The sequence below is a fragment of the Haemaphysalis longicornis genome, unplaced genomic scaffold, assembly GCF_048455015.1.
Source record: "Haemaphysalis longicornis isolate Haplotype H1 unplaced genomic scaffold, Haemaphysalis longicornis Haplotype H1 scaffold_12, whole genome shotgun sequence".
Taxonomy (NCBI): Eukaryota; Metazoa; Arthropoda; class Arachnida; order Ixodida; family Ixodidae; genus Haemaphysalis; species Haemaphysalis longicornis.
In genome coordinates, this window is record NW_027526225.1 from 48,305,782 (window position 1) to 48,449,960 (window position 144,179).

Consider the following 144,179-nt stretch of genomic DNA (forward strand, 5'->3'; position numbering starts at 1 on the left):
ATAAAGAATAAAGAATAAATAAAGCACCGCTACAACCTGACTGATATGACAAAAATCCGGCTTGTACAATTCTAGGTCCACGGTGCTCTCAAAAGGGTACATTGCTTTTTTCACACACAGTGCATTTCCACGCACTGTCACACACTTATAACCGAAGCTGAAATCTCCCGTTTTTTGCCTTGGAATGGCGCGCCTCCATTTCTCTCGCACCTCAACGTCGCTCGGTCAACAGAACAAGGAAACATTTTCTGTGGTATCGTTGTACAAGGAACGACATCCCGGGACGCAACACACGTTAGGCATCATCGTTGCACTACTTAAGTCGCATCACAAGAGCGCGAGATGCACGTTACATTTTTTTCCCCGCACAAAACAAACACAACTCGCCGCGGCTCCGCCGTTCCAGCCAGCGCAACGCCGCCCGAGGAGTGACCTCTGTGAGAGGGTGGCGCCACCGCGCGGCGGCCAGACACAGCATATGAAGCTCTCCCATTGAGTTACGGAGCAGTTTCGTGACCAGTAAAACATTGAAGGACTCTGATTATACTTTTGATCATTTTTCACTGATTGTGGCGCAGCGGCCGACACCGGCAAACACCACCGTGCAAATGCAACGCAGAAATCGTAACAGACGGCGCGCGTCCCTGCGGCTTAACTGCTAAGCCAAAGCCAAGTCCCAAAGCCACTTATAGCCTTGATGAAACCGAATCCATAAACGCCTTAATGAAACCGAAAACACGATTTTTCACTGGACTTCATGGCAGTCGTATCTGGCAGCTGAATTCCTGCACAGCGGCGTAGGACGACGCTGATAAACAAGTTTGGCGCAACAGGGGCGGTTCGGCGAAGGTAAACAGGTTTGGCGCTCAGTGGTGCAAATGACACAGCTGTTCCACCCCTGACTAAAAGGTAAATGTATGCAGCTCATCTTTCCTGAGCTTGGGAAGCAGTATGTAGGCTTGTCAGAATACACTAGACAAACAATATTTGACAAAATAAAAACTCAAATCTGGCCTCTTGCGTCACTTTTCACTCCCCCAAAAAGAAGAGTGGGCATTGAATTTGCTAATTAAAGTGACTCTGGTAGTTGTTTTATTAGGTCTTGCAAATCTTACACTGTTACTGTGAGGTGTGGTTTCAAGGGTAGCATTTCGGCTGGCGTACCCGCAAATTTTCCCGCCATTTTTTCGCGGGGCTACCATGGTTGCCAGACCAGGATTGCCCTCTGTTGATTAGCTCGCATCATCCGTAAAAGCTGCGGATCTGTCAGCCCGCTCAGGTTACAAACCCCTGCGCGCTCGCCGCGCGGGCTCGGGCTCGAGCCCGGGTTTTTTTTTTTCGCTTCGTCCCCACGGGAGGTACTACAAACGTATGGGGCCTGTAAAGGCCGCGGATCTGTCAGCTCGCTCTGGTTACAAACCCCTGCTCGCTCGCGCCGTGGGCTCGGGCTCGAGCCTGGTTTTTTTTCGCTTCGTTCCCACGGGAGGTACTAAAAACGTATGGGACCCGTAAAGGCAGTCCGTAAAGGGGAGGGCAGTCCTGGTCTGGCAACCATGGGGACAAAGCGAAAAAAAAAAACCCGAGCCCGAGCCCGCGGCGTGAGCGCGCAGGAGTTTGTATACCCAGAGCGGGGTGACAGATCCGCGGCCTTTACGGACGATGCGAGCTAATCAACAGAGGGAAGTCCTGGTCTGGCAACCATGGTAGCCCCGCGAACAAATGGCGGGAAAATATGCGGGTACGCCAGCCGAAATGCTACCGCTGTGACTGTTTTGAATGCTAGAAGGGTGGCAGCAATCTCGCCTGGTTTTCAGATTGTGTTCTCGAGCTGCAATGTCATTTTTGACAATTACTGCAATGCAACCAGAGAGCCTGCTCACCTGCTTTCAGTTACAGACCTGGTAACCTTGCACTATGTTCTTGTGTTTAGAGCCTAAGTTTGTTCCTGAACACATGCGGCATCAGGCGAGTGCGTGGAAAAGATGTCTTTGATGTTGTTGAGGTCATTTGAAAGTCCTCTGCAATTCCACTGGACAAGGAATGCTGTTAGGTTTTTATGTAGCGAAAACGTTTTCAGTCCCAGGATTGAGTGCGTGTGTTTGTTTATATTTTCTAAGAAGTATCGCCGCTCGTCCGAAGTAGACGGCATAGAGAACCTCCTTCAGTTATGTTGATTGTCTCTTCAGGGACACTGGAGATTCGTGCAGGTTGTTAAGTATTCGACCTTACTGTGTGAGGCGACGCCTTGGAGACTGCCAAACCGAAGGTCTGTGCTGCCTGCTTTGGAGGTGGTGGTACAGTGCTAGCTACTTCCACCAGGGGCACGGGATGTCTTGCTTTAGCCTCACTCGATGTTGCTTCAGCATGCACCAAAGATCAAGGTGATGCCACGCCCTGTTGCACTACAACGGAGTGTGATAGGGTACGCGCCGGTGAGAGCGCTTCCATGCTTCAGGAAAGGCTATATTCTCTGTAACTTGAGTGATTATAACTTGAGTGTGATTATTTTTCTTTTTTTCCATGCTGGGCAAACAAATATGAGTCTGCTACGTGGTTGCCCTCACAGTTTACACAGAGTTATGGTGTGGTTTCAGTTTTCAGCAGGATGCTCATTGGAGGCATATTTGGCGCGAATCTGTTGCTCTGCGAGTCGTGATCGTACAGTTGGAACTTGTAGCACCGGCGTGGATTTGGCATGTTTCGTATTCGTGCAGCCTACCTCCACAGAGTGTGCAGGAATGTTTGATACAAAGGTGAGAATGATGTGCTTAGCCAAGATTTCTTTGTTTTCCCATTTGATTTTGATCCAGTAGACACTTTCGACGTTCTAATGGACATGAAGTGGTGTAATGGACAATGGTGGAATGTGATAGCACTCACAATATGAATGGGCTGTTTTCATACAAAGAATGTAAGGTGCCTGGTGAGGATCTAAACATGCATTAAAGGCGATACTGGACTTCCTCGATTATCAGATCCAAACTTGATCCCTATGGACTCTGAGATGCTGTTCGGTATGCTACCTGTATTCCTATGGGGCTCCCTGCCCAAAGAGTGCCACTGCACGATCGGACATCCAAATTGAGGAGGCCCAAAATTGGCAAAACTGGCAGAAGTGCTCTCAAATGTTATAGAATGTAATTCGTATCAGGACAGGGTAGTTTATTCTATGTATAGACGCAGTAACATTCACAGCTGGGGTAGACCGCTCTCAACGTTGTGGAAAATTGGGTGTGTGAGGAAGTACACAAGAATGAGCATTCACTGTGATAGTATTTACAATTTACAACATTAGTGAACTGCTTCATAACTACAGATGTGCTAATATCAAAGTTAGGACTGCAAATGAAATACAAATATTAAAAACTAATTGCAAAACAAGTATTTCCAACCACAAATATCTTTGCTTTCTGAGTATATAGAGCTAAAACAAAGCTAAAAAAATATCTTAGGCAGTCAGGACTGAACACATTTGAGTACCGAGTTGAATGGTTACGACTACAAAATGGCAACACAGTGAAACAAAAATCTGGCATGCATTGCAATGAAAAGACCCGGGTTTGTTCCACAAATGGCTGCGAATACAGGCTGCAGTACCTCCAGTCATTGAAAAAGGGACCGTTGTTGTGCATGTTAGTGGCTGGTGTCACCGGACTGCGAGCCAATGAGTAATTCTTGATTCTTCAACTCTCCTGCCACATCAACAGCGAAATTCTGCGTATAAACTTTACCCAACTACCGTTACACGTCGGCAAACATACACCAGCGTTAGCATGCTCATTTTTTTTTTGCAGGGCCAACCATGTTCAGCCTTTTTGCTTAGCTTTAACATGGCGCAAACAAGCCAACCCCTGGGGCAGGTCGTACAGTGAAGCTCTAAAGTTTGTATGTCGTGCGGCAGAGCCAACTTTAAAGGGGCTCTGAAAGGCGTTTTGAGCACACTAAATTGACTAGCGCAATCGTTAGATTGGGTCGTCAACATCATCTGTGCCAAGTATTACTCTTTTACGCGCAGCGGAAAGCTCACACTTTTGTAGCAAAGTTTGTCGCTTTTTTCTCACCCTTTCCTTCGTGTTTTTGGACGCCGCCATCTTCACATGTCTACATCATCGATTCCCAGATGTTCGTCATGAGCTAGACATCCTGCTATTGGGCGGCTTTTTCACGCACTTCCGGCAAAGAGATGAGTCGTCTGCTCAGCGTCGGCTCGCCGGCTGATCTGCCAGCGGAGTGCCGGAGTGCTTGAACATTTTACGACAAACGAAACAAGTGTAAACAAACGCTTAACCGTTCGTATTGAATGCAACAGGGCCATAACACGACATGAATATTCTTACTTGAGTACGTTCCATAAAGAAAGCGTTGAAGCCCCGTGGCACTTCTTTCTTGCAATCGCAGAGAACGCCCTGAGCCGAATGCCCGGGTTTGACGCATACATTTTATTCAACTTCCAAACAATCCAGAGATGCGTTTCGAACGAACACAACGTCACAACATGCGTTGCAAGTCCGAACCGCGATTGACAGACGATGGGTTGCCTCCTCCTGCCCCTCGTACATTCGGCACTCACCTCGCGCGCGGTTTGCGGGGACGAACAGCAAGTTAACTCTGGCGCACAAGCCGAGATGGCTTTTAGCCACGCACACTGCACATACGCCATGCGAGGTTGAGTCGTACGCCGCTTGAGAAAGATAATCCAGACCATGGGAAGCACTATCCACCCGCACAAGCACAACGTCGCATTCCATCGCGAAACAAAGGCGTTCACAACACACACACCATCGCCTCCTGTAATGCCAAACGCATCTCGCACTTCCAAATGGGAGTGAGTAGTATGCCTGCAGTGCCCATATGCCGCGAGGTGGGGCCCCAAGCTGAACCGGGATCACGCAACCGTAACTGACTTCTAGAGCGGTTTGTGCCTTGTTTCTAGGGCAACCGATGTTTGATATTGTCAAAGAAATGGTGCTCGCTCCAGCGCTAGAAAGCTCAGAGCCGCGGAGGAGCATGTTTAGCCAACGTTGCCGCTCTCCACCACGCGTCGCCCCAAGCTGAACTGGCGTTTTGTGCACGGGTTCTGTATCGGTTTAAAATGTCTTTTTCACATGCCGCCGCCAGGAATTACCACCGCCACAAAATAAGACCCGGCACCAGCGGGGCCACATCTGATACGGCGCTTTTTGGATAAACAGTGCGCTGTGCATCCAAGGGAGCGAGCGCAGTATCCTCCCCGTGCGGCTGCGAGAGAGAGAGAGAAAATGACTTTATTGAAGGTTCCTGCGGAGGGTAGGGACCTCGGCCACGCAGGGCCTGCCCTTCCTAGACGAGTATTAGGTCGTCCCCGAAGCAGTGCCTCACAGAGGAGGTGGCGATCGCGCTCGCGCTAACACACCCGCGGTGTACCACAGTGCTTAGTGACTCGCGTTCGGCCATCGCGAACTACGCTAAGAACACAGTGTGCGATAGGGCAGTGAGTACAGTGCAGTGTCGTGCAACGTCCGGCGAGCTGGCGACGCCGGTCACCCACATCCGCTGGTTTCCGGCGCACACGAGCGTCGAAGCCAGCAGGCACCCCAACTGCAACGAGACAGCGGACGCCGCCGCGCGAGAACTTTCCAACCGCGAGGCGCCCCCCCCACTCCTCCCAGGCGGACGGGCACCCAGAAGCCGAACAAGAACCCCTCGCATCGTACGGGGAAATACTACAGTGGTACAGGCTCGGCAGGCGACTCAAGCCGCCCTACCACCCCAAGCTCACCAGAGCGGAAGCCGTGCTATACAGACAACTACAAACGAACTCGGTGATCACCCCGGTGCTGGCGCGCCACGTGTGTCCAGAGGTCTACGAAAGTGTGCTGTGCAGTGTGTGCGCGAGAACGAACGCAACGCTAGCCCACTTGCTGTGGGGATGTGAACGACACTCGCTGGAGGCAGACGGTGCAACGCGCCTGCCCGAGGACATTACGTATGCCATGAACTCGGGTGAGCACGAGATGCAACTACGAACTATCCAGCGGCTCGAGGCTGCTCTCGCAGGGCAAAAGCGCAGGGAAGCGTCGTCGGGGGGTCGGCGGGTCAACACCCGAACACCCACCAAGCACCGACCGCGCCGACGCCCGCGAGGCACTGCTTCGGGGATGCGGCTGCGAGTTCGCCGCCGATAAAGAGTCGCGTGCCGCCGATAGCAAAGTTCTGCAGCAACGTACACCGCGAAAGGGCAAGGCCAGGCCACCGCACAGATGCGGCCAGATTTTTCGTTCGCTTTTCCAGCCTTGAGCGGAGAGCGGGATTCATGGTGTCAACAAAGCTTGCCCGTAGCAGACGGCTGTGTGAGCAGCGCAATAGCGGAAGTACGTCACCGCCGAGGAGCGCAGCATCATGGGAGGGAAGGCTCTCTCGCCGTCAACAGCGGAGAGTAAGTTGAAAGGAGGAGGAAACGCGGCGCGACGATAATACGCGGTTTTTGATTTACGATTTCTCAGCTAATACTCATCGCTTCAACAAAATTTTTGCGGGAGGAGATTGCTAATACATTGCTTTATTTGGTTACATGTACATCCACGCATCGGCGGATGGTATTTCAGGACCCCTTTAACTGCTCTAATATTGGTTCATCTTTGGGGAAAGTAAGATGATTACGAATTTGTGACCTGTGGTAAGGAAATAGAAACATTCAGAACATTTTGCTGGAATACAATTGCATCTATCTAAATCCAAAAAATAAAATATTCGCCTTCCCGGAGCGCTGGAGTTGTACACACAGAAGGCAAAAAGAAAGGAAGGAACAGTATGAGAAAGGCAGGGAGATTTAGCAGGGAACAGTCCGGTTGGTTACCCTACATGTACACCGCCAAATTGCACGTGGAAACTGGTTGGCAAGACAGCCATTTCGTGCGTTTCTTTTAATTGGACTGTGCCGTGGTCAATCATGTCTTCTTTCGTAAATGTGTGCAGCCCAATGAAGTTGAAACAGATTCACTGCAGCTGATCCGCCTCTATAAAAATTATGCAGCCTACCAAATTTAACAGTGACGTTTAAGTTGGCGGTTAATTAGGCTGGTGAACGTGTGCAGCAAAACCCCGCCGAGCAATAACGTCATCGCACGTGCCGGTGCCGCCCTTTGTAAACTACGTCCAATGGTAACAAGCGATGAGCGAGCCACCCTGTGACGCATTATTTACTGGTGAAGGCGCGATGGACGAAGATTTGCCCTGCGAAATTGTGCTATGAGATGACGATGATGAAATGACTCGATCGTATACCGAAAATAAAACAACACATTACAGTCCAAACGAAACCCGCTTTTAGAATTTTTTCGATCATCCGAACAAAGTCAGGTTCCCGCGCAGGTGCCCATACAGCTCAATGCCTTTATAAGCTCGGGGTAACGAAAAAGATTCAGCACCATTCCAGATTTAGCGAAGTATTTCCAGAAACAGACACATAAAAATGCAATTTCGAATGCAGTTCATCCCAATGCCACGAATACTATTGCAGCACGTTAAGAAAAGAAAAAAACGAGGCATAGTTTCGTTTTAACGGAGCTCTACAAGATAAGCTAGCTCAACGCAGTCGCAGACATTACGCTGTCATGGTAGCTTCTGTGATGCGCCTCCTTTCAGACGTCTATAGAATCAACTGCTTGTAAAACCACGGTCCTGATATCACAAAGTTCTCTAACGAAATGCTGCCTGGGGAATTCGTTAATCGGGCTTTAACTGTACGGTAATGGCCGAGTGCTAATTGCCCTTTGTTGGTCCAACAACACCACACAGAAAACTCAGCCGAGCTAGTCTCCAGGAATAGCCACGCGTGAACCTAGCCGAACCAAGAATAAGCTAGGTGGGGCCGCCAGTTTCGCTGTTTGCCCAGTCTTGGCGACACTAGTGAGAAGCTGCCGCCCTAGTGCAAAGCTGCCCCATGCAACTTGCTGTGCTTTGTATTTTGGTGGCAGCACAATGATGAAATATGCGAAGCAGTATTTCCATTGCGTTGTTGCCTGGCCGTCGAGGTTTCCATATACAAATCAAGCTCTTGCTGCCAAAGTTACTGGACTACTGGCGCGACATTTCTGTGTTATATATATTTTTTCCACTGGTATGGATGCCTACCAGTCCACCAACCATAGAGTGGCATATTAGATGGTCAATCGCACGGTAAATAATTGTTTGCAACCTCATTGGAAAGGAACACAGTTCTGGGTAGTCGCCGCAATATTGTTCTAAAACGCTTACTGTCAAGTCCCAACAATTAGAAGCGCATGAGATTGCGGAATATTTCAATATATTATTTGGTAAATAGCATTTCCCCGTGCGATAACCCCTTAGGAACAACGAGTACTGGGTTATGATGCTCTTCAAATGGCATTTTCTTTAATCCGACTGATGAATGAGAGGTGTACAGCATAATTATGCCGTTGAAAAATATCCCAGCATAAGACATTGATAATTTGCAAATAAAACCTGTAAAATATGTATTGCCTTTCATTGTTCCGGCATTGAATCACATCTACAATTTGGCAATGGGGTCTGGTGTGTTTCCTAATTGTATGAAAACAGCAAGGGTATCATTAATTAATAAAAGCGGAGATCGGAACGTGCCTTCAAATTAAAGACCTATATCCATCCTTCCTGTGTTATCTAAGGGTCTGGAGAAAGTAATTTCCACTTGAATAACAAAATTTTATCAGAAATACAAACTTTTAAGCGACTCCCAATTTGGATTCACGGCTGGTCGGTCAACTGAAACAGCTCTTCTCACCTTAAAAAAAAGCATTCTGCAGAAAATTGAAAAAAACTTGTACACGGTAGGCATATGTATCAATTTCTCGAAGGCCTTCAATTACGTCAATTATGATATTCTTTCGAATAAACTACAGTGGTACGGTATTCGTGGGAAGCCACTGAATTTGCTTGAATCTTATTGAAATGGTTGAGAACAGTCCATATATATTACTTAACAAAACTTTTTTCTGGGCTAGTTGGTATATTTTTTAAGGAAGAACAAAACGTGGCGCAAATTAGACGTGGACGAAGGAAACGAGGTTGGCGCCTGTGTGTCTTACCTTGTTTCCTTCGTCCACGTCTAGTTTGCGCCACGTTTTCTTCTTCCGTATATATTAATCACAAGTCCACCAGACTGCCAATTAGGTGTGGTGTACCTCAAGGAAGTGAATTAGGGCTCTTTTATTTATTACATGTATTAACGACAGGTTGATGTGCAGGTTGATTCTTCTGTTTATTTATTTATAACATATGCTAAGGATACCACACCGCTTTTAGCTGGTGCTGATTCAGATGAGCTAATAATATCCAATACAGTGCTCGCTAAGCTGTCACAACGGTCAAAATTAAATAGTATTAAAGTTAATCCCAAGAAAACCAAAGCAATTTTATTCTGCGCCAAAAATAAAAATTCGTTCCCCATCACATGCTACGTTTCGAGCATCAGCAAATAGAATTTGTTCCAGAGCACAAGATTTTAGGGTGTACTTTTTGTTTAACTTGAGCTGGGATGCTCATGTTGAATACTTCTGTCAAAAGCTATGTGCAGTTACAGCTGTCTTATCGCGTTGTAGTTCTATACTCCCAGTATCAGCTAAACTACAAGTGCATTACGCTTTATTCCCATCACAACTAAATTTGTCACCTTGTGTGGGTGACAACTAAAATGAACACAAATAGACTCCTAGTAAGCCAAAAACGAATGGTACGGAGGATTGGGTATCTCGAATGCATGTCCACGACAAAAAATGCCTTTTTAAAATATTGTTCGTGTTGACCATATGTATGAATTCCGTTTGTTGAGCACGGTTTATTTCTCTTCTGTTGCTGAAGTACATTTTGTAAAATCTCTTGCAAGCTTAGAGCACAAGCCAGCTGATGCACGCACCCGATACACTGACGTATAGACGGTACCGCATTTCCGCACAAATTATAAACTGCTGTCTTACGACATTAACAAATACAAGAAAACCACAATTTTGTCCAAGAAACAATTAACTTCATTCATTGCGAGATTGTAAGTGTAAAATTTCATTGTGTTCGTAGTTCTCCCCGTAGTAATGTTTAAGGCATTATGAGGTATTATGTTGTATATTTTGTACCTACCCTTGAAATGCATGCTGCTGTACTTTTGCCATTTGTGTGCTTCAGCTTTGAAATTGTTTTTAACATTGTGTGGTCTAACAACTTGTATTTTTTTTCAAGAGTATGTGTTGTTTTTCATGCACTGTTTGCTGCGCCTTGTCATGGTTCCCTGGCCTATGTCAAGCTATTGGAGTAGCTTATAGCTAGGGAACCATCTAGCGTTTCTGGAAATAAAAATTTGATTTGATTTGATTTATTTGTATCAGTTCCGGTTCCGGTCAGTTTCGATTCCAGTCTTCATGCGTGCGTGTTGTACCTGTTGTACCTGTCCCGCGAACCTTCAAATGCTGATTAGTCTCATGGCCAACACATGAGCCATACATGCCCAAATGCGCTAAGCAAACACACAACCCCCAAGAAAACACATCAGGCATTGCGAAGAAACATTTAAAATTGAGTCACTTTATTTGATCGACAACCAGTACATTTTGACTTTATAGCCCACAAAAAACCATAGCCAGTACTGCATTCAGGCTGAAGAACTTTTCTGCAGTTGGCTTTTGCAACAAGCAGAATACACCATTACGTACTGAAAACGCATATGACAAGCCACAGCTTTGACCAGCCCATTGGTTGCACTGAGTGTCAAGAGATAAAAATGAAGAACCAGCACGAATGCTTTAATGCATGCACATTGATCAAACATTAATTCAGAGTGTAGAAAAACATCCCTTCAAGCAGCATGTTCGGTTGATTTAACCCATTTGTGATCACACATGGTCACAGGATCAACCCATTTGCAATGGCCTTATCTAAGTGAAGGCAAGAACGAGTGTATGGCAAGATTTCAATATGGGCTTTAAGAACTGTAGGTTGTCTGTAGGCTGTCTGCAGCCATAGTTACTATTGCTTGCCAAACACTCCAGCACATTGAGCGCAGTGAACTTCAGCAATGAAAGTAGTAACAAGAAATTTCTATCCTATGTTGACCGTTGCGAATCCTAGTAAACCGTTACAAGCACCTGGCATGTTGGCAAGGGAGAGGGAGAGGGAGTAAATAATTTTTGAAAGAAGAAGAGGTCAGCCTGATAAACTGAACTTGGGCCTGCTACTTAAACTGAATACTGCGGGTATGAGAAATGACAGTAAAATCAACCAATGAACTTTGTACACTTAAAGCACGTATAACATGAAATGGGGCGCAGAAACAGACCCATAACTGTACAATTCGCATCACATATTTACCGTCCATAAAAAAAAATTTGTTCCGCAGTTTGTGAAATTTCACCACCTAGAGCAGAGTCCAGACAGGACAAGCAGCGATTTGACAGCTTGATCTTGCTTCTTCGTGTCAGCCCACGTGCCCAAAATCTTTTGTTCGGACACAGGGTAAGCATTCAAGCATAGGCTGCTTCAAGGTCTTTTCACCAACTATTATATACCTTGGCCAAACACTATGCAAATGATCAATTGTCTGTACAACCACAGAAGGCAGTGTGGGCTGCCATCACGTCCTATTGCCTGTATTCAATAGCGACGAACGCATGCAGGCAACCATGTGAGTGCGCCTTCACTGGTTACGTCGGGCTCCGGGGGATGGCAGTACTTGTCTGTGCTAAGCGCATGATATGGGTGGGACATTCCAAGCTCTAGCCCGCCGAACGCAAAGTAATGCCTCGACTCCAATGTGAGTGCGATTAATAACAACTCTGTTAACACCACCGTTAAGAATCGGGTTGAAACGGAGCAGACAACGGATGCCGGTGCTATATTTTTCTTCGGTGTGCGGCCGCAGTGGCACAAGCCGCGCCATGTCCGTGGCGATTCGGCCATGTTTGTGGCCATTTCAGTGTTGCCAAGCGAAGAAATTGACCGCTAAACTTTTCAATGAATACCGGCTATAGTAATTTGGTTTGTTGGATAGAAATCAGTACAGGCAGCTTTTTCTATGTGTTGTGAAGTGAGCATGACAGTGACCCTGGCTCGTCGGTGAGCAGAAGTGGTTTTGCCAGTTGGATAAAAATCAAGCAGACTGCGTTGAGGGGCAAACGAAGAGTGTTGAGCATGTCAGACTTTACGTGTTACGCCTGTGCGATCAGTGCACGTGCGTTGTGCCATTAAGAAATTTAGCAGGTATATCCCGTGTATTACGTTTTTTGCAAGTTTGTCCAGCATACCTTTAGACGCAGCGTTAAATCATCCATCTCTTTTAAAAGCAACACTAAGAGAACAGGCGAGAAAGAAAAAGGTATGTTAGTAATGCTAAAGGAAATTCAGGCAGTTAGCAACGGTTCAGAACGGCATGTAAACAATCTTTGCTAACATGCACAGTAGTTGACGAAAGACTGCAGTGTTACATTAGCACATGCAAACGTGGTTGTAAAGAGGGTTACGGCATGTACAGGTAAGTGTGTAAGGTTGATTTAGTGCTAATATGCTGCATGCACACGTAAACAATACCCTGCAAAAAAGATGAACAAGGCAACTGAGGTTAGTAGCAAATAGAAACAGCAACTACGCAGAGTATGCTTAGAATGTAGTTCAACACAGCTCGTAGTACCTGTTTGCTAAAGCCACTGATGGATCAGCTAGCCTGTCATAAATGGGCACGATCACGTAAGTTTGGCGATATCGTAAATTTTGGAACACATGAACACAACACACACGAACAAATGCCACAGTTACTCACGCCAGATATCCTGCGCATTTTTGAAAACTCGCTGTCACTGCGACGCACCATTGGTAGCTGATGAGACTCTACATTATCAACGTATACACTCCTGCTGAGACACGGATCTGGACACTTTTCTACCCATCATTTCAAAACAGGCAAGTACGAAGCAGTATCAAAATATCTGCCTCGCGTGGTGATACTGATGCAACACCGTGTAGCATCGATGAATGCGGCGCCAGCAGCTTCACACGAACAATAAACCTCTGGAAAACTACGACGCAACACAAAAATCGGTCGTGTTTTGAAGGCAACACGGTGCTTCGTACCTTACGGCACGTTTTGGGGCAACATTTGGCTCTGATCCGACGGCAATTCCAGAGTACGTATTTGATATGAAAACACTGCGCTCTGCGCAAGCGCTCACCAACACTTCGCGTTGCTGCCATGAATAGTTATCGGACTTTCAAGACTGTGAATTACTGCAGAAGATACAAGCACGGAGACACCGGTGTTGATAGCTGTACCGCGGAACAAGCAAGCCCGTCCGGATGCCAGTACGGAGGCAAAATTCGCTCTTCGATCGAATTCAGTCTCTTCTCCATGCCTCTCGTCCGCAGGTCATCCGTAAAACCTGTTGTGAATCTATAAAAAGTGCTTTTCTTACACTTCTTCTACGTGTCTAAACTAAAAACAAACTCGAGTTTCGCAGAGGAAAATATAATGCAAATAGCTACAAAGCATGTATATGACGTCACGGTGACTAAGTGACGTCATATTACCAGACATTAAACTCGAACTAAAATAAATCTTAAATTTTGTAATATTAATTTGTCGCAGCCAAAAATATATCCAATACTATTGCAATAAGCTCAGTTTCATGCAATTACGCAATTTTTTTGTTGACGTACGTCACTTCCGTGGGGCGCAGCAGCCAGTTCGGGGGGAATCGGCTCGGAAGCCCCAGGTTGCAGCAGACGCAGCCTTGTTCTTTTAACTTCCCCATGGTGATGACGATGATTTTGGGTTTAATGGCGCAAGGCCGACAAAGGCGAAAAGCGCCATGACAATGATGAAAGAGATGAGAAGGATTTGTAAAGGAGACACTTGTTTAAAAAAAATACTCCGGGGGTTGGTGTATAGGGCCATAATTAAACCATACTGAGTATACTAAGACAAGTGGTGTATAGGGCCACATTAATACAGTGAGTGCAAGCACCTAAGGTGTAAAGCCTCAGGTTCCACCACCGTTTCAAAACACATATTCAACACAGGTAAGGTTATGGGCTATATGATACGCGTTTTAAAAAGTCTACATCTGCTAGATAACTAAAAGCTTTTTTGCAACAAAACATTGGATGATCTGATAAAAAAAATGAGGGTGCAAGGGAATGCTACATGTGTAAGCTTCATTAAAATGACGTTTCCTTTCAATACTGCATGTCACACTCAATAAGCATACGAAGGACAGAAAGCTCACCCCCACATCGATGGCACTGTGGCTTGTTTGTGTCAGTTAACAAGTATGAATTTGTGATGTGCGTGTGGCCAATTCTAAGCCTGCATAAGGCCACCTCTATGGATCTGGTGTGTTTCTTGGCAGAAGGCTTTTGTATTTTAGGTTTAATAACATGTAATTTATTATCAATTGCTTTATCCCACTGTTGTTGCCAGTGGTTTTGACGCTTCCTCCTCACAAATTGTTTTAGGTCTTGATATGGAACAACGTTTATGTCTATGGTGTCACGAAGGGGAGGTTCTGCAGCACTTTGGTCAGCGGCTTCACTTCCCGCAATGCCACAGTGGCCCGGAACTGTGACAACAAGCTTGAGACTATAAGCCGTGTGCAGGGCTATTAAACCGTCATTAAAAGTTGGGTTTCTACTAGACTTCAAAGATGAAATGAATGAATTTGGATTTTATTGGCGCAGCAGCCAAATTTGGCTATAATGCGCCAGACACAAGGTAAATATTTTGAACTCGTGGTAAAATCAAAGTTTCTGTAAAAGCTTGAGTGCACTCAAAAATTTAAAAACCGCTCAAGAAAAAATGATGTAACATGGTAATATCAAAGTTTGTCTAAAAGCTTGACGGCACTCAAAAATTTAAAAACCTTTTCCAAGGGAACCAGGGGTTCATCGCCAAGCAGTAAAGCAGGGTGCAATGGAATTTGAAATTTATAAAAGTGGGAAAAAAATTCCCGACGTTTGTTTTCGTAACTAGGACACTCGATAAGTATGTGTATTACTGTAAGGCGCTTCCCACATTGCTCACATTCTGGAGGGTCTTCTCCCAGCAATAAAAAGTTGTGGGTCAAGCGCGTGTGCCCAATTCTTAGGCGACATAACACCACCTCTACAAATCTTTCTTTATGTCTGCAGCTCTGCCACTCTCTCAGGTGCGGCTTCACAAGGTGGAGCTTGTTTTCATTGAGTTCTGTCCATTCAGACTGCCACTTCTTCGTTATTGATAATTTTAGTCTCCGTCTGTAATCCTGGTAGGGTAAACGAGTTTCTGTCACCTCGAGCTCTTTTGTCTGGGCTGCGAGGGCATCTGCCTTTTCATTGCCGTCAATTCCTACATGACTCGGTACCCAACAGAAGCTCACGTCTAAGTGATTTTTGCTACAGTCGATCAGTTGGTTAAGCACTTGTTGGACCAGCGGATTTTTGGTTTTGTTTCCTGAACACAGGGCTGCTAGTGCACTGAGAGAGTCAGAGAAGATGATTGACTGCGGTGTCCTTTCAGTGCATACTTTGTTTAAAACGAGCTGTATGGCATGCAGTTCGGCAGTGAAGATACTAGCGTCAGGTCTGAGCCGCTGGCATTCTTCGTAATTAGGTCCAATTGCAGCTGCTCCCACATGCCTTTCTCCTTTAGAACCATCTGTGAAGTAAGTAGCACATCCGGCATACCTGAACTGGATATCTAAAAACTCTTGTTGCAGTAGTTCCTTTGGAGTGTTGTGCTTATTGTACTTCAGCAAGGAAAAGTCACATTGTGGCTTGCGGTATTCCCATGGAGCATAACCGGTTCTGTGGGTGACCAGCATGGTATCGTCTGCATAAAAGTCAAGGGCTTCATTAAGAATGCGGTACCTGAAAAACATGGTTGGAATAGTCCGAGGCTTGTTGGTAAAGAGAGTTTCAAAGCGAGGTTTCAAAAATAGCTGTCGACAAGGGTGAGTGGTGCAGGAAAGAATTCTCATTATGTACATGTTTCCGAGGAGTACTCTCCGTTTGTTAAGTGACCATTGATTGGTTTCTGCATACAGGCTTTGTACCGGAGATGTCCGGAAAGCTCCAGTGCTTATTCTCAAGCCCGAATGGTGAATGGTGTCGAGCGCCTTGAGTACAGATTCACGACCAGATCCATAGATAAAGCAGCCATAATCCAACTGGGAACGTATTAGACTGTTGTACAGCCGCAAAAGACAGGTACGATCTGAGCCCCAGGTTCTGTAAGATAAATGTTTCAAAACATTCATTGATTTCAGACACTTTTGTTTTAGATAATTAACATGGCTTTTAAATGTTAACTTTTGGTCAAATATTAAGCCAAGAAATTTGTGCTCAGTTCGAACAGGGATTTGGGCTGATTTAATGTGCAGCTCAGGATCTAACACAATTCCTCGGTGCAGACTGAAAGGCACACAGACTGTTTTTTCTGCACAAAAGTTGTATCCATTTTCCTCGGCCCACTGCACCAGACGGTTTATGCCAAGTTGCAGTTGCCTTTCGCAAGATGCTAAGTTGCACGAGGAAAAGCTGATCTGAATATCGTCCGCATAAAGCGAATACATCAAAGATTTCGGTATTACATGTGCAATTGAGTTTAGTTTGATTAGGAACAACGTAACACTGAGAACACCTCCCTGAGGTACGCCATTTTCCTGAGTGTACACATCCGATAATACTGTTCCGAATTTCACTCGAAAGGAGCGATTGGAAAGGTAACTTTTCAACATCCCAAGCATTCTGCCTTTTACACCATATCCCTGTAGATCTAGCATTATACCATGTTTCCATGTGGTGTCATAAGCCTTCGACAAGTCAAAAAATACAGAGACGCAGTGTTGTCGTTGAACAAAGGACTCCCTAATTTTAGTTTCCAAACGGAGAAGGTGGTCAGCTGTTGAGTGCCTTGCCCGGAAACCAAACTGAAGGGCATCAATAATGTGATTTTCTTCCAGAAAGTGTGTGAGCCGCTTGTTAATCATCCGTTCAAAACATTTCCCGAGGCAGCTTGTCAAGGCAATCGGCCTGTAGCTTGCTGGCTCACTACGGTCTTTACCTGGCTTCAGTAGTGGGAGCATAAGGGTTTCCTGCCACGCTACTGGAAAGTACGCTTCAAACCATATTTTATTAAAGAAATACAGTATGGTTTTTAAGGTTCCTGGGGTCAGATGTCTTAACATTTCATAATGAATTCGGTCTGGTCCTGCAGCCCTACTTTTTCCCTGAGCAATCGCCAGCTGTAGTTCAGCCATGGAAAAAGGTGCATTATATGCTTCTTCATTACTTAAGTTTATCTTAATTATTCCTCTTTCAGCCCGTTCCTTATACCTGAGGAATGATTTGGAGTAGTGGGCTGAATTGGACACTTTGGCAAAATATTTGGCTAGAATGTTTGCCTGCTCGGCAAGGCCTTTGTTACCATCAAAAAGTGGCATGGTAAATGCACTGTAAGTTCCACTCACTTTCCTGACCCTATCCCAGACCGTTTTTGAGCTTACGATACTACTTATGGAACTTACAAAGTCCTGCCATGAAGCCTTTTTCGACTGCCGTCTTATCTTGCGCGCCTCTGCTCTGAGTCGTTTGAAGTTCATTAGACATTCGGCAGTGGGGTAGCGTCTGAAACGGGACCATGCGCAGTTTTGCTTCCTACGGGCGTCCCTGCAATCGGAGTTCCACCACGGCTTTCACCTCCTAGGGAGTGTCCCGGAGGATTCGGGAATAGACGCTTTTGCAGCTTCCAAGAGCCGTGAAGTTATTAGGCTGCAAGCTTCATCTGCACTCAAGTCCTGTATTTCGTGCGATTCTATTTCACATGCTTGTTCAAACAGAGACCAGTTGGCCTCCTCCAACTTCCACCTTTTGGTGCGCTCTGGTAGCATGGGTACTGCCGGTGTGGAGTCCAGAAAAACTGGGTAGTGGTCACTGCCGAGAGGATTTCGAAGTGTTGACCAAGTGAAAAAGGCACTTAGGGATGGCGTTGCAAGAGAGATGTCAATGCATGATTCGGTGCGGGTTGATGGGCATATGTAAGTGGGACTCCCATTATTGAATAAATGCAAAGGAGTTGCGGACACTACAGCCTCGATAAGTCGGCCTCGTGTGTCACTTCTTGCACTTCCCCACAGTACATTGTGCGCATTGAGATCCCCCAGCAATAGGAAAGGCTCAGGCAACTCATCTATGAGACTGTACAGATCGTTCTGGGTGAGTGGAACGGTTGGTGGAATATACAGGGAGCAAATCGTGAGGGCTATTCCAATGTGTGTTCTTATGGCTACTGCCTCCAAAGTGGTTTGAAGCTTCAGTTCATTTGTTGGGATCGACTGGGGAGTGACGATTGCCACTCCTCCAGCAGATACAAGTGAATTTGTCCTGTCTTTGCGGTGAAGATTGTATTTTCTGAAAGGATTATTGTGCACAGAGGATAAATGAGTTTCCTGAAGACAGATAATAGATGGTTGGGACTTCTCCAACAATTCGTGAATGTCATCTATGTTACACAATAGCCCACGACAGTTCCACTGTATTATTCGCACCATACCAGTCTTTTTGGGTTTGCTCTTTTGTATTCAAGGAGGTGTGGGTGAGGTCACGTCCATCTCCTCCTCTCCCTCTTTCCTACTGTCGCCTGCAGGACGCCCAGGCTTCCCGCGGCCCTTCGGTACCCTTCGAGGGTCGGGGGGTTCCCCAGGCCGTTGCCGTGCAGGAGCCGCACCGGCAGCAGTGCCACTTCCCGGCGGCACCTTCTTCTGGGGCGTGTCGACCGTCCCCCGAGAAGGGGGAGCCGACCGTGCAGCCGGGGCAGAACCCGCTGAGCTGCGTGTTAGCCCCGAAGCCTCCTTCACCCCATCGGTAGCCGGTACAACGGCATCTGGCCCGACTTGTGTAGAGGGCTGCGGGACTGAGCAGTCCGCTGAGCGGTCCACTCGGTCCACCTGCGTGGACTGAGTCAGTGCTGGGCGTTGGGGCAGCCCAGCCTCTGGGACAGGAGGGGGCCGTACCGCTGACACCAGGTCCCTCAGCTCGACCTGTGTGCATACAGACACCAGAGATGGCGCCGACCCCCGCCGCACCACCTCCGCAAAAGTTCCTTTTTGCTGGAAACTTAGCCTTCTCTTAGCCTCAGGGTAAGATAGATTCTGTGTTGTCTTGATGGTCATTACTTCTTTCTCATTCTTCCAGACCGGACAGGATCTGGAGTACGCACCATGGTTGCCAGAACAGTTTACGCAGTGGGGTACTTTTTCGCATCTTTCGTTCTCGTGCGCTTTTCCTCCACACCTAGCGCATGTGGGTTTGCCGCGACAGGATCCAGACCCGTGCCCAAACCGTTGGCACTGAAAGCAGCGTCTTGGGTTCGGAATGTAGGGCCGCACTTTGCAACGCAGATATGCTGCATTTACCGAGTCTGGTGGCGCAGTACAGTTGAAGGTTAAGACAACATGTTTGGTCTTAATGTCCTCTCCATTTTTCCTGATCAGTATTCTGCGCGCTGCAACCACCCCTTGTTCTGCAAGTTCTCTTTCTATCTCCGCGTCGGAGCAGTGAAACAGCTCGGACTCGGAGACCACGCCTTTGGAGAAATTTAGTGAGCGGTGCGTAGTCACTGTCACGTTCGTGTCGTTGATTTTTGTGAGTTCCATGATTTTTGCGCTCTGTTCTTTGGTGTGCACTTCTACCAGTACATCTCCATTCTGGAGTTTCCTGGCGTTGTAGTTTGTCCCTACTAGTTGACTGAGGGCCTTGGCAATTGCAAACGGAGACGTTGTCTGCATTGGCTCCTCTACTCCTTGAACGACAAAAAATCGTGAGAAATTGTCGCTGTTTTTTTGCGGCAGGTACTGAGACGCGACTTCGGTCCGGGCCCTTTTCAGGGACCGATCAAGCGGTGTTTTACTTTTAGCCATGAATTTAGCTGCTGATTCGGTGGCCACGCTGGCCGCCCACCACGGAGCCCAACCAGGGGAGCGTGCAGGTAGTCACGCTAGCCATACGTGGCCACTATAACTTTATGAAAAGTGGTCTAGGTAGGCCATTTTACACAAAGTTAACCCTTGCCGCCTGAGGGTAAAAGGGAAAAAACAGGAAAAGAGTAGGTGACAGGACAGGCATGGAAAGATGACAGGACAGAAAAAGAGAGAGAGTGAGGGAGATAGGAAAAGGCGACTGGCTGCTTTCCCCAGGGCGGGTCAATCCTGGGGTACCGTCTGCAGGAAGCAGGGGCCAAAGTGGCGTGTTGCCGCCACCAGGGGGCCGTAAAGGTCCAAAACAACCCTGGCTTTGGCTCAGCCACCAGGATGCCCTTTTCCCTGGACACGGCTAAGCCACGCACAGCCGGGGCGTGGGTGGGTCCAACCCACATGGGCTAGGGGTCCGCAATGTCGCCACTACCGTCACCTTAAATAGACAAGGTGCCCCTGCGGGCCAAAGATGAAAGCTTTGAAACAACACTCAGAGAGTCTGTGTATATTACTGAGCTCTTAATTTTGTGTTGTAGAATGTGGTTCAAAGCTAGCAGGATATTATATGCCTCTGCAGTAAAGATACTAGTGTTCCTGTCCATTGTTTTGGATGGAGTGAATAGGGGGCCATTGGCAGCACAAGAGACAGCTGCAGAAGTCTTCGAGGCATCCATGTAGAATTCAGCTGCCCTGTATTTGTCCCTGAGTGACAGGAAGTGCTGAGCAATAACAAAGTTTGGTACATTTTTCTTTTGTATTTCTCTCAAGGACATGTCACATTGAATTGGGCAAGTGTCCCACAGAGCAACCAAATCATGAATAGAGGTGCAGTAAACATCAGTAAGAGGAACTTGGAAGTTTTTTACAAGGTGTGTCACGGCTAAAGGAAAGGGAGGTGCTATGGATGGTTGTTTTTCAAGAAGTTGAATACTAATGTTATTCTTCATGATGGTGTTCAAAGGGTGTTCCTTCAGAGAAGTGATCTTTGCGGCATACATTAGAGCAGTGTGGGCACAGTGGTACTCTAGAGACTACTGATTTGATTTGACATGAAGGGATGGAATGAAGCTCGTTCGATATGCACCTGTGGCCAAGCGAAGCCCCAAATTGTATACTGGGTACAACATTTTCAGGGCTGTTAGTCTATCCTTGACCTCATAAGGCTATTTAAAAGTAGACACTTCGTGTCCGTTCCCCATGACTGCTGGGATAGCACTTTTAAAATGTTCATAGTTTTCAGGCATCTCATTTTTGGTAATTTGATATGCGGAATGACTGAGTTTGTGGTCAAGTAAAATACCCAGAAGCTTGTGCTCATTTTTCACAGGTATAGGCTGACCTTGTAGCGTAACGCAGGGAAGGGGATGGACACCACGTTGCCTGGAAAATGCCACAACAGCACTTTTATCAGCATTAAATGCAAACCCGTTTTTTTTCAGCCCATGTAAGCAATCTGTTGACACTTAATTGAATCTGGCGTTCGCATATAGATGAATTACAGGACTTAAAGCTAACTTTAATGTCGTCGCTATAAGAGAAGTACAAGACAGTTCGGGGCAGAACATTTTTTAGCGAATTCATTTCAACAAGAAAAAGTGCACAGCTAAGCACTCCCCCATGGGCTACACCATTTTCTTGAACAAAGGTTCTGGACAGTACATTACCCACACGAACACGAAATGTACAATCAGAGAGGTAGTTTTTAACAACATTGAGCATACTACCAGTAAGGCCCAATGACTGCAAATCCAGCAATATACCGTATCGCCATGTTCTGTCATATGCCTTCTCCATGTCAAAGGACACAGCATGAAAGATAAAAGCATCTTTCACATACGATTCAAAAGCAACCAGACTATCTGTAGTTGACCTTCCGGACCTAAAACCAGTCTGATTTTTGTCTAAAACAGCATCAAACTCGAGAAAATAAAAAAGCCGCCGATTCATCATTTTTTCGAGGAGCCTACTGTCACGATTTAGTCCCGCGTTCGTGAACCTGGGAGGGTAGGGGTACCCTCCAGCCGAGAGACGACAAGCAGCGTGCTGGTGGTGACGGTGACTGACCCCCGAGCAGCCGTGCTCGGCGGTGTTTATTGCCCGGCCACACACAAGGTTGCCCACCGAGCGTGGTGGGGCCACTGAACTTAGCGGCCAACGAATATCAGGGATGGGGGGCGCCACACACTTGTCACACCCCTCACCCCCAAGTTTGTTTGTCCTACACAAACACAAAACACCTGTCCCCCCGGCGAGTACCGGTCCGGAGGTCTCCGCAGTCTCTCACTCCGCCGGAGCAGGTGTCGAGGCCGTTGTGGCAGCATTAGGTGCTGCCTGTGTCACGCTCGCACCAGCTGTCAGCCTTCCCGGTGTCGAAGGACTTGCGCGCGGTGCCGCAGTGGCGCGAGTAGCACCAGCCCCTGGTGCTGTGCTGGCAGCGGTCGGTGAAGCTGGCTCCCCTTGAAGGAGTCCAGGCTGAGGCAGTGCAGCGGGTCCGTGGCCAGGCAGCCCGGCTGCGCCATCAGGGGCGCAAGCACCTACTCGGGCGCGTACGGGTCCCCGCACAGCATGCACAGCATCAGCCGCATGTCCAGCCGGGGCCCCGCGACCGCGGGCAGCGCCTGGTAGATGTGCAGCCGCTCGATGCTCTCCACCAGCGCGCACAGCTCCTGCTCCAGCCGCACGGGGTCCAGGCCGCCGCCGTCGTCCACGAAGGGGCACTGCAGGCTCTTGGCCCGGTTGACGACCTCCTCGCGCATGAAGTCTCCCTGGCCCGCAAACACCATGACCAGGGGCAGGCCGTGGAAGGGCAGCCGGTCCTCCTGCTCCAGGTTGGCCAGCAGGGTCTTCTCGAGGCTCTCGCGGATGTACTCCAGCCCCAGCTGGCTGGCGTACACGCACAGGCAGCCGTGAGGCAGGGGCTCCGTGCGGAACGAGTTGTGCAGCAGGCCCACGTCGCCAGCGATGATCCTGAAGTTCAGCGCGTACTGGGCCTTGTCGTCGAGCCGGAAACCCTGCGGGAGCACCTGCCGCATAGCCTGCGCCACCTGCTGGGCGCTGGCCCTGGCACCCAGCACCACCAGGTGCAGCAGGCGGCCGTTGGTGCCCAGCACCCCGCCGCCGTTGGTGCCGGCCTCTCGCCGGTGCAGCAGCTGCTCGATGACGCCGTCCATGCAGTCGGGCTGGACGGGGCAGTGCTCCCTCTGGCACCTCAATGCTTGCCGCCGTGCCGGTGAATGTCCCCACCTCGGGCTGGAACAGGGCCTCCGACTTGGTCAGGAGGCTCGGGCCATCTGCCACTGCATGCACTGCTTCCTGGTACTCCGGCAGCCTCACGCCCAACGCCAGGATCCAGTTCCGGCCCAGCAGCGTCGGTGACGGCCCCTTGGTCAGGTACAGGGGAAGGGTGGCCTCCCTGTCGCCAAGGCGGACGCTGACCTGGGCTTGACCCTCGACTTGGGCGAGCTGTCCGGAGTAGCTGCGCAGCATGACGCCCGACGCCTCGACGGCCACGCCAGGGAAGGTGCGCTTGAAGGCTTTCCCGGCCATGACCGACACACTGGCCCCTGTGTCCAGCTCCATGGAGATGGGGCGCCCGCAGACTTCGACAGTCAGCCAGTATGGTGGCACCGGCGGCTGCACTGTGGCCGCGTGCCACATGTCGAAAATCTGCGGGTCTTCGGCCACTGCGTGAAGCCTAGCCGCTGCACCCCAAGCTGCTGCCGCACGCCCCCGCCGCCTACCCTTGCGCCGACTCCCTCGGCCGTGGGCTGGCGCGGAACCTGTGCTCGGCGCCGGCTGCTGCTTCCGTCCGTCCGCCGTCGTCCCCCCTCGGCACGCCCGAGCAATGTGCCCAGTTCTTCCGCACGCAAAGCACTCCGCTTGCGCGAACTGGCACTGGGAGGGGGGGGTGGTCACCACCGCAGCGAACGCACCTGCCATGCCGTGCCGCCATCTTGTTCACCGCCGCCTCCGCCGACGGTGAGCCGGCCGCACGTGCTAGCTCGCCCGCGTCTTTGGCCGCAGCCTCCATCGCCAGCGCTGCCTTCACGGCGTCGTCCAGCGAGGGGTCGGGAAGCTCCAGGAGTCGCGTCTGCATGGCGGGGTTGTTGATGCCGCAGACGAAACGGTCCCGGAGCAGCGAGTCGAGCTGCTCCCCGAAGGCGCAGCCGCTCGCCAACCCTCGCAGCGCTGCGACGAACTGCCCGAGCGTCTCTCCGTCTCGGCGGCTCCGGTTATTGAAGCGAAAACGCTCCATTAACGTCGACGGAGCCGGGCTGTAGTGCGAGCGTAGCGTCGCGAGCAGCTCACCCAGCGACTTATCGTGCGGCGTGGCCGGTTTGAGCAGGTCGAGCAGGAGAGCGAAGACGCGGGTCCCGCAGCTGGCCAGGAAGATGTCGCGCTGTTTTGCCTCGGGTGTGTCGTTCGCCCGGAAAAACACGCCGACTTGCTCCTCGTAGACCGGCCAGGCGGACCCTTCACCCTCGAACGGCTCGAGCCTCCCGTACAGCGGCATGGCGTAATGGCGGCTGGCTCGAGGGGGCGGTGTCTCGGCGTTCTCGGTGGCGGCGTTCACGGTGGCTTCGGCCGCTCCGCGGGCCTCTTCCCTCGTCGCCAGTGTCACGATTTAGTCCCGCGTTCGTGAACCTGGGAGGGTAGGGGTACCCTCCAGCCGAGAGACGACATGCAGCGTGCTGGTGGTGACGGTGACTGACCCCCGAGCAGCCGTGCTCGGCGGTGTTTATTGCCCGGCCACACACAAGGTTGCCCACCGAGCGTGGTGGGGCCACTGAACTTAGCGGCCAATGAATATCAGGGATGGGGGGCGCCACACACTTGTCACACCTACATAAACAGCTAGTCAAGCGATAGGCCTGTAACTAGCAGCAGGACAGGATTCTTTTCCTTAAGAAGTGGTACAACGATAGCCTCTTTCCCCGTTCTTGAAAGTGACCTGTTTGCCATATTTAGTTAAAAAGACAGAGTATTGCATTGAGAGTGTCCCTGTGTAGGTGTCTAATCATGTCATAGCTAATTCTATCTGCTCCAGGGGCTGACTTACAACATGTCGTGAGTGCACTCATCAATTCATGCATGCTAAATGGGGCATTGTATCCTACATTCGAACGCTGTTTCACACGTAAGGGCTGACGCTCAGCTGTCTTGTGCTGCAAAAATTTTTGTGTATAATGTGAAGAACTAAATACATGTTCAAAGTGTTTCCCAAGAGCACCTGCTTGATCTTTTACAGTGTTACCTACACTACTTATTAGGGAAATAGGATTGGTCTTGTAGCTTTTTAGTTTCTTTATTCTAGTCCTACTTTCCTAGAATCTGTATAAGAGTTTATAGACGAAATAAACCTTGTCCAACTTACATATTTAGCCATATGACGTGTGCGCTTTCTTTGGCTTTTGCCCGTTTAAAGTTGAGCAGGTTGTCAGCCGTGGGATAGCGGCGTAAGAGTGCCCACGCCTTGTTCTGTTAGGACTGTGCACGTCTGCAGTCCTCATTCCACCATGGTCCGGGTTTCGGGAAAGTTTTGGATGTAGTCTCTGGAATGCTTTTCTGCGCAGAGTCAAGAATAAGGGCCGTAATCAGTGAAGTGACTGATTCAACATCTAAATGGCTCATTAATGCAGGGGGTAGCATGGAAAGTTCTTTGTAAGTTTTCCAGTTAGCTGCTTGTAATTTAAATGTCCGAAGGGGTTCTGTGACTTGAGAGTCATTGTTTGTAGCTATTAGTTTCACGGCAAAATGGTAACTGCCATAGGGGTTTCTAATTACGTTCCATTCAAGCGTAGGCAGTAAGATTGCGGAGCCAATTGCAAGGTCAAGTACTGAATAAGTGTGGCAAGTTGTGCTGTAATAAGTGGGGTGTTTCTTATTAAAGATGCAACATCCCGACGACGTGACAAACCTTTCTATGAGCCGCCCTCAAGCGTTGGCCCGCGCACATCCCCAAATGGGGTTGTGAGCATTAAGATCACCAGTTATGATGTAGGGTTCCAGTAGCTCATTAATTAGGTTTTCAAATTCCACGGAGAGGCAATGCTCAGGTGGAATGTAGAGAGAGCACACTGTAACTAGTTTCCCAAAAACTATGGCTCTAACAGCTACAGCTTCAAGAGGTGTCTGTAGCTTGACATACTGGCAAGCCACAGATTTTTATAGCACAATTGCCACACCACCAGACGGCTGGATGCAGTTTTGTCTGTCCTTACGCAAGACAACGTACTGCATTAAAAAGTTTGTGATGGGTGCGGGTGTTTCTTGGAGGCACAATATTTTTGGTTTGTGATTTGGGTATATCATATATATCGTCAAGATTGTTTTACAGCCCCCTACAATTCCACTGGATAATACTTTCAGCAGCCATAAATACCAAGAGAAGAGAAATACACATCATGAGGTGTTCTTTTTACATTAAAAGGGTTATTAGTGAAGGAGTTATGTTTCTAGACCATTTAAATAGTCTGCCTAGTCGCCGAGTTAGTTCCCGGTGTAGTGATCTTGGGCGACTTCGACTTGTTGGATTAGCACAACCACCAGAACTGCAGCGCTCCTGTTGTGTTTCAGGAGCGGGTGTACTTGGAGAGACATCCATGGCCTCATCGAAGGTTTCTGAAGAAGCGTCAGTGGAGACACTGTTTGTGCTAGAGGCCGCAGCTACAGCACTGGACATTGCTGCAACATCAGTGACTGCAGGAGCAGCCTTCTGCTGTTTTGCAGGTGCCCGGGATGGAGCCAGATCATCACTCATCTGGACTGCGCCTGTGCGTGAGGCCTTAGGCACAGCACCAGAGTTCGTGCTGGAGGCCTTAGGCGCAGCAGTGGAGCTCGTGCTGGAGGCCTTAGGCACTGTAGAATCTATCATCATCAGCGTTGCACCAACGACAGCACCATCATCGACGCCGGTCGTCATTGCACAATCGGCGTGCACTCGCGCTACATCTTCTTTTAAGTCGCCATTAAACCTTACCACCGCTCAGTCGCTCTCTCCCTTGTCTGAAGGCCTCTCTCGTCCTCAGTGGCTAAAGAATCCCACAATCTGGTGCCAGAAACCCGGGATACAACGACAGCGACAGGCAGGGCCTGACCACCCTCAACGACGGGGCCTGCTTGACTTTCCACGAACCAGCCACTGATGACCCGAGATGACCTCCCTGGAGCGCATGCTGAGGCGCCGAATCACTATGCGAGCCAAGCTCAACAGCGTCTCAAAGGAAATCGAAGACGGCCTACGTGATGGACGCTTGACCACACCGATGGATTTTGCTATTTCCCTCGAAAGAATCGAATTCATGTTCTAGCCGATCCAAAAGCTGGATGAGGGCATCTACCACGAACACCCACAGGAACTGATGCGGAAGAGACCTCCGACGTGACAATGTTCAACGACAGCGTTGTCAAGATAATGGCAGAGCTTCGTTACTGCTCCCAAAACCATCCGACCAGCGAGTCTCACCCTTCAAATTCATCGACTAGAGCCCACGCTGCTGAGACTGTACCGATACGGACGAAATTACTGAGAATAGAGCTAACGAAGTTTGACGGCCACCGTAGAAACTGGCACAAGTTTTGGAGCCAGTTTGAGAGCTCTATTCATTCGAATCCTGAGTTAAAGGACACAGACAAATTCCACTACCTGACGAACCTACTAACAGGAACGGCGGCTTCTGCTATATCAGGATTACCGATTACGGATGCCTGCTATGCTGATGCTGTAGAAATTCTTAAAAAGCAATTTGGAGACAGTGAAGTCATCGTACAAGATCACTTGCACACTTTGATTAACCTGAAACCTGTCTCGTCATCGTCAGACGTAGCAGAGTTACGCAAGCTGTACGACAAAGTACAGGTGCACTGTAGAAGCATGAAAGCGCTGGGGACGCATCCCCTGACGTACTGCTCCATGCTCCACAGCCGTGACGCCCTGGTCCCTCAGCCGTGACGCCCTGGTCCCTCAGTCCTTCAAGCAAACCCTCACCTGTCTCGTGAAGCAGTTCCCTATCAGAGATCACGCCTTGCATTGTATTCAGGCTACGATGCGGTGTAACCACTACTTTGAGTTCAGCTAGGGTGTCCTGTTTTAGTAGCTTCTGACTTTGGTTCTTTCGTTGCACTTCTACCAGCAGATCACCAGAGGCTAATTTCTTTGCTTGGTAATCCCGGCCGACAATGCTTTCAAGGCACTTTGCAATGAGGAAGACAGATTTTTTAGCAAGTGGTGCATCTTCTTCTTTGGAGTGGATTACAAGGTATTTTGTGAAAGTTTCAGCTTGGGAGACTGGTTTCAGTTGAGTTACTTAGGTGCGGCCCCTTTAAGAAGGCCGACCAGTTTTATGGGGGGGGGATAGAAAAAGCCATATGAACATGGAATCAATTCGGCGGCAGAGCCGGTTACCCACCACCGAGCCCTACAAGGGAATGTGATGATAAAGTACACGCTAACCGTTACCCTGCCGCTATAACCCTATACTTTGTACCGAGGTTGATATCCTTGCACAGGGTTAATCCTCGCCGCCAGGAAAAATGTAGAAATAAGGAAAAAAAGAGATGACAGGACAGGGGTAGGGGAGGAGATAGGAAAGTGAAAGAATGGAGAGGAAGGAAGGAAAAGGCGACTGGCTGATTCCCCCCGGGCGGGTCAGACCGGGGGCACCGTCTGCGAGAAGCGGGGGCCGAAGTGGCATGTTGCCGCTGCTGGGAGGCCGCAAAGGTCCAAAGCAACCCCAACTTTAGCTCAGCCACCAGGTTCCCCTTTTCCCCGGACACGGCAAAGCCACGCACAGCCGGTACGTGGGTGGGTCCAACCCACATGTGCTGGGGTCCGTGGTGCTGCAAGACACAAAGTGGCTACGTCAGTAGGCACCCCTGCGGAGCTCGGGCCAGTGGTGGCACTACTCACCAAAACATCTTGAGTACACAAGTTGCCCCCTGCGGGGAATTCCCCATGGTGAATTATTGACATGCATACAAGAATGTATTGAGGAGAATGGCGCAACAAGGTATCAAAATGCTGCGGGTATTTCAGTTGATGATTTTTTGTCCCTCCTCGAGTTCTACCTTTTTGCCACGGTCCTGAAGCATGACGACAGGCAATACATACAGAAAAAAAAAGAATCTGTATCGGTTTATGCGTGGCCCCAGTCTGTCAACTATTTTTCTATCACGGTTAGACCAAAATTTACTACGTGACATGGACACTGAAGTGGTCCAAAAAATCTTTAGATACGTAGACTACTTGATTGTGTTGAAAAGGTTGGAGGGTCTTGAATTTGAATTTTATTGGCGCAGCAGCCTAATTTGGCTATAATGTGCCAGACACAAGGTAATATATTTTGAACACACTACGGTAAAAGTCTCATGTAAAAATTATGTGGAGTGATAAAATCAAAGTTTCTGTAAAAGCTTGAATGCACTCAAAAATTTAAAAACCGCTCATGTAAAAATGACGTAACATGTTAAAATCAAAGTTTCTCTAAAAGCTTGATGGCACTCAAAAATTTAAAAACCTTTTCCAAGGGAACCAGGGGTTCATCGCCTAGTAGTCAAACAGGGTGCAATGAAATTTGAAATTTATAAAAGTGGGAAAAAAATTCACGACACTTGTTTTTATAGCTAGGACACTCGGTAAGTATGTGTATTACTGTAAGGCGCTCCCCACATTGCTCACATTCCGGAGGGTCTTCTCCCAGCAATAGGAAGTAGTGGGTCAAGCGCGTGTGCCCAATTCTTAGAGGACATAACACCACCTCTACAAATCTTTCTTTATGTCTGCAGCTCTGCCACTCTCTCAGGTGCGGCTTCACAAGGTGGAGCTTGTTTTTATTGAGTTCTGTCCATTCAGACTGTCACTTCTTCGTTATTGATAATTTTAGTCTCCGTCTGTAATCCTGGTAGGGTAAACGAGTTTCTGTCACCTCGAGCTCTTTTGTCTGGGCTGCGAGGGAATCTGCCTTTTCATTGCCATCAATTCCTACATGACTCGGTACCCAACAGAAGCTCACGTCTAAGTGATTTTTGCTACAGTCCATCAGTTGGTAAAGCCCTTGTGAATGTGAATGTGAATGTTTTATTTCAGACAACCGAAAAAAGTTACAGGGGAGATGTTACCGAGTAAACATCGCAATGAACACATAAAAACATCACAGAAGCGGTTGTCTTCGGGGGATGCTGAAAAGGCAAACGAATTACCTGACAAAGCGACATCTCCTGGCCCCCCCCTCCCCCTCCCTACACAACTCAGCAGCAACGTGACAAAGTACAAAATTTTCGAGCTCAGAAAACATACTACAGAAAACATACTACAGAAAACATAATAAAGAAAACAAACTCCATTTGATACAAAGTTTACATAACACAAGTAAAGGTAGAATTTGTATTACTTAATTAAGAATTGGCATTGCAAGTATAAACAAGATCACAAAGTAGAAATACAGAGCAATATTCAACGGTAATATTACGCTTATCTAAATCATAGCTTGTTCACTGTAGCCCCAGCAAATACACATCAACTTTCTTTTTGAAAGATTGTACAGAAAGAGAAGACTGTATCAATGTAAAAATAACAGGGTGTTCGTTCAAAAAGTCGGGAATTGTGTAGGTTGTCTTTTGCGACCCATAGTTAGTGCGGATTCTTTCTTTGTTGTAGCTCGCATGCCGTAGATTGTATTCGTGGTTCTTCGATGCGTATTGTTCCAGGAAGGCATCAGAATTATTTTTGAACTGTTGATAAATGAACAAAGCCAATTTTTTGTTTATACTGTTTTGAATAGTCAGTATGCTATGCTTGTGGAAGAGTGGGGCAGCGTGGGTTCTGGGTGATTCATTTTCTATCAAGCGTACTACTTTCTTTTGGAGTACTAGAAGATTATCTAAATTTACTTTGCCAGTTGTTCCCCACACAAGCGAGCAGCAACTGAGGCGAGAGTGTATTAACGCGAAATACAGCTGCTTTTTTAACAACGTGGGCAGAAGCTGCTTCAGTTTATAGATGACGCCAACAGAGCGTGACACATCGGTTCCAATTGTATTTATATGAGCTGACCAATTTAAATTTTCATTGAATGTCACACCAAGAAATTGGTGTGAAGGGACTTGTTCGATGGTCGTGCCTCGAAATGTGATTGAAATTTGGTGGCTTACACCCTTATTTTTAGGACAAAAAATGACAAACTTAGTTTTATTTCTGTTCAATGAAAGCTGGTTTGCTTCTAGCCATACCGATAAATTTTCAAGCCAGGCATTTGTTAATGTCTGGAGTGGAGCAAGATCACTGCCGGAAAAGAATATGTTCGTGTCGTCGGTGTAAAAGATTAAATCTGCTGTGGAAGAAATATGTACGATGTTTATGTATAACGAGAATAAGAGCGGGCCGAGTATGGATCCATGTTGCACTCCAAAATTCAGTTTTCCTTGTTTGGATCTTGCGTGCTCGATTTCTGTGTATTGAAAACGGTTACATAAGTAGCTTTTTATTAGATCCAAGCAAATCCCTCAAATTCCATACCTACTTAATTTTTGCAGCAAGATGTGGTGCTTTATGGAGTCAAACGCTTTCTTAAAATCAATGAAGACACCTATTGTGTATAGTTTCTGTTCCATGTGGTCAATTATTTTATCTTTAATGTTCAACAGTGCTAACTCAGTTGATTTTCCTTTTTGGAAACCGTACTGTTGCTCTGATATGACGTTGTTTGCCTTACAAAAATTATATATTCTAATATTAATCAACTGTTCTATAACTTTTGACATTAAAGGAAGAACTGAGATTGGTCTATAATTATTCATATCATTTGAATCTCCTTTTTTTAATATAACAGAAACTTTGGCAATTTTTAGTTTGTCGGGAAAAACCTGTACTGATTATCAGGTTGCAAACGTGCGATAGTGGTTGGCAAAGAAAGTGAGCTACTGCCTTTATGGGCTCCGCTTTTATTTTATCTTCTCCGCAAGCTTTACTATTTTTTAACGCTTTTAATATATTGCAGACCTCTGATTCTGAAACGGGAGATAGGTATATAGAATTCAGTATACTCATTTTGATGTATAATTCAGGATCAGTAGCTGCATTGGTGGTGGAAGCTGCGCCTGATACCAGGAAGTGCTGATTGAATTTATCAGCAAGCGCAGTTCCTTTGAATATTGTACCATCCATCTGTAGCTCCGAAATTCCTCTGCTTTGGTTTTTCATCGTTAAGCTATTCATATTAGTCCAGATTTTTTTAGGGTCGTTAATTACACTAGCAAATTTGTTTTCATAATATGAACAGCGCGCTTTTTTAATATCGTAGTTTCGCTTATTTAGACTTTTTTGAATTCTGTAAAATGAATGGGTTTTTTTGTTTTCACAAATAATGCAAATAGCCTGTCACGCTCCCTGATCCTTCTCAAAAAGGTGGCGTCAATCCATGGCTTGCTAGCGTTTTTACATTGCTTAATTTGTACAAGGGGAAATGCCACATTGTAGACCTCTTTAACCTTACTAATAAACAAGTTGTAACAATCCGAGGCATTCTGCATATTGAGCACATCAAGCCAATTTACGTTTTCAATTAATCGGTAAAATACAGCAATTTGTCATTTATTAATCTGCGCACAACAGGCGCGGCAGTTGTGTCGCGTTTACGTCGTCCAGAATGAGTTGGAAAAATGATAAAAATCGGCAAGTGGTCACTTATAGCTGAAATTAAGATACCAGCTTCTAGATTATTGGTGGGCCAATTAGTGAAGCACGGATCCAATAGGGTCCTAGATGTGCCGGTAATCCGTGTTGGGGCGTTAATGACGTTTTCGTAGCCGCAGGAGAAGAAAATTTCAAGCAGTTTTTGCTTGCTAGGTTGTGAGGAAAGCAAGTCTATGTTTAGATCACCAGTAATGACGATTGATTTGTCGCCTAGTTGATTGCAATAGTGTAGCATATCTTCAAGTAATTCCAAAAATGTTTCTATAGCTCCCGAGGGAGGCCTGTAGATAACTGCGATCACTGAGCTGGTGGTACTTATTAACACACCTCGTAGTCGCAGTTTAGAACTTAATACTTTTGAACTACGCAAAACTTTATATGGTGTCGGACGTATGCCGCCACGCCCCCTCCTTTCGTGCTGCTTCTGCACAGTGACTAGCACCCGTACCCTGGAAATTGCACAACGTCCGAATCCCTCGCAAACCACGTCTCGGAGAAGACCAGTATATCAAAGTTATAGTGTAATGCATTAAGGAACACTTCCACAGAATCCTTTTTGTTGTTGAGGCTCTGCGCATTTAGGTGGAGCAAAGAAGTATGTTTCTTATCGCACAATGCTTTACTGTGGTTTATGCAGTCCGTGAAAGAATCGCAGTCGTAGTAAGTGTCCGGAGTGGCGTCACTTATCATTGTGAAAGTGCTTAGCCGGGGAAGCATCGAACTGCGTTCACTTCAAGTTATCATTTTATCCGGTCTAAGTCGTTGACTGTGCTTATCCGGATCACCTTGTCGCGAGGGCCTCTGGAAACGAACAGTCTTCCATTTCGGTGCCAAGTGAAGTGATATTCCTTCTCCTTTGCTTTAGTCCTCATTTGCCAGAATAAGGCCTCATTCTGGGCTGTTAGGTTTTCATTGAAAAAGATCTTGCTCTTTGCCTGTTTCAGTTTCTGTTTCTTTTCAAGCCAAGCTTCTTTTGTTACACGGGATGAAAAGCGCACAAGGACTGGGGCAGCCGTAACTGCTCCGGTTTCCTTTGGTTTAGACGAAAGCCGATGTACGGCTTCAATGTCCGTTTCGGAAAGCTCTGGAAGGTCGAGTTCTGTGGCCAATGCATTTAGTTTGTCGAGCAGGTTTTCCTCAGTGTGCTGAGGCAACCCATGCACTTCCAAGTTCATCCGTCGGCTATACTGCTCCAAATCAGACTTGTTTCAGTAACTGTTCTACCTCCTGTTCTTTTACTTTTCCTCAAGTCTTTCCATGCGCTTTCGTAAGCCGGATATGTCAGTATGTTGAAGTTTCATCTGAGCAACAAATTCGTCATACTTTTTTGACATTTCCTTCATTGAGCTCTCAATGGCATGAACTGTCGACTTGATAATTTCCAAAGAATCAACCTTCGATTTCATTTCCAGGAGTGTCGAAAGTTTGCGATGAATTTCAGAGAGTTGATTCGTGACGCTTATTTCCGGTTCATCGCCTGATCTGAGAGCCATCGGGCTCAGTGCAGTTTGTTTGCAGGCTTCACATTTCCATGATTTTTTAGTAGCATCAGTTTTCTTTTTGTATGCCTTTTCCTTTACCCCTGAGCACATTCCAACGTGATAGTGCGATTGACAGTCAGTACATGTTAAGTATGCACCACTTGCGAGCTGTTCCTCGCAAGCACGACATTCATCTGGCTTTATACATCACAAAAATGCGCTCAGCAGCAGTGGCATCCGATTTAGCTCAATAAAATTTGTTCAAACTACGGGAACCAACCTGCAACAGCAAAAGGGCGATGCTCAGTTGACTTCGATGGAACCAAGCGGTGCCACTGCTGCTGGGCGTGTGTCAGGCCGTCAGCGATGGTGCTGGCTTTTATGAGCGATCCTGGATGTGACGTAGGTGCCCACGTGGTCCCGGCTGTCAATCTTCACCTCCCTGGCTCCCAGCTACATTTCAGCGTGACATGCAGTCCTGCAACAGCAAAAGGGCGATGCTCAGTTGACTTCGATGGAACCAAGCAGTGCCACTACTGCTGCATGTGTGTGTCTTGTTGGACAAGCTGTCTTGCTGGGCGTGTGACTTGTTGGACAAGTGGATTTTTGGTTTTGTTTCCTGAACACAGGGCTGCTAGCGCGCTGAGAGAGTCAGAAAAGATGACTGACTGTGGCGTCCTTTCAATGCATACTTTGTTTAAAACGAGCTGTATGGCATGCAGTTCGGCAGTGAAGAACTAGCGTCAGGTCTAAGCCGTTGGCATTCTTCGTAATAAGGTCCAATTGCAGCTGCTCCCACATGCCTTTCTCCTTTAGAACCATCTGTGATGTAAGTAGCACATCCGGCATACCTGAACTGGATATCTAAGAACTCTTGCTGCAGTAGTTCCTTTGGAGTGTTGTGCTTATTGTACTTCAGCAAGGAAAAGTCACTTTGTGGCTTGCGGTATTCCCATGGAGCATAACCGGTTCTGTGGGTGACCAGCACGGTATCATCTACATAAAAGTTAAGGGCTTCATTAAGAATGCGGTACCTGAAAAACATGGGTGGAATAGTCCGAGGCCTGTTGGTAAAGAGAGTTTCAAAGCGAGGTTTCATAAACAGCTGTCGACAAGGGTGAGTGGTGCAAGAAAGAATTCTCATTATGTACATGTTTCCGAGGAGTACTCTCCGTTTGTTAAGTGACCATTGATTGGTTTCTGCATACAGGCTTTGTACCGGGGATGTCCGGAAAGCTCCGGTGCTTATTCTCAAGCCCGAGTGGTGAATGGTGTCGAGCGCTTCGAGTACAGATTCACGACCAGATCCATAGATAAAGCAGCCATAATCCAACTGGGAACGAATTAGACTTGTACAGCTGCAAAAGGCAGGTACGATCTGAGCCCCAGGTTCTGTAGGATAAATGTTTTAAAACATTCATTGATTTCAGACATTTTTGTTTTAGATCATTAACATGGCTTTTAAATGTTAACTTTTGGTCAAATATTAAACCAAGAAATTTGTGCTCAGTTAGAACAGGGATTTGGGCCGATTTAATGTGCAGCTGAGGGTCTAACACAATTCCTTGGTACAGACTGAAAGGCACACAGACTGTTTTTTCTGCACAAAAGTTGTATCCATTTTCCTCGGCCCACTGCACTAGACGGTTGATGCCAATTTGCAGTTGTCTTTCGCAGGATGCTAAGTTGCACGAGGAAAAGCTGATCTGAATATCATCCGCATAAAGCTAATACATCAAAGATTTTGGTATTACACGTGCGATTGAGTTTAGCTTGATTAGGAACAAGGTAACACTAAGAACACCTCCCTGAGGTACGCCGTTTTCCTGAGTGTACACATCCGATATTACTGGTCCAAATTTCACTCGAAAGGAGCGATTGGAAAGGTAGTTTTTCAGCATACCAAGCATTCTGCCTTTTACACCATAACCCTGCAGATCTAGCACTACAGTTGAACCTCGATATAACGAACCTCGATTTAACGAAATTCCCGATATAACAAATTTTTCCAACTTTTCTATCAAAATTTTGCTAAATCCATGTATTTTTATCTCGATTTTACAAAGTAATTTTGTGCGGCACTTCCGATTTAACGAAGTCATGGCGAGAAAAGAAGAACGAAATTCCGGTCGAGGCACGTTTTATTTTGCCTCTCAGACCCTACACTGAAAACATTCAGTACCCACATTAACTCTTAAAAGGCTAAAATGAAAGAAAATCGGTGAATTATGCGGTTGACAACAATTAAAAGCGATGAAAGAAGCTGCTCAAAAACCGCTAGCGGTCATGGACGGTTCAATAGTGCAGCCACCATTTTGACGTCTCCATCATTGCCTACGCCAGCGCCCTCTATGCTTAGGCTGCCGAAGCCTACTTCAAGTGTTTTTCCTACGCGTCCTTGCTCATGGTGCTGCTGCTCTAGGTTGTGCTCGCTAATAACCACAGTAATATTTTGTTCGTGCATCATTAGGTGAGTCTCATAAGCAGCATGAGCACTCCAAGGGAAAGAAAAGTGTTTTGAACAAGAGCCTGAGGAAACGTCGGTGAAACTGAAGGCCACCAAAGTGATGGATGCTATCGACGTTCTGCGAAGGCAGGCAGGCGCACGCGAATGTTTAAGAGCAAGCCTTGTTAACGCTGTCAGCATACGAGCGTCACGTAAAGCCCACCCAGGTCAAGAAACACAGAGCACCGCTTACGGACTTCTTCACTACGGCTTGAACATCGAGTGCTGGTGGCAATAAATTGCTCTCAAAACGTGGTCAAAACGTGTTCATTAGACAGCTGCGATGCGGAGAAATCGGTTTCTTTCGGGCTCAGCGGACATAAAAGTAATAGCTTAATCAAATTTGGCCAAAAGATACTTAATGTAAGCTTTCCGCTTTAGCGGGAGCACGCAAGCGCTGCTCCACAAAGTGAAGCGGTCCGCATGTACTCCACTCAACTCTCAATCATGGCTTTATCTCGAGTGTCATGGTTGCATCACGCGCCCATACTGCAGAGCCTTTGTGCATGAAAAAAGTGTTTCAAAAGTTTTATAGCACCCTTCCGCTGTTGGCCCGCCGCACCCCTAAACGCCGCGCCTAAGCCTACCACTGAACGGACGAAAATAGGCGTAACTTCGAACCAGCACCTTGCCGGGGTGAAGTTCATGGGGCATAGACACGGGTTAAATTGACTAACAGCGGCGTTTAGTAGTGACCGAAATGAAAAAAAGAAAAAGTGGAAACCTGATCTGCTATCATATTTAATGAGGCGTTGCGGAAACAGCACCGGTTTTACGACGACACGAACTACTGTCGGCTATCCAAATTCCATTGCCTAAGATTTGAAACTCTTAATTCACACAATTTTTGCGGCCAGTTTTAGTACAAATTTCACTTTAAGTGGAGAGGTAACTACATAGCAGTTGTTTCTGAGCGATGGGCAAGGTTTTGAAACCTCAATAACTGGTTAAATTAACTGTCAAATCGTAACCTTGATTTTACGAAATTCTCAATTTAACGAAATTTTCGCCCGCAAGTACGACTTCGTTATATCGAGGTTTAACTGTATACCATGTTTCCATGTGGTGTAATAGCCTTCGACAAGTCGAAAAATACGGAGACACAGTGTTGTTGTTGTTGAACAAAGGACTCCCTAATTTTAGTTTCTCAACAGAGAAGGTGGTCTGTTGTCGAGTGCCTTGCACGGAAACCAAACTGAAGGGCATCAATAATGTGATTTTCTTCCAGAAAGGGGGTGAGCCGCTTGTTGACCATCCGTTCAAAACATTTCCCGAGGCAGCTTGTCAAGGCAATTGGCCTGTAGCTTGCTGGTTCACTACGGTATTTACCTGGCTTCAGTAGTGGGAGCATAATAGTTTCCTGCCACGCTACTGGAAAGTAGGCTTCAAACCATATTTTATTGAAGAAATGTAGTATGACTTTTAAGGTTTTTGGGGTCAGATGTCTTCACATTTCATAACGTATTCGGTCTGGTCCTGCAGCTCGACTGTTTCCCTGAGCAATCGCCAGAAGTAGTTCAGCCATGGAGAAAGGTGCATTATATGCTTCTTCATTACTCAAGTTTATCTTAATTATACTTTTTTCAGCCCGTTCTTTATACCTGAGGAATGATTCAGAGTACTGGGCTGAACTGGACACTTTGGCAAAATATTCAGCTAGAATGTTTGATTGCTCAGCAAGGCCTTTGTTACCATCAAAAAGTGGCATGGTAAATGCACTGTACGTTCCACTCACTTTCCTGACCCTATCCCAGATCGTTTTTGTGGTTACGTTACTACTTATGGAACTTACAAAATCCTGCCATGAAGCCTTTTTCGACTGCCTTATCTTGCGCGCCTCTGCTCTGAGTCGTTTGAAGTTTATTAGACATTCGACAGTGGGGTAGCGACTGAAACGGGATTATGCGCAGTTTTGCTTCCTATGGGCGTCCCTACAATCAAAGTTCCACCACGGCTTTGACCTCCTAGGGAGTGTACCGGATGACTCGGGAATAGACACTTTTGCAGCTTCCAAGAACCGTGAAGTTATCAGGCTGCAAGCTTCATCTGCACTCAAGTCCTGTATTTCGTGCAATTCAATTTCACATGCTTGTTCAAACAGAGACCAGTTGGCCTCCTCCAACTTCCACCTTTTGGTGCGCTCTGGTAGCATGGGTACTGCCGGTGTTGAGTCGAGAAAAACTGGGTAGTGGTCACTGCCGAGAGGATTTTGAAGTGTTGACCAAGTGAAAAAGGCATTTAGGGACGGCGTTGCAAGAGAGATGTCAATGCATGATTCGGTGCGTGTTGATGAGCATATGTAACTGGGACTGCCATTATTGAATAAATGCAAAGCAGTTGCCAACACTACAGCCTCGATAAGTCGGCCTCGTGTGTCACTTCTTGCACTTCCCCACAGTACATTGTGCACATTGAGATCCCCCCGCAACAGGAAAGGCTCAGGCAACTCATCTGCGAGTCTGAACAGATCGTTCTCGGTCACTGAAATGGTTGGTGGAAAATACAGGGAGCAAATCGTGAGGGCTATTCCAATGTGCGTTCTTATGGCTACTGCCTCCAAAGTGGTTTGAAGCTTCAGTTCATTTGTTGGGATCGACTGGGGAGTGACGATTGCCACTCCTCCAGAAGATACAAGTGAATTTGTCCTGTCTTTGCGGTGAAGATTGTATTTTCTGAATGGATTATTGTGCATAGAAGATAAATGAGTTTCCTGAAGACAGATAATAGATGGTTGGGACTTCAACAATTTCTGCGTTGGTTTCGATACCTTATGAGCAAGCGCTGTCTTTTCTTTTCTTCGCCGTTTATCTCTGTTGCCTCTATTGTATTGAATAATTTCTGTGCTACTGCAAGCTCTGTACTTCGAGTCAATCGTCGCTATACTTCTTCGTTACCTATTGTAAAAAAAAATCTGTTCGACATGTGTTCTTTGACTATGCCTGCTCCTGTAAAAATCCCAGAAGGGATTGACAGTATCAATAAATAAATAAATAAATAAATTCGTGCATGTCATCTATGTTACACAATAACCCACGACAGTTCCACTGTATGATTCGCACCATACCGGTCTCTTTGGGTTTGCTCTCCTGTATTCAAGGAGGTGTGGGTGAGGTCACGTCCATCTCCTCCTCTGCCTCTTTTCCACTGCCTCCTGTTGGATGCTTAGGCTTTCCGCGGCCCATTGGTACCCTTTGAGGGTCGGGGGGTTCCCCAGGCCGTTGCCGCACAGGAGCCGCACCTGCAGTAGTGCCACTTCCCAGCGGCGCCTTCTTCTGGGGCATATCGACCATCCCCCGAGAAGAGGGAGTCAACCGTGCAGCCGGGGCAGAACCCGCTGAGCTGCGTGTTAGCCCCGAAGCCTCCTCCACCCCATCAGTAGCCAGTACACCGGCTTCTGGCCCGACTTGTGTAGAGGGCTGCGGGACTGAGCAGTCCACTGAGTGGTCCACTCGGTCCACCTGCGTGGACCGAGTCAGTGCCGGGTGTTGGGGCAACCCAGCCTCTGGGACGGGCGGGGGCCGTACCACCGACACCAGGTCCCTCAGTTCGACCTGCGTGCCTACAGACACCAGACATGGTGCTGGCCCCCGCCGCACCACCTCCGCAAAAGTTCTTTTTTGCTGAAAACTAAGCCTTCTCTTAGCCTCAGGGTAAGACACATTCTGTGTGGTTTTGATCGCCACGACTTCTTTTTCATTCTTACAGACCGGACAGGATCTGGAGTATGCACCATGGTTACCAGAACAGTTGACACAGTGGGGTTCTTTTTCGCACCTTTCGTTCTCGTGCGCTTTTCCTCAACACCTAGCGCATGTGAGTTTGCCGCGACATGATCCAGACCCGTGCCCAAACCGTTGGCAGTGAAAGCACCGCCTAGGGTTTGGGATGTAGGGCCGCACTTTGCAACGCAGATACGCTGCATTCACCGAGTCTGGTGGTGTGGTCGAATTGAATGTTAAGACCCCATGCCCTTGGTCTTCATTTCCACTCCATTTTTCCTGATCAATATTCTACGTGCTGCGACCACTCCTTGATCCGCCAGTTCGCTCTCAATCTCCGCATCGGTGCAGTGGAATAGCTCGGACTCGGAGACCACGCCTTTAGAGAAGTTTAGTGGGCGGTGTGTTGTCACTGTCACATTCGTGTTGTCGATTTTTGCAAGTTCCACAATTTTTGCACTCTCTTCTCTGGTGTGCACTTCGACCAGTACATCTCCATTGTGGAGTTTCCTGGCGTTGTAGTTTGTCCCCACTAGCTGATTGAGGGCCTTGGCAATTGCAAAGGGAGACTTTGTCTGCATAGCTCCTCAACTCCTTGAACGACAAAGAATAATGAGAAGTTGTCATTGTTCTTTTGCGGGATGTACTGAGCAGTGGCTTTGGTCCGGGCCCTTTTCAGGGACCGATCAAGAGGCGTCTTGCTTTTAGCCATGAATTTAGCTGCTGTTTCGGTGGCCAGGCTGGCCACCCACCACGGAGCCCAACCAGGGGAGCGTGCAGGTAGTCACGCTAGCCATACGTGGCCACTAACACTTCATGTAAAATAGTCTACGTAGGCCATTTTGCACAAAGTTAACCCTTGCCACCTGAGGGTAAAAGGGGAAAAAACAGGAAAAGAGTAGGTGACAGGACAGGCATGGAAAGATGACAGGACAGAAAAAGAGAGAGAGTGAGGGAGATAGGAAAAGGCGACTGGCTGCTTTCCCCAGGGCGGGTCAATCCTGGGGTACCGTCTGCAGGAAGCAGGGGCCAAAGTGGTGTGTTGCCGCCACCAGGGGCCCATAAAGGTCCAAAACAATCCTGGCTTTGGCCCAGCCACCAGGATGCCCTTTTCCCTGGACACGGCTAAGCCACGCACAGCCGGGGCGTGGGTGGGTCCAACCCACATGGGCCAGGGGTCCGCGGTGTCGCCAGTACCGTCACCTTGAACACACAAGGTGCCCCTGCGGGGTGTGGGAGAGTCTTAGTTACCAAGAAAGCGTTGCAGAAGTATTAGAGACGTTCAGTAAATTGGGCAGCAGCTTGAAGTTTACGCACGAAATGCAAAAAGGGCACAACCTTAGGTTCTTAGACATTGACTTCTGCATAGCAGAAAAATGTGTGTTGGGTGTTTTGTCCCCGTGCAACCAAGGGGCTCCTGCCCTTTGAATCGATTTACTTAAAAGCTTTGAGTCCTCCATCCAAAAGTCCTCTACTCGTCGTATGCAAACCAGTTTTGATGCCCAGGTCTCTCAACTATTGGATGCCGGGTACCCTCGTACGCTACTGTCGGCTGTATCAGAGGCGTTGCTTTAAAAACAAAAGTGTAAGCGGGTCAAACCTCAGGTCACAGCCGAAAAGAAGACGAGGCCTGAGGTGGTGCCACTTTCCCATAAAGTGGCTCACAACCTTAAGCGGGTCGCTACGAAATATCGGGTGCCCATTGTGTTTTCTGCACCACGCAAGCTAGGTGGGTTCTGCAGCCGTATCAGCGGGAAAAAGAAGCCTAATCCATGCGGGAAGAAGCACGCCATGAAGTACGTGGGATGCAGAGTTGGCATTGTTTACCAGATATTGCTCACATGTGACAAGGTATATATTGGGCAAAGTGGAGGTTGCATAAATGATCGGCCCAGGGAACATGATTTATCAATCAAGAACGGCATACGATCACACTCGCCCATTCACTGCCGTGAGTGTGGTTGCACGCCGCGCCTCAAAGAAACCATTATAATTGACAGAAGCCGTGACACTGTGGCGTGTGAGCTTTCAGAAGCGTACTTCACTAAAAAAAAATCGCGAGGGGTGCCTCAGTGAACCATCATTATCGCTTTTTAGCAATGAATTTCATTTTTTAGACAGCAAGCGGTAGGCGGGCTCTGAGTATTGTGGCGTTGTCATCGATTTTTGCTATCTGCTTTTATGTTTTTATGTCATGTAGAAGCCTATTTAAGGCAACTTCTTTCCATGCAAATAAATAGTTGTGAGTTGCGCATTGTCGTCCTTCCTCTGTCTTTTTAGCGCAATTCTAGCCCAAAAGCACAATTTACTGATTTATGTTACTGCGTTTCAAAGTGCAGCACTTAGAGGCCATTTCATCTGCCAGTTCATTTCCGCTGATGCCAGAGCTGGCATCGCTGGCATTGCCAGCATAAGTGGCTTTTGCCGGGCGATGCCAGCGAAAGCCATCGGGTAGGTGTGGCTGGTTGTGTCCCGGGGAATTACATGAGAATGCGGTTCTAAATACTCATCACCATTGTAATGAAGGCGTGACGTGACCTGCACATTAGCCGCACATATGGCATCCTGCACTTTATTAGATGTTGCACAAATATAAACACACACAAGGACACGGTGTTGCAAACCCAAACACTGAAACCGAAACTGTAACTATGCACAGGATACAACAGCTTCGTACAGGTTACTGCCTTTTCGGTTGCGAAAATATCTCCATGCCGTATGCTGCGTGTTAAAGTAGCCTAAGATTACTAACTTGTGTCCGCTAGTGCACTGTCTTGCTTGCTTGAATAAGTGGTCAATTTCAGCGAGTGGAGCGGTGGGAGGGCTGTATATGTCAGGATATAGAGACTAGGTAGAGTCTTTTTCTGGGGGAGTATTTCGAGAACAGTGTAGTCAATGGTTGTAGGGAGGTGATGGAGCTGTGCTGTTGGTTCGTACGAGGACGACTGTTCGTGCTGTGGAGTTTGTGGTGCATGGTGCATAATCTCGGAGAGTTATTGCTGTGTCGGTTTCTTATAAGGCAATGACATCAGAAAAATGTTGCTGGGTGAGTGGAAGTGATGACTTTTTGGTACAGAAGGATCAACAATTCCATTGCAAAAGTAGTATGGAGGGTGGGGATGTTGTAGGTGCATTAGGTGAAGGGGAAGGAGAAGCTGTTATACTTTTTGCGCTGTACGTAGGGAAATTACCCTAATGAAGAACAGGACATCTCATGGTGCAGCGTTCGGTGAAAAGAGGTGGAGAACGACGATGATCAGAAACGATGCGCATTCATAGCGATGTAATGTAAATAGTTATTGTTTCTTTTACAGCGTCTTCAGACTCCTTTCTTCCACATCTTGTGGTGCCGAAACATGGGAAAGAAGAAGTCGGGGCCACCAAGCTGGCGGAACGGGTACAAATCCAAGTGAAAGTGGCCGAGTCGGTGTCCGTAAGAGGATGAGATATCTACAAAAATTCCAAGTTTTGGACCATCGGTCCCTTTCAAGAAGGACACCAATAATGCGGACGGATGCACTCAGCCAAGCTACGGTGGTGCAGCCCAAAGGCGACAGACGGGATGGACATATGAGAGCGCGACTATGCATCCTCACCTCTCACGATTGCCCTCAGTGGGTGCAGGCAGTGACTTGGCGAATGCTGAGGTGAGAGTCGCAACTTATTGCATAACATAGACAGTACCTCGACATCCCGAGCGAAGTTTCACACGGCCTAATTTGCTGCTTAAGACCTAAAGGCAAAAAGGGACAAAAAAAGGATAATAGCTGGAGAACTGTGCAGCAACACAAATGAGACATTAGGCTTGAATGTAAAGACCAGTGATATACGCTTTATGTTGAGGGGTTTTATGCACTAGTTACGGAAAACCGAAGTTGCAATGAGGCGGTTAAATGAGAAACGAACTGTTTATAGACATTCACTACAGTCTACGCTCGTTAAAGTGGATCCGGCAACAATGAACTTTCGGTTACAACAGACCCTTTCTGTTGGTTTGTCTGGTCCCCATGCATTTTAAATGGAGTTCACTCCGCCCATAACGGACCCGGCTAGAACAGACTATCGGCTACAACAGACTAAATTTTAGGCGAAAATTGTTTCGACTGAATGTTTACAGCGGACTTCCGCAGGGCCGACGCCTGATATGCTTTTTCTTTGTTTAGTTTAGCGAGACAACTGTTATGTCTGGCAACACATGTCTGGCAGCCAATTATTTTTTTTTGCGCGACCAGCGGCATGAGCAGCAGGGTAGTTGAATTCACTGTCGCTGTCGAACATGGGGAAAAACAGGCCAACACCACCAGAAGTACAGGCCTGTCTAAGCAGACGGTCCGCTGCCGATAAATGCGACTCCGGTGAGATTGACAACAGCGCTATCGAATATGCAAAGTGGTGCACCTGGAGAAGAGTCTGCCCTCGTCAGTTTTTTTTTTCTATGTAATAAAAAACTCGGGTTCAGTGGAGTTAGGTCGTTATTATTACCACGCGTGCATTGTTCCCGTTCAATTAGGTGAAAAGGGTAAGAAATGCCTCAAGGGGGTTGGTTCCCATCCATTGTGTGCAACCTGCCAGTCACCGTGCGTAGTCCAACTGGTCTAACTTGCGATTTCCGGGCTGTCCATCAGATTATTTCAGAACAGCTGTTTCAATGATCAGACTAAAATCGTTAAAAATGTGGAAGCTGCCTTAAGGGAACTTCAGGCAAATATCAGATTTTTTGAAGAATTTTTCGGGAAAACCTGCTTCGTCGTGAAGGGATTTAAAAGAGCCTAGCTAATTCTGATGGCCACGACTGATGTTTTACAGCTGGTTAATAATTGCGCCTAGTTATATTCTTGCTTTATTTGCTCAGCTTATCATGCGTCTTTACTAGGGATGGGCGAATATAGATTTTGAGGTTCGAAGCGAATTCGAAGCGAATAGTGATTTGGTCGAATAATTTCGAATCGAATAGTTCGAATAGTACACATTGCAAATCACAAAGACAAATGAGCAACTTGTGACCTGACTAATGTACACAATTTTTTCTAATAATTAGAACTCGCGTAGGCACCGCATTGTGTAAAACTATGTTGAACATTAATTGCAAAATCTTACACACAGCTTTCCTTTGCTGTATTCACAAGTTTTCATGAAGAAATGCCTGTTGCGCCACATGCTCTAGCCTACTAGCAGTTTCCGCCGGCTGCTCATTCACAACTTTAAGCGCCGCCTAGAAACTCGCAGAGTTAAGCGCCGCCTAGAAGCTCCGCTAAAAAAAGAAGTATTGTAGCCACTAGTATCCTCGGCCGTAGCCAAGCAAAGCGCAAATGTACAGTGTACTAGAACTAGTACACTAGAAATACTAGAACTAGTACACTGTAGCAAGTGGCTGGCCGCCATTTTGAATAGGCTCGCTTAGTGCGGCGTACTGCCGCGCTGTGCGAGCCTATTCAAAATGGCGGCATGCCTATTCAAAATGGCGGCCTGTACAAGTAGTATTAACTCTATGGTACAAGTCTGCTGGCTTGGTGCCGCTATGTTCGGAGCGGTGTCGTTTCAGTGCCGCCTTTTTTTTTTAACCTAAAGTGTGCTGGCGGCCGAGAGCTTCGTCGAACCTCTAGGCAAGGCAGCAACTCGGCAGTGCCGGCACTGATGATAGAAATGTCCGCGTCGGTGGGTCTTGAGCCAAGCCTGGGTTAACTCTCGGAAAGCTTGACCGAAAAGCTTGGCTTTTAGCTGCCTATTCGGGAGCATCGAATAATTCGAAAATATCGAATACCTGCATTCGGATTGAAGCGAATAACGAATAGAGAGCTATTCGATCGAATATTCGACAATACCGAATATTCGCCCATCCCTAGTCTTTACGCATTTGACCACATGCGCTAGGCCTTTTCCAAGTGCCGGTGGTAAGCTTTGGAAACTGTGTTTACGCGATTCTTTGCCCTCGCGCGAATACTGTGCAGAGCTGCTGCAGGCGTGTAGAAAGAACAAAGTGTATGTACTATGTATATGCAATATCGGTCAAAGTGCCCACTTTAGGGCTCATATTCCCCCTCCCCTCCCTCCCGTCGGATACTGCATACTTCGGCTACAGCAGACGTTTTTTTCCGGATTACGAGGGTCCGTTGTAACGGGCGTAGACTGTACTTCAAGGAGGAATGCACTACCAACACTGAATTTGAAGACGAGATGATTGACGTTATGAGCCGATTCTATTATCAACTAACAGATGACAAGGCTGGCACCACTGAACAATGCAAAATCATTAATACACTGAATTGATAGGCAAATTTCAAAGAGTTCTTTGCACTAAGATGTGCTTCGAACCACCAGATGTTGAAGAGGATGCTGAAGAAGTTCACTTGCCAGAAACATCGCTCCCATCAGATTTTCTACCACACGCAAAGGGAGAGACCACTTCAAGTTCGCTTGCTACCCTTCACATCCAAACGAAAGATGCCTTGCTTTCAAGTTCACTTAAAGAGTCCTCCGAGATGACCAGAAGCAACATAGCCTGCTCATCAAGCTCCGTAACATCTTCACAAGCCCCATATCGAAAAGGTCCCGAGTATGTAAATACAGTAGAATCTCGATGATACGAATCTCGCGGGACCGCGAAAAATATTCGTATCATCCGAAATTCGTATGAACCAACACAGACCAAAAAATTGAGCGCTGAAAAAAGTTTTCGTTTATTTCTTTTCTTACTTTCGCGTGAACAAATCCGTGATTTTTTCTGCTTTTTTTAAACCCCCACGTCACAAAGCAGTCCTTTCTGGAGCGCGTAACGCTTCGCCTAGATTCGCGCTTGTCTCCTCACTCCCGGTGTCCAAGCTCGCTACACGCCGCAACAGTCAAGCGTGAACCGCGTGGTGCGTTTTTGCACGCGATTCGCAGGCCTCGGCTTTGCGCGCGCTGTATTTTCACGGCCGCATTGACGATTTCGCGCCCGCGCTATCGCCTACCTCGGTCAGAAAAAGACGCTGACGACTTGCGAAACGCTCGAGACAACCCGCGGTGGCTCCGCCCGAGATGTTTAGGCTTAGCACTCCGGCAGATATTTTATAGGCGCTTTCACTACCGGCGCGGATGGTGTTTTATAGTACCGTTTTCGCCAACGTTATCAGCTCCTTTACTGCACAAGAAACTTCGTGTGTGCCTTGAGCGGCATTTTAAAGAGCGGCTAGAAGCAGTCGCTCAAGCGGCCGTGCCACTTCGCGGCCGAAGCCACCGCCATGTTGCCGCCGCCGGCAGCGGCGCGCGCAGCGTGCGAGCGGTTTCGCGGCGCGCATGGGGCGTGCGGGGCGCGTTTTCGCGAGCAGAAAACAACAGCCCGACCGTTTCCGGAGAAAAAAAGTGACACATGGAGAGAGAGAGAGTGGTCACTTGCTTGTTCGGCAGTCGGGCGCCTCGCTGGCTCGTTCGTATCATCCGCCGGGCCGCGCAGGTCCGTTCGTAACAGCCGAAATTTTTCCCATTGCAAACAATGCAATTTTGCCGGGACTTTTCAGAAATTCGTATCATCCCGAAATTCGTATCACCCAGAATCGTATCATCGAGATTCTACTGTATTCCCAGCCATGGCGGCCGCTTTTCTGATGGAGGCAAAAAGCAAAAACACCCATGTGTACAAGATTTCGGCGCACGTTAAAGATCCCCAGGTGGTCAAAATTAATCCGGAGCCCTCCACTATGGCGCGCCTCATTGCCTGCATTGCGTCGGCACATTAAACCCTACAATCAATCAATCAATCAATCAATTAACCGAGTATGTAAATGCGAGTCATTGTCATGCGGAATTAGGACTGCGAGATACGGTACGTGCGCAGTCGTCATCCGGTGCGGGGTCTTTCGCGTGGCACTGAGCACAGGAAGATGTGCCCGGGTTTGGACACACGTCTCGCTGGTGGCCCAGTTCACCACACAGTGAGCAACACTGAACTGTCTGCCGGTATGGTCTGCAGCGCATAAGGAGGCGGTAAGCTTTGATGTAAAACGGCACGTGCGGGCCTTCAAAGGTGATCACTGCAGAAATAGAGGCTTCCTGCATGCAAGTGTCGATGATTCTGTCTTGTGGTGGCTGTTAAGTTTGTCAGTTGTTCTTGCATGGTGCCTTGGTCTATGCCCTGCATAACTCCTCAAACAGTGCCCGGTAGGAGTTTTAGGTATTCCATTGCTTCATAGGTTGCAGTGCCAAGCTGTAGAGTGTTGATTTGCCGCAGTGCTTTAAGGCAAGCTACGTTAGGCGCGCTGACGACGATGAGGTTATGTGGCGCTAGCGGTTGCGTTGCAACTCGGGCATCGAAAATGCGTTCGGGGATTCGGCTAGCTTGTAGTATGCTTTGCATAATCTGGCAATGCTGCCAAGCTGCAACACGCAGACCCAAACGCCCTCGGAATATGATTTTGTAGTAGGTATCGGGGAGTCGGGGAGAGGCCGAAGTGCAAATGGTAGTTGGTTGCTTACTTGTTTTTACAGGGTCGGCAGGTATCATTGCTCGTTGCTTGAAGATGTGCCGTTCTCGGAGTATCTGCTGCCATTGATCGTTGCGAGGCATTGCGAGGCTGCTGAGTGGATCGAAGTTCATTGTTTCTTCCATCGCAATGCTTGCAGCATGCATTTGATGTGCTTGGAAGGATATGAGTGGAGAGTCAGCGCATGCCGGCTGTACCTGTGCAGCAATGGTGGCCATGCTAGGCGATGACAGGCCTAGCCATGGCCATCTGACAGTCGGGTCTTAGAGCGACAATTTTGGCCAGTTGTTCTTGGGGTCGTCTTGAAGCGTGACGATACGTCGAGGGCAACGTTAAAAGTACGCAACAGTTGTTTCTGAGCTGAAACAGCTCTTTTTCGGCCTAAAACAAGCCGAGAGGCGGGAGCCCAGGCGAGATGCATGTGATCAGATTGGCCCTCTAGCAGAGAGTCTATCATAGTTAAAAAAAGGGAATGGATTTAGGCTGGCCACGCATTTATGCAAAATTATGATTGGTGGACTGCCAGGGTAAGTGTGTGGACGAGAGACAGGTTTAGAAAAAGAGCAAGGCCAATTACTCGATGGAGGGACCAAATAAGGAAATTCGGAGGCAAAGAATGGACTCAAGAGGAGTGCGACAGGAGCAGTTGGAGGTCGAGGAGAGAGGCCTTTGTCCTGCAATGGACCTAGTGGGCTGCTGCTGCTGCTGATGGTGATTATGCACCAGGTGGGTCTCCGATGAAGAGAGAGGGGCCGCCAGCTCTGCTGTTTCTCCAGCCTTGAACCCCTAATGCAAGCTATCGCAGCTAGGTCTTTGGAGAGAGCCCCGTGCATTATGGCATTGAGGTGGCCTATAAAAATGTCAGGTTCAGGCAGCTGATCTAGCAGTGCCTCAAAATCAGAGCTCGATAGCTGGAATCAGGAGGAATGCAAAGGGTGCATACCATTATTTACCTATTACATATTACTGAACGAATTGCAACAGCTTCAAGGACAGTGTTAAAGTTGATGGTATGGCATGGTATTGATTTTCGAGTGACAATGGCCACACCACCCGAGGAGTGTGTTCATCCATCTCTGTCCATTCTAAATACCATACACAGTGTAGACCATTTAACCACTTAATAGTGCGTAACCACTTAATAGTGCGGGACCAAATATAACGCGGGTTTTTGTGACCACCGGTTCACCTCCCATAGAACTCGATGCATAAGCATACTGCTTAGAATGCAGTTGGCAGAAGCACAATAACGTTTATAGCGCGGTTTTCTGGCAGCATGTACTGATTGACCAGCGCAGCTGGGGCATCGTTTTAGGGTAGCAAAAAAAAGGATGAAATCGGCCATCTAACGTAGCGCGCACCCCTTGCTCTCCTCGAACTTCGACACACAAGAAAAGAATAGGCACCCTTCAGTCCACGCGTGCATGATAACCACAACTGACCTTGCTTGACGCACCTCGGAAGATAGCAACCCCCGTCCCCATCCACGCCGGCAAGCGCGAACCGCAAGGCCCGTTTTCGCACACGATTCGTGCACGTTGGCGTAGCGTGTGCGTTTTTTTCACGGTCGTGTCAACGATTTTGCATTCAAGGTGGCTTCTTCGTGTGGCAGTGGGAGGAGCTTGACGACTTGCACCAATGGGGAGACGCGCACCTTATGGCGGGAGATTCGAAATGCTCCAACCAGCCAACTGGCCGCGCCAAAGATGTTTAGGCCTACCACCGGGGTGTTTTTTGAAGGGCGTTTTCACAAGCAACGTGGATGGCACTTTGTATTCCTCTATTCACCCATATTATCAGCTCTTTTTTTTGGGGGGGGGGGGGTGAGCATCCTCGCTTGTGCCTCGCGCGGCATTTCAGCGAGCGGTTAGAGGCGGTAGCTGGAGCTGCCTGCACCACTTCACGGCCAGGGCTGACGCCATGTTGCCGCCTCTTACAGTGCTGCACACCACGCCAGTAGTAACCGGGACGGCGTCACTGCGCCTACAATGAGCACTGCATGTTTTCGCAGGAAGAAATCGCTCCATGCGGTTCATGCTGTAGAACGTTGTGCACATAAACCACCGCTCTTTCCCTTTTCGAACAAGCGAACCGCGCGAAGCTGAACATTTCCACCACCAGTACGCTGCACTGATAAGCAGCCGCCGTCGGCATCGTGAACACAAGGTGGGGGTAAAAAAAAAATCCCAATGGCGTTCTTATTACCTTCCGTGGCATCTGTTCATAGACCCTAAAAACGCAGCCACGATCCTCCAAAACACAAACACAACGGAAGTTAAAGCCATGCTCGCTGTCTGTAAGACCGCGCTTGCAATGTGTAAGACTCGGCAGCAGCGGCTGATGTGAAACAAAAAATACGATATAAAGACCAGGCCTTTGCTTTTAAGTGTCGTGCGTTTGAGTGATGATAAATAAAGGATGACTTGAGAGGTAGGTCGCGATGTGGTTGGATTCGCACGTTTTGGCTATAGTGCTATACCATTTATAGTGCAGATTTTTGCGGCTCCCGTGACATGTGTTATAAGCGGTCTACCCTGTAATTATTCAGGAAGTTTGTATGTTTGCTGTTCAGATTCGTTTCCTGCACACACATTACACTCGGTTGATTCGCATGCAGTATCTCATATACATCATCAAGTTTTTTGATACGGTCTCTACAGTTGCAGTGTACTACATTTTCTCGTCTCATTATTCACAGCTTGGAGAGACTGGAAATCTGTGAGTGTTTATGCATGGTTTATCTGTGCAGTGATTTTTGTCTCTTGGTTTCTCAGTGGGTTTGGACGAACTGACCTGCTCCTTTCGCTGCAACGCAGGCAGGAAAGGCCCAACTACATGTCGTCGTTGGACGTCCTCAGAGTAACTGACAGATCGGGCTCTGAACCGCGCACCCTTTTATGTGCTGTTTGCTGGAACCACCACCAACAAGGATGTCAGTGTCAGGGTGCCACAGGTGGTACTGCTGGTGCAGAAGTGGTTGGAGCCGCTGCAGGTCCCTCCATATCTATTTCCTCAGTGCCCTCAGCTATACTGGGGGACAGTAGAGTGGAGACAGCTGGAGCAGTCCCACTCCCAACAGAGGTGGTTGCCGTCCCAACTGCTCCTGGCTAAACAAGCAGGGTGGGGATGGGTTGGGCTCCCAGGGGCAACCAAGGAAGGGGCAGGGTGCGATCAGATCAGTCTTGCTAAACTGGATCGCCGTCTAAACCAGACCTCGCTCCACTTCCTGGCAAGCTGTGTCAGCATATCTCCCCAGGAGGAAAGAGGCAAGCCTCTTTCACGCCTTTGGGAAGGGGATGTTTTCTGTTACCTTGATGTTCATTATTTCCTTTTTTAACTTAAACTTTTTCCACGTCCTGGAGTATGCCGGGTGTGAACCCTTGCAGTTGATGCAGATTCTTTTGTGCGTTACAGTTTTCAGATGGATGGTCGTGCTGGGGCCACTTTGCACAGGCTAGTCAGCCACGGCAGGAGTTGGTACCATGCCCTAACCGTTAGCACTTACAACAGTGGAACAAATTTGGAATGTAGCGTCAGACATTGCAGAGGATAAAACCCGCATTTCCATAATCTGGGAGTGTGGACTGGTCAAAAGCAAAGACAATGTGTTTTGTTGGGACTTCTTTGTTGTCTCTCCACGTGGCGATGTGCCTCACAGCAGTCACGCCCTGATTTCTTAAACCTTCTAGCCGGTCGGCATCTGTCTCATAACACCTGGCTCAGAAATGACACCTTGGGAGCTATTCAGGCTCCGGTGGAGTGTGACTGATAGCCAGATTACCAACGCAGGTTTAAGAAAGTTCGTGGCTTGCTGTTGGTTGTGCAATTCTAGCACGAATTCTCTGGTTCTTTGCTTTTTGGCCTTATACAACTCGTCGATAATGCCCTCTGGAAATTATGATGAGGAACAGAGACTGTGTGGCCAAAGGGTTCTCTCAATCAGTTGATTCAATTACCAAGAAACGGGGGTAGTTATCAGGCTTTGGAAAACTGAGGGCTGGAAGAGGTGGATATGATACTTCGGTGTTACCCCTTTCCAGGGGCTGACCATGTTTAAAGAAGATTTGCTGTTTACCATATGGCATAAGAAAAAGCATGTGACTGCCTTTACCCTGACGCTACCTTTACCCTGATGGCCAGAGAAGTTCCAGAGCTCCATGCCTCGTAAAGAGACGGGGAGCCCATTAGCCAAAGCTTGACCAGGGCTCCAATGGCCACCATTTGAGGCTTCTACCCTTCACCTCAAAACTCACTGCCATGGTTGATTACAGTGTGAGTATGGGGGATTGGGGTCTCCAATACAGTCACCTTGAATACACAAGGTGCCCTATGCGGGGGCCTCTCTACCCCCTCCCTAGCTGCACAGGTATACCTCCCAGAAGGAATGAGGCAGACCTCTTTAGCCCCTCTGAGAAGAAGATATTTTCTGTTATTTTGACAATGATAATTTTCTTTTCTCCCTGAAATTTCTCCAAGTCCGTGAGTATGCAAGGTCTGAAACCTGGAAGTTGCCGCAGGTGAACTGTGTAGTTTGGCAGGTTTCTGTTGAGTGATCTTGTGCCACACACTTTGCACAAGTAAGCCAACCATGGCAAGAGTTGGTTGCATGCCCAAAGCATTGACACTAGAAACAGCGCTGAGGGTTTGGGGTGTAAGGAGGGATGGAGCCCTAAATAAAGCTTTCATTTATGTACTGTGCGAGTGTCGGGTGATCAAAGGTCACGACGTGTTGGGTGAGAATTTCCTTATGATCCATGCAGATGGTGATGCACCTCATGGCCGGGATGCCCTGAGCATCTGTTTCGTTTAGCAGATGTGGCTCACAGATTACACCCTGCGAGCTGTTGAGGCTGCAGTGAGGTGGGACCATGATGTCCAGATCGACTATGAGTCTGAGCGAGGTGCTTTGTGGCCTGCTGTTGGTTGCTCACCTCGACAAGAACTTTTCACAATGTTTTTTTGCATTGTAAGATTTGCCATTTATGCCTTCAAGAAACACTAAGATCAAGTATGCTGTCTGTGAGGCAGCAGGGTGGGCTGGATCAAGAGATTCAACGACAGGAAAGCGAAAATAATTATCTCGGCTGGGAAAACATGGTTGGCAGTGGGGAAAATGATACTCTGGTGTGGCACCTTTTCAGGGAGAGAGAAGTTTTTAGGGGGGTTTAGATTTTAGAGGGGTTTAGAACCAGCAGGATGCGGGTCGTCACTCGGCTGGAGGGTATTGCAATCCTCCCACGTTCACGAATGCGGGGCAAATCGTGACAATTTCGACGAGGAAAGAAGCCCGTGGACTGACTGAAGCCACCCAGAGCGCTGAGACACTGCCCCCCATGCCTGCCGTCATTTCCGCCATGCCGTTGTATGGGAGGCTCGAGCCGTTCGAGGGTGAAGGGTCTGCCTGGCCGGTATATCGGTATTCAAGGAACAAGTGGGCATGTTTTTCCGGCCAAACGACACACCTGAGGCAAAACAGTGCAACATTTACCTTGCCAGCTGCAGGATCCGCGTCTTCGCTCTTCTGCTCGACCTCCTCAAGCCGGCCACGCCACATGACAAGTCGCTGGGTGAGCTGCTCGCGACGCCACACTCGCACTTCAGCCCGCCTCGTCCACGTTAATGGAGCACTTCCGCTTCAACAACCGGAGCCGCCGAAAATGAGAGACTTTCAGGCAGTTCACAACCGTGCTGCAAGGGTTAGTTTGTGAGTGGCTGTGCCTTTGGGGACCAGCTCAACTCGCTGCTCCGGAACCGTTTCGTCTGCGGCATAAACGACCCCACTATGCAGACACGACTCCTGGAGCTTCCCGACCCCTCGCTGAACGACGCCGTGAAAGCAGCACTGGCGATGGATGCTGCGGCCAAGGATGCAGGGGAGATAGTACGGGCGGCCAGCTCACCGTCAACGGAAGCGGCAGTGAACAAGATGGCGACATGGCATGGCAGGTGCAGTCGTTGCGGTGGTGACCACCCCTTCTCCCAGTGCCAGTTCGCGCAAGCAGAGTGCTTCACATGTGGGAGAACTAGGCCCATTGCTCGGGCGGCCAAGGGGGGACAGCGAATGGGCCGAAGTAGCAGCCTGGGTTGAGCGGATGTTCCACGCATTCCCACGGCCCAGGCAGCCGGCGCAAGGGTAGGCGGCGGGGACGTGCGGCAGCAGCTTCGCGTTCTTCAATGGCTAGGCTTCACGTTGTGGCTGAAGAAGCACAGATTTTTGACGTGTGGCACACGGGCATACTTCAGTCATCTGCTCCACCGTATATGCTCACTTTTGAAGTCTGTGAGCATCCCATCTCCATGGAGCTGGACCCGGGCCAGCCTGTCGGTCATGGCCAAGAAAGTCTTCAAGCACAGCTTCTCTGGAGTGCCTGTCGAGGCGTCGGGCGTTGTGCTCTGCAGCTACTCCGGACAGCTCGCCCAGGTCGAGGGTCAAGCCCACGTCAGCATTCGCCTTGGTGACCGGGAGGCAACCCTGCCCCTGTACTTAATCAAGGGGTCGTCACCGACGCTGCTGGGTTGGAACTGGATCCAGTCGTTGGGCGTGCGGTTGCTGGAGTACCAGGAAGCAGTACATGTGGTGGAAGACATCCCAGGCCTCCTGACCAAGTTCAAGGCCCTGTTCCAGCCAGGGCTGGGCACATTCACCGGCACGGCGGCTAGCATCCATGTCCCAGAAGGAGCCCGGCCTCGGTTTTCCAAGCCTCGCCTGCTGCCATTCGCCCTGAAGGATAGGGTCATCCAGGAGCTGCAACGGTTGCAAAGAGAGGACATCCTGGTGCCCGTCAAGTTGTCTTAGTGGGTCACCCTCATCGTGCCAGTCTTCAAGCAAGACGGCCGTGTCAGGATCTGCGGGGACTTCAAGATAACCACCAACCCCGTCGCTATGGTTGAAAAGTACCCACTGCCCCCAATTGAAGATCTCTGGTCAGCTTTGTCCGGGGGACAGAAGTTTACTAAGCTCAACCTCAGAGATGCTTACCAGCAGCTGGTACTTCAGGAGTCGTCCCGGAAGTATGTTATTATATCAACAACACTGGGACTCTTCCAGTACACGTGCTCACCACCTGCCATTTTCTAGAGGGAGATGGACAGCCTGTTCAGGGGCATGAGGCACGTGGCAGTGTACTTGGACGAAATCCTGGTGACTGGTGCAGATGACGAGGACCACCTGCAGAACCCACACAATGTCCGGGCACGATTGCAGGATGCCGGGCTGAGGCTCAAGCTGGAGAAGTGCATTTTCTTGGCCCCCAGCGTTGAGTACCTGGGCCAAGTCATTTCCCAGGCTGGCCTGGCCCCAGCACCCTGCAAAGTTGAGGCTGTGCTCAAGACGCCCAAGCCCCAGAACAAGAAGGAGCTGCAGAGCTACCTCGGCCTCGTCAACTTCTACGGGAGTTTCCGTCTGACCCTGTCGTCACATCTACAGCCGCTCCTTTTTCAGCTTTGAAATGGACAGCAGTGGGCCTGGAAGAAGGAACAGGACATGGCCTTCCAGCGCAGCAAGGAGCTCCTCACCAAGGTTCCGGTGCTGGTGCACTTCGATCCGGCCAAGCCTGTCGTCCTGACCGTAGATGCGTCGCCATACTGCGTGGGAACCGTCCTGGCCCATTGGGAGAGGAATGGCCATGAACGCCCTGTGTCCTTTGCATCCCGTCGGCTTCATAACAAAAAAAAAAAAAAAAAAAAAACACGTAAAAACAATCAGCAATACAAAAAAACAACCAGAAAAAAACTTTCAAGATGAAATAAACATGACAACAGTTGGAAACTTTAACATAAAGCATACACATATGTCAAACAGTTAAATGCCAAACAAAAATACAAATGACATTGCCAAACAGCATACCAGAAAGAAAGTCTAGCAAAGTAATTAAGCATGTCAACTTTGAAATAAATTTACCATCGCAAATTTACAACTTTTCTCGTCTTCTTTAATTGTTTTGGTGGAGCACCACAACGACAAAGGTGAGACAACTCAACTAGAGTCACAGATGCATGTTCTTTGAACAACGTTCCTTGAACACAAGTATTTGTCCCCGTATTCATTATTATTGAAATAGGTATTTTATTGGAGACCCTCACACTTATAAACCAGTGATCGCAAAAGAACAAATTTGTTTAGAAATAGGGATATCAAACAATCGTGTATTTATTTACCATGCAAAAACGGCCTTGATCTATAGTGTTTTCCCAACTTTTGTCGTCCCCTTGGAGTCTAATATAGTATAACAAGGAAAAAAAAACAGTTCTCATATTGGAAAAAAATAGCGGGACATTATTGCGGCACAATTTTTGTCGGGGCACAATTTTCGCTTCAAAAAGTCACTTCAGCAATGCTCTGCAAGTGCAGGCACCCGGAAACAAAATCGCAGCTCCCATAGGTAAACAAATGTCACATGGTGCAAACCCACCAATGACCATCAATGCGGCACATATCAATAGGAGACAAGAGTGCAGACTCTCTAAAAGTCTATTTAGTGACATTAGTCGAAGTCATGCGGAAAATCGGAGTCACAGTAACATTGCGTAAACTTCCGTGTTTTTATCAAGGCACAGATTAGAAACAACAGTGCTATGAGCGACAAAAGTGAGTATTGTGGTTTTCTACACTTTTCCTTTCTCTGGCGCTCCTTTCCCTCGTTGACCTTGCGCCGAAAAATAAACAAATACCATCATACATACTTGTTTTAAAGGTACAGACAAGCAATCTTTGTGAGAGGTCATAACTCAATACACCTCAAAGCAAAGTGGTTTTCTTGGTAGCACCCAGAACATTCGAAAGGGGAATTTTTAGACCAGCCTTACTACTCAGCCAAAATGAATGCTGGCCACCATGGCAGTGAGCCGAGCCGCAACAAACATTTATCTGTACGTGAAATTATGAGATAAAATATAAAAAGAAAGGGTGAACCTATGTGCGGTTCTTTTATCGCATACTGAAACCACCAGGGCTGTTGCTATATGGACGGTAGTGCCATGTTATGACACTAGATGGCGCCACCTTTCAGATCACAGAAAGTTAAGTGCTAAATTAAACTTATTTCTGCCAATTTAATTAAAAATTCGTTGTAGTTACCCGACTATATAAAACATTGCGCTTCATATGAGCCACAGGACACGCACTAGTCAAAAAGTGGATGGCTGTCCGTTCAGTGACAGTTTCGATTCTTTGGTTGGTTATTCGTTTTACTGGCTTATTGGCCTGGTCCATGCTGAAAAAAGTACATTATTTTAAAGCTTAAAAATTCACAAAATATTTCTAAGACCAGCTATAAAATACAGTCACCGGTGCAGTGAGCTCAAAGCTAAGATATCGGTGACGTGGCGCCGATGACAAGCCACACAAAGCCAAACGACAAGCCAAACAAACCAGTCGTCCGCTTCGTTTGTCAAGAACTGCATTGCACGGTAAGCATCCAATTTTCTATTTTGTGAGTGCTGATACAAACGTAATTGCATGCCGTACTGCACTGTTGGAAACATAACAGCGAGGCGAAACAGAATCGGGCGCTCCCCGAAGTCCATTCAGCTGAATGTACTCAAACGATATCTGGCCCTTGACTGCTTTGTGTGCTCCCGATAACCTACAGCAAACAAAACTGCCAAGCCCCTCATGTGCTATATCTGGTCTCTGATAGTGAGCAACACGTCATTTTCACTGCAGAATGCCCTATAGCCGCATTTTTGCAGCTGCTCTGTCAAAGGTAAGGTGTGTGTCGCTCACTGCACCGCATCGGTGGCGCAAAAGGCTTAGGTTCCCGTCAACTGCTTTGGCTAATGTAGGATACAATTGCCAGTAATCCCCCTGCATCGCCTCCCGATCTGTGTCGTGAGGCTCTTCTGCATGCTGCAACAGCAAGATTTTGTGAGGGCAGAACAGCGGCTGCTTTGCAGAGTGCAAATGTTTGCAGAGTGCACAATAATTGTGCAGTATGTTCAGATGACCAACAGATGAAAATATGCTAGCTTGAATCTAAAATCTTAAGCTGCCTTAACTTCACTTTGGGTTGTGGTCTATGTTTTGCTAGTCTAGTCGTGTGGTCTAGAATTACCACAAATTTTAAGGTAAAGTTCCGCAGCTTACCGTTTTTAGCAAATCCACTCGAGCTTTCAGTTACAATGCAACAAAGTAAAACAAAATTTGTGCATCTTGTGCTTTACTGCAAGGTGCTTGGCTTGTTTTCTTTATCTTAGCAAATGAACGAGTTTGTGTGTGTTCAGTGGTCTTCAAATTGTGTGGTAACCTCTTTTCTTGCAATTCTGCGAACCTTGAAGCAATATTTGTTTCTCCTTTTAAGCAGCGAAGCTCTTTAGCAAATCGCAATTTTTCGTGTCCGCAGTTAAAAATACCAAAAAATTGCCAAGCGCGTGCACGTGAGCGTGGGCCTTGCGGCAACCGCCCGGCAGTTAGCAAAACCAAGAAACTGCCTAGCGCTCATGTGTGCGAGGCTCACGACAAACGCCCCACGTCCCCCAAGCTCACACTTATAGTAACAACGACGTTGCAGCAGCGAAGAAGCAAATGGGCTGCAATTGTGGACTCAAACCTTCGTGATAGTGGTGAAGGTTGCACACAGCTTTGCTACCTTCAAGTGCTATGCAAAAGCGTGAGTTTCCTTCATTTTTTGCAGGTTTCTGCTCATTGGTTGTCCACTGAAGATAAGTGCTGAAGGCTTAGTATTCATGGCACAACAGCCAGCAGCAAGCATGACTTCTGCCACTTCAGCTTCTCTCCAGATTTCACCATTGTCACCTTTGCGCATCACTGATGAGATTACAAGAGTGGAAAGTACCGATACATGGCATCAGGTGCTAATTTTACCAGCACAGCACCATAGAGTGGCACCAACTGCCTACAGCACTGGAGAATGCTCTAATAATGAGGAACTAGATCATGAGCACCTGTTCGATAATTTCAACACTGCAAGCATTGAGGCTCCAATGGAAATAGAGACCAGCAATGATCAAGAAAATAAAGCGCCTATATATGTGGATAACTCCGAAAGACGGGAAGAGCCGATAAATGTGGACGATTCCATAGCACTGGAAAAACTTATGGATGTCGACGACTATGAAGCACAGGAAGATGAGCCTATGGATGTCGATGACTTCGCAAGACAGAAAGATAAAGAGCCTATGAATGCGAATGACTCCAAAAGTCAGGAAGAGCTCATGGATGTGGACTCCGAAACACCGGAAGAAGACGAGCCTATGGATGTCGATGACTTCGCAAGACAGAAAGATGAAGAGCCTATGAATGCGAATGACTCCAAAAGTCAGGAAGAGCTCATGAATGTGGACTCCGAAACACCGGAAGAAGACGAGCCTATGGATGTCGATGACTTCGCAAGACAGAAAGATGAAGAGCCTATGAATGCGAATGACTCCAAAAGTCAGGAAGAGCTCATGAATGTGGACTCCGAAACACCGGAAGAAGACGAGCCTATGGATGTCGATGACTTCGCAAGACAGAAAGATGAAGAGCCTATGAATGCGAATGACTCCAAAAGTCAGGAAGAGCTCATGAATGTGGACTCCGAAACACCGGAAGAAGACGAGCCTATGGATGTCGACGACTTCGCAAGACAGAAAGATGAAGAGCCTATGAATGCGAATGACTCCAAAAGTCAGGAAGAGCTCATGAATGTGGACTCCGAAACACCGGAAGAAGACGAGCCTATGGATGTCGATGACTTCGCAAGACAGAAAGATGAAGAGCCTATGAATGCGAATGACTCCAAAAGTCAGGAAGAGCTCATGAATGTGGACTCCGAAACACCGGAAGAAGACGAGCCTATGGATGTCGATGACTTCGCAAGACAGAAAGATGAAGAGCCTATGAATGCGAATGACTCCAAAAGTCAGGAAGAGCTCATGAATGTGGACTCCGAAACACCGGAAGAAGACGAGCCTATGGATGTCGATGACTTCGCAAGACAGAAAGATGAAGAGCCTATGAATGCGAATGACTCCAAAAGTCAGGAAGAGCTCATGAATGTGGACTCCGAAACACCGGAAGAAGACGAGCCTATGGATGTCGACGACTTCGCAAGACAGAAAGATGAAGAGCCTATGAATGCGAATGACTCCAAAAGTCAGGAAGAGCTCATGAATGTGGACTCCGAAACACCGGAAGAAGACGAGCCTATGGATGTCGATGACTTCGCAAGACAGAAAGATGAAGAGCCTATGAATGCGAATGACTCCAAAAGTCAGGAAGAGCTCATGAATGTCGACTCCGAAACACCGGAAGAAGACGAGCCTATGGATGTCGATGACTTCGCAAGACAGAAAGATGAAGAGCCTATGAATGCGAATGACTCCAAAAGTCAGGAAGAGCTCATGAATGTCGACTCCGAAACACCGGAAGAAGACGAGCCTATGGATGTCGATGACTTCGCAAGACAGAAAGATGAAGAGCCTATGAATGCGAATGACTCCAAAAGTCAGGAAGAGCTCATGAATGTGGACTCCGAAACACCGGAAGAAGACGAGCCTATGGATGTCGATGACTTCGCAAGACAGAAAGATGAAGAGCCTATGAATGCGAATGACTCCAAAAGTCAGGAAGAGCTCATGAATGTGGACTCCGAAACACCGGAAGAAGACGAGCCTATGGATGTCGACGACTTCGCAAGACAGAAAGATGAAGAGCCTATGAATGCGAATGACTCCAAAAGTCAGGAAGAGCTCATGAATGTGGACTCCGAAACACCGGAAGAAGACGAGCCTATGGATGTCGATGACTTCGCAAGACAGAAAGATGAAGAGCCTATGAATGCAAATGACTCCAAAAGTCAGGAAGAGCTCATGAATGTGGACTCCGAAACACCGGAAGAAGACGAGCCTATGGATGTCGATGACTTCGCAAGACAGAAAGATGAAGAGCCTATGAATGCGAATGACTCCAAAAGTCAGGAAGAGCTCATGAATGTGGACTCCGAAACACCGGAAGAAGACGAGCCTATGGATGTCGATGACTTCGCAAGACATAAAGATGAAGAGCCTATGAATGCGAATGACTCCAAAAGTCAGGAAGAGCTCATGAATGTGGACTCCGAAACACCGGAAGAAGACGAGCCTATGGATGTCGATGACTTCGCAAGACAGAAAGATGAAGAGCCTATGAATGCGAATGACTCCAAAAGTCAGGAAGAGCTCATGAATGTCGACTCCGAAACGCCGGAAGAAGACGAGCCTATGGATGTCGATGACTTCGCAAGACAGAAAGATGAAGAGCCTATGAATGCGAATGACTCCAAAAGTCAGGAAGAGCTCATGAATGTGGACTCCGAAACACCGGAAGAAGACGAGCCTATGGATGTCGATGACTTCGCAAGACAGAAAGATGAAGAGCCTATGAATGCGAATGACTCCAAAAGTCAGGAAGAGCTCACGAATGTGGACTCCGAAACACCGGAAGAAGACGAGCCTATGGATGTCGATGACTTCGCAAGACAGAAAGATGAAGAGCCTATGAATGCGAATGACTCCAAAAGTCAGGAAGAGCTCATGAATGTGGACTCCGAAACACCGGAAGAAGACGAGCCTATGGATGTCGATGACTTCGCAAGACAGAAAGATGAAGAGCCTATGAATGCGAATGACTCCAAAAGTCAGGAAGAGCTCATGAACGTGGACTCCGAAACACCGGAAGAAGACGAGCCTATGGATGTCGATGACTTCGCAAGACAGAAAGATGAAGAGCCTATGAATGCGAATGACTCCAAAAGTCAGGAAGAGCTCATGAATGTGGTCTCCGAAACACCGGAAGAAGACGAGCCTATGGATGTCGATGACTTCCCAAGACAGAAAGATGAAGAGCCTATGAATGCGAATGACTCCAAAAGTCAGGAAGAGCTCATGAATGTGGACTCCGAAACACTGGAAGAAGACGAGCCTATGGATGTCGATGACTTCGCAAGACAGAAAGATGAAGAGCCTATGAATGCGAATGACTCCAAAAGTCAGGAAGAGCTCATGAATGTGGACTTCGAAACACCGGAAGAAGACGAGCCTATGGATGTCGATGACTTCGCAAGACAGAAAGATGAATAGCCTATGAATGCGAATGACTCCAAAAGTCAGGAAGAGCTCATGGATGTGGAGAGAGAGAGAATAAACGTTTATTTAAATCAACAGGGGGGGATTGTACTGAAGCTTGAAGGAGGCGTCCTCAGTCCAGGATGCCTTGAGCGCGGGCAGCATCGACAGCCCTTTGAGCCAGCCGAAGCTGGTCGTCCAGGCTGGTGCTCGCCAAGGCGCTCTCCCAAAGCTCGACAGTGGAAAGTTGCAGGTTGGGAGGAATCAGTGGAGATTGGTCACATCCTCTGACCATATGGCGTAGCGTTCCGGGTTCTCCGCAAAATCGGCAAAGCGGGGACTTCTGTCGGTCGAAAAGGTGAAGCCGGATAGGATGGGGGAATGTATTAGTCTGGAGAGCACGTAAATGACGTTCGTGCTCTCGGGGTAGAGATTTATGTGGTGGAGCGAGTGTCTGACGCGACAGCCTGTAGTGCTGCGTGATCTCTGCGAAAGATGTCAAGGGCTGCATGCGCTCGGGTTCGGCAACGCTGCTCTCGGCGCCCGCTCGGTGGGTCAATTCTCGAGCGATGGCGTCCGCCGCCTCGTTTCCAGGGATGCCGTGATGTGCGGGAGCCCATACAATCCTGACTAGCCTCTTCAGGGGCTGCTGCTGAATGATGCGTAGAGTTGTTGTGTGAAGGCGTCCCCTAGCGAAATTCCGACAAGCCTGCTGCGAGTCGGTGACAATGACCGCTGCATTAGTTTGTACGACGGCGAGGGCGATTGCTACTTCCTCTGCTTGTATAGTATTGTCGCCGGCAAGCGAGAGGCTGCTACGGGGCTTGTTTTCGACGACTACGGTGGAAACCGCCGCGGACCTACCCGGATAAGACGCCGCGTCCTATGTGGACTCCGAAACACGTCATTTCCCAGGCTGGCCTGGCCCCGGCACCCCGCAAAGTTGTGGCTGTGCTCAAGGCACCCAAGCCCCAGAACAAGAAGGAGCTACAGAGCTACCTCGGCCTGGTAAACATCTACAGGAGCTTCCTGTCGAACCTGTCATCGCATCTGCAGCTGCTGCATCTTCTGCTTCGAGATGGACAGCAGTGGGCCTGGAAGAAGGAGCAGGACTTGGTCTTCCAGCACAGCAAGGAGCTCCTCACCAAGGCTCCGGTGCTGGTGCACTTCGATCCGGCCAAGCCTGTCGTCCTGACCATAGATGCGTCGCCATACTGCGTGGGAACCGTCCTGGCCCATTGGGAGAAGAATGGCCACGAACGCCCTGTGTCCTTTGCATCCCGTCGGCTTCATCAAAAAAAAACACGTAAAAACAATCAGTAATACAAAAAAACACCCAGAAAAAAACTTTCAAGATGAAATAAACATGACAACAGTTGGAAACTTTAACATAAAGCATACACATATGTCAAACAGTTAAATGCCAAACAAAAATACAAATGACATTGCCAAACAGCATACCAGAAAGAAAGTCTAGCAAAGTAATTAAGCATGTCAACTTTGAAATAAATTTACCATCGCAAATTTACAACTTTTCTCGTCTTCTTTAATTGTTTTGGTGGAGCACCACAACGACAAAGGTGAGACAACTCAACTAGATTCACAGATGCACGTTCTTTGAACCACGTTCCTTGAACACAAGTATTTGTCCCCGTATTCATTATTATTGAAATAGGTATTTTATTAGAGACCCTCACACTTATAAACCAGTGATCGCAAAAGAACAAATGTGTTTAGAAATAGGGATATCGAACAATCGTGTATTTATTTACCATGCAAAACCGGCCCTGATCTATAGTGTTCTCACAACTTTTGTCGTCCCCTTGGAGTCTAATATAGTATAACGAGGAAAAAAAACAGGTCTCACATAGGAAAAAAATAGCGGGACATTATTGCGGCACAATTTTTGTCGGGGCACAATTTTCGCTTCAAACAGACACTTCAGCATATGCTCTGCAAGTGCAGGCACCCGGAAACAAAATCGCAGCTCCCATAGGTAAACAAATGTCACATGGTGCAAACCCACCAATGACCATCAATGCAGCAAATATCAATAGGAGACAAGAGTGCAGACTCTCTAAAAGTCTATTTAGTGACATTAGTCGAAGTCATGCGGAAAATCGGAGTCACAGTAACATTGCGTAAACTTCCGTGTTTTTATCAAGGCACAGATTAGAAACAACAGTGCTATGAGCGACAAAAGTGAGTATTGTGGTTTTCTACATTTTTCCTTTCTCTGGCGCTCCTTTCCCTCGTTGACCTTGCGCTGAAAAATAAACAAATACCATCATACATACTTGTTTTAAAGGTACAGACAAGCAATCTTTGCGAGAGGTCATAACTCAATACACCTCAAAGCAAAGTGGTTTTCTTGATAGCACCCAGAACATTCGAAAGGGGAATTTTTAGACCAGCCTTACTACTCAGCCAAAATGAATGCTGGCCACCATGGCAGTGAGCCGAGCCGCAACAAACATTTATCTGTACGTGAAATTATGAGATAAAATATAAAAAGAAAGGGTGAACCTTTGTGCGATTCTTTTATCGCATACTGAAACCACCAGGGCTGTTGCTATATGGACGGTAGTGCCATGTTATGACACTAGATGGCGCCACCTTTCAGATCACAGAAAGTTAGGCGCTAAATTAAACTTATTTCTGCCAATTTAATTAAAAATTGGTTGTAGTTAAACGACTATATAAAACATTGCCCTTCATATGAGCCACAGGACACGCACTAGTCAAAAAGTGAATGGCTGTCCGTTCGGTGACAGTTTCGATTCTTTGGTTGGTTATTAGTTTTACTAGCTTATTGGCCTGGTCCATGCAGAAATTAGTACATTATTTTAAAGCTTCAAAATTCATAAAATATTTCTAAGACCAGCTATAAAATACAGTCACCGGTGCAGTGAGCTCAAAGCTAAGATATCGGTTACGTGGCGCCGATGACAAGCCACACAAAGCCAAACGACAAGCCAAACAAAGCCAGTCGTCCGCTTCGTTTGTCAAGAACTGCATTGTACGGTAAGCATCCAATTTTCTCTTTTGTGAGTGCTGATACAAACGTAATTCCATGCCGTACTGCATTGTTGTAAACATAACAGCGAGGTGAAACAGAATCGGGCGCTCCCCGAAGTCCATTCAGCTGAATGTACTCAAACGATATCTGGCCCTTGACTGCTTTGTGTGCTCCCGATAACCTACAGCAAACAAAACTGCCAAGCCCCTCATGTGCTATATCTGGTCTCTGATAGCGGACAACATGTCATTTTCACTGCAGAATGCCCTATAGCCGCATTTTTGCAGCTGCTCTGTCAAAGGTAAGGTGTGTGTCGCTCACTGCACCGCATCGGTGGCGCAAAAGGCTTAGGTTCCCGTCAACTGCTTTGGCTAATGTAGGATACAATTGCCAGTAATCCCCCTGCATCGCCTCCCGATCTGTGTCGCGAGGCTCTTCTGCATGCTGCAACAGCAAGATTTTGTGAGGGCAGAACAGCGGCTGCTTACCGCCAAGCCTTTTCTACAATTTTTGAGTGGACACAATCGTAACCTAACAAGGGCTTGGTCCATGTGGGTGCATAGCTCTACAGAGTGCAGTCTGCCTGGGACATGAGTTTTTAATGTAAGAAATTGATCTGCATGTGCACAAAAGATCATAAATAAAAATTAGCCCATCTGATTTTCTTTAAAAGCTTACACACCCATCAAACCCGGTATTTGCCCCAGAACCAAGTTAATGAAGCGAAACGTACAGACATGTAACCACTCCAAAACACTTTCCAAATGCTTATCAAAGCAGATAACCTATATAGTCACGTCGCAAGGACACTGCAGGTTTCTTCAGGGAACAAAAGTTCATAGGAGTAAACTTGCGGTCGGCTAAGAACTCATAAATTACACAAGCGGCGATGATGCAGTCTCAACGTGACATGCACAGACGAGTGTCAGCAAACCGAATGTTATGTTTCTCAAAAAAACTGAATGTGGCGTCCACAAGGACAAGAAACACAACAAACGCTGAGGAGATGGCGATCGCATTGGCACTAATCCAACCAGGGGCAACGCACGTCGTGACAGACAGCAAGAAAGCCTACGCGAACTACCGTGGGGGGTTGATCTCCTCCGAGGTGGCACGCGTCCTCAAACGGCACAAAACACCAGACAACGAGGTCGAACTGATTTGGACCCCCGCACACTCCTCCCTGGTCGGCAACAACATCGCCGACTATTACGCCCGAGACATGTCCCGCCGGGAGGTGGAGGAGACTGGGGTCGACTCATTGACACCAATCACTGCCTATAAATATATCATTACAATGTACAGGGAAAATAGACAAACGCTACCTGAGCCTCATCACTCCCTCACCCGCAGGGACCAGGCGATAATACGCGGAATACAGGCAGGGTCTCTGGCCCACCCAACACTACTACATAAGATGTATCCGCAGCAATACTCCGGGCTGTGCCCGTTCTGCCACACTAGCAAAGGAACGTTAAAACACGTCATCCTAGAGTGCACCGCACTAAAGGCACCAATACCCGACACACCCTCCCATTCCCCCTTCCCCTTAATGAGCGATGAAAGATCCTTCGGCTCAGCCCCTCCACAAACGTCCACACGAGCCTAGCGGCCCGTGGGCGGGAGTTGCTAGCCCGGTACAGGGCCTGGGAATGAGGCTCCGCTCCCGTCGACGGGTCCCCCCCCCCACCGGAGGGGGCTCACTCTTTCGCATAATAAAGTTTAATCAATCAATGAGGTCGACACGAGAGTAGGGGGGTTAAATATAATGGAAAAATACTTTCACTCGTACAGAAACACGTCTTCTTTGGTCGAAGTCACAATGCAGAGTCCCCCAAAAAAACTTCTCTTCATGGGTGAGGGGGAAGCTCTCTCTCTCGGGATGGGTCCGGCCCCGCCGGCGCTCCGTAGCGCGTCTCTGGTTTCGGCTTTCTCGGGGAGCTTGGCTGTCTGTTCTTATTCTTTTTCGTTGCCGTTGGTCTTGAGGCGATTTCGTACACCGAATGCCATGGTGTTGCAGTGCGAGCCTGTACCTCTTGGCGTTAATTCTTTGAGAACCATTGAATCACATCTAGAACATTAGACCAGGAATGCCCTTCTTGCTAAAAGAGTGGCGGCCGGGGGTCGCCCGTTTGAGACACATTCGCCTAATGTACAAAGCTTTTATCTTTTTCTCTCTTTATTTGCCTCCTCCTTTCCCCCACCATCCCTCCCTTTCCCTTTCTGTCGTCCCTTCGCTGCCGATTCCTCTCCGCCCAACTCAACGCGCGGAATACGTGGGCGCTTGAGGCATGCGTGCGCGCTGCATTCACTGTGTTTATTGTATTTTTTTGTTTGTTTTCACCACATTCGCGGGTACGAAAGAGGCATGAGCACCGGTTCCAGCAGCGGCTGTGTTGATTAGCTCACATCATACATTTGCAGGTAGTACAGCCATATTGTGGCCCGTAAAGGCCCCGGATCCGTCAGTCCACTCTGTTTACAAAACCCTGTGCGTGTGCGCCGTGGCTCGGGCTCGGGTTCATTCTTTTTTCTTTTCGCTTCGTCCCCAGGAGAGGTACTACAAACCTATTGGGGCCCGTAAAGGTCACGGATCTATCAGTCCACTCTAGTTACAAACCACAGCGCGCTCACGCCCTGCCTTGCCTTTTTTTTTAACTTCGCGCCCAGGACAGGTTGCATGCTCTAAAGGGCCATAAATGCCTATTTTTAATGCCTATTTCCATATCAGTGCCTATGTGAACACTATTTTGTCTCAAGTTTTCAAAGATGAACAACTGCGAGGATTGTGGGGCACACAAACAGCCTGTGGGGCCCACAAAAGAAAAAGATGGAAATGCGTGCTTCACTTTTGAGATAACATGGCTGGGCTTGGTCAGATGCAGGCAACAAAGCATAAGTAAACCAGAGGGTATAGCCTGTGGCAATACGCTGTTGCAAAGAAGCACTACATTAAAACTGACGCACAACCCTCATCTTTTGAAATACAAGTTGTTCTGAAATGGCGAAACAAAGGAGAAAAATAGAAATTACAATTCTTCTTGCCCATATGTGCCACATTTGTTTCTAAATGCTGGAATAAGCTAGCATTACTGCACAAGCATAAGCTTGTCATGAAGTGATTTAATTTTGCATATGCTGAAAGCGCAGCAGTCCTGGTCCTATTACTCAGGAAGGCGACGAGTGCATGTGAATTGGACAAAAAGAAAATGCTCCGGTTGCCAGCCACCCCCCTTCCCATCCCACAACCACCAAAACAATCAAACCCGACATACGATCAAACCCTCGGTCCACACACCCCCTATGCAACAACATTTAAAAACTCGAAAATCTCTCCAGCCAAATGGCCACACCGCAAACAAGCCTTGTCAGCCTTACCACCCTCCCAACGTCCGTTCCCTCCCATCAATGCCTGCAGCCTTAAAGATGCCCTACACACTACAAATACTGCAGTGGAACTGCAGGGGATTGACATGCAACTGCAATACCCTAAATTTGCATACTAACTTCCAACCCGTTCCCAATAATAACTGCCCTGCAAGTCGTGGACCCTTCAACCCAATGTATCAACTACAAAACCACACAGTTCACACCCTTGTGGGCATCTTGTTACACCGAACACTCACAGTTCAACCCATCACATTACAAGGACCTTTACACCCCCAAAACAACGGCCTTTTTATGAGACAGCAAAACTCCAGTGTTCTTGAAAGCATTGTTGATGATAGAGGCAGCTCACACAGGAACGGGGGCACGGGCATGGCTCACTCCTCGCGCTTGTGGCAGTGGCTCATGTTCTGCCCCAGGAATTGGGTGACCGGATCTGTGGCTCTCTTCTCCATAACTTTCCACGACAAGTATACCAACTCAGGGGTGGAACACGGTACATGGGTTTGATAGCAGTCCTGGCAGCAGGCAAAATTGTCTTTTGTAGCAGGCTTGGAGCAGCCAGAGAGGCCTTTTGGAGCATGTTTGGAACAGCCAGAAACAACGTTTGGCAGGGGGCTGGCACAGGCCGCTGTGCCAGCTCCCTGCCACTTAAGGTTAATCTATCTCCAATATCAGGCGTTCTACCATGCGCTAGATCCTACTCCAAATCAGGTACGCAGTTTTTGTTTTATATCTCAAAATTTACAACATGTGGAGTTAGTTACCTTCGGCCCCGGCGAGTGCGCCACATTTTCACCGTTCATATGGTAAACCTCCCGTGCACAGTCGAAGGGGATCAAATAACATGCCTTGCTTCACATCCGGTAGACAGAAGTGTTAAGCGATCTCACGGTGACACTGGCGACATTCCGTAAAATAAGGCATTTGCTTTGCATCGGCCTGTGCTTTCAGTACATTTGAAGTAGAAGATAGCTTTGTCTTCGCCCGTCACGGGGTTGCGAGAGTTGACTAGTGTACTCCGTAGAACACATAGCGAGAGCACGTTAGAAGGCATAATTAATGCTGGAACATGCCGCACATAAGCAAAGCTAACCCCAAAGTTCACAGGCAAAACGAGTAATTACCTCACAATAAAGGCAAACCCAATTGACAAGTGAGGGCAAATTGTCCAAGACCCTGTTTGTTCAATACAAGCAGCTACGCTCGACAGAAATGCTAAACTAAATTCACCTCCCGTAAACTGTAACCTTTCATGTGAATATTATTTTATCTCTTTTCTATCTGTTTGCGATAAGACACACAAAAACATTTCACTTTTGGTCATTTTCCATTGACTGTGGCACAACGGCTGGCACCGGCAACAAGAACCGTGCAAATGCAAAAGGCGGCGAAAGCTTGCAGTGCCTGCGGCTTTACAGCTAGCAAAAGTACACTTCTACAGCTGCTCATAGCTTTGATAAAACTGAAACAATAACCACCTTGAAACCGAAAACACAATGTTTCAGCCAGGTTTTCTGGCACGGGACATCATGGCGGTGATATCTCGCAGCTCAATTCGGCTGCTGCAACAGCGGACAGCGCTGACAGATGCCTTTGGTGCAATAGGGTCTTTTTGGCGCAGGTCGGCGCAGGTTAAACAAGTTTGGTGCTCAATGACACAAATGGCGTAGCTGTTCCACCCCAGGAACTGGTCCCAATTAAGATAGGAATGCATTTTTGTTAACCTACAAAACCTTTAGACATGTCTACAAGCACAAACAAACGGTGTGAAGGCACAGGGCCTTTTACTGTTGAAAGAACATAACCTAGGAATGTGCAGGCAAACGTTAACGCAAAAAACAGCTACCTTGATATTTTCGTTTCCTGAAAAACAAGGTCACTGTGTCCTTCGGGGCCACAGTTGTAGAAAGATTCTTGGATAAAATGTGTTTTTAGATGCCTACAATGCACTTTTGCCTTTGGAGCAAGCAGACTCTTTTCTTTTGTCAAATTCGCATGCGCGCGTCAGTGAACTGGAGGACTATTGTGCCTTTAGTGCAAATGTATGAGATTAAGTCTATTCATTATCAATGCCAAGCTTACGCTGGTAGTAAAAGTGCACAAAAGTGTGATAAGCATGCATTTAGAGGGAAATGTGGCGGAATGATATGTAGAATTTCTACCTTGTTTCAACTTCTGCATTTTGGGACAAAAACTTTTGGGTTTAAACAATGGGCACTGAGAACTGCTGGTTTTCAGTGGAAGATACATTAGCTACTACATTACTCATCTGTAAAAATCTTTGTAGGGGTTACAAATGCCTAATTCAACTATGCTGGTAACTTTTTGGCTCTGACAGCAAAGGCTGGGTTCAGTGGATGCATGAAAGATGCCCTGGGGACTTACAAACAAATGGAGTCAGGACTAACCTTTACCAATATTCTTCCAAAGAGCTGGAGATCCAATTTTAGGATTGAAAGCCCATGTTCCAGGTAGACTACTTTTGCTAGAGCCATGCACACAGATTGACCAAGGCCTTGTTACATACAATTCTGGCCACACAAAAATTGTAACGGCCAGAGTGATGGACAGTCTTTAATTTGACCTCGCAAAATCTTGTCACTAGACCCCGAAGAAAAGCTTTTCAACACTTATTTGGCGGCTTGACACAGTGGGTTACCCTTAATTGGTCCTCACTAGATCCCAGAACTTTGGCTGCATAATGCCCATTTTTCTTGACTCTTGAATGAACTATGGGAATGCAAACATTTCAAGCAATCGTTTATTGTGCCCATTGAAGCCTATTTAGAAGTTTATGCCTAAATCAGCTTTTGAGCACCTCAAAATACTTTTTTCTATGTTTGTTCAATTTATGTTATGAGAGTCCATGACAAAAAGTTTCTTGATCTGCTCAAAACTAGTAAAAACAAGCCTCGAGACGATCATCTACCTAGTCCACCCAAATCTTGAAGCGGGCAAGTGCCCTGGATTTTTTGTGGGAGGGGGGCTCGACCCAAGGTAGTCTTTCTAAGGAAACAAAACGGGTGCACAACTGGTGGAAACTAAAGTGGCGCCCACTGTTCAGCATAAAGGCGTGTGTGTCTCATGTGCGTGTTAAATCTATGCAGATTTGTTCAAGTCATCATTAAAAACCAAAGTCCTGACATTCTCTGTGCCAAACTCTGATCCTATATCAGTGGCTATAGTTATCTGCTAGAAGTTCTCATACAGAGGCGCAAACGCAGCGCCACCACAGCCAGCATCACCTCCAGTTGGGCTACGTCACCCCTCACTACACGAGCTCTTTTGTCCTGTTACTCTGTACCCTAGGATCAACGGCGAAAATTTTTGCCGATATACTTTATGTATTGCTGCGTATCTGCTTCCTTTGGAGAGCAAGTGCCATGGAAAGATGACAGTAGTCTGCCGCTTCAGCTATATTACACCTTTTCTCTAAACCCCAGTCTCTCCCCACTTCCCCTGCCCTCTCCCTCATTGCATGATGAACACAATTGAAGTTTTCTGAACTGGGTCCAATTTATCGCATTTGCACTGCTAAGGTCATAGGCTGGGATCTTTTATTTCCATTGTTCTTGAAACAGTTTGAGTAGACATCTTTATACATGTTTATATTTATCTTGCCCCATAATGTGCTTCTTTATACGCTAGTGCAGAAACTAAACTCACACATATTTTCAACTAAAATAATGTGGCTACTGTAAGTCACATCCTCATGTTTTGCTTCAGATATGCTTGTTTCTCTTTTTTTTTTTTTGCTGAACAATATCTGTAAAATATCATCAAGGCGCTTGAAGACGAGCATGAACACTGCTCCTTCGCGCGAGCGCGTGCTACTTCTACTTCTTCATCAAACGTTCTTTGTTCCATGCAGTCACTGGTCTCGCTCGTCTGAACAAAATGTGCCGTGACCAGGATTCTACCTCCATGCCCACAACGGACGTCTATCTGCGACTGGGAAGCAGAGAAGGAAAGGGCGGCGCAGCAGCGGACCCACCTGGATCGCGTGACAAGACCGGAGTGGCCAGCAGAGGCATCAGAACGGCTAACATGTAAGGCGTCATCATAAACCGCAGAGAAATGAGCAAAGAAGTGATAACAAAGAAAAGGAAGTCGCTTCGCTGCCACATCACGCAGCTTATCAACGTAGCAGAGCAGCAAGTTAATGAAGCAGCCAGCAGAGAACAGCTACTCGCAACCTAGGCGCAGATCAAAGGGATAAGCGAAAGCCTCAAGAGTGCCAACGAGCAAATGGAGAAATATCTGACTGAAGAAACAGCCGATGCCGAATTTGAAAGAGTAATTGAGTATGACATGAAAATAACCGCAATCTTGTCCACTGTTGAGTTAAGAACTAGAGAACCTGTACAAATGGATTTGAACAGCAGCGCAAGGCAGGCGGTAGCACCAAGTACAGCGCAAGACGCAACGGAGCTAGTTAAACTATCCAAGCTGGAAATGATAAAGTTTGGCGGAAGAGCTTTAGAGTGGCACCGCTTCTGGGCTCAGTATGAGTCAGCAGTTCACCTCAGGCCTAACATGTCGAAGGGACAAAAATTCAATTATTTGTTAGCATCTCTCACCGGTAAAGCAGCGGCTGCCATAGAAGGGCTCCAGTATTCCAGAGGACAATCACGATGAAGCGATAAAAATACTGCAAGAAACGTTCGGAAATCGAGAACAATCGGTGGAGCTGCACATGAGTGAGCTGTTGAACTTAGAGTGAGTTCGGCACATGAAACGGACGATCTCCGCAGGCTTCTGCAGAGAGTACAGATCAACACATTGGCACTGAAATCACTTAAGGTGGAACCCGAGAGTTACGCACCGATGTTGTTGCCAGTGTTGAAAAAAGCAATTCCATCAGAGCTATCAGTACAGTCCATGTCGAAAGAAGCGATAAAAAGCAGCTCAGAAGCGGAAGTTAACACGGAAAACAACTCAACGGTAAAGAGTGCGCCGAAAAGATGGACAGGCTGATGACATTTCTACGGGAGCAGTTACGCTTTCGGGAAGAAACACAGCGTGAACAGGAGAAAACAGCTGTGAAACCCAAAGATAACATCAGGCAGCTGCGCACAACTTCCAGCTCAGAGTTCGTACAGGCTTCATAAGCAAAAATTCCAGAAAACACATTTTCAAGGTCCCAATCTAATGTTTTATCTGAGATTATAACTTTTTCAACACAATGCAAGTTTTTTTATTGCACAATACCTAAGCACATTAGTGCACATTTAGATAGGCGTTAATGGGTTCATGAATGCTCCCGCACCTTTTTTTATTTCATGATTGGTGTTTTTCTTTTTTCTTGCTGTTTTGCTCAGGCTGTCTTATTTCAAAACTTAGTTAATCCTGCCGGCATCTCTTGCTTTGTCTGCAAGGGAATCAGATGAAATTAAATCGGCGAGTGTTGCTGCAAGGCAGGACAAACTATGCACACGTCTGCCATGTTCACGTAAAAGCAAACGCAGATGGAGCATATGAGGCACAGCAAACATGCAATGAGCGAGCGTCCACACAATAGATGGAAGATACAAGTTAGAGAACACAAGCCGGCTTTCACTGGATTGTATCCTGACATGGATTGGATTGAGAAGTGCCTGCTCGCAATGTTGCCTCGCAAGGAAAATTCACCAAACTTGGTGCAGTTCATGTGGTTTTTTTTCCTTGAAGGCATCTTTGACCTTGAGCGGCACTTGTGTGGCACTCAAGGTCATTATTTTCTTTGCTTGTTTTTTATTTCGTCAGCAACCAATGGCGCATGTTGGCAAAAGTTGCCACCATTGATTTGCAGACACAGCATGACAGAAGAACATGGAACGAAAGATCTCGTGTAGACAGGGATGACATTAAGTCCACCCGATGGCAACGTTGGCTGCAGTGTCCCTGCATTCGGGCCTCTGGCGGCCTAGTTTAGTAGCTGGGGGTAAGGTTAGGTCGAGGGGGCGGCGGTTCGTGCATGGGTTTCCGTGTCTCGCCGTGTTTGGCATGGTGCGCAGGTTCGGCTCGCAAATGGCATGCAATGTTTGCAGAATGCAAATGTTTGCAGAGTGCACAATAATTGTGGTCAATGTATTGCCAGTATGTTCAGGTGACCTACAGATGAAAATATGCTAGCTTGAATCTAAAATCTTAAGCTACCTTAACTTCACTTTTGGTTGTGGTCTATGTTTTGCTAGTCTAGTCTAGTGTGGTCTAGAATTACCACAAATTTTAAGGTAAAGTTCAGCAGCTTACCGTTTTTAGCAAATCCACTCATGCTTTCAGTTACACTGCAACAAAGTAAAACAAAATTTGTGCATCTTGTGGTTTAGTGTTAGGTGCTTGGCTTGTTTTCTTTATCTTAGCAAATGATGGAGTTTGTGTGTGTTCAGTGGTCTTCAAATTGTCTGGTAACCTCTTTTCTTGCAATTCTGCGAATTTTGACGCCATATTTGTTTCTCCTTTTAAGCAGCGAAGCTGCTTAAAAGGAGAAACAAATATGGCGTCATCGCAATTTTTCGTGTCCGCAGTTAAAAATACCAAAAAATTGGCAAGCGCGTGCACGTGAGCGTGGGCCTCGCGGCAACCGGCCGGCAGTTAGCAAAACCAAGAAACTGCCTAGCGCTCATGTGTGCGAGGCTCACGACAAACGCCCCACGTCCCCCAAGCTCACACTTATAGTAACAACGTTGCAGCAGCGAAGAAGCAAATGGGCTGCAATTGTGGACTCAAACCTTCGTGATAGTGGTGAAGGTTGCGTACAGCTTTGCTACCTTCAAGTGCTATGCAAAAGCGTGAGTTTCCTTCATTTTTTGCAGGTTTGTGCTCATTGGTTGTCCATTGAAGACAAGTGCTGAAGGCTTAGTATTCATGGCACAACAGCCAGCAGCAAGGATGACTTCTGCCACTTCAGGTTCTGTCCAGATTTCACCACTGTCACCTTTGCGCACCACTGATGAGATTACAAGAGTGGAAAGTACCGATACATGGCATCAGGTGCCAATTTTACCAGCACAGCACCATAGAGTGGCACCCACTGCTTACAGCGCTGGAGAATGGTCTAATAATGAGGAACTAGATCATGAGCACCTGTTCGAGACCAGCAATGATCAAGAAAATGAAGAGCCCATATTGTGGATAACTCCGAAACAAAGACCTCAAGAGCGGATGGATGTCGACGACTCCGAAGCACTGGAAGAACTTATGGACGTCGACGACTCCAAAGCACTGGAAGAACTTATGGACGTCGACGACTCCGAAGCACTGGAAGAACTTATGGATGTCGACGACTCCGAAGCACTGGAAGAACTTACGGATGTCGACGACTCCGAAGCACTGGAAGAACTTATGGACGTCGACGACTCCGAAGCACTGGAAGAACTTATGGATGTCGACGACTCTGAAGCACTGGAAGAACTTATGGATGTCGACGACTCCGAAGCACTGGAAGAACTTACGGATGTCGACGACTCCGAAGCACTGGAAGAACTTATGGATGTCGACGACTCCGAAGCACTGCAAGAACTTATGGATGTCGACGACTCCGAAGCACTGGAAGAACTTATGGACGTTGACGACTCCGAAGCACTGGAAGAACTTATGGACGTCGACGACTCCGAAGCACTGGAAGAACTTATGGACGTCGACGACTCCGAAGCACTGGAAGAACTTACGGATGTTGACTACGAAGCAACAGATTAGGCTATGGAAAGCTGGGCAAGAGACTTTAAAAGAGACTTTACTGACCCTGTGGGCATTTGCTGAACGTACAGGTCTAGTGAAAATGACCTAAATCAAGTGGTCCATGTGCAGGGCGGACATGCGTTGTGATTGAACCCAATCCCCCCCGCTGGTTTATTTCCCCACCTCTCCCCCCCTCCCCCTGCATGTGGCGTTCGACCTCTCCCATCTAAATAAGTTCATTCATTCATTCAATCTTAAGGGCAGCATTTGACAATGCACTGGTAGTAAATTGTGCAATTAGGTTGTGTTTGTTTATTTATTTTGCTAGGGTTAAAATCTCATCCTCCAAGATTATCTCAATCTCATTTTGCTTTGTTAATGTCATTTTGGTGACACCCATCATTGTCTGCCAGATTAGCAGACTTGTGTAAAAAACTTTTAGGCTGTTGTGCAAGTCCTTACATATTCACTTTTCTTTAAGTGTGTTCATTTCTGCAAATATCACTAGATGTGAAATCCTATATATACACTTGTAAATTCAGCACCTTGTCTTTTTTCCATGTCTGCATGAACTTTCAGCGCATTTTATGAGAAACAGCGTCAGTTTCACCATGTATTGTGGACGAGAAAGCATTGAAACAGAAATTAGGCACTGCAACTGTGATTTTTTTTAAGTTGCTTAATAAAATTTTGCCTATTTTCTTATTCAACCTTCTTTAAATTTGTCTATATTGCAGAACTTCACATTAAATGTGATATTCTTCAAAGCAAGTGCACAGGAATAAAAATATGGGTCAATTTTTTTATAGTCCCTCAGAGTGCTTGTAGAAGTAATTGATTGCGTATTTCATGCCCTGCATGCACTGTGGGACGAAGCATCCGTAGCAATGTTTGCTGCAGGGGTATGCCTTATTTCTTCTAAAGCATTGTCCAGTACACCACTGCAGGTTTGCTCGAATAACAGCAGCTGTCAAGTACGCACCAGAGCTATGGCCACATGCAAATTTGAGGTATTACAATGTGAGCCGGCACCTACAGATCGACAAACGATGAATACATATTGAGTACCTTTTTCAATACATACCGGGTGACATTAAACCACACACACCTTCTTTCGCATCTTTTGAGTTTAGCTTCATGAAAATCAGCAACATCATACTCACTTCGCTATCCAGCTGCGAGTACCGGTTCACAACGTTACGCCTCAAAGCGTGACGTGGAGCCGGTTGTTGGGTTGTAGAATATCTGTGTCGCCTCCTCCCACTGCTGCGTTGTTGTTTAGCGAGTTTTAATGGCGCAACGGCATCTGTGGCCAAATAGTACTATGTCTATTATGTATGGTCAGTGTCTGTGTTAAAGAAAGAATGATGGGATGTGGGCGAAGAGCATTCAAAGTGTGAATATATTGGTGTGAAGGGTCCTGGATCTAAAACGTGAAGATGCTCAGAATGTCAGCTGAGAATAAAAGTGGTAAAGGGTATAAGGGCCCCTTGGTGTCCTCGACCCAAATCCCTTGTTCGGACAAGGGCAGTGAGGGCCTGGTTTAAACAAGGAGGCCCTCAGTATCAATTTCACTCCTGAGGAGACATGAGGTTATGGTCTACATGTGATAAGTTTTAAAAAGTCTGTCATGAAGGTATGCGAATGGCAATTACAGTGGAACCCTGATAATATGACTTTCAAGGGACCGCGAGAAAGCGTAGTATGACCAGGGTGTCGTACGACCGGGGTGCAGGTAAATGCCGGCCTAGTAGACGGTCTCACGCGGCAGGTGGGCTAAGAACTTATTTAAAGTACCTTACTAAGCACGTTCTCGTGTGAGTGTGAACTTACATCTGAAATGCCAGCACGTTCTCGTGCGAGTGTGAACTTATCTGAAATCCCAAATTTAAAAAAAAGAAACACCCTTGTTGTGCACCCTCCCCTCCACGGCATCCTAGCTAGCCGGCCAGCCAAGCGCCGCATGCTACGCGACACCTGTGCCATCCGGCGCTATTTACAGCCCGCCAGCCCCGCGCCTTGCGCTTTGAGATAAAGTCGACGTGGTCAAGCAAATTGAGAGGGGAAAAAGCGAGTGTAAAACTGCCAACGCTAAGCGAAATGAGCGATCGTAAAAGGCGGAGATGAAAAAAAAAACGAAATTTCCCGTACAGTGTGCAGACACCTTTTGAACGGACCTGCGTCATTGCTATTGGGTCAAAGTACTCAACACATGGGTGTTTTCGTTTCCCACAAGATGCAGCAACATGAAATAGATAGGATGATTCAAACTTCGCGAGTAAACTGCGTTGCGTCGAAAATTATAGCGCGGCCTTGCTGCAATGACTTGCTGCGGCGACCAGCGAGTGACCCGAAATGGCGGTGCCAACGTATATGTGTCTCCACCCTTGCGGCGGACGCGCGTGAATGTAAGCCCCCTAGCAGAGAAAGAAGCTAAGTGACAACGCCGCTTTTTAAGACACTGATTGAGTCTACTGAGAACGACCAGCATTTATTTATTTTTTTTACCCTCTCTCCCTATTCCTTTCGCCCATCGTGAACAGCGGTCATCCTTTTCTATTGAAGGTAGTCTCTCTCTCACTGATAAGTAGAGAGCAGAGAGAGGGGGAGAGAGCATCGTGAAAGGAAGAAAATTGGATCGAGCGGGCGAGGAAAGCTGGTGTTCAGTCATCGCCGTGTGGTTGCGCCATATTTTCGCATACGTCGGCGGCTCGATGGAAGTTTCAAATTCAAGGTCCGCCAGCCACCTCAACCCTCACCTTTGCCAGGCCGCTGACGCAGTGAATGGCGGCATTATCCTTTCCCACTTCCCCTTCCCTACCAACCCCCTACCGACCCATCTATCCATAGCAGCGCGCAAGCGCAAGAAAATGGAATAAACGTGTCTTCAATCAATCAATCCTCAACTTTGACTTCTCGCGGTTGGCGCGTTGGCATACTGCTGCCACGTGGGGCCGTCGAATGTTGACTCCTGCTCACGCGTACCCGCCTGCTTGCATGTGTCTGTTCAGCAAGTGGTGCCGCCTGCATTGTGGTGTCGCCTGCAGTGGTGTCTACACCTTTGCACATCAAGCTGCGTCAAACGGGGATTAAGAATAAAGGTCGGGACGAGGCGGCAAAGCAGTGTAAAATATGAAAAAAAACCGCTGGTTTATCCGCGCTAGGCTCCGACGTATGAAGCAGACTGCGTGCACCCAAACGTCATATCATCGGGGTTTATAATGCATTGTTTCTATGGGAAGTTTGCCAGGACCGTGGTGATCCGTCGTAAGAAGCGGGTCGTCATAAGTCCTGGGGACGTACCAGCAGGGTTCCACTGTACATGAAAACATGGGTTGGTCAGATAAAAAGAATGAGGGGTGTGAAGGAATATTGTACTTGTGTAGTTCAGGAAAGTGCTTCAGTCTTACTTCCTCAGTGCCAGTACTCTCAACAAGGATGTGGAGAACTGACAACCGTCTTCCACTTTTGTCACAGATTGGCAACTGTGTTCGAGTCAGTAGATGAGGAGATGGGAGCGTGTAGCATGTGTGTAAAGGCAAGGAAACAAATGGCCGGTTTAAAAACAGTTTCATCGTTGGTGTTTTCCACGGTGCGATTACAAGGATGGTCAGCTAATGATGTCACCTTCATGGGATATGTTATGGCTGTATAGGTGCACTGCTGCTCTAAGCACCGCTAATTGCATTCAACACACAAGCTTTGAATAGGGCTCATCCGGAAAGCTCCATAGGCAAGGTGTAGCCCTAAGTGCAGTGTTGGATCCAACATTTCAGGGCAGTTTTGGAGGCAGATCCATATACAGCACTCCCATAATCCAACCGTGACATCACTACTCTATTAAAGAGATGCAGCAAGCACGTTTTGTCCGCACCATATTAACTCTTTCGCTACCGCCGAAAAATTGACTAATTTTAGGGGTCCAAGAAAACATTTTTTTTCCTGCTAAAAAATTGGTTAGGCACTAATTGCTCGAACACAAGATGCAGATTATTTAACGGCGTTTCCAATAACACCAGTTTTTTAAAGGTTTTATATATCATAGTTGTAAAAAAAATATCAAAATCAAAATTTTTGTCAAGTTGTCGAAAAAAAATGATAAAAAAGGAGTTGTGTTTATCAAAGCACCGGTAGTAGAAAAAAAATAGAATATACATTTTGTAGGGAAACATTTCAAAAACACGCCCTAGAAAAAATATCGACTTGCGGGCCAACCCAATTCCATCACCTACATTGGAGCAGTGGGAGCACAGGCTGACCAGCTTCCAGCTCCAGGATCAGGAGTACCTGATCTCCCGGGCGAGGGCTGCTGGGGAGCCTTAAGGCGGCCTGGACTGAGGCCACCACCCACTCTCCTTTCCCCCTCCCCCTTCCCTTAAAAAATAAATGTTATTCCTCCTCCTCCTCCTTGCGGGGAACAGTTTGTCAGATATAAAAAAAAATGTTAGCATGCATGGTGCTCGTGTCATGCGGTGAAGCCCAACCTCCAATTCAAAATGTGCAATTTCGGGTGGTTTCCTGAAATAAACCTGGCGGTTTGTCATTATCAGAGGCACCAATTTGCCCCCACATAACGTAAAAACATCATGTCAATGGCTGACTTTTCATTTACAGCGAGCACAATATTTGGGACTAGCACGTGATGCGGAAAAAAACATGCATGAAGTTGAAAACAGAACGCCGTGGCTGATGCTTGTTGTCGTTCACGGTCAGTTATCTCTCAAAACATCAAGCTGAGCTTTATTATCATCTTCTTACTCGCAATGAGGCAATTGCTCGCAAAAATGAGGTACGATGAGCTAGAATCGTGCCCTGCGATCTTTGGCCGAGTAGCAGTTGCGCAATGAAAAAGATCAGCACAACGAGCCTCCTCTATTGCAGCGCCACCTAACATTTATCAAATGAAACAGTACACAAACTTATCGGAGACTCCGTCTGAATAGACAGTTCAACTAAGCAGCAACATTAGACACCCGGATATAGCCTCGCATGGAAACGAAACCGGAAGTCGAACAGCTGGCAGTGTAAGGCCGGTTTGAAGCGCTGTCCTCGGCGGAACAGATATCTGGCGACTGGGTATGATCTTTTGACTTGCATCTGAAGTTCTTATCGCAGAAATCGGGTTAGGGTGGGGGAAATCAGGAGCGGCGTGCTTTGTTCGACGATCAGTCGCGGACGCTCCAGGCGCCATGGCAGGTAGCCTTGAAGTTGGGTAACTGCGTAGTAGCGCTAAATATAAATTTCGCGATGCAGAAACGAAACCGAAACTGTTGTAAACTGCTTGCGAACGGTCCTGGGGTAAGTAGAACTACCTCAGTACTTAGAACGTGCGCAAAGGCAATAAAACTGCATAAAATCATAAAGTAGCTTTGCAACCAGGCACTGCTTGACATTTTCAGCCTATTTCTGGGATTATTACTGTCAGAGCGCGAACCTGACGATTGAAAATCGTTTGCTAGTTCCCCATTCACGCCCTGATAGCAAAAAACAAGCGCTGGTGCAGAGTAATTACGAGTTGCACGCATTCTTCGTTGGTAGCCGTGACGCGCTATGACCACGCCCCTTTTCCACACCCAGGTGATTCAAAAGCGTGTCAAAAATCATGTTTCCGTTGCAAAAATGAAAACAAAAATGATTTTGAAAGGCCATTTTCTGATCTAATTCCGAACAGCTTTACTTGTTCGAGAAACGCCTGGAACGCTATGAAAAGGCGCTCCCAAAAGTATCGATCAAATTGATCGATTTTGATAGGCGCGGTAGCGAAGAGTTAATATGATTTCAAAATCGAAGGCCTCACAATTGAAAAAAAAAAACATTTGAAGTGCTAAGACCCTGGAAGCTTATAACGTATGTAGAAGCTGACTGGTGGAATATTAAAGAAAATTACGCAGCCTTCAGGGTCTGTCATGCCTCATAGGCTGTGGAAACTAAGCAGAACTCAAAATTTAGCAGCAGCGAACAGGCACTAAATAAAATTAAATGTAGAAAACAACATAAATGGGGTAGTTGACCCAGTGTAAATATATGCAGTTTGTCTAAAGGAATAGTAGGGAGGAGAACATTCCTGGCAGCTTGACCAGGTAAAGGGAGCATAACGACAACGTACAACCTGCGTCAATTAGGATGTCACGTCGTGGGAAGAACACTCATTCCGTTCTTAACATGAACTTTAAAGGGCAATGAAGACAAATTACAAGTTGATTTATTCAAAGGATATGGTGTTTTATAGTACCCTCTGTGCTTGTTCAGCAGCAAGCAATGCTTTATTCTCAAAGAAATTAAACAATTTCAACCAAAATTTCTATTTTCTTGCTGTTTCGTATGTTTTGTAAAATCAACAATGACGTACTATTCTGGGCAAGTATCTGAAATGAACATATGTCGACAGAAGCTGCCACCAGGGCCAGTACACACTTATATACCTTGGTTACGGTCTGCCTTCTTAGATGGTGCAGCAATACCACTCAAGTACCATTTGCACTCTATTTGCTTGTGACTAAACTTGTACCTGCTGTATTTTTGTCACGACAGATAGTAAAGGTTAGTAAAGCCCTGGGTATCAATCGACAAACAGGGTCACATAGGTGGCAGTGTCTCTCGTGCCAGTTAGCCATGTGTTATAAAGCATCAGTATCGGAGAAGCCCAACAAACCTAACGGATGTGTTATAAAGCATCGGCTGGCATGGTGCCTTACGCACTGCGTCTATGTTTAACTTCCATTGTTTACCCTACCATTCTGACTGCTATAAAAAGGGCATGCACTAAATTCAAATGCAAATACCTCAATCTGCAATCCTGTAACCCTGTTCAATATGCATTGGATTTTGTCAGCCTGAGACCATTGTGAAAAGGGGACCATAATGTGTTACAGTTCAGTGTTTCCTGAACTGATACTGTTTTCTCATTATATAGTATATTTGGGTGAAATGTATGTTAAGAGTGGAGTCAGTTCTATTCTAAAGAGGAAATTCTTAGAATTTACCTTACTTGCATATTGTTGCTATGGCACCTTTAATCAAATACATTATATGTTCAGAAACCACTAAGAAAGGTTGCAACTAAACAGCTACTTCTCCGCACCTAATGACAAAATACACCTGACCTGCAAGATCGGCTGATGAATACATTGAGAGATATTGAAATAGTTTTATGGCTTGGAACGTAGTTAATAACTTTTAATTGCATTTTATTTTCTACTGATGAGTTGATAGCAAACACGATAAAATAACGTCAGAGAAATCAACATGAATCAGAAGCGGTCATTGATGATGATGGTTGGTGTTTTATGGCGCAAGGCCAACGAGGGCAAAGAGCGCCAAAACGGTGGTTAGGTATGAAGAATGTAACCGTAAACGCTAAAACCGTTCAACAAAAACCAAAGTGAATTCAGTAAAAGACAATGAGGATGGCTGGTGTAAAAGGCCAGGTTGTGATGGTGTGTGGCATGAGATCGGGTTTAAAAGCAACTACGCGTGATAGGAAACCAGGTGTAAAAACTTGATGTCACTAAGAAACTTAAACGTGCGTTGTACAGGAACCATGGGGTCATCCGCTAAAAACAATGCTGGGTGTAGTGGAATGTGTTGTCTGTAGAGGTCAGCGAAGTGTTTCTGTCGTGTTGTGTGGAGTGCTTTGCATTGAAGTAGCACATGGATCACGGATAGGCCGTCTCCACACCTGCTACACAAGGGTCTTGGAGATCCCGTGAGCAGGTATGAGTGTGTTGCATGCGTGTGGCCTATCCGTAATCGAGCCAGGGTAACTTCATTGTGCCTGTTGTGTGTGTCAGTGGTGTATGCTCCCAAGAGTGTCTTTATAACGTGTAGCTTGTTGTCTGCCTGTTCATTCCAGTGTGCTTGCCATGTATTGCGAAGGTGTTGTCTGATGTGTGACTTAACTCTTTCGGGACCGCTCATAGGCCATCAATCACATATGATCGATGGTTTCGTGAGCCTGCAGAATACAAATTTTCGCTCGATGGAACTACTAGCGACATCTAGGAGATAGTTTGAAAACTGGAGTTTTCTCTTTTGTGAAGTTTCTTTTTTTATCGCCAGGCGGCAACGCATCAGATATTTTATTCTGACGGGCAGTTGTTTCGAATGTCATGGCGTCATACTCGCGTGAGCGTGATAAGAAATCCGCCTCGTCTCGTCTCGCATATCTTCGCCTTCTACTGTGGATTTTAACGATGAGAGTGGCAGTGAAGAGTCGGAATGCGGCTTTAGAGATCGGGTTTCAGCTCGAGTGAGGATTCGGGTGTCGATCAGCCTGGAACATCAAATCGCGCTCAAAGGTGGGTGTTGGTTTTGGTTTCAGTTGGCTCTGGAGTAGATATGTGCGCTCGAAATATGTTCTGGCTGGTTTATATTTGTTCGCTAGGGTGTTAACTACCTATAGTGGTGATCTCCTGCCACCAGCGCAGAAACGGATCAAGTTTTCGCCGAGACGCGAGCCCGGCGTGTACCTGGGCGACGACATAGCCATGGCCCTAGTGCCAAAGAGATCACACACAAAACAAAAAACCAGTTACACCTAGCCGCATCAAACTTTCGCGATGAAAAAACAAAGCATTGTGTTAGATTTTGTATATCCTGAAATTATTTTATTCTTTTTTAATATTTTTATATTTACGCTTTTTTCTATCTTTTTCTGTAGTTTTTTTACGAAGTTCTTACGTTCAAATTTTTTCATGGTTCTATCACCAGTGTTGAAGTAAAACTTGGTATTGTATGTCAAAGAACATATAATTAGCTGCATTTTGGTATATGCTAAGGCAGGGTGGTGCCTTTGCTTTATGTAATAAAAATTTGTACCGAGACCTCCCTTTTTCATCACTTTTTCCGGCGGTCCCGAAAGAGTTAAGGTCAGTGTACGGTATTGTTGTTATGTCCACCGTGTTTGCAAGTGCAGCAGCAGCGGCCATTTGATCTGCTGTCTCATTTCCGGCGATCCCCGAGTGACCTGGCACCCAGCATACGGTTACTTCAAGACTTAATGCATAAGCTGACATAATGGTTTTGTAAACTAGATGAATAACATGGTTTTTACAGTACTGCTTAGATGACAATGCACGTACTACACTCAAGGAATATGTGAAGATGATGGACTTGGGAATTTTATGATGAACTATGTGCTTTAAAACCAGAAATATCCCATAGGCTTCAGCCGTAAAAATGCTGCTTTTCGAGTTTAAAGTGTTAGATACCCTAAAATCAGGTCCGTGCGCAGCACACGACACGATACGGGCTGTTTTTGACGCGTCGCTAAAGAATTCTGCACACTTGTATTTATCTTGAAGGAACAAGAAGTGCTGAAGAATTGCAGCTGTGGGTACTCGTTTTTTATCAATCGCTACAAAAGGCAAATCGCACGACACGGGGCGCAGCTGCCATGGTGGTAAAAAGTCGGAAAGGGTTGATTTGTAGGTGTCTGAAAAGGTGACCGATAATTCTGACACTTCCTGTCTCACCCTATGTGAGAACGGAGCAGAGATAGATGGACAATTAAGAAGAAGTTGGGACATGGGTGTATCACAAATAAATGGTTTGAAAGGATGGTGGGTTATTGACGAAATTTTAAAAGCGTACAGAAGATCTATGTATGTTCGCTGATGATCTAGGAACCATTTGTCGCACTCGACGTATAGGCTTTGTACGGGGCTTGTACGGAAAGCGCCCGACGCGAGGCGAAGCCCCAAGTGAAGCACTGAGTCTAGCATTTTCAGCGCTGTTTTTGTTGCCGCCCCATAAACCACGCTCCCATAGTCCAAGTGGGACCCCACCAAGCTTGTGAACACACGTAAGAGGAGTTGCTTGTCCGCGCCATAGGAGTGGTGTGAAAGGACCTTAAGTATGTTTATTGCTTTGAGGCATTTATGTTTTAGTTGTCTGATGTGGGGGATGAACGTGAGTTTCTCGTCAAACACCACACCCAAAAACTTGTGTTCTCTTTTTACTGGAATCGAATCACCAAAGAGATTTATGTCGGGATCAGGCAGGAGGCCCCACCTTTTTGAGAATACAACGCAGGTACTTTTAGAAGAATTAAGTTTAAATCCATTTTCATCTGCCCAGCGGGAAAGTTTGTTTACCCCAAGCTGGACCTGACGTTCACAAATGGATATGTTACATGATTTGAAAGATATTTGAACGTCATCTACATACATCAAGCAGGATATGGTTGGCGGCAGTGCCTTTCGGAGAGTTCATCTTAACTATAAACAAGGTGCAGCTCAATACGCCACCTTGAGGCACGCCATTCTCCTGCACGTGAACGTTTGAGAGTGCCGTACCGACTCTGACACGAAATGTTCGTTCAGACAGGTAACTGGAAAGAGTGTTCAGCATGTTACCTGTTACACCATAGGATTTTAGGTCTGCAAGAATGCCATAACGCCATGCCGTATCATAAGCTTTCTCGATATCAAAAAATACGGTCATGCAGTACTGTTTATGTATAAAGGCATCCTTAATGTAAGATTCCAGTGCAACTAATTGATCGTTTGTGGATCGTCCTGCCCCGAAGCCTGCCTGGCAGCTCTCGAGAAGACCATTGTACTCAAGAAAGTACATGAGCCTCCGGTTAATCATCTTCTCGAAGAGCTTGCACAGGCAGCTTGTCAGGGCAATCGGTCTATAGCTTGCGGGAGAAGAAGGGTCCTTCCCTTCTTTCAGAAAAGCCACAACTATGGCCTCCCTCCAAAGCCTTGGAAGGTGCCCCGATAGCCATATTTGGTTGTATAGGTGCAGGAGTGTCTCAAGGGTGTCTGCGTGTAGGTGTTGAATCATATTGTATGTAATGTTGTCTGCACCTGGAGCAGAAGGTGTACAAGTGGCAAGAGCAATCTTTAGCTCATGGAGTGTAAATTCACAGTTGTATCCAGACTGACTTGCTCTTGTCACGTATAGGCTTCTTTTCAGCAGATGTTTTGTGTTGCATAAAAGTGTTTGTATAGTGCGCAGAACTAGACACGTGTTGGAAGTGTTGTGCAAGTGTGTTAGCCTGATCTTCCAGAGTGTCCCCTGTGGTGCTAACCAGGGGCAGGCTATGTGTGTGTTGTCCTTTTAGTTTACGTATTCGGGTCCATACCTTGTGGGTGTCCGTGTATGAATTTATGGATGTGAGAAAGGCGCGCCAGCTCTCCCTTTTTGCCTCACGGCGCACACGCTTACCTAATGCCTTCGCTCTTTTGAAAGAAATAAGGTTAAAACTTGTGGGGTGTCTACGGAGGATGCCCCACGCCTTGTTCTGGGCCTCCCGTGCACGCTTGCAGTCGTCATTCCACCAGGGCCTTCTCGGGTTGCGCGGGGCCCCAGAGGCCTGGGGTATTGACTTTTTGGCGGCGGCGAGAATGTGCTCCGTGACGAGCTGGGTTGCCTTCTCTACAGGTAAGTGTGTTATGTCTGTGTAGTGTAGTTGAGATGTCTCTGTGAATGTGTTCCAGTTTGCTCTTGCTTCTATAAACTTGCAATGGGAAGAGGAACTGCTAGGGCCTTTATCTATGTATGTTAGTGAGGTAGGGAAGTCGTCACTACCACATGGGTTAGTGCCAACATCCCACTCAAGTGATGTAAAGAGTACTGCAGAGCCAATGGCAAAGTCGAGGTGTAAATAAGTGTTGTGTGCTATATTATGGTATGTAGGCTTGTTTTTGTTAAATAGGCATGCTCCTGAAGATATTAGAAATTTTTCGATTAGGCGACCTCGGGCATCTGTGCGGTGAGAGCCCCAAAGTGTGTTGTGTGCATTGAGGTCACCTATAAGAATGAAAGGTTCTGGTAGCTGATCTACAAGGCCCTCGAAATCGGAGCTTGAAAGCTGGAAATCAGGAGGGATGTAGATGGAGCACACTGTTATTAGCCTATTGAAAATTATGGTTCTAATGGCAATAGCCTCAAGGACAGTCTGTAATTGGATAGGGTGGCATGCCAATGATTTTCGGACAATGATGGCCACACCACCTGAAGATGTACCACCACCAGCCGTCCTTCCTAAATACCATGTAACTATTCAAGACATTTGTGTGTTTGGAGTTTAAATGTGTTTCTTGTAGACACATCACACTTGGCTGATTGGAATGCAATATTTCGTAGACATCATCAAGATTGTTAAGGAGGCCTCTACAGTTCCACTGGATGATATTTTCTGTTCCCATTATGTACCTTTAAGAGCTACTGGAATGTGTGTGTGGGTTCATGTTTTGTCTATCGGGGACTTGTATTTTTGGAGCGGGTTTCTTTGGCTTTTCTGTTGGTTTGGACGCCGCAGCCCGTTCCTTGCGGACCGATGCAGACAGGAACGGTCCGACGTCCATTTACTCATCAGATGTTCGGGGGGTGTCCGGCGGACCGGGCCCCCTGGACTTGGCACCCTTACGGGTGCCTTTGGTTCCAGCCGCAAGCACCGCGGGCGCGGCAGGCGGCGGGGCTAGGATGGGCGCTTCTGTGGGCCCTACCGTGTCCATCTCCTCCGTTGCAGCTAAGAAAACCCACTTTGACCTTTTCTGGAGGCGTTGTGCGATCAAACGTTAGGATTAGATGCTTTGTCGGAATTTCTTGGTTTGCTCTCCGAATCACGATTCGTTTTACTGCAGTTACATGTTGAGGTTGGAGCGCCTCAAGAAGATCTGCTTCCGTCTCAGACTCTAGTGCTTTCTCTGATATGACTCCTTGCGAGGAGTTGAGGGTCCAGTGTGGTGTCACAGTGACAGTCAAGTTGGCCAACGTCGTCTGTTTCAGTAGGTTCTCACTCTGAATTTTCCTTTTTACTTCGACCAGTACATCACCTGAGGCGATGTAGCATCATAGTCTGAACCAACAACAGACTCAATGCACTTTGCCAACAGAATGACAGACTTCTTTGCAACAGGAGTGGTTTCTGCAGAGTAAATGACAAGAAATTTGTGGAAATGTTCTGGTTTATTTTTAGCTAGTACTTCGGTGCGGCCCCTTTTAGGGGGCCGATCATTGGATTGGGGGGATAAAGAAAAAGCCATGCGATATTGCAAAAAGCAGGGGACGGGGGTACTTTCTTCTCAAACCTTACCCTGATAGCCTGAGAGGTCCCGGAGCTCCCTGCCTGGTAAACAGACAGGGAGCCCATCCGCCGGAGCTTGACCTGGGCTCCGACGGCCACCGTTTGAGGTTTCTGCCCTTCACCTTACAACTCGTAGCCACGGTAGATTACAGCAAGAGTAAGGGGGCTCAGGGTTCGCGGTGTCGCCAACACCGTCACCAAGATTACTCAAGGTGCCCCGTGCGGGGCAGAAGCGGTCATTACGAGCAGCTGCAGAGATGATGTAACACCACCATCCCTAGTGGCTCTCACAACAGTAAGGTAGCGCTTGAAGACTAAAAGATTATGAAGAAATCATGCCTGCCACTTTCTTGCCAGGCACTGATGTTGCTTTTCAGGTGAGCTCAACCTCTCCAATTCTAGTCTTTCGTCATTTGAAGCACAAAGTTCATGACTATGTCATTATGCTGCACAGGGTGTGCATGCTGAAACGCACTAGTTTTATTAGATTAAAAAGCAAAGTTGCATGTTGTTCTTATAGGCCATTTAACGGTATCCCAGTGAACTAAAAAATACGTTCAAGTAGAAATGAAAGAAAGCAAAGGATACCAACAACTGGGCACATAAATACAATTAAGATTCTACAGCAATGAAGCTTGCCCATTGAGAAGTGTTACATTCAGGACTATGAAAGCAAGGAAAATGACTGTTATGTGAATCGCAGGATAGAGCAACGTTACTAGAATAAACTCAGTTTTGGAGCTCCGCATCCCAGCCAGCAGAGGAGGGTAGTCCAAACGAGGGTCGCAAAAAATAACGGCGCTGCAGTCGAGCGTTGCACTACCCCCCGCGCGCCATCTGCTTCGGCAGCGAGCAACCGCAGCACCCAAACGTGGCGGGCCGCTCGCAGATGTACAGCAGCGGCTTTCTAGTAGTGCTATTGCTAAAACACGTATCATCTTTCCAGTCGACTAGCTTAAATGTCTCCATCCTTCCAGTCATTGTTACCACATCACATATCTGCACTGCTTAAGGGGGTATTGCATTGACACGTACGCGTTGCTCATTGGTTGGTGAAGAATCGACAGTCCGCCTATATTTGAGCTGTCTACATTGCGTTTAACTTCCATGTACGGGGATTTCTAAGCGAATGACCATTTTCAGCGTAGTTTTTATAACTACTGCGCCGTCTTACCTCTACCAAGAATGACCCAAGACGTTTGTGAAAGCTTTTATAACTACTGCGCCGTCTTACCTCTACCAAGAATGACCCAAGACGTTTGTGAAAGCAGTGCCTTTACATGTGCCGTTATGTCCGCGCGGCAATACGACACCGAATGTGAATCTCCTCGGTGTGAGGTCACGTTAATCAGCTTCACAATCAGACCGCCCTATGCTCAACTTTTATGCGCACCGGGCTGGTCTCACCTCATCTGGCCTTCGTGCTCTTTGAGGTGCATATGAACAGTAGATCACCGAAGATGAAAGTCTGCCTTATAGATCTGACGCTGACTTCATCTGTGACTGACACATTCAACTTTTGCAAGTTCACATTAAAGCTTTAATCCGCAATTTAAAGGTGCACATGCTACGCCTGATTTCATAAGGATGTTTGACCGCCTTTTTAATGTCTTGAACTCAATAAATCCATTCAACTGATCATACAGAGCACCTGAAAGGCGAATGAGGCTTCAATGAGGGTTTTTTTTTTTTTCCTGAAAGGGCTGAATCGTACATAACAGGACTGAAGGATGCACAAGGGAAACCAGTGATTGAGGGCATCAAGAAAGACCCATTTGTAAGACTAATTATAGTCATAGCACCTTTTGATAGGTTTGTGGCAACATGGAAGCTGCAGAATTTTCTCACACACAAGATGTCTCAATACCACCTGGAAACACTTTTTGGTTGCGTAAAAGCAGCTTGCCGCCGAAAGCATGATGGGCTCTTGACTTTTGAAGGGGCCCACTAGCAACTTTTAATTGCATTCAGTAAAGATTCCAACATAAACTTTGAACAAGTGCTTGGAAGCATTGACCAAATGCAGTGGCTTGCCCATGGCCAGAAGACAGCTTTTCATGTGGTTGCATATATGACCTCATAAAACATCTTACCTTTTCCACGAAGATGAAGAGCTCAAAATAAATAAATGTGATGTAAAGATAATCTACACAACAGTAAAACAGTCAATCATCCAATTTACTTCAACAACCTTTAAGGTGTATGTACGTGAGATATTGTTGCATGACATAATCGCTTACCAAAGTCCAACAAAGGAGAAGGCACGAAGAATGAGTCTGGGACTGGGCAAACTCTGCAAGCAGCGAAAGGTAGTCATTCACCTGTAGCCTAAGCCTGCAACAAAAAAGAAAATTACAAAATTAGTGCCTCCTTTCTGTGCTTACTGACAGTGAGACACGTGAGGCATGAAGAGACACTGAAGAGAAAATACAAGTTGCTCTAGACTGATAGATCAGCTCACGGAGAGCACGATTATACCACTCCTAGATGTAGCTTATCACAAAAAAGGAAGAAAATAGCGAAAACATGAAGACTGGCGTCGCTTCCCCTGGCTGTACTAACAATCTGTACTGAAAGTGGCTAAAAAAAGTTGCGTGACAAAAATTCTAACAATACGCCTCCAGAAGTATACAAAAACAAAGTTTTTGTAGTGTCGTGTTAGCACGTCAAAGAACAAAGAAAGAAACAATACCATCAGAGCTCAGCCTATAAATCATGTAGCCCCCACAAATGCAAAGTTCATTTCAGTTCTGGTGCCATACCTGGATGCAATACCTGACCAGATATTTTGTGACCCTTGAGTGCAGCCACCTTTTTCAACTGCAATAAGGTACGCATTTGGGCTGGTTGGTTCATGATTACGAGTGAAGAAAAACAGCGCTAAAAAGACAGGACAAGAAAGGACACAGGACCACGGCACAGCGCCGTGGTCCTGTGTCCTTTCTTGTCCTGTCTTTTTAGCGCTGTTTTTCTTCACCTTTTTCAAGGTTACTTCAGCACACAGGAAACGCCTGTCTCACTGAGAATGTTGTTGATATTCATGGGACAATTTGTTAGGACAATTTCATGAAAACATAATAAGCATGTCCTTTTTTTTTTCGAGTGAACTAAGCATCTGCTGGTTCATAAGAACAGAGGGTGCAAATATGAACCAGCCTGCCTGACAGGTAATTGTTAGACAGGTCTCGCTTGAAGCAGTAGCACTACCATCTACATGCGGAGAGCTCTGAAGTTGAAATAGAAGTGGTCGAAAACCTGAATTGCAACAGCATAAGACTCCTGATTTATGGCGTTTATGTTTGATTGAAGGGTGCAGTGACCTTCAACAGTGCAGTCACGTGCACAGTTCAGTGCAGTGCAGCATTGCCCACAGGCGCAAAAAACGTGCTTGTTCTCAAAGAATTTCGCACCCTTTGCCTCATTTGTGCCAATAAAGAAATCCAGAGCTGTCAATATGGTGAAATTCCGCTTGCTGGATTACACTGTTTCCCTTTGCAAACGCCTGAATAGTAGGCGGCTACGCTGCACCTATTCCGCCATGAGATGGCGGCACAGCCAATGGCGACGCTGACATGGCAGAGCAGCGCGCCTTCTTTAGGTACCGCATGCTCCCTTTAATTGCGCAAATGCACATCACTGGCAAAAAGAAACAAAACAGCATAAAAAAAATAATGCAAACGTATTCCGATGCTCATATACAAATATGGCTGTAAGAAACAATAAAAACAAGTGGCATAAGAACGCGTATGCATTAGTAAACAATCCTCGGAGTTCTGGAAATTTTCTTTTAGAACAACAAAAAAGGGAGGGGGGGAAGGGGGGGGGGGCTCTACACAGTGCTTAAAGTAGTTCTCACTTTCTAGGACGGTGGTAAGCTCAGCAAGTTGTAGCGGTGACTTGCTGCCCTCGCAGTTCAACACATCTGAGCTGCAGGTTTTTAAAGACTCACAGAATTTGGTAAAGTGAGCTAACTGCACACCTCGGTCAAAGTACCTCTAGCTGAACTAGGTAGGTTGTTTTTGGAAAGGGGCTAAATGGGAAGAGATGAAACAGAGAGGTCATTTTGTACTGGCTCTATTTGGGAGGGAAGAAACGAGAAGGTTGAAATGGGAACCGCCCAAACAAAGTGGCCCACGTGTGGGGTGGGGCAAACATGCAGAAGGATTCCACCCCACCTGCCTACTGGTTTATTTCCCCTCCTTTTTCACCCCACGAGGCATTTGACCTCTCTCTTCTAAATAAATTCATCATAATTTTACTCGTGACATGCTCCTGTGTCTCGCCACAGATCTTTTGCTGTAGATCTTAGTCCCTCACCATGTCGTTTTTCTTGATTTGATTGATTGTGGGGTTTAACGCGCCGACGCAACGCAGGCGATGAGGCGCGCCGTAGTGGACGGCTCCGGATTAATTTTGACCACCTGGGGATCTTTAACGTGCGCCGAAATCTCGTACACATGGGCGTTTTTGCTTTTCGCCTCCATCAGAAAAGCGGCCGCCGCGGCCGGGAATCGAACCCGCGACCTCGTGCTCAGCAGCGCAACGCCTTAGCCACTGAGCCACCGCGGCGGGTCATGTCCTTTTCCTAGTCTCCTGAGCACTCGCTTTCCTCCCAATGCAGCAGATTTCTAGTTCGGGGTCCACTTTGTCTTCTTCCTGATCGTGTTCACAGGGCTGTCAACATCCACACGGCAGGGCATTAACTCCCAACATTCAAACGCATTTAAAGGGGCCATGCAAGCACAAGTTTGGTTCATTAAAAAGATTTCCTCGTTTGAATTATACTGACAACTTTCAACATAAACATCACTCAAAAAGCTATATAATAAGGAAAAAAGCAAATGGCCATGCGACCCACTAGCACATTTCCCGCAACAGAACCTATGATGTCATATGCCCAGCTGTGCAGTTGGTTGAGGCCGGCAAAAGCAAACGCAAATTTGGCAGGGCTTATAAGCTTGCCGAATAAGCTGCTTGCACTTAAATGTAATGCATATTCATTTGACAGCAGTAAGAATGGTGGGGGCAAACAATGAAAGTTACGAAAATACACGTAAGCATAGAAGTACTGATGCGTACTTGTGTTAGTGCTGGGCACACTATGCCTGTTTTAGCTGCACAGGAGTCCGCAGCTTTGCAGTTGTCTGACAAGACATTGGCCAATTGGCGTAAGCAATGCTGTCTTCCGTGACCCATCTTGTCGAGCATACCCCCATGTTTCCCGAAACGGTCACTTTCTACCATAGCAAAACCAAGCCAGGTACAAATATGGTCAAAAACAAAGCAGTGGACAACGGTCCGCGGCTCAGTATGGCAGCGCCATCTGGGTGGTCTGATGGTGAACAAGGCTGCAGAGCCTAACGACACACTGGAAGTTCGTTTCAATAACCCCCCTTGTGACTTCATGGCAGACATCACGAAACCAGACGATTTCGCGGGAGAATCAAAATTTCAACCTAAGTTGATTCATTTCTGAGTGAATATGGCGTCGTTTGCTAGCAGATAAGCGCTGGGGGCACTATAAAACACGAAATGTTTTGAATAAAACAAACTTGAATTTTGTCTAACGGTCCCTTTAAACAATGCTTGAAATAAATTTGGGGAATTGCAGCTGGACTTCATTGGCTTTAAATAAAAACTAGCACTATTTTTTGGCAATAGTACAATTAACACCACACAGTTACGGTGATATAACGAAAAAAGCTCAACACAAACCGAAGGAATCCGACAAAAGTCATGAGTGGCTTTATGAGCCGTGATTGTGCTGGGCCAACTCGAGTGGCTCTCGTAATGGTGGGCAGGCTTTTGAACTCAAAATAATCATTAAAAAAATCATGCCTGTTTGCCACCGGACAATGAGGGTTCAGTGCACTCAAGTGCCCCAAATTCTGAAGGCAAAATAAAAAGTCAATGGTTACGTTACGTAGCATACAGTGACTGTACTGTTTTTGTAGGCTTGATCAGCGGTTCAAAACGTTTTTTATTACTGTATCATGTAAATGTACTGCCTGCCAGTGGTTCGGCTGCTCCTCCAAGTACATCACAGGGCTTCCACATGCAAAATGGAGCCATAGCGCAGTAAGTGGGTAATTTGATATCCGCCCATTTAAACACTAATTCCTCAGTAATGGCAGCAATGGAATGAAATTTCCACGAGGTATGAGCTTCCCGTCTTTTTAATGAAGCAAAGTTGTATGTTGCCATTATGTCCTCTTTAGGGAAGAAATGCAATTCACACTTGTTACTTATGACATTTAAAAAATTAGGCAAGCTGCCGATGCAAACATTACAGTTCCAGCTCCGGCGTATACCATCAGTACAAATTGTTGGTTGTTCAGTTAACTCAATAGGAATACTTACTAGATGCTGACGGTAACACCTGCTACTAGTTGACACTGTATACATAAACATCACACTCAGCTTTGCACGTCACCTGGCAAGCAGTCCAGAAGGCTGTGTGCATCGCATGCAGCCCTACACACTCACTGGCATGAGCTAACGTATGTCACAAAGAGAGAATATATAGCGGGTGAAACAACCATTGCGGCCGGCGGATACAGGAAAGCGATTAGATAACTCCACAATGAAAAGAAACATGGAAAACAAACTATCACAGCTGCGACAGCAAAGGAGATAATAGCGGCCACATACACACTTGGGCTGCACAGCATAACGACAATCCTGCATCCACACAGATTTTCCTCCCGCAACTGATGCCGCTAACTTATCCTGCAAAAGGTGCTGGTGACGTTACCTTGATCTCAAAGCAATGTTTCCCTTCTGCCTTGTTTCTTACCCTGCAGGTAACACTATTAATTTCTCGATGGGAGCTGCAGGCAAAACAGCTACAAAAAGCTGAAAATGTTTTATTAAAAATCAAGCAACACAGTTTTCCCCCTCTCCTGTAGTACTTGGTCTAACGAGGTGCTGCAGTTTCCAGATTGTGACCCGCCACAGTGGCTCAGTGGTTGAGGCGTGCTGCCGAGTCCAAAGACGGCAAAGAAGGAGGGCGGGAGTTTAATCCCAGCCGAGGTGACACTTTTTTTTTTATGGATGCAGAAATACTATGACAACTCCTCAGCACTTGTTACAACGTAGTAAATGCGAAAGTGTTAGTGCAGGTGAACAACTCGTAAAAGTGTTGAAGACTCCAAGGAATTTTAATGCAATCTGGTCTAAAACGTGAAACGCTGTGTTATGCTACATGGTATACGCCAGGTGCTCACCTGTTACGAAGTGGTCGCCAGAAACTGGATGCCCATGTTCGTACATTAAGGTTGACACGCCTTATCAGAGGGATCTACAAACATTTGTCGCCCAGCCTTAGGTGTTGTTGCCCGTTCAATGCTCAATGACCTATGCGGGGCTGGAAACACTTGTCAGGAAAATATTGTTGGCTTCATGCAGTGAGAGCCGCCTTTGGCTGCCGCACCATATGCCAGGCTAGATGACCAGCGTGTGTGTACGCACGAGTCGCCGCTAGTGATCACTAATTTCGAACGTAGCAAGCACATTTCACCCACAGGAGCGCATCGTCGCCTTGCACCGTGAAGCGAACTCGTCAACAGCACACACACAGCATCCGACGCCGGCCTGCAGGAGCTTTGTTCGGGTAGTCAGCGATGCCACATTAGTTTCGCTCACCACGATAGCAAAGTACAAACAACCGGAGCTATTTGAGGATGCAGGAGCAAAAAACTTCTATAAGACGCAAACTGCTGCACACAGATTAAAGAAAACGTTTAGGTGCTCCGCTCCACCTGCCGCCATGTTGTAAACACAGGGACACGCAAGGGCGGTATCGTACGCACGCTATTTTGCTGAAATAGCGCGCGCTCGTTTTACGGCCGCTAAACGCAAAACCAACTTTGGGTGCTGCGCATGCGCAGTTTGCGTAAGGCTGAAAAACTCCAACGCTAAACGTTAACTCGAACGGCAAGGATGTGAACCACTCACACTGGATGTGGAACCCTGCTTCTATAAAACCTACTATGCGCGCGCCGACGCTGTAGATATTAGGGAGTTTTAGTATAGCGGAAAGCACCACTTTAGCGCGCCCATAGCGTTAGCGGGCACGCTAACCGTAGCATAACGAGGCGCTATCCGTTCGCGATTGCGGCCCGTAAAACGTTAGCGCTACAGCTAAAACGCTATGAAAGCAAGCATGACGTGTGAAACAGCAAAAGGAATACCAAACGCATTCTTCCAACAATATAAACGTAAAAAAAAGGGGGTCAAAACGCGACGCGGTGGCGGCAGAGGCGCGCTTTCACCGCAGTTAATAATTACTTACGTGCGAAGACCAGGTATCTCAGCGATGTCGTTGCCAGAAGCTTGTGACCAGCAGTACAGGCTGTTGCTTCAAGTCGGCACCGGAACCTCCAGCGTCTTGTCAAAAGGCGATCACGATGCGTGTTCACGACGGCGGCGCAGTACGGGGCGTTATGACAGCTGACGGCCTGCACGCTGCAGAAGAGCACTCACACTTACTGATACGTAACATTACGCCACGCAGTATTACAAATAACGCCGCTAAATGTGAATCAAGCTACCAACCCAGCACACACGCACCCAGCCATGGTATTGACAAAGAAATACTCTATGGCCATAGCCTCCTATATAACCTACGGTGCCTGGACCAGCCTATGGAGCAGCCCATGCGTTCACTGTGGGGGCGCCAAGCAAGGTAAATATAACTGGTAGCGAAGCTTCCATAGAAGCCCATACGTTCAGAAAATGGCGGCTCTTAAGCTGCTCATGGGGCTTAGCGCCATCTGTGTGAGGAGGGAACACTTCCGGCGGAACAAAAAATAAACAGGATGTGACGCAAGATCCGGTCAGGAAGTGACGTCATTTTGGTGGCATTAGCGGGAAAATTTGACTTCAAACTAGCCGTAGCAGGACTCTGATCGCTGAGGGCTCATGCCATTGCCATCTGACGCAAGTTGGCGAGCCCTTGGCGTGCGTGCTTCAAGTCAACGCCAGCTTATACTCGTGACTAGAGAAACGCACTTTAGCATACTGTCGTATGATTCGCCTCGGTGTTTATAAAAGCATCTTTCATCTTCTCTGAACCTTTATTCTGTATTCATGCCTTCCACTGCTGTATAAAAGCAATCAGTTGTTTATTTTGATTGCAGCGGGTGGCAAACGTACACCCCCCCCCCCCCCCCCCCCCCTCCCGACCGGAATTTTTTTCTGCCTTGGGATACAGAGCCCAAAAATGACACTTGACCACTCTCCCCGGCCCCCCTTTTATATAAAAAACGTGCCCACTCCTTACCCCGATACCAATTTCTACCAACGCCACTGCTAAGTTTGATTGCGTCGCACATACGCAGGTACGCGTGCGTGCCTTAAGTATAGATCAAGGTTATATAATGCTTGCTCAGTTTCTGTACTTCTGTTCTAAGAGAAGAAATAACGCAAAGTCAGGCTATAATCAAGACATTTGAATTTTATTCCAGGATGAACATAAAACATATTTACCACACTGCACAAAATGAGCACGTATACAATAAGTATAAAATGTTCGTGGGCACTACATGCATTATGATTTTCCTTACGCGCCGACAAATTTACTTTACCCGTAACACATAGCATTATGAGCAATGAAAGCGTCAACAGCAGAACTACTTCGAAACAAGAGAAAAGAACTAGGCACTGCATCTTGACGTAGAAAACCGGGCTGCAGGAATGCCGATTCACGAAAGTGCAGCGAGCACACTGCAGCTGTCCCGGCGTCTTATCAAGTAGACAAGGGTTTCTACAGAAGTTCACTCAGCATTCACGCCTGCAATTTCCTGGTTGCATTATTAGGCAAGTGTCGCAACAGATAAGTAAAAAGAGGAAAAATGGATCAATGCAAACGAAAGCGACGGCAGTATGTAAAAGCACATAGCAGGAAAGATCTGGCAGCAGCGCAGCACGGAGCAGCACAACACAGCACTGCGATGGAAATAATGCTTGCGCATACAAGTGCGGGAAGCAACGAGCACTACAAGCGTTGTAATGCAATAGAGAAGACACTGAGATAGACAATTAAAGCGACTCGTTTAAATTCGAGTGGTACTACGCCGAGAAGTCCAAGAGTAATTGACACAACTTGCTCTGAGCCAGACTGAGGTGAAATCAAGAGATAACTGTGACATAACAAAGCTTTAGACCCATTTTTTTCGAAGCACCAACACGTCCCCTTACACAACCCCCGTGCACATATCAACAGTACAATAGTTTCGCGTTACCTGTGGAAATGAGAGGAAAATGATGCAGTAAAACGCCAGGTGTACGGGAGTTGCTGTTGCAACTTGTACAGCACATCGTTTCCGTCGGTACCGACGAAAGCACTCCGCTCCAACCGTTGGCAGCATCGTCCCGTAGTTCACCGTGCCTGCCGGGCACGGTACTACACGTGTTCACCGACGATACAACGCACCTCGCAACTCCACGCACAGCAAAAATTAAGTGCACACCAAATTAACAAGGAAAAACAAATGCAAATGCGCACCACCAAAACACCCGAGGGGCGTTTCCTAGCAGACGAACTTTAGGAGCGCCTTTCCGATCACTACAAGGACTGCATCACAAAGCAATGACATGTGCCATTCTTCAGAGGGCGCTACAAAAAAGGTTTTTGAGAATGAACGGCATTTTCATAAATTATTTATACACTGTGCCTAAATAAATGTGATTCAGAAATAAATATAGTTCGTAAAATATAATTGTTGTTTTGTTGTTGAACAAAACTTGGTTTTTTGTTACTAGTGTTTGTTCCCTCCTCACCTAGTCGCGCTTCAATCGCCACTCCCATAAGCCCCCATGCTGATGTCGCTGGCAATAGGTTCTGAACCGCTTTTTGCCCGAACCTTCGCTACCATTTATATTTACCTTGCGCCAAGTTCCCAGGTTTTTTGATGGCCATGCCGATGCGAACTGCTGTCTCAGGCGAAAGTGAGCTGAAATGCACACTCAGCGTCGTCTGCTGCACGAAGCGTCTTTCAGCTACAAAAGTCCGCAAAACGGCAAGCTTCAACTTCATGAGCCAGTATTAAAGACCGAAGCTTTATGCGTGGCGTCGCAGAACTACTAAACTGCGTTTAGTGTACTGTTTCCGCCTGCACACTCGCCCTTTTGGGTTCGCTACGGCAGTTTCCCAACAAAATATAGGTTTCTTCGATTTGGCCTGCAATTTCTGCTTGAGTTCAGAATGAGTTCAGCCAGTTCAGCGCAGACGCCGCCACTGCAGAACCGGTCCTTCACTTTTGGTCGTCTGCTTCTGCAACTCCTCCCTGGGAGGTGCAGGGAAAGCCGTGAACTCATCCTGCACTCTCTGCACCGTCGGAAAATCGAAGAGGAAAGTGCAGGTAGGGTGGCTGCCGCGCGCTGCACCAACGCCACCTAGAGGCTGCACTCGAAAATCGAAGAGGCAAGTGCTGCACTACCTGAATGAGTGGAGTGCAGCGAGTGCAACAAAATCGAAGAGGGGCCCACCACTGGAGAGGCCGGCGCTGCGATCGTTTTGACGTCACTTGAAGGATCACCGTTCCTATTGGCCGCGAGGCCCACCACTAGAGGCTGGCGCTGCGATCGTTTTGACGTCACTTGTAGGATCACCGTTCGTATCTTGCTGCGTAGTTGGCTTGCAGCGCGTGGCACTTCGCTGAGGAAGCGCGTTCTAAAAGTATTTTCGTGTTAATTTCCTTCGTTTGAAGTTAATTCGCAGTGCGTCAAGCGCAGTTCGACCTCATGGGGACTTTATAACCGTATCAACTGTGGTAGATTATCCGCAAACACCATGAGCGCGGTGGCGTATTACGTATGCTACCGAAGCGTAAGCAGCGGCTTGTTTCCCCGATCAACAATGTGCACTACGACGATAGCCGAGTGAAGTTTCTAGATTTCCCTTGTTTGCAAGAAATGTATAAAGCAGGAAATCGTGAAGTGTTAACTGATCGCAGAAGCACACTCACCCGCCGTGCCTGCCCGCACGGCCGACAGTGCGGCTCGAACCGACGCAGGTCGCGGCAGCTACGTGTCGCCGCTTTTTAAAATCACTCAAGTCGTGGAAAAGAAATTCCAGATTGGTGAAAGTGGATGTTGGTGTGATGAAAAATTCTGATACGTAGTGTCATCAGCGGTGGTTTTCAAAGCGATGCTCAAATATCTGCCGAGATTTACGCCGACCGGCCGCGGTGGTCGGTCCCGGCAGCGCCGGCCCGTTCACGCACGGTATAGTGAACTAGAATATTCTAGTTCACTATACGCACGATGGCAATGCTTGCGTACAAGATTCGGCCGAGGCGCTGCAGGTGTCTTCATCGTCGATCGCTTCAACGGAAATCACCGCGCTTACAGAGTTCCCAGCGCGGTGAAACGTTATGTTATTGACTGTCACTCGCAACTCTAACGGCGATGAAATGTCTGTTGCGATGCCAAGCCTAAAGTTCCCAACATCCGGTTACGTGCATCCGAAGCCGGCTGCGAGCTGTTGGAGAAGGCCCTCCCGTCGCGCACGCGCGTGTTGCGTTTGGGTTCCTCTAACTTCTTGGGGGCCCCCAACGCTCGGTTCTCCTATTCTAAATCTCCTCATTACCCGAAATCATAAACGACGCGTTTCGCCTCGTACGCAGCCTCGCCTTCTGTGACCAGTCGTGAGTTTCGAAATTGATGCTTGAGAAAGGCCGGCTCACTGTAAACATACAAAACACGCTGCAATTATAAATTACCACGCCGAGCACCTAATGAAAACCAAGTATGGCCTTGTCCAAACCCGCTCGAAGGCGTTAAAAACTCGCGTTCATACCGTTCATACTTTGCGGACAAGTCGCGCAAAGTGAACATCAGCCGTAAACAGGCTACGGCAGTGATCGTTAATCAAATCCGGGAATGACTATAAAAACATCGTAGGGGAAATAGGCACTGATTAAGCCAAACTGCAGACCATAACAATACTTTTAAGCATGTGCGCCGAAGCAATCTGATCGCCGTTCCCGCGTAGTCATTAATTTACCAGACAATACGAGAAGTTCGCGCGGTGAGATCATAAGTGAGCGACACGTTTCCGTCGCTGTTACAAGGTGTTTCCTTGCACACACATGTCCCGTCACAAGTATTTCATAATGAATTTACAGCGTACTTTTCTCGGCATCAGTTGCACCGTCCTTGGCGTTTGCAGGCTGCGTATGTAAGAGCTGTGGGTCGCGATGGTAGCAACTACCTAAACGCGGCGGTATCGCCGGGAACAAGCGAGTCGCTGATTGCTGGCCTGGATTATTTGGTTTACAGACAACTTTTTTTGGTAATTTGCATCAAATCCACAAGGAGGGGGCGAGACGGTGGCCACAACAAGAAAACACGCTTTCGCATACGCACTGGAAATGTGTTGTAGCAGACGACAACACGATTCGGCGTCCTACAAGTGACGTCACTCGTAGGTGGCGCCACAGTATGTCCTCGAGGCCAATACATGACCTCATGGTTGTCACTGCGATAAGAGCCAGTTAACTCTTCTCCCGCTGATAAGTGAAAAGTTTATAAGTTGATAAGTGAAAAACAATGATTCTTGATTCGGTGTTTAGTGATAATTGAGTAATACTAATTAAATTTTGTTTCGAGAAGTTCGAACAGTTCAGCTCCCCTCTTTTTCAGCTCCCCTCTTTTAGCGATTTTTAATTTGTCCCTCATGATTCCCCTCATCGAGACCTTTATTTTATACCTCACAAGCTCTAGGGGCTTTCATTTGACTTTTAACCCAATCCATGACTCCCGTGACTATCTCATGACTATAACTAGAAAGCAATTTTTAATTTGTCCCCCGGGATTTCCCTCATCCAGACCTTTAATTTGATACATCACAAGCCCTAGTGGAATCAGTTTGACTTATAACCCAATCTGTGACTCGCGTGTCTATCTCATGACTATAACTAGGAAACAATTTTTAATTTGTCCCACGCGATTCCCCTTACTGTGACCTTCGATTTGATACCTCACAAGCCCTAGTGGCATCACTTTGACTTTTAACCCAATTTGTGACTCAGTGACTGCCTCATGACTTTTACTAGGGAGAAATTTTTAATTTGTCCCACGTGATTCCCCTCATCGAGACCTTTAAATTGATACCTCACAACCCCTAGTGACAGCAATTGGACCTTTGACTTTATCAATGACTAATAGATAATTAATTAACCTAAAATGGTAATTAAATAATATGAAAGCGCGTCGCCCGGACCTAATTTCTGGAAAAAAAATGTGCGTGTCATATAAATAACATTATCACGGTAACGAGCGGTTGCACTTTTAAACAACACGGAAACCCGCGCGCTCCACATGCACAAGCCAGGGCATGTCCCCACCATTTTTGCAATTTTCTTCCGCGGGTGGCGCTGTTGAATGGCGCCAGAGACCCTATGAATGAAGCCAGACACCCTAGCTGGCCTGGAAGTAAATCAGAGGGCGGTAGGCAGATTGGTCCTAGGCGCCCACAGCAAAACTACAAATGAAGCGGTACAAGGGGATATGGGCTGGTCGTCTTTCGAGGCGAGGGAGGCGCAGAGCAAGATAAAGTTTGAGGAGCGACTTCGTGACATGCAGGACGAAAAATGGGCCGCGTATATGAGGAGCGTGGACACGCGGTGGATACGGAAGACCATACAGCTGACCAAGCGGTACGGAAAGTCGGTAGGGGAACGCGGGGTTTACACAACAGTTAAAAGCAGGTAAAGGCAGCAGAGTCGACGAAGTGGGCACAGAGAATGGAAGCGAAAAAACCCCTGGAGACTTATAGTGCAGAGAAACGGGAAATTAAGAAGGGGGGATTCTATGGCAATACGAGAGGCAGTGCGTTGCTCTTCGAGGCACGGGCAGGGCGCCTGAGAACCCGGGCATACACGGGTAGCTACAGGCAGCAGGATGAAACGTGTGCATGCTGAGACAGTGATAGGGAAACTTTAGACCATATTGTCAGGAGCTGCACAGAGATACGGCCACCGCGGGGTGAGGGGGAAACGACGCTGGCAGAGGCTTTGGGATTTGGGGCGAGGGGGAATCTCAACTTCAAGGCCATAGAGGCGACAAGAGCCACTAAATAAGCTTCATCTAGTGGCTCTAGAGGCGACGAAGAGGCGACTGCAGTGGTGGTGGAGGAAAAGTAGGGAAGGGATGGGTACGCAGGTGGAGTAATCATACGGATGAGAATTTAGAACAGCGAGGGGAGAAAAAAGGGGGTTGGGGGCGATGAGTTTAAAAAAGAAAAGAGGGAGAGATGGGAGGGAGGAAGCAAATCTATAGGTTAGCTGAGAGTAGGGCAAGTAAACGTAATAAAACAAGCAAGTCGGTTGCTGACAACCGACGCCCCGATTCAAAGGGAAAGCTACTAATCATCATCATCAGCAGCAGCAGCGCCACCGGTGCCATGTTCGGGCCACTAAACCGCTGACTATCAATTTTGAAGGAATTTTGCCTTTGAAACGAACAGGTGTAACTACACTGTGCTGGCCTCCTAAATAACTCACACATATAAGAGAAACGCAGTACAGGTGGATCCCGATACTCTATCCTAACGTTTTATTAATATTCAAAGTAATGCAAATAAAACACAAAGCACAATACAAATGCTGAAACCTGTTCTTGTTTCCTCTCTGTATAAAGATAGTTGTGCGTGTGCATGTATGTCTCTGTCGGTGTGCTCGCGCCTGCGTGTGTGAGCGATTGTGAACGTGCATGCGCGCGTGTGCGTGAGTGTATGTCTGTGTGCGCGCGCGCGTGTGTGTACGTGGGCATGCGTGCGTGCGAAGACAAACATACAGCCGAGAAAGCCAGCGAAAATTGTCTAAAAAATATCCAGTCCCAGAGAAAGCACACAGAAACGCACACCACCGATCCCAATCGCGCAACGCACGCAATCTTCATCCCCGGTCAGTTTAGACAACGTGTTACCGTTTGAACCAGAGCAGCAGACTCTGCTTCGTCACGTGCTCTGCTGAACTGCTGCTGCCAGCGTTGGAATCCGCGGCGGTGCAACCCAGCACCATTCGCAGTCCTACGCCATCTTTGTGAAGCGGTTGTGACAGCCTCCACACCGAAGACACTGCACCTCGCGGCCCAAACGCCCGGGAAAGTCTCGTACTGATGTCGATAGATCGGTGTCCGCAGCACGAACACTTGAGCCTGAAATTGTGGAGTTCTGTCAGCACCGTCAACCTCATTGTTGGAGCACAACCTAAACAAACACTTTTGTCTCCATAGGCAGTCTCCATTTCACGGCCTTTGCCTCCCGTATACTCGATTTAGCATTTGTGGCACATTTTCTTTCAGAGCGCGTCTGAGTAAAGTGGCCACCTTAACAGTACAAGTACCATAATCTGTCAAAATATCTCCGAGTAAATTGCACAAAATTCAAAATTTTGTTGCTGACAGCTATTCTCTTTAATTAAGGATAGCTTAGACCATGGGATTTTACAACGAAGCTGTACACGTGTTATGTCCCCAATTCTAACGCGCGGCGGGACGAACACTTAACGGGTCGAACAAAAACTGGAAAACTTGCATTGAGCTCACGAAAAATTAAAAAAAAAGATATATAAATAAGTCAGAAGGCTTCAATATATTGCTGTGTCTTCCATTGCCCCTCGAAAAATGTGTTCTCAGCAATGCAGTTGTGCTTATAGGCGAAGGCAATTTCGAAGGCGATACGCCGTGCATGGCGAGCAGTACACACGACTCGAGAAAGGGGTGGCGCGGTGGAGAGGAGCATCACGTGGAGCTGTAACCATACTCCCTCCATCTCTAAACCGATATGCCCGGCTTGGAAGATATTCTCCAGGAGCACTATAAGCCATAAATATATGGAGGCCCTAAGACCTTCGTTTCTCAATTTTATAATTTTTTCCATACGCTGAGCGCAAGTCACTCGGTTTTTGTTCCACACGGGCGCGAGTACAGGGGGGCAAGGAGTACCCTTGGCAAGCGCGTCTGCTACCGCATGGCCCTTAATGTCCCCGTGCGATGGCAGCCAGTGAAGTCGCAGTGGACACCCCTGGACCTCCACCGCATGAATGTAGGACGCCAGCGACCGCTCTACGTAGCCGCTGGAGCTGGCTGGTTGGTTGACAGCTCTAAAACGGAGGAGGGCAAACCGGGTGTCAGTCAGGATGACGGCCCTCCGGACCTGGGTCCCCTGCTCTAGAAGAACCGCAGCCAAGTGGAGTCCAGCAAGCACTGCGTCGGTGGCTGAAACCGGGAAGGGCAGGCTGCGCACCTGGCTAGTGCCAAGTTCCAGGGCCGTGCTCCGGCTCTGCCCGTCGACTGTTGCACGGAGCCATCCGTGTACACCTGCAGAAGTCCGGCAGCATCGTCCTGCAGCTGGGCGGCCACCTGTTGGTAGATGACCTGGGGTGGAGTGGACCTTTTGGTACGGACCCCCGGCCATGTGGTGGCGATGCGTACAGCCAGCCCCGTGTCTGGGGGTGGTGGCTCCAGGCGGGGCCGCTTCGGCAACACGATATTGTTTTTATAGGTACTGAGCAGCATGCCCATCCGCTGGCCGGCAGCGGCAGCGCTGGAGGAGTGCCGCGCCGTCCGGTGTGTTCTGCAGACGGTGGATGTGGTGGAGCCCCACCTCGAACAGGCGGCGCAAAAAGGACGGGATAAAAGAAGAATTAACGACGACAGAGCGCTGACCCATTTGCAGGGCCCGCATATGGATAGGCCAGGAGCCTGCCTCCGTGTACGTCGCCGCCACCGGAGATGTGCTCGTAAGGCCCAGGCAAAGGCGGATAGCCCGGCGCTTATCCGCCTCCAGCTCCTCCCACCGGAACGGCTTGAGTTGCACCAGAGGCAGAGCATGGAGGACGCCGGACGACGCCGTCCCGTGGAACACACGCAGGGCCACGGTGTGTGTGCAGCCCTGGCCACGCGCCAGCAACCTCCGCACGCCCTGGTGGACCGTCGTTGTGCGTTGGCAGTCGACTAGGAGCCCCAGATACTTGGCACTGGTGCACCACGGGAGGGACTGGCCGTTCAAGGTGAGCGGCGGTGTCGCCTTGTGTGCCATGTAGCCCCTCGGGTGGAAGACCAAGGCTTGCGTTTTCGACTCATACAGCTGCAGGCCTCGGCTTGTCAGGAAGGCAGCGACTGCCACAGCACCCCATAGAGGCACGCCTTCATCTTGGAGAGTAGCCTTGTTCCGTGTACCCAGATGGCGATATCGTCGGCATAGACTGCCATCCCCACTGGAAACGCAAGCCCAGCAGGGATGCAGTCCGGGAGTGGAGCCAGGACGGGGTTGAAGAGGAATGGGCTGAGCACACTCCCCTGAGGAACCGCAGAGCTGAGGTCTCGTGACCTTGACTCGAAGGGTCCGGTTTGCCAGGAACGCCCCCAGGAAACTCCGGAGGTGCCCCACAATGCTCATCCAGGGCCTCCAGGATGACCGTGTGGGAGACGGAGTAGAAGGCAGACTTCTTGTCCAGCAGGAGCAAAAAGGCCACCTCCTTGTCATGGTGGGCCTGCTCCAACATAGCCACCACATCCCTCGGGCAGCCGCTTTACTTCTCTTGGACGACGCCCCGACAATCAGCAAACCACTGGAGGTGGGTCGAGACCGGGCTCTCCATAAGCTTCCCCGCTGGGGACATCAGGGAAACCGGACGGTACAATGCAGACTCGGTGGGCGGCTTACCGACCTTCAGCATTGGCCTGAGAAGTGCCACCGCCAAGAAGGTGGAAGGCTGCTCTCCCTCCACACACGGTTGATGAGGTGCAGAAGAGGCTCCAGCTGGGTGACGTCCAGGTTCCAGAGCATCTGGTACGTCACCCCGTAAATGCCGGGCGCGCTCTGCCGCTTGGGGCATCGATCCAGGGCGGCCCACAGCTCCCGGAGTGTGATGTCGCCACCGCAAATGGTCACCACTTAAGGGTTTTGGGGGGCGCCGGCAGCTCGTGCAGCTGGGCCGCCGTGGCAGGTTGATCCTGGGTGAACTGGTCGGCTACACGCCCTGCCAAGGCCTCCTCGGTGATGTCCAAGGAAATGGCAGAGGCCAGAAGAGGACGCCGGCTGGTGATGGCAGACTGAAGCAAGGCCCGGAAGACTCTCAAGACTTTGGCTCGATCCATACGAGAGTCCATGGTGGAGCAGAGCGACTCCCAGCTCTGCCTCCGCTGCTGCTTGGTTCTCACCCTGCACTGCGCATACACCTGCCGGTACGCCGTCCAGTCTTCCGGACGCCTGCTCCGGATGAACCGCCGTTGCAGCTGGTTGTTCCTGGCCCGGAGTCTCAGGTGCTCCAGGTCCGGCAGCGCCGTACAGAGGGGTACCTCCCCCCGTACCGTGGCCTTGTTGGCACTCCGCACGACAGCTGCCAGGAAATCAGGCTCTGGGACCCCCAGACACTTCGCCATCTCCTTGCGGTAGTAGTTCCAGTTGGTAACGGCATAGACCCTGGTGTCTGCTCGCCTGCGGTCGCCCCTAGGGTTACCAGAATGGGGTAGTGGTCCGACCCCCAGGTGCTCGTGGCGGTTTCCCAGGTGTAGGCACACCGCTGGGACACCCGTGTAACGTCAATATGGGACAGCTGAACCGTGCCCGAGGGACCAGGGCGGGTAAGAGGTGGGGCTGCCTTTGTTGGCCACGAGTAGGCCGCAGGCTGTCGTAGCATCCAGCAGCTTTAGTCACGTGCGGGTGGTTCGGGGGCTGCCCCAGGGTGGGTTGTGCGCGTTAAAATCTCCGCACACGACAACGTCCGGTTCCAGGCCGGCCGGCAGCCGCCCCACTGCTGTGGCATCCGAGGGCCGCATTGGCCGGACGTAGACGCTGGCCACAGTGGTGTCCGTGGACCCCATGCGTACCATGACAGTGGCACATTCCATGGGGCCATCCCCGATCGAGGTCAGGTTCACTGAAGCACTGTTGAGCACAGCGCTAACGTAGACAGCCGCCTGGGACTTCCCTGGTGGGTGATTGATTGTGGGGGTTTAACGTGCCGACGCAACGCAGGCGATGAGGCGCGCTGTAGTGGAGGGCCCCGGATTAATTTTGACCACCTGGGGATCTTTAACGTGCGCCGAAATTTCGTACACACGGGCGTTTTTGCTTTTCGCCTCCATCAGAAAAGCGGCCGCCGCGGCCGGCAATCGAACCCGCGACCTCGTGCTCAGCAGCGCAACGCCTTAGCCACTGAGCCACCGCGGCGGGTTTCCCTGGTGGGTGGCTGAAGTCTTTGCATCGCTGGCTGGCGCAGGAGCACAGGGTATAGCTGGTTGCGCTCGTCACCGCACGCCTCTCACTCTCTCCCTCTCCCGTCTCACTCCTCCCACGATAAACAGGGTAAAGGTTGTCAGCTCAGGTGAATTCAATTTTGTCGCGCCCCACTGATCGCGCGCTATCTGTTAGACAGTTGCATTACTTTTGGACTTTTTGGAATACCGACACGAGGGGAGCCGCGAGCGCATTTTGTATTTTTGCGTCAAACCTTTTGAAGGGACACTGAAGTGATTTGTAAACATTGCGGGATTACTAGCGCAAATTGTAGTCCGGAGTGCATAGGCCATGTTTCTACCACTCTGAAGCGCGATTACGCGAATTTATTTAGTAGAAAAATTAACTAGAAAATGCTGTCCTCCTCTCTGCACCCTCGCCCATTTTTTGCGGCGTTTTCGTGTGACGTCAGCAGAAGAGGAGCTGGCAATTGGCTGCGCTACTGCACGGCTCGCCGACCTTCCCACAGCGTCAGTCGGCCCAGCGTTTAGTCCGCCGGCCGCCGACGGGTCGTCGCAATTCGCTCGCTCAGTTGAAACTAAGCCACAACACGTTTGTGAATGGAAGAATGTGCCTTTCGTTACTGAGTTTGTACACTGTATCAAGCTCCGAGTCCGGGTCGCTCCACGCAAGCGCTGCACAACTGCACGTGCGACGCTTCGCGGACTGGTACGCTAGTAGGAAAATCTAAGGCCACTTGAATGCGGGAGAAGAGTCAGCGAAGTCAATATAGGTACTAAGGAAATAAAATCAACTGAAACGTTTACCGTACAGCGCAAAACTAGGGAGCAGGAAGCACTTTTTTGCGCTGGATGAACAAGCAAAGCGGTCAGCGGCACGACCACGCATCTGCGAACGCTTTTCCGTCTAAGAAATGCAATTGCTAAACGTGAGATATTGTGCAAGTTACTGCACGAGCTTACTGCACGAGCGCTATACAACACTTATATATGCACTATATATGCACTTACTGCACGAGCGCTATACAACAAATAGTCACCTAAGGTGCTTGAAATGCTAAAGCTAAATAAAAGTGAAAACTGGTTATACATTATATACCTTATATTATCCAACCACGCCGGCGCTGGCTCATGGCCGATGGTCTGAAGCGCTAGAATTGTTTTGCAAGTCGCAGGTTCGAATCCCCAAGGGTACATGCTTTTTTTTGTAAGCTCATTTTTTCGTTTGCGGCCGATGTTTTCCAAACTGAGTTCACCATTTTTGGGGCTTAACGTTCACTGCTCCACGAGCGAGTTCGCAGAACGCGCGCAAACTGACACTGACGCGCTAGCGAGTTCTCGTTGGCGTGCTGTTGCCACAAGCACCGACTACTTGCGAGCAGTGGGCACAGGCTAGAATTAGCAGACCCTTGGCCTGGTGCGAACCCGCTTTTTACGATACAGGCATGAGTGAGGCAAGCTCCGAATATGCGGGAAACGCGCATGGCATTTTAGCGTCTACGGTGACGCGGAGGGGCGTTCATCCACTGCGTAGGCGTCGGCTAGTGATTGCTACGATTCCAAGCCGTCCTGGGAGGCTTATCTTAGGCATTTTACAGCCGACAACATGGCAGAAGCGTGGTACGACGATTGTTGAGATATCGAGAATGCCCATCCAACGATGCCATCGGATGTCAAGCATGTTGTTTTGTAGAACCGAAACCGAAACTTGTTTGAATGCTAACCTTGGACATCGCCCAATCACGGTGCCTCTCCTCCCGGCGTCACAGCCTTTAGTTGGTGCGGCCGCCGCAAACCGCGCATGGTCGTTTTTATTCTTTCCCGCTTTATGAAATAATTACCGACTTATCAGCCGGATAAATGATGAAAAGTGTGGTAATTTGAGCCAGTCTAAGCAGTGCAAGCAAAACCTGGAGCTTCACAAATTCACTTCAGCGTCCCTTTAAGGCCTATTTTAGTTGCTATCGCAAAAAAAAATCAAGCGTTCATGTATTTTCAATTGAAACAACGCTGCAAATATCACTTATGTGCTGATGCTTTGCCTCAAAATGCCTAGAATTTTCTTGATCATGATAAATGCCACCAGATTTAGTAGTTTGGAAATGATTAGCCTACATAAATTTGTTGCTGCAGAATTCTCTTAACTTGATCATGATAAATGCCCCCAGATTTGGTAGTCTGGAAATGTTTGACATGTTAATTTCTGGTTCCAGAATTCTTTAACCTTTTGTGGGGCAGAATCGAGGGCGGAATAACACACATACAGACCAACAAAAATTTTTGCGTTAGTAGTTTTGAAATGATTTGCCTATATAATCGTCTCGTTCCAGAATTGTTATAACCTTTGGCAGGGAGGCTGAAACAAGGGGCACATATACATACATACACACATACATAAACACAGACCAAAATTTTTTTGCGTTTAATTAGCCCGATAAAACTGTCGTCTTTATGACGCTTTGGGGCTCTTCAACTTATCTGAACTATTTGAGGCGGGAGAGAGATAGGGGTGCAGACATATTGCTGGCCCAACAGATAAATCTTGTCGTCTGAAGCGTTGCTGGGCGTAATTTGACAGCCCTCACTTGATGAACATCAACTGCTGTTACTTTTGTCGATGGCAACAACCATTGCATTTCGCCCTAAGAGGAGTGATTTTGCAAGAGTGGTGGCGTCGTTAAAAGCTGTGTCATTAACAGCCCGGTCTGGATAATTGCTGACCGATGCACACAGGACTCTCGCATTCATCGTGAACTGAGGTAACATAGTAATTAACGGTATGCTTGCGGACTCTCATGTCAGCGTTGGCTTGCGCGGCGAGCGAAAAAAGCACATACGCAAGAAAACCGCGCAAAACACATTTGGTAGATGAACGCGGACAAACACAGCAAAAACTCGAAGAACGCATAATTTATATACGAATCTGTCGCATTCGGCTTGGTTGCTACATGGGCGCACGTGGAATCGCTTTTCCTTACAAAGGTAACTGATGGCAAGTCAATTTACAAGGGGGGGCCAATAAATTCGCTGGGCTATAGCTCGCCCATTTATTGTGTAATTCTAGTGAACGAGTTAAGATTTACGGCGATACTTCTTTCCTCCATGCTTTGAAGTGTGTAATGTCGACTATGGACAGCTTACAGCGAGCAGTTAGGTCCGCGTTAAACAGATGGCGCCAGCGCCTCACTCGCCACTACTGGCATTTTAGAGTTTCGGTTTCTCCGCAGACTCCCATCGTCCGCTCGAAGCGCGTCGTTAGCAAAATGGGTTAGAAACGAAGAAAAGCCATTACATGTGAAGTGTCGGGCGCGGAGCCACCAAGCGTGATTCAGTCATTCGCTACCAGCCGGTCAAGTTCCCTCCATAGGATCCATGTGTAGCACTTATTACGACAAGTAGAGAAGACGAAGTGTTGAAAAGCAGAGAGATAAACGTTATCGATAAAAACTGCGGCTCGGAGCGTATGCCCAGTCAGTGCCCTCAGCGAGTCACGTGACTGGCGAAGGGCATTTTCGAGGACACCAGTGTCTGAAATCTTTAGCGATACATTTTTCTGCACAAGTCGCGGAAGTAGATTATTCTAATGGCAGATCTGTAGCGTCGTTCGATGCAGAGCCACAACTGAGGCTGCATAAAATGGAAGTTCGCCACTTCGACTATCTGAAAACTGTATTCATAGCAGTGTTCCAATCGGCGGCATATATGGTTGACGCAGTCACCTCAGTCACGAATAAATAAAACTTGCTGCCTCAAATCTGACAAAAATTAATGCACCAAAGCATAAGTAAAAATAAAAAACTAAGTACATATCCAAAAATGGTCATGTCGCCTATATAATGCATACTGTAAAAATTCCAAAAAATCTGACATCCTCAGTCTTAGGTGCAAGCTCAGGAAATACTTGAATGTGTTAACAAGCTTGATCACCGGCATTGAGCGTTTACAAACTACACTATGCGTGCAAAGTATTATTTCGCGATTAGCGCGCTGGCGCGCCTAACGTTACTGGCCCCGCATATGCGTTTTTCCGTCCACTGCATGCTCCGTATGGCACTTTCAACATGCATGTTTCCATAGCCACAAGTTAGCAGTGCCAGGGTGTCGGAACGAAACGAAAACCGGAAACGAAAAACGAAAAAAAAAAAACACGATATTTCTGGCCGGAACGGAAAGGAAACCGTAACGATATTTATTATTTCGTTCAAGGAGCGAAACCGAAAAAAATCGTTTCTGTTTTCGGTTTGAGTGGCAATTTGAGGTATTTCGGGATTCATTGCAATTTCCTTTCGATGAGATGAGAAATGGCCGTCGATTCTCACACATAAAATCGTCTTTCGTCTCTCTAGCACCCACCCTCCTTCAGAAGGCATGCTACCAGCTTCCATAATCTCTCCGCTTGTTCCCATAAGGTGCAGTGCCGAGTTCCACGCGTGGTTTCCGCAGGCATCTGAAGTTTTATTTTATGCCCAGCTTTATGCAATTCTGGTAAAGAAGCAAATCCCGTATGACTATACCCGAATAAAAAGGCAACACACCGCACACGAACTGCCGAATGTAGACGCGTAAAACGCAAAAAATTACACCAAGGACGAAAAAGGACGACAGGGACAAGCGCTATACTTCCAACTAGCATTTATTCGTAGCTTCCCTGTCGTCCTTTTTCATCCTTGGTGTAATTTTTTTGCGTTTTACGCGTCTACATTAGGCAGTTCGTGTGCGGTGTGTTGCCTTTTTATTCGGGTATAGTCATACGGGATTTGCTTCTTTACCAGAATTGCATAAAGCTGGGCATAAAATAAAACTTCAGATGCCCGCGGAAACTACGCGTGGAACTCGGCAGTATAGTCATACGGGATTTGCTTCTTTACCAGAATTGCATAAAGCTGGGCATAAAATAAAACTTCAGATGCCCGCGGAAACCACGCGTGGAACTCGGCACTGCACCATGGGAACAAGCGGAGAGATTATGGAAGCTGGCAGCATAGCTTCTGAAGGAGGGTGGGTGCTAGAGAGACGAAAGACGATTTTATGTGCGAGAATCGACGGCCATTTCTCATCTCATCGAAAGGAAATTGCAATGAATCCCGAAATACCTCAAATTGCCACTCAAACCGAAAACAGAAACGAATTCTTTCGGTTTCGCTCCTTGAACGAAATAATAAATATCGTTACGGTTTCCTTTCCGTTCCGGCCAGAAATATTGTGTTTTTTTTTTCGTTTTTCGTTGCCGGTTTTCGTTTCAACATGCGTGTTTCCATAGCCGCAAGTTAGCAGTGCCAGGGTGTCAGAACGAAACGAAAACCGTAAACGAAAAACGAAAAAAAAAAAAACACGATATTTCTGGCCGGAACGGAAAGGAAACCTTTTTTCGGTTTCGCTCCTTGAACGAAATAATAAATATCGTTACGGTTTCCTTTCCGTTTCGGCCAGAAATATCGTGTTTTTTTTTTCGTTTTTCGTTTCCGGTTTTCGTTTAGTTCCGACACCCTGGCACTGCTAACTTGCGGCTATGGAAACACGCATGTTGAAACGAAAACCGGAAAAGAAAAACGAAAAAAAAAAACACGATATTTCTGGCCGGAACGGAAAATTCGTTTCTGTTTTCGGTTTGAGTGGCAATTTGAGGTATTTCGGGATTCATTGCAATTTCCTTTCGATGAGATGAGAAATGGCCGTCGATTCTCACAGATAAAATCGTCTTTCGTCTCTCTAGCACCCACCCTCCTTCAGAAGGCATGCTGCCAGCTTCCATAATCTCTCCGCTTGTTCCCATAGGTGCAGTGCCGAGTTCCACGCGTGGTTTCCGCGGGCATCTGAAGTTTTATTTTATGCCCAGCTTTATGCAATTCTGGTAAAGAAGCAAATCCCGTATGACTATACCCGAATAAAAGGCAACACACCGCACACGAACTGCCTAATGTAGACGCGTAAAACGCAAAAAATTACACCAAGGACGAAAACGGACGACAGGGACAAGCGCTATACTTCCAACTAGCATTTATTCGTAGCTCAGGGATGCGGGTTGGATTCCCGCCCACTGCGGCTGCTTTTTTGATGGAACCGAAAAGCGAAAATGCCTGTGTGTTTGACATTTCGGTGGACGTTTAAGATACTCAGGTGGCCAAAATTAATGCTGAGCTTGTGATGCGACGCTGAAGGGGGTTCCATTGGCGTCGCATCAAGCAATCGTCGGGTACGGCAAGAGAGCAAGCACAAGCGCAAGCGCGGACGACCGTCGACTGATTAATTTTTTGCGTTTTACGCGTCTACATTAGGCAGTTCGTGTGCGGTGTGTTGCCTTTTTATTCGGGTATAGTCATACGGGATTTGCTTCTTTACCAGAATTGCATAAAGCTGGGCATAAAATAATACGTCAGATGCCCGCGGAAACCACGCGTGGAACTAGGCAGTATAGTCATACGGGATTTGCTTGTTTACCAGAATTGCATAAAGCTGGGCATAAAATAAAACTTCAGATGCCGCGGAAACCACGCGTGGAATTCGGCACTGCACCTATGGGAACAAGCGGAGAGATTATGGAAGCTGGCAGCATGCCTTCTGAAGGAGGGTGGGTGCTAGAGAGACGAAAGACGATTTTATGTGTGAGAATCGACGGCCATTTCTAATCTCATCGAAAGGAAATTGCAATGAATCCCGAAATACCTCAAATTGCCACTCAAACCGAAAACAGAAACGAATTTTTTCGGTTTCGCTCCTTGAACGAAATAATAAATATCGTTACGGTTTCCTTTCCGTTCCGGCCAGAAATATCGTGTTTTTTTTTTCGTTTTTCGTTTCCGGTTTTCGTTTCGTTCCGACACCCTGGCACTGCTAACTTGCGGCTATGGAAACACGCATGTTGAAACAAAAACCGGAAACGAAAAACGAAAAAAAAAACACGATATTTCTGGCCGGAACGGAAAGGAAACCGTAACGATATTTATTATTTCGTTCAAGGAGCGAAACCGAAAAAATTCGTTTCTGTTTTCGGTTTGAGTGGCTCTCAGTCGACGGTCGTCCGCGCTTGCGCTGCGCTTGCTCTCTTGCCGTACCCGACGATTGCTTGATGCGACGCCAATGGAACCCCCTTCAGCGTCGCATCACAAGCTCAGCATTAATTTTGGCCACCTGAGTATCTTAAACGTCCACCGAAATGTCAAACACACAGGCATTTTCGCTTTTCGGTTCCATCAAAAAAGCAGCCGCAGTGGGCGGGAATCCAACCCGCATCCCTGAGCTACGAATAAATTCTCAGTCGAACACCAAGGACGAAAAAGGACGACAGGGACAAGCGCTATATCCAACTAGCATTTATTCGTAGCTCAGGGATGCAGGTTGGATTCCCGCCCACAGCGGCTGCTTTTTTGATGGGAATGAAAGCGAAAATGCCTGTGTGTTTGACATTGCGGTGGACGTTTAAGATACTCAGGTGGCCAAAATTAATGCTGAGCTTGTGATGCGACGCTGAAGGGGGTTCCATTGGCGTCGCATCAAGCAATCGTCGGGTACGGCAAGAGAGCAAGCGCAGCGCCAGCGCGGACGACCGTCGACGGAGAGCCACTCAAACCGAAAACAGAAACGAATTTTTTCGGTTTCGCTCCTTGAACGAAATAATAAATATCGTTACGGTTTCCTTTCCGTTCCGGCCAGAAATATCGTGTTTTTTTTTTCGTTTTTCGTTTCCCGTTTTCGTTTCGTTCCGACACCCTGGCACTGCTAACTTGCGGCTATGGAAACATGCATGTTGAAAGTGCCATACGGAGCATGTAGTGCACGGAAAAACGCACATGCGGGGCCAGTAACGTTAGGCGCGCTAGCGCGCTAATCGCGAAATAATACTTTGCACGCATAGTGTAGTTTGTAAACGCTCAATGCCGGTGATCTTTTTTCGGTTTCGCTCCTTGAACGAAATAATAAATATCGTTGCGGTTTCCTTTCCGTTCCGGCCATAAATATCGTGTTTTTTTTTTCGTTTTTCGTTTCCGGTTGTCGTTTCGTTCCGACACCCTGGCACTGCTAACTTGCGGCTATGGAAACGCGCATGTTTTGTTGATTAGTTTTGTTGATTAGTTTTGTTTGTGCTGTGTTGTGCGCTTTAATTCGAACTTTTGTATGCTTTCCCTTTCTCTTGAGGCACAAAAACTAACGCCTAGAGTCAGAAGAACTTCGGCTGCTTTCCAACGGCGTGCGACGTTGTGAAGCAGCCGAAATTTCTGTGTTGCTACGTGTGACTGCTCCGCACTCCGCGAGATGGCACTGCATGTAACAGGGATGGTGGATGTCAACTTTTCTTTTGCAGAAATTTACTCCTTTTCGGGATTCCCCCGTAGTCTGATCGATTAACACCTGCCCTACAATTAGAGTTGCTGATTAATACGCTTCTGATCTACAAATAGCTAGCCTCCTGGTTAGCTCAGCTGGTAGAGTAGTGCAGCTGCCCTTGAAACGCTAGTCCCGGGTTCGAATCGTGGACCAGGGTGAATTTTTCTTTAACTAGGATATTTCTGAAGCTCTACAGCTTTCCTTTTTTATAGGAGTACGGCTGCAATTGAGTTGGATGTGAAATGTTCCTTTGCACATCCCAATATTCTAGGGGCGGCCTCATCTGAGAAAAATGTTTTTTTGTCGTGCTCTTGAGCATCATCTAACAAAAAAAAAACGTAATAAATAGCCTAAGTTGAGATCACTTTTATTGGCTGTACCAAGCAAGAAGCGCCGAGCGTACTGCATTTGTTGTTATCAATACGCGAGGGAACACTTCGTCTGCTCAGGAAGCTCGCCGGCAACGGTAAAGCCTGTGCCAGTAGGCAGTTTTAGCATATCGTTACCGTGTTTGCGTTACCGTTTACCGTGTTACCGGAAGCGCTGGCGACGGTGAAGCCTGTGCCGGTAAGTTACCGTTCGCGGTAAGTCTCGCGCTGCGCAAACACGGTAAAGGGTAAGTTACCCGTCGCGGTAACTCTCGCTCATGCGCAGTCAACTACCGCAAACACGTTAGACGGTGACGTGTTGCTACGCTAAAGCTGTCAATTGAAAACAAAATTGCAAGTCAGTGTATTTAAAACTCTGCCCCCGTGAAAATGGAAAGAGCATTTCTAGCAAGAAATCAAAATTTCCAGCTTCATTTCTGACTAGATTATTAGATTCTAGCTGGAACCGACAACTTTCTAACTAGAAAAATTCTTTGTCTAGCTAGAAACGATTATTTCCAGCTTGCGGTTTCTTTCCTTCTAGCTGGACTGACAAATGCTAGCTAGAAGTAAATCTCAATCCAGCTAGAAATGAACTAGAAACTGAATTTCTAGCTAGAAATTCTACTATTTCTAGCTAGAAATCTGCTATTTCTAGCTAGAAATTTTCCTTTTCTAGCTAGAATATTTCTAGCTAGAAGAAATTTCTGGTTCAATAATCCAGCTAGAAAAAAACATACATTTTCACCTGGGTGCCTTGCCTGTTTAAAATATACCAGTTTGAACGGAAGTTTCAAACCATTATTCTAGATTACAGTGAAAGCGCGTCAAGTAATGGAGATTTTTTGCCCGGCCCTTGTGACATCAGAGAGATTTATCCAAGAGGTTTCCGGCAGGTGATCAAAGCCACCACCAAGAAACACGACCAATTCACGCTCCAATTGAGGGAGTATAGTTCTGTTAGGTCGTGCCACTTGAAAGTAAATATTACTTGTGCCGCGCCTGCATACTCGTGACCGACGACCACGATAGAGAGACTGAAGATATGTACATACCGGCGGCGATGGGACACTACGGCGACGCCCGACGACATCCACAGTCGCTGCGCAGCGTGGAGGCAATGCAGCGGGGCGGCGCCGACGCGGGACGGCGCGGACGTTATCGGCACACCCGAGGTACAGCAAAATGAGTGGTGGAACGACCGACGCGTACCTTGCTTCGAAAGAGCAAGCCCGGACCCGACTCTCCTCCTCCCGCGATCTTGCGCAAAACCGCCTCGGCGCGTTGGATTTTTTCTGACGCGTAGTTGGGCCCCTGACCGCACGCACGAGGGCAGCCCCACCGTACCGCAAGGACCGCGTCGACGCGTCTCCGCGCAAGGCAAAAGCAAGGCAGCTTGAGTGTCGACAACATAACCAGGGAGCTTTCGCGGTGGCATTTCCCCATGAAACGGGGCAGTTGGTGTAACTGATATGGCCTAGATTTTTTTTTGTACTCGTATATAAACGATGTACACGCAAGGCTCTTGTTTACGCAGTAAGATCAGTGCAAATGTTGTTCGCGTATATGATATATTTGCTTCCAACATTCCTGACATGGAGTTTTATTTTATGCCCAGCTTTATGCAATTTTGGTAAAGAAGCAAATCCCGTATTACTATACCCGAATAAAAAGGCAACACACCGCACAAGAACTGCCTAATGTAGACGTGTAGTACGCAAAAAATTACATCACGGACGAAAAAGGACGACCCCAAGTAGCACAGAACATTAAAGTAACGTTATCTGGAAGTTGCGAAAGTTTAAATAACGTTAAATGTTACGACGCAATGTTTATGTAACGTTTAAAAAAACATTCAATGTTTATGTTATTTTAGAAACGTTATTTTTACGTTGAAAACAAACATGTATGTTAACGTTTTGTTCCCAACATTTATTTAACGTTTAGGAAACAACTTAAAACCAATGCTAGAAATACTAATGTTATTACAATGCTCATACTCAACATTAAAGTAATGTAAATATACAAACATTATAATAACGTTCAGGACATGTTCAGGAAACAACTTATCACCAATGTTAGAAATGGTAACGTTATTAAAATGCTCAGGACTCAACATTAAAGTAATGTACAAATTGAAACATTATAATAACGTTTAGGGCATGTTCACGGCAGAACATTAATGGGATGTAAAAATGTAAACATTAACCGCAAAGCAACGTTATAGGTAACATCTTTATTGCAACATTATTACAATGTTCAAGGCATAACGTTGAAGTAACTTTAGAAATTTAACGTTATTAAAATGCTCGAGGTAATACTGTCAGGTAACTTAATAAATCTGAACATAAGCATAACATTTAAGTTACAACGGCAGGGTGATGTTATGCTTGAAGCCTTAACCAAATGTTCAAACTAATTGCACAATACAACTGGCTTTTACCAAAGTCTTCAGGGGTACAGGGGGTCAAAACAAGTCCTCCCCCTGAAATTTCTCGTGAGGGAAGTGGGGAGGGTGCGATTCGCGCGAACGTGAATCGCACGCGCCAGATAACGCTTCCAGGCTCCAGCATGTACCGGTCGGTTCTTCTGGCTCCCTCTTCACCATTTTAACATATTAAAAGGGGGGGGGGATATTTCGGGTTATTTCCTTATTTCACATATATAGAACTTTGCATCTCGTGCCGTCGGCGTGTCGCCACCGATTCTGCTATCTTTGGCGTGTCTTCCGCGGCCAACTTCCAGCTCGTTTGAGCAGCTCTGGCGGCTCGGGCAAACAGTTCCTAATATTAAAATAACCAGTCTTAAGCAGACAATCCGGTGGAAGCCGCATGCTCGTTCAATCAGTCACGTATATATTTTTTTGTACCAAGGATCGGCACACCAAGAGGCCATCTTTTTATCTTCTTTTCCGCGATCGACGCGTGCCTCTCTCAGCTTTTCGTTTTAATCTTTTCCGCAGCCTCCACGCAACCTCTGTTACCTCCCGTCACAGCTCCTAAAGCATGCGTTGCGCCATGGAAACTAGGTTCGATAAAGTATCACAAGTCTTGGTCGATGACTGGAGAGACAATTAAGGAGGACAGATGTCTGTTTGGGCCCCTGACATAAGAAAGATCAAAGCTCTAGTCAATGTGCAGGGATAGGCAGCTGTTAGAAATTGTTCCGAATGCGTAAATGTGCCGCGCTTCTTGTGTTCGAACCCCGTACCCTTCCACTTCTTCAACTCGCGAGCCCTGGCGTAACATATGTTATGACCTGAAATAAGGTCCCCGTTTGTTACATTGGTAAATTGGTTGAAAGAGTATGCACAATCACCTAACTATCTCGAATTAGGCTTGAAATAAAGAAAAAGGACGCGCTAGGCGAACGAAACCAACTGTCTATTCTTAGCAGGCATCTTGACGAAGAGACAGAAGGGCAGTTTAGGGGGTCAGCTTTAGGGGTGGGGGCGGGAAGGGAGGCTAACAAACACCCCCCCCCCCCCCCCCCTCCCCGCCCGCGATATAAAATCCTGGCTACGCCAATGCTTTTAAAAATCGCAGCCACATTATTTCAGTGCTTGACTGCATTTTGACGCCGCCGGAGATGTGCTGAGACAAATGTTGCAAGTGTTTATGCGTGCGTGTTTATTTTGTGTTATGAGCCCAGCCCAGCCCAGGACATGGGCAGGCCAACGTTTTGAGGAGGTTAAATTACAGCGCCAATCGTGTCATCAGTTGTGGTTTTGGCCGCTGCGAGTCCGCGCGAAACATTTCTCAGGCAAGGCGACTTTCCCCTCAGTTGCCTTTTGTTCCCTCAGAGGAATAGCTCCGTCAACAACCGGTCCCATTTATGACCAGTCCTATTGTTGCCCACCGCGGCTCCCCTCGTTTTGCAAGGCGTGTATCATGCGGGTGCGCGCGGCGGGTGGGGGCTTGCTCCCCCTCTCAAGACCTGCAGGGGAAGTGCGTCAAAAGCCTGTTTTTGTGTCTTGTATTCCGGCGTGAGGCTGCCTGGTATTTTTTTTTTTTCTGTCATCTGCACCGAGCGCAAAAAAGAGCGACAGCACAGAGCAGCAGAAGGTGTTTTGCGTCATCGAGCAATACACTTGTTGCCGGGAAACAACGATATGCAAGTCAAATGCAGGTTACTTCAAAGATACACGAAAGCACGCTTTTAACTATTTTCAGTAAGCATCATGAAGTTAAATTTATTTTAGGAATTGACTAGGAATGATTAGGAATGAATGACTAGGATGAATGAATTAATGAATGAAATAATGAATGAATGACTAGGAATGAATAGGAATAGAAAAAATGAATAGTGAGAGGGCCTGAAGAGACAGGTGCAGGAGGACGTTTATTGGGAAGCGTCGCAACCGCCGCGGACTCGGAACCAGCCTCCGATGACGATGATCTTCCCAAGAGGAGGGTTGGTCGGATGTTGATGAGGATGATTATGGAAGGAAGAAGATGAAGCACAGGATGGGGCCCACAATAGGAATTGACAGTGTTATGTGTAATTTTTACATTCCTGTCACGTTCGCACCGCAAATTCTGCGCCATTGAAGCAGAAAACAAAAATGCGAAAGCTGCTTCGTATCAATGCGGCGATCGAATTAACACCCATTGGATGATTTGGTAGATCTGTAACGAACTCACACCTACAGTGAAAGCCACAGTTGCCCTGCGCATGCAACGTGAGACTGCGACACCGCAGTTTCGCGTTATTTTGTTTCGTATTAGCCATATAAAGTACAACAGCATTGTTATGGTGCATCAGCCACAGAGGAAGAAGACACGAACGCCAGTGCCTAGCCTGCTCGCACGTGTGCTAAATTGTAGCCAAAACAAGACGCTGGGCGCGCTCAGATCGACTCTGAGGTGTACATGTATTGAAAAGGAAGAAGCCGAAGCTCTGGCGTTCTTGGTATGCGCGGAGCCTTCTGTTATGTAAATACGCCTTGTTGGTTGATGGGTTGTAGGGTTTAATGCGCCGATGCAACGCAGGCGATGAGGCGCGCCGTAGTGGAGGGCTCCGGATTAATTTTGACCACCTGGGGATCTGTAACGTGCGCCTAAATCTCGTACGCACGGGCGTTTTTGCTTTTCGCCTCCATCGGAAAAGCGGCCGCAGCGGCCGGGAATCGAACCAGCATCCCCGTGCCCAGCAGCACAACGCCTTAGCCACTGAGCCACCACAGCGGGTGTGAATACGCCTTGTAAATACATCTTCGTTTCACGTCTTCCTCTCCGTAACATTTTGGTAGCGGTTGCTAACCATATATCCATGCTCCTGCCTTGAGCCTATACGAGTGCGTAAGTGCTCACAATCGATGATACCCTACGCTCACGCTCGCGCTACAAACGGCTAGCCTCCTTGTTATAAGTTTAGTCGGGAAATCGACTTCATGATGTCGATGGGCGGTGGACCCAAGGTGAAATCAAGCACCGGGGCCCTTGCGAAGTATCTAACCAAGCTGTACAGACTTCCTTTGTAGCCGCATAACTGTATTTCTAGAGTGGATTTCAACTTTTAACATCTACGTATATAAACTGCACTCCGCTGTCGCTCCAATTCGTCACCATAGCGCTGCGCTGGCGGCACGATTGCTGCCTAAATATTTTGATGGCTGCTGCTGCGGTGTTGTTAATTCACTGCAAAAGCTATAATGTTTGACAACTGTATCACCTTTGATGAAACTTCATAAAAATATTTAGGCGACGAAATTGAAACTTTGAAAACTTCCCTTTGCGGCAGACGTAATCAATTCGTCAATTTTGATGCAAGCCTAGGTTTATCCGCCGTGTAAAAGCACGCACCACGTCGAAATATAGAGTTACACGTACAGTTAAACCTGTATGTAAAGAAGTTGATAAAAATTCAAAATTTTCGTTACATGCAGGTTTTCATTATACGCAAATTTCGATTTAAGGCACCCGTAAATGAAGCAGAAACTAAATCAGAATACTTGACATCAGGGATAGTGAACTCTCCCTTCAAGAATTTATTTCAGAGTGAAAAATGCTCTATTTGCGGCTTCGGCTTTTCCACGAAGTTTTTCAGTACACGGCAGTCCAAAGAATCAAGGTCACTTATACCCCTGTATTCGCAAGCGTAACGTAGCTATCAATTTTGCCTTTTGACACTCTTCGCTGCTTTAACCAGTTTCAAGGAGCAAACGTGTGCTGAAAGGGCGCCTTTTCGCGAACTTGATGCTATTTAATTGTGCACTCAAACTTTTCGAGAAGGTGCTAGCTGGGATGCTGTACCGAACGACAACGTTGATCCTACTTGCCTGCGGAGACGGCACCTGAAATTGCGAGCTTGTCTTGAAAAGACAAATCTTTTCGTTTTCTAGTAGCAGAACTCATCACCAACGACCCTAGACCTCAGAAATCAGTGGAGACGCGCGAATATATATATATATACTCACCGACAGTTGGGCCTAGCACCTAAGCGACACCGCACTCACATTGGAAACACACGCTAGTTTGCAACGCGGGCAATGTTCGCTAAATTAGTGCATATCCCCAGCCAATTTTTCAGAAAAAGTGCAAAAAACGATGGCTCATCAGCGTATCGACTTCGTTACATGAAGGTGTAACTGTTGCCATGCCTTCGTTATATAGACGTCAGGTCGAAAACGCATCGTTTTCAATGAGGCTGGCAATGGGGATTTGAAAAACTTCGTTAAATCCAGGAATTCGTCACATGGAAGTTAGTTACATCCTGGTTCAAATGTAATTGAAATGACTCCTTTTTTCCCATTTTGTGCTTTGCAGACATTGTGCTAACTCAAAGCCCGAATTCTTCTCACAGGCAAGGGCAAGACGATTAGGAAGTATTCGAGTCCTTATAATCAGCCGAAGCGCAATATTTAGCCCCCATATTACGCGAACTTCGTTTAACACCTTGAGTTGCGTTTGTTGTTGAAAAGCTGCGTACCCATATTTTTTCCATCATCGTGTGCGGCGTAAGGACACGAAGCCCTCGAAAAATGGGGAGGGGGAGGAAAGAGGGGGGGGGGGGGATCGAGCCTTTCAGCGCCCACTTGGTTTGCGCCTATGCCATCGAGCTAATTCGAAACGAATCATCCGATCTCAGTGTTTCCCTGTTACTGCTATGACGGGGTCTGGGACATTTCGGTGAAGCACGTTTCGGCGCACGGACTTTCCGATGCACGGACTTCTCGGTTCAAAGGCATTTCGATGCGAAAACATTTTGAAGAACAGATATGGTTACTCGTAGTGTGCTCCTAACGTGCCGCGATGGAAGAAGACAACGACGGTAGAAAACGACGACGAAGCGTTTGAGTACGCAAGCAGTGCACGTGCAGTTTTCTGGAAACAGCGGTAATAAGACAACGCCAGCGGTGCGCTGTCTCGAGCAGGTCATGTAAAATATATTTGTTGGTACTAGCCACCTACTTCGGTCTGGTTCTTGTATGCCTTATTTGCTTTGAACGTATTGTTGTATTTTGATTTTGGTAAATCATATGTCGTGAAGGGCTATTTACTGCACTTACTGAATTTTTTTATTAATGCCGTGTTTCAAAAGTTTATCTTACGATTTGTGTCCATTGTTAGGTTTTTCTTTAACACACTTCAAGCAACACCTATTATAAAGCAGATTTATTTTACTCGTTGCGGCTTATTTCCTATTAAGTTGTGGTTCTTTGGGCAGGGGAGAGATTGCTCTAGATTCACTCAGAAAACATTTTAGAAAACATTAGAAAGAGCAGTTTCTAGCCGTAATATAACGTAATTTGCGTAATATCCCGTGATTTACTGTGAAATGATATCCTACTATTTCTAGTCGTGAGACTATGTAATTTTCGTAGCCGTTTAACGGGGGAGGAGAGGGAGGGGGGGGGGGGGAGATGGACTCCATGTGTGAAGGCATTCCTGGTGAAGGCATGCTTTATCGGCGATCAGGGGAGAAATTACGTAATCGTGTTCGCTAATAGTGCTCAAGGCTGCAGGGGTAACTCGCTTGTTTAAGTATACATGTACGAAAAAAACCCATTTTTTGTAGTTATGTGACCACACAGTTATTCCGTACGCACCAGCCGGACTGGTTAAGTTGCCCACGATTCTTTTTTCATCGAAGCATGATATTTCTGACTAGTGAATCAAAACGTTGAAGTTCTAGTTTACAAAAAAAAAATGCCACTGGTGTTTTTTACAAATTTTCTCCCTACACCACTCGTATTTCATGTTTGGTTATGAAGCGTTCCTTGATCCGGGCATCACGATCAGTCTCGTTCAAAGTCAATCTTGTTCGCGAGTCCTCCTCATTCTGTTCGTTGAGACGAGCAGGTAAGGCTGTCTTCACTTTGCGATGTAAAAAGCGAACTTCGCGGCGCTGTCCCCAAGGGCGGGTGGAGAAGTGTCCCGCCGCATTGAGCGGCGTTCCTTTGTGTAGCATCCCCCCACGGCTTCTTGTTCATTCAGACAGGTTTTAGCCGCAGACAGCGGCTGCGGAAAGTTGCTTGGAGATCCACTGCCTTCTCGCCCCATATGAGAGGGAAAGAAAAAAAGGGGCAAGGGCTCAAGGGGTCTTTTCTCGCCACTGCCGAGAGGACCCCGTGCGCACCCAGCTCCAGTCGTTACACCGGATCGTTTACCTGGCACAGTGCAGTTGTAGACGTAAGTATATGCGCAAGCGCATGCTTGTTACAGTCGTAGCCTGTTCGATGGTGTTATATTTTTCTCCGTGGTCTGTCCAACCGAGACCCGTTTATCGCTGGATATTCAAAACGAAGCGCCAGAGGCGGCGTTCGGGCAATGTGAGCGACATACAAGGAAGGTGTGAAGGAGCAACTCGTGAGTATTTTCTTGCTTATAGGCCCGTGCGCACTTGCGACGAAGCAACGCGATTTCTGTCGCGGCGACAAATTGGCCGAGACCGAACGACAAAACGGATCGCCGGGCGGCAAAAGCTTCCGAAATCGCGTCTCAAAGTCGCAAGTGTGAACGGGCCTTATATATGTTTGGTGAACTATAGGCAGTATTGATGGAAGAATTGATGTTACGGGTACGTTGCATGGAAACGATTTTTGCGCGCCTTGCGCAAAGTGAATTCGGATAACTAAGCCCACACTCGAATGATCTTCCCTTCAGCCGGGCAAGTGAGGTAGCGGCTTGGGCACGCGAAACAAAATAATGTGCGTCTGACGTTAGTTCGCTGTGCGAAATTTTGAAAAAAAAAAAGCATTACGTTTGCCCCTAATTGCCTGGCGATGCGATAATTATGTTGGGAACGCCGGGGTTCCTTAATGTGAAAAAAAAAGAGGGGGGGGGGGGTGCAGCTACTTCGGAATGTAGTCGATACAAATGCAAACGAACAGGCCAGAATGCACCCTTTGGTAGCCTATCGCAAAAACTTTGTCAAACTTCTGGGATATATTGTTAAAAGCTGCAAACCTGAGCCGTTTGTCGTAGCTCTCTTCGCTGGCGATAAGCAACCAGACAACCTGCGTGGCTATACAGCCAACTTTGTTAGAAAGGGTCACTTTGAGGGCTGAATGTGTCACAGAGGGTGGGAAAAAGTGCGCTGTTCGAGCACATGCGTTCGTTTGCGACTTACATTTTTGAAATGCATTAAGCAGCATAGCGCGTTCTTGAGTTGTGAGAAATGCACCCCAAAAGGCTGGTAATAGCAGCTGGTAAAGAGTCGAAGTCACTTTCATTGCAGGTTATGGTTTTCAAGATACCCTCAAACCGGGAAAGCCGCAGAGTTCATCGACGATGAGTGCCAATCCCGAGACCATAGAAATCAGTAAGTAAATATTGCTCAATTGTGTAAATGGCTAGCGGGTTTAGCGAATCAAAATGGAAAAGCGAATTAAATCGATAACGCACAGCACAACAGGAGCTGGAATGACCAGGGCAGGTGCCACTTTCAACTAAGCCGATAAAGATCCGAAGGGGGTAATTGGGGGTAGGAGGTGTGGGAGGTACTTGGTCATGCTAGCGATCACCCACTCCCTCCAAAGGGAGCCGTTCCGCCCAAAAGAGGTCACTCTGGATACAGAATTTAGCCTACTGCGCGTACTTTATCAGAAGTTTGGAACCAACACGCTTTCAACACGCACAGCCGTCGTTCGCCGAAATAAAACCGACATGCTTCGAGCAAAAAGGCTAGTTCTAGTACTGTTCATCGGTGGTGCGGTTTCAACAGCTTGAATCAAAGGCTTTTACATCCGTGGTTCCAGGCGCTCTTCCCAACTTTTGAAAAATCCTGTAAATGCTCAGCAGTGATGAATAACAGGGTGCGTTTCATATGACGAGGTAACAACGCCGAGTGTGAAAAAACAAAAACCATGTTTAAAGTGAACGCTAACAAATTTAGTGGCTGCAATGATACGCATGGCTTTGACTGAAAAACTGAACCTTCCTGCATTCGTGCAAAAAAAAAAAAAAAAAGAAGAATACCCGGGTTGTTGTAAAATGCTCAAATTCTTCCTCCTTTCTTCCCCTTGCCTGTTCCAAGCATGTATTAAACATGTCACACAACTCTTTTCAGTGCTGAGAAAGACTAGGATCGAAGTTGTTCGTTTATGAGTTCCCACTTTGGTTCCCTTTATTACGTAAGTAAACTTGGACCATTATACACATTCGTGTTTAATGGATGTGTTCTTTTGTGTGAACTATCTGTAATACCTTTGTAGCACTTTGTGTCCTTTTTAGGTGAAAGATCTGCCGGACTAGAGGAGCAAACGTCGCTTCTACAACCAAGCGAATTTTCAGATGTGTTGTTTCGATTGAGGTAGCGGTCAGATCTATATACAGTTGGACAGGAAGAAAATAAGAAAAAGGTCCGAGAGGCTTATCCGTTCCCGAGTAGTATTTGGTGAGTGTAGAAAATTTCTGAGAGCGTATTTTGATTTGTTTTAGTAGTTCAATTTATGAACTGCTATGCAGCCCATAACTAGTCGCGCCCTATGCTTTCCAGCTGCTGCTCGTGTGACGCAGGTCACAGTCGATAGCGGGCCACATCATTGGTGACTGGATCCACTTTGCGAATATTGGGCTTACAGGAACCCACAAGGTAAGCAATAAACTAATATTCTCAAAATTTAATTGTGCATTTGTATTTAAATGATTTTCATCCTAATCTCTGCCTAATAAAAGTACATGAACCATGCAGAAGACATAACACTCCGCTAGCGAGCGACTTTGACGAACAGTCACTAACCTGTATAGGTTACTGACTCTGGAGATTCAAGATGGGAGTCAGGTGACCCAAAATTTTGTGCGCTTGCTTTCTTCTGGTCATATGGTTAGCACGAGTTGCTGCGTAGCTGCTTGTTCGTTTACTCTCCTTTTAGTGTGTGCATGTGCGTGTGTGCGCATGTAATTAAACAAATCCTTAGGCGGCGACTACTTTTTCGCGCAAAAACAGCCTACTGCCGCAGCGTACTGAAGTAGGAATTGTTTGCTTTTTCCACACAGACGCAGCCAGCCCCTGGATGGAGCCTCCTCTCCTGCACAGCAGCAGCAATGGAGTGTAAATAAAAAAAATACATGTAACCATGCAAAAATAAAATACAATTTTATTAGACATTTCACTTTTCCTTGTTATTTTGAAAATGCTTTAAAATATATCGTAACCGGCAAACGTGGATAACAGAAACAATGCTCCACGATACACATTCCACACGTTTAGCAAAACGTCACTGTAACGTTCCTGGTCCACATTCTGAAAAGGTTTTGCAACGTTAAAAGATCGTTTCAAGCGTGTTTTCTGCAACGTTAGGTAAATGTAAATCCTACATAATTAATATGTTGTCGAAATGCTTCCTCACAGTTCCAATAATGTTTGACGAAACGTTACTGTAACGTTTTTAGTTGTTCTTAAAATGTTTTGGTAGGGTGCTTCTGCAACGTTAGGTAAACGTAACTCCAAAAGTATTTATGTGTTGTAGAAATGCTTTCGTACTGTTCGCATAACGTTTGGCGAAATGTGATGTAACGTTTTACATTGTTTTTAAACGTTTTTAGAACGTTATTAGCTTGTTCGCTGCAACGTTAGGGAAATGTAACACTAACATTAATAATATGTTGTAAAAATGTTTTGTGGACGTTTAAATAATGTTTGACAAAACATTATTGTAACGTTTTTAATAACATTAATTAAACATATAAAAAAATGACATTAAGAACATTGCTCGTTAGCACCAAACAAAAAAAAATACGTTCTTCTAATGTTTTGGTGCTACTTGGGACAGGGACAAGCGCTACTTCCAAATAGCATTTATTCCTAGCTCAGGGATGCGGGTTCGATTCCCGGCCATGCGGCTGCTTTTCTGATGGAGGCGAAAAGCGAAAATGCCTGTGTTTTTGACATTTCGGCGGACGTTTAAGATACCCAGGTGGTCAAAATTAATCCGGAGCTTTCCACTACGGTGCGCCTAATCACCTGTGAGCGTCGGTGCATTTAACCCCATAATGAATCATTCAGCATTTCTGCGTAAAAACGCTTATATATTACACAAAAAATACGCACATCAGCAACACATTAGATTCCGCAGCCTATATCTGTCAGGCGACAAAATGACAATATGTTCTGACACACACGCACACACACACACACACACACACACACACACACACACACACACACACACACACACACACACACACACACACACACACACACACACACACACACACACACACACACACACACACACACACGCACGCACACGCACACGCACACGCACACGCACACACACACACACACACACACACACACACACACACACACACACACACACACACACACACACACACAGGGCAGATAAAGCAGGGTACGGCAGCTTGGAATTATTCAGGATTCAGGGGCAAGATGCGCAATTTATTTGGCGATAAACCACTTATTTGGCTAATTTTACCACTTTGGGAATTTTTAACGTGCTCCTCTTGCGTCGCGCTCCTCCCAATGTAAAGACGCCAAAGGTTTGCTTAAATCATTTTAAATTTCCCGCGTTCCACTGCTCCAAACCGGTTGTCTCGATGCGGACGCTGCCGTACGGCGAAGACGCGCGTTAATCGAGACGCCCTACTTCAACGTTTATAGAACCGCGTTCCCCTACTCCACGTGCGTTGCAAGCAGAACGTGGAACCTATCTAGTAGAACCTTGTGTAACTGTTGCTGGTTGATTTCTTAAAATGGCGCCAGAAGCTATAGTGGCGCGGGCGACAGCAGGCGACGGCGGAGTGAATTCTTTTTCTGCAGTTGATGAAGTATTTAATTTCGCAAAATTCAAGCCTGTTTGATTTTTTTTTTATAAAGGAACACTGCAAATATCACTTCTGTATTGATTTGTTGTCTCATATTTGCGTAATGTCTTGTTCTTATTCAACCATGTTGACAAGTATGAACATTACACCGGACATGGACGGGTACATTTAGCTGTGACTATATAAGACTATTGCGCAGGCATTGTTTTGCTTTGGCCGGGTGGCTGAATCGAGTCACAGACAGACAGACGGACAGACAGACAGACATACAGACAGACCAAAATTCCTGGGTTTAAGTAGCCCAAGAAAGACTATCGTCTTTAAAAAGCGTGATGTACCGCCGAGTTGAGCCAATGGCTGCGCGCATCTCGAACCTGCAAGGGACACGTCGTGTTTCTCTAGCTGATCTTGCGCCGAATCGGTGACGTCATAGCGTCCAGAGTGCTTACTCCAGGCCTTACTGCCGGCCCTTTTTAGTGAACGATGACTCGGCTAATACTCAATGCATTGAAACTATTTTTGCGTCAGGGCGTTCCTTGGATAACACTCCAAAGACTGCGCTCGTATAATCGCAACCTTTGTAACCCTGTTTAAGGGGACCCTGCAACACTTTCGATAAACGCTTTCACTCTTTCCTTAGCGTTAGAAAGCACTGAGAAAGCTATAGTTATCGCCACCACGGAGCAGAACTGCGTGATTTGCTCATTGCAGCAGATATGCCTTCCACTTCTGCTGTGTTTTTATGGATTTATTTTTAAAGTTGCTATCGAAAGCCGCTCATTGCTGTAACTGAAGGAAAACCAGCCAAAATCCGCTACATGGTCCTAATAACGTTATTGGAGCGGTCGAAGGACGTCAAGATCGGGAAAGAGAGAAAAATCTTTTTGAGCGCATTTTTAAGTTATCTGATGGGCATAGAGCAGTAATTTTTGGCTGAGGTAATTTGCTACCCCGTACTCTAAATACTGGGTGTGTTGGGGGACTACGTTCTGCAAGCATTTAGGATTTCCAAAGCAGTTGAAAAAAGTGTTGCTGGGTCCCTTTAAACAAAAAAGACCACGAAAGCACATTCGAAATGCGAATGAAAATGGCAAAAATGAGCAAAACACGAAACGTTCCATTTCCACAGAATTGCGTAACTGGCGCAAGTAACATGTATTCTTTAAATAGCGTAAGGGAGATAACTGCTCGAACAGAATTTTGAAAAGAAAAAAACAAAGAATAAGAAAAATAGGAATAATATAAGTTTCACAGAGCTGATCTGAAATCAAGAACATGCATCGTGTTTATGCCTTCCACTAAACAAACACTAAACAAAAAGGCCGCATAATTTATTTGGAATACGAAAAAAAAAAATAGCGGCAAAGAGAGAACCATGTAACACCCGGCTTTTCGACAAGAATACATAACTGGCCGAAGTAACACATTTAATCATCATAATAGCGTAAGTGGAGTTAACTGGTCGAACAGAATTTCGGAGAAACAAAAAAAAAAAAAAAAGGCAAGAAAATGTAAAGAATCGAAATACAAATTGATCTGATGAAATCAGAAAAATTCATCTTATACATCTTTAAAAACCGACCATTTCAGAAAGGCTGAAAAATCACTTTCGAAATACGAATAAAAAAAATCTCGAAAATGTGCAAACCGAGTAACACCCTGCTTTTCCACAAGAATGCCTAGCTGGCATGAGTAACACATTTAATCGGTCTAATAGCGGAAATCGAGATAACTGGTCGAAAATGTTTTTTAGAAAATCAGGATGGAGGACTATAAGAAAAAAAATGAAATTTTTACGAAAATGATCAGACGAAATCAAAAGTATGCATCTTATGCGTGTAAAAAAGCGGATATTAAGCAAAAAAGTAGTTCTAAAAACGCTGGAAATACAAAGACAAAACAGAGAAAAAAGAGCAGTGTAACGCCTTGCATTTCGATGAAACTGCACGTCTCGCAAGTAACACATTTACCCATAATAGCATAAATGCAGGCAACTGGTTCAGAAAGAATTTCGTAGAACGAAAAAAATTGATTGATTGTAGGGTTTAACGCGCCGACGCAGCGCAGGCGATGAGGCGCGCCGTAGTGGAGGGCTCCGGATTAATTTTGACCACCTGGGGATCTTTAACGTGCGCCGAAATCTCGTACACACGGGCGTTTTTGCTTTTCGCCTCCATCAGAAAAGCGGCCGCCGCGGCCGGGAATCGAACCCGCGACCTCGCGCTCAGCAGCGCAAAGAACGAAAAAAAAAAAATAGAAACGGTGAAATAAATGAAAATATGATTTGACGAAATAAGACATCTGATACAGCTCGTTTAGAAACCGAACAATAAACAAAAAGCCTATAAAAGAACATGCGAAACCAATAAAAAATAGTGAAAATGAGCAAACTGCGTAGAGCCCAGCATTTTCACGAGAATGCATAACGGGTGGAAGTAACACATTGATTCCTTATAACAGCGTAAATGTATATAACTGGTTGAACAGAACTGGGACTACAAAAAGGAAACGAAAGATACATTTGGAAATATAAAGAAAGATTTCAAATTTATACAAAAATGATCTAGCTGACGAAATCGAAAATATTCAGTTTACGCACCTCCTCCAAAAACTGAACATTAAACAAAAAAGTGGCCACAAAGAACGTTGAAATAGCAATAAATAAATGAGCGATCCGTTCAACACCCTGTATTTCCACACAGATGTTTTAGTGGAGGAAGTTCCACCTTTGATCTTTATAGCAGCTCAATGGAGATAACTGGTTGAACAGAGTTTTGACAAACCAATAAATAGTAGAAATAGAAAAAAAGGGAATTTTTTACAGTAATAGTCTGACGAAATGAAAAAAAGTCGCATCCTATGCAGCTTACACACGAGCACACACGCACGCACGCCTGTATGCGTCTCTTCTGTTCGCGGTTTTTGCCCTGTGCCTCTCGTCATTCGGTGTTTTTGTAAACAATAAGTTTATAAGCAAACGCCGGCACGAGACATTGTAACGCCTGTACGCGTCTCTTCTGTTCGCGGTTTTTGCCCTGTGCCTCTTGTCATTCGGTGTTTTTGTAAACATTAAGTTTATAAGCAAACGCCGACACGAAACATTGTATTTTCGACCACGCGCCCGTACGCGGTTCTTAGATTGTTCAAAATTGAAATCAGTTTCTTTCACTGGGCGCAGAGATAATGGTGCGCGTCAATGAGTTCGAAACGACGCTTAAACCCCTGCTACGCTCGAGGGTGCAACATGTGATACGAACGGCAAAATCACGGGACGACGCTTTCTGTATCCAAGGCACTAGCAGATCCTAAACGGAGGGCACAGTGGGCGAGGATCATTCATAAAGCTGCAAGCCTTTCAGCGGAGCTCATCCCAATTCAGCGAAGCACCTGAGGGTGAGCACATTGAACTAGACTTCGTTGTGACTTGACGAGACAAGTTAGTTTACTTTTATACCTTTTATTCACACATTCGTGATGTCCTTGTGGGTGTGCACGGACGGGTGCGTGTTTGATTTGCATTTCTCCTTAATGATGAGCTGCTACTAAAATAACACAATTGAAGCTTAAAATATTACGGAAATTTGAGTCTAGTTTGTCATTTTGGGGGGCGTTGAGGTGCTTTTGTGTTGCGTTTGGTGTATTTGTTATTGTTATCCAAACCGCCGCGACAACCGCAGCAATTAGATCCGCATACGTGTGAATCGCTGATTGGCTTGTGATTTCATGCTTTCTGTACGTTAACAGTTTCATGTCAAGATGCTATTATCACGCATATGCATTATACGTTGTTTATACAGTGGAACCACGCTGATACGTCCCCCGGACTTACGACGACCCGCTTCTTACGACGGTTCACCGCGGTCCCGGCAGTCACCATATAAACAATGCATTAAAAGTCCCGATGATATGATGCTCGGGTGCACGCCTTTCGCTTGATACGATGGACCGTGGCGCATATAAACCGGCGTTTTCCCCATATTTTACACCGCTTCACCGCCTTGTCCCGACCTTTATTCTTAACCCCCGTTTCACGCTACTTGATGTGCTAAGGTTTGAAGGCAGGCCAGACCCCTTGCTGAAAAGACGCAAGCAAGCGGGCGGGCATTCGTGCGCGCGAGTTACCTTCTACGGCCCCACGCGGCAACGCGCGAGAAGTCGCAGTTCAGGTGGCAGGCGTACCGTGAATCGGAATCTCCAATCGAGCCGCCGACGAACGCCAGAAAACATGCGACGTAACCGACGGCGATGACCGAACAGCCGTTTTGCTCGCCCACTCCATCGAAGTTTTTAAATGCAGAGCATTTCTTTAACTCACGATGTCACCCGGCGTTGTCGGCGTGCCTCGGCGTCCGCAACAGCCGTTCCAGGTGCGCCCTCTCCCCCACTCCTCCTCTCCCGCATCACGCTACCCTCCTCGCTCTCAACAACAAGTCCGCACCCCTCCCCCTACACTATATAAAAAAATAATACTTACTGGCGCCTGGTTTCGATCCCACGACCCTGCGGGCGGAACGCAAGGTACATGGCACTCTACCCACTGCGCCACAAAGCCGACACAGGATGGAAGGCTACGAACGCGCCTTGACTCATCCTTGACTCATTCAAACTACGTCAAGAAGCTGCTGATACAACGCATTCACTACCTGCTGGCGGAACGCGAGGTACATGGTGCTCTACCCACTGCGCCACAAAGCCGACACAGAATGGGAGGCTACGAACGCGCCTTATATCCTTGAATCATTCAAACTACGTCAAGAAGCTGCTGATACAACGCATTCACTACCACCAACTCCCCGAACCCTAAACGTTAACGCAATACACCCACCCCCTATGCGACGCATTTACTCGAGTCCCCCTCGCGGGGAGATGGGCCCTTTTTCATTCCACGGCACTCTTTCTCCCTGTATGTCTGCTCTCCAGTGTGTTTCAAAGCTGCGTTGTCCTACCACTCCTTTGTTCCTGGAGTGCGTCAATTCACGCGCGTCCCCCGCACGGGTGGAGACACGTATACGTTGGCACCGTCATTTTGAGTATCCCGCTGGCCGCCCCAGCAAGTCACTGTAGCAAGCCGCGCTATTATTTTCGCTGCAACATGGTTTACTCGCAAAATTTGAATCATCTTATTTATTTCGAGTAGCTGGATCTTGCGGGAAACAAAAACAGCTAGGTGTTGAGCACGGGACCGTTCTAACGGTTTCTCTACCATGTATGGCAATGTAGTTTTTTTCAATCTCCGCCTTGTACGATCGTTCGTCTCACTTGGCCTTGGCAGTTCCACAGTCGCCTTTTTCTCTCTCAATTTGTTTGACCACGCCGGTCTTATCTCGCGTGCGCCAGGCACGGGGCTGGCGTGTTATAAATAGCGCCGGTCGCAATTTATAAATAGCGCCTGATGCCATGGAGACGAGGGGGGGGCACAACATCGGAGTTGCTTTTTTAACGGGATTTCAGCTGAAGGTTCCATAATCACGCGAGAACGCGTAAAATATAGTAGTTTAAATAAGTTCTTAGCCTACCTGTCGCGTGAGACCACCTACCAGGCAGGCATTTACCCCTACCCCGGTCGTGCGACACCCCAGTCATACGACGCTTTCTCGCGGTCCCTTGAGAGTCGTATTATCATGGTTGCACTGTATATTAATTTCGACTCTAGCGTAGTTCAATTTTCGTTCTCATCAATTTATTTTATCGTGTTTTTCTATTTTTCAGTGTATTAATATGATTCTCATATCTGTTTACCTATGCATTTGTATTCGTGTTGATTATAAATTGTATTGCTCGGATTTAGTGATTGCATACTTTATTCAATTCTGTGCATGTATGCACGGCTACTTTTCTTGAGTGTATGTGTATCCCTGCCTAGCATCACCGCTACGACATACGTGTGTGTATAAAATTTTTAGGTCGGTATATCAAAACGTATATATTTTTTAATTGCCAGAATTTGACATCGCATACCCGCTTCAGTTTCTTCATGAACTTTTCAAGCTTGTTTTAAGTGATTAAAAACCTTATTTGAAGCTTATTTTAGGTTAGAAAGCTTATTTTAGGTAATTATCCCATGTTTCGAATATGAAATCTACTTTACTATTACCACCCGCCGCGGTGGCTCCATGGTAGAGGCATTGTGCTGCTGAGCACGAGGCCGCGGGTTCCATTCCCGGCCGCGGCGGCCGCTTTTCTGATGGAGTCGAAAAGCAAAAACGCCCGCGTGTACGAGATTTCAGCATACGTTAAAGATCCCCAGGTTGTCGAAGTTCATCCGGAGCCCTCCACTGGTCGCGCCAGATCACCTGCGTGGCGTAGGCGCATTAAACCCTACAATCAATCAATCAATCAATCAATCAATCAATCAATCAATCAATCAATCAATCAATCAATCAATCAATCAATCAATCAATCAATCAATCAATCAATCAATCAATCAATCACTTTACAATTACCAGATCTTTCGCTACGCCGCTAAACGATACGCTTACGTTTGCATCATAAAATATACGACCATCCCACTTTACGCGATACCGTTTCTATCTAGTCCTTAGTACATTCCACGACGCCTTGATCATCGCCACAAGATAAGACCTTTCTGGCGCGACATCAACAACTTTCATCACATATTTTTCCTCGCATGGTAAGAAAGTGAAACCAGCTTCCCGAAAAGCTTGTGTCCATATCTGATAATAAAGTACTTTGATCAGCATTATCCGCCTACTTCTCTGTGTGATCAGCTTCCCCCATATTCTATACCTCTGTGTACGTTGATCATGTAATTTTGGCTGTTTATTGTTTTTCTGGTAGTTTATTGTTTTTTGCGCTGTTTTGAGCTGTTTTGCGCTTATGTCTCGACGCCTGAGTATGTTATGTGCTGTATTACGCAGCCATGTATTTGTTAGTGTTCATTCAAGGAATACAGTCGAACACGGGTATATCGAACACGGGTGTATCGAATTATTGTCTATATCGAACACATAAATTATCCCCTCGAAAATTCAGTGTAAATGTTTAGAAATTAGTACGTTTATATCGAACGGTATTTTTCCTGACATTGGCTATATCGAACGCCACGTGAGCTGGAAGGTGGTCTTTGGCTGTCGCTTAGCGGGCGACATCGCGCCTTCGCCGGAACCCGACAGGGACAGAAGCCCGAAACGCCAGGAAAATGTCACAGTGCGAGGTAGGGATGCCCATAATGCGCTCCGACTGCACACGTTCTCCGAAATGAGGAACAGCTCTCTTTTCGGCTAGCTACGTTCCAAGGCTTGCCGAAAATATTTTTTTCTCTTTCTCTGGGTCTGTCTTCCCCCGATGTCGCCTCGGAAAAGGGAAGAGAAGGGACGAAGGCGCTGGCGGCCTCCTCCTTCTTTTGCATCTTGCTGTTGTTGCTCTTTCGAGAGTTGTCCCGCAACTTTCGTAGATTGCTGTTTCTCTCGGAGGTGACCATCGCGAGCGCTTTTTGGAGAACGTTCACAGAGCCTTGGAATCGTTACCATCGAAGTTCTTGTGTTGCGTGCGCGTTGTACTTCTTTTGCGTGCGTCTCATTTGTGCATGGTGTGCGAAGGTGCAGCGAACGGCTGGAATTTTCGAGTTGTGCAGGCATCGTGTACGTGTCTCAAGACACGTGTGACTGGGTGACAGTGAACCGACGTGGAAGCAACGGCCGCTACAACTGCAGCCAGCGTAGAGGAGCGCAAGAACCTGGACTTTGCGACAAAGCTGAAAGCCATTCAGCACGTCGAGGCGGGAGGGAAAAAGTCTACGGAGTGTCTGCCGACGACTTCGTGAACGCTGACAGCAAAGTTCAGGCTGTTTCGAGCCTCGGTAACGAGAATATCGTAGCTGCGGCCGCAGTAACCCAGGGGATAAGCTCGATAAGCTCGAGTGATAAGCTCGATAAGCTCGAGTGGCTGATAAGCTCGAGTGGCGCAGAACGTCCGGACGAGGAGGCGGCTGTGCGATCGTACTCCGCCGGTGAAGTGGCGGCTGCGTTCACCTTGATTCGCCGTTGTTGCGGCAACATAGAAGTAACTGGGCTGTCGCACCTGGATAGTCTCGAAAAGATCGAGAACAGCGTCTTGAATTTTCTTTCCAGGATGAAGAAGCTGGCCAGGATCAGCGATTTTTTTTTCACGCAAATAAAGCACCCTGTTGCGTCGTGAGTGTGGAATTAGTTGTCATTCTTCAATGCGCAGATCGGTAAATGATCGTCCACCACAGGTGAGGTCTCAGATCCCATGTTTTTTATAACGAATTTTTCATATATCGGACTATTTTGCGATCCCCTTGGAGTTTGATATATCCGTGTTCGACTGTTTCGCCTTTGAACTGTACACTTCTGCGCATGTGCCGGTGTATTTTAATGCATTTGCAACCAGTGTCCTATCTTTCGTTTTAGTTGTAACTCTGTTTTCCTGGGCACCTTGGTGCTCTGTATTCCTCTGCGCGCGGATTGAAATATTTAGTCGTGGAACATTTATTCTGCTGCTGAATTTCTTTCTTTCGTACCTTATATGCAATCATCACAACCACTACCCTCTAAACCACCCTTCACGGGCCCTGAGCGTACAATAATAAAATAAATAAATAAATAAATAAATAAATAAATAAATAAATAAATAAATAAATAAATAATACCTAAATAAGTAAATACATAAATAAACAAATAAATAAATGAATAAATAAATAAATGAGATTGAGACATGGTTTAAAATAATTCCTCCTTGTTGACAACGTACCCATGCACTTGTTAAAGGGACACTGAAGTGAATTTGTCAAGCTCCCGTTTTTGCTTGCACTGTGTAGACTGGCTCAAATTAGCCCACTTTTCATCGTTTATCCGGTTGACAAATCGGTAATAATTTTGCAAAGAGCGAAAGAAGAAAAACTATGATGCGCGGTTTGCGGCGGCCGCACAAACTAAGCTGTGACGTTGGGAGGAGGGGGCACCGTGATTGGACGATGCCCAAGGTTAACAATCAAAAGAGTTTCGGTTTCGGTTTCGGTTCTGTAAAACATATTTGACATTCGATGGCGTCGTTGGATCGGAATTCTCAATATCCCAGTTATCGTAGTACCGCGCTTCTGCCATGTTTTCGGCTGTAAAATGCATAAGATAAGCCTCCCAGGACGGCTTGGAATCGTAGCATTCACTATCTGAGGCCTACGCAGTGCATGAACTCCCTCCGCGTCCCCGCAGACGCTCAAATGCATGCGCTTTTCCCCCATATTTGGAGCTTGCCTCGCTCATGCCAGTATTGTAAAAAACGTGTTCGCACCAGGCCAAGGGTCTGTTGATTCTGGCCTGTGCCCATTGCCCGCAAGCAGTCGGTGCTTATGGCAACCGCACGCCAACGAGAACTCGCTAGCGCGCCAGCCTGCGCGAGTTCTGTGGACTAGTTCGTGGAGCAATGAACGTTGCGGCCCAAAAAAGGTGAACTCAGTATAGAAAACATCGGCGAAAAACGAAAAAGTCAACTCATAAAAAAAGCATGTACCCGCGGGGATTCGAACCTGTGACTGGCAAAACACAAGCGATGACATACCCAGCGCCCCAGACCACTAGGCCACGGGGGTCCGCTGGCAGAATTGGAAATATAAGGTATATAATGTATAACCAGTTTACACTTTTATTTATTTTGGGATTTCAAGCAGCTTAGGTAACTATTTGTTGTATTGCGCTCCTGCAGTAAGCGTCCCCCGAGTTTCGACAGTAGCTCACGTCTAGCAATTGCATTTCGTAGACGCAAAGCGTTCTCCGATGTGTAGTCGTGCTGCTGACCGCTGTGCTTGTTCGCCCAGCGCAAAAAAGTGCTTCCCGCACCCTAGTTTTACGCTGTACGGTAAAAATATCAGTTGATTTTATTTCCTTAGTACCTATATTGGCTTCGCTCACTCTTCTCCCCCTTCAAGAGGCCTTATATTTTCCTACTGGCGTACCAGTCAGCGAAGCGTCGCATGTGCGCTTGAGCAGCGCTTGTGCGAAGTGACCTTGACTTGGAGCTAGATACAGTGTACAAACTAACGAAGTAAAGAAAGGCGCATTCTTCCATTCCCAAACGTGTTGTGGCTTAGTTTCAACTGATCGAGCGAATTGCGACGACCCGTCGGCGGCCGGCGGACTAAACGGTGGGTCGACTGACTCGGTCACGGAAGGTCGGCGAGCCGTGCAGTAGCGCAGCCAATTGCCAGCTCCTCTCCTGCTGACGTCACACGAAAACGCCACAGAAAATGGGCTTGAGTGCAGAGAGGAGGACAGCATTTTCTAATTGATTTTTCTACTAAATAAATTCGCGTAAACGCGCACAGAGTGGTCGAAACAGGGCCCAGGGACTCCGGACTACAATTTGCGCTCGTAATCCCGCATTGTTTACAAATCATTTCAGTGTCCCTTTAAGACATTAATTTTTTCGTGAAATCCAAAGCACAACTTGACTACATCTTTATTTCCCTTCTACGAGGAAACAAAACACAACGTAATGTTGATAAACGCTGCGTATTGACCGCAAGCAAGAAAGCCTTGGAACATTGTTGGAACTCCATGATTAAACTGCGGGGCATAGGGAATTGACATATTCATAGAATATCGGTTAAATACCAAGAGCGTTGCGACTGCGCACACGCAGCGGCTTGAACAGCGGTCTGGACCGTGGCGCTTTCAGTGCAGCTGGGGCCGAGTGAGGATGGGTAGAGGGAAGAGTCGACATGGCGTCCTCCTCCACAGTTAGGGATGAGTGTTCGGGGGGAAGCTTGCGGCGGGAGAGGGGGTAATGCTGTGTGACCTCTAATAATGTGAGGAGACTGTCCCTGGTCGATCTGGCTCCATGGAGGGAAGAGTTCATATCGCACGCCCAGGTGATAAGCGCGCGGGTTGCCGCGAGGGCCGTCTCTATCCCTTCAATGCCCGTGTGAGCGGGGAACCATTGGAGTTCGACCGTGTCGGATGGGGAATTGAGACAAAGAATTTTTTGTGCCGGGGCGGAAATGAGCCCTTTGGGAAAGTTTTGAACGGCCGTTTTCGAATACGAGAATACAATTTCAGGGGTGGGCCTTTGAGTAATGCCAGCGCGATTGCCGCCTCCTCCGCGACATGCGGGTGGCGGATGTGAAGAATGAGGGTTGCAAGAGGATGAGATGGCGTGGAGTGAATTACAGCAATGGCGAATGCATCTTTATGCCGATATTCTGCGGCATCGACATAGAGGGTCGCTCGGGAAGGGGGAAATTTTTTATCTAGTGTCGTGGCTCGATGAATCCGCCGTTCAGTATGAAATTTTGGGTGCATGTTTTGGGGAATCGGTAAGACGATGATATGATTTCTGACTGATGATTTCATGCAGCGCACTTACTCAGGGCTTTGAGCTGGGCCGATCCCGAGTCTCTGCAAGAGGAGTCTGTCCGCGGAGCAGCGCGCTAACCGTTTGACTTGGTCAGTGCGGTGGCCTTCAATGCGTTCTGCTGCCGTATTGTATACCCCTGTTGCCTCTACTCTGGCAGAGGATGCGTTCGGTGGTAACTGCGAGGCGGCTCGGTATGCTTTGAGGATAAGACCGTCTACTTTCGTCATTTCACTGTGGCTGAGGGGAACACAGGGAAGAGTATATTTGAGTCGGCTGATAAAAGCTTGTATGAGTCTCAAGCGGTCTTGCTCTTTCAGGCCGTGCCTTCGGGCAACGATACTACGGAGCAGGCCAATTATTTGGGTAACTTGCGCCTAGAACTTTATGATTAGCTCCGTATTGCGCCGATTACTCTGTAGCATAAGTCGTAGAATTTTGAGGATCGTGACCCGCGAAAACAGGCTTCCCGTCCACTAAGACATGGACGGAAGCCTCTCGCAAAGTCCAGATATTTTTTCTGGGAAGACAAGAATCTCTGATTTGGCGGGAGAGCACTGCAGGCCCGCCGCTCGGGCTCCTTATACGACGGCTGTAGCGCCAGCTTGAAGGGTTTCTTCTATGTATACATCACTTCCTAGAGTGACCGATAGGGTTATATTGTCTGCAAACATGCTGTATTGGAGAACGGGCACTGCGGCTATGTGTGGCACTGCTAGATTAAACAATAGGGGGATATGACCGACCA

The 144,179-nt window shown here is 47.2% G+C and overlaps 1 protein-coding gene across 13 annotated transcripts; it reads right to left on the reverse strand.

Moving 5' to 3' along the window:
• Positions 1-10,522: 10,522 nt before the first annotated feature.
• Positions 10,523-120,591, reverse strand: LOC144162615 (uncharacterized). Of its 13 annotated transcripts, none has more exons than XR_013320727.1 (11): positions 119,924-120,583; positions 105,901-106,131; positions 98,261-98,433; positions 92,208-92,301; positions 64,003-64,144; positions 54,303-56,471; positions 34,411-34,608; positions 27,868-28,799; positions 24,804-25,526; positions 15,676-21,924; positions 10,523-13,405 (listed from the first exon to the last, which is right to left on the reverse strand). XR_013320727.1 is itself a non-coding variant. In XM_077693226.1 (11 exons), exon 11 carries the CDS (start codon positions 17,589-17,591, stop codon positions 14,829-14,831), a length of 2,763 nt encoding a protein of 920 aa, XP_077549352.1. In that variant the 5' UTR covers positions 17,592-21,924; positions 24,804-25,526; positions 27,868-28,799; positions 34,411-34,608; positions 54,303-55,559; positions 56,330-56,471; positions 64,003-64,144; positions 92,208-92,301; positions 98,261-98,433; positions 105,901-106,131; positions 119,924-120,586; the 3' UTR covers positions 10,523-14,828. The 13 variants fall into 13 exon arrangements, 11 of the variants coding, with proteins under 11 accessions (XP_077549352.1, XP_077549353.1, XP_077549349.1 ...); XR_013320726.1 differs by having other exon boundaries at positions 10,523-21,924; positions 54,303-55,559; positions 56,330-56,471; positions 63,896-64,144; positions 119,924-120,136; XM_077693226.1 differs by having other exon boundaries at positions 10,523-21,924; positions 54,303-55,559; positions 56,330-56,471; positions 119,924-120,586.
• Between the last annotated feature and the right edge of the window lie 23,588 nt (positions 120,592-144,179).

Coding starts and splice junctions, on each gene's coding strand:
- LOC144162615 (XM_077693229.1), bottom strand. CDS start 17,591: ATGAACTTCAAACGACTCAGAGCAGAGGCGCGCAAGATAAGACGGCAG.